This window comes from Pongo abelii, chromosome 21 (assembly GCF_028885655.2).
Source record: "Pongo abelii isolate AG06213 chromosome 21, NHGRI_mPonAbe1-v2.0_pri, whole genome shotgun sequence".
NCBI lineage: Eukaryota > Metazoa > Chordata > Mammalia > Primates > Hominidae > Pongo > Pongo abelii.
In genome coordinates, this window is record NC_072006.2 from 33,541,964 (window position 1) to 33,645,956 (window position 103,993).

The 103,993-nt window shown below is 48.0% G+C and overlaps 3 long non-coding RNA genes across 4 annotated transcripts; 2 read left to right on the forward strand and 1 right to left on the reverse strand.

Annotated features, from left to right (window-relative positions):
• Window positions 1-18,935: 18,935 nt before the first annotated feature.
• Window positions 18,936-30,113, forward strand: LOC129052105 (uncharacterized). Of its 2 annotated transcripts, none has more exons than XR_008516881.1 (3): window positions 18,936-21,047; window positions 25,862-26,026; window positions 29,842-30,113. It is a non-coding gene; the product is annotated as an uncharacterized LOC129052105 (long non-coding RNA). The 2 variants fall into 2 exon arrangements; XR_008516880.1 differs by lacking the exon at window positions 18,936-21,047 and adding an exon at window positions 24,325-24,766.
• LOC129052104 (uncharacterized) lies at window positions 22,695-77,783 on the reverse strand. The gene is made up of 7 exons (XR_010138788.1): window positions 75,694-77,783; window positions 63,488-63,543; window positions 57,402-57,518; window positions 56,385-56,496; window positions 53,227-54,615; window positions 50,786-52,159; window positions 22,695-23,133 (listed from the first exon to the last, which is right to left on the reverse strand). It is a non-coding gene; the product is annotated as an uncharacterized LOC129052104 (long non-coding RNA).
• On the forward strand, window positions 54,824-62,042 carry LOC129052103 (uncharacterized). The gene is made up of 3 exons (XR_008516875.1): window positions 54,824-55,147; window positions 55,611-55,705; window positions 61,626-62,042. It is a non-coding gene; the product is annotated as an uncharacterized LOC129052103 (long non-coding RNA).
• Window positions 77,784-103,993: the final 26,210 nt, after the last annotated feature.

A 103,993-nucleotide genomic window follows, 5' to 3' on the forward strand; every position in this document is an offset into this window, starting at 1 on the left:
AGAGAGAGGAGCGTGGAATTGGGCACCAATGAGAAAGGAGATTGTTCTGGGGTTATCCTGGTATCTGATGTGGGGGCAGGGAAGGTCTCCAACTCTTCAGGACACATCGGGTCTAGACCATGAAGGTAACCAGGGAGGCTCCTGGGAAAATCTGTCACCAGACTCCATCTGGGGTGAGAGTGGAGATGGGGGCTGCTGATGAAGTCAGAGAAGAGGCAGCCTCCTGCCCTGGACTTCCAGAAGGCTCTGCTGTTCACCGTTCCCCAGGACACACACACTCACAAACCTGCCCGGGGATTAGGAAACTGGGGATTAGGGAAGGATAATAATTGAACCACCTGCTATTTATATATAGCACCTTTGGCAAGGGCGCTCAGCAGGGCTTCCCTCACCTCTCCCCCAGGAGGGGGCCCTGACCCTTGTTCTCTGTCCACATAAAAATCATCCTTGGCCAACCTCAAGGCTGAGAAGCCATTGAGACCCACGGGCCATGGGTAAACTGATGTGAGGGGCAACTTGTCTGAGGCCACACAGAGAGATTATGGCAGATAATTGACATGAATCAGCCACCCGCACAGCAGGAGGTCTGGGCTGCCCTGCATTAAAATCTAACTGCCTTCACACATGTTCATTCATGCACTCAACAATATTTATTAAGCATCTGCTAGGTTCCAGGCACTGAGAATGCAACAGTTGGAAAACAAAAATCCCTGCCCTCAAGGAGCTGACATTCTAGTGGGAGGAAACGAACCGATAAGTAAATTATTTAGTTTGTCAAATGGGATAGGTGCCACAGGGTGGGGGGAATTAGCCAGGGAAGAGGCCCAGGAGTGCTGATGAGAGGGATAGATTGCAATTTTGAAAACGGATCAAGGAAGGTCTCACGGAGGAGGTGAGATGGGTTGCATCCCTGCATTTGCTGCTTGACTCTTCCTCTTACTCCTAGAGGGCACAATCTGTCAGCAAATCCTGCCTGCTGGGCCTTCTCATCACAACCAGAGCCAAACCACTTCTCAGCACCTCCGCTGCTTCCGCCCTCGTCTGAGCCTCCACTGCTCTCACCTGGGCGCCCTATTTCCACCTTGTGCCTTCTGTCGATTCCTCACTCAGCAGCCCGAGGAATCCTTGCACAGAAGTCAGATCACATTCCTTCCCTGTTGTCAAGGGAAGAAGACAAATGGGCATGAGGAGAGGATCAGGGGCTTGGAAGCCAAGATTTTGCCAATTTGACTTATGCAACTTGGGCAAAAAAAAATTTTGAGCCTCAGTCTTTTCATCTGTGAAATAGGGATAACAAACTCTGATACGAGGGGTCAGTAGTGACACGGATGTGAAAGCAGCCATGATGGCATGGCAGGACCTATCTGGAGTTTGGCCTTTGCAGGGGGGTGGATGACACCGTTGTGTGTTCTAGGCCCTTTGAGATACATTATCTGACTGAAGCCTCAGCAACTCCGTGGGGTTCCCAGAGGTGAGGAAACACACCGAGAGACAGAACACGATTTGACCAGGGCCACCCTGTGGAGCACGCTGGCACCTGCACAGCCCAGCTTCACCTGGTTCCAGCCCTGCCCGCGCTCTGCTCCCCACTTCCCGTAACCCTGGGCTGGCGTCAGCAGGCAGGCCTGCCAGGAGGCTGAAGCTGCCAACGACCTATTTTTCTGGGCAAGAAGAGCCATTTGGAGTTAGAGGTCTCAGCTGTGGAGCCAGAACAATAAAAATAAAAACAGCGTGGACTCCTGGGCAGCCTGGACCAGGGAACCAACTGCCCCAAGAGTTGCTGCTCACCAGGCTGGAGAGCAAGTGGGGTTGGGGGGATGGGAGATGGGCGTGACCTTACGGAGTCCCTGCTATGTCCTCCGGCCCTTACAGAGTAAGGGTAATCTCCAAGGCTCACAACAGCCCCTCTGTCTGGGTGGCCAAACCAGTCAGGATTTGAACTCAGTTTTCCAAACAATAACAATTCCCATCTGTTCGGCATCTACTATGCTTTACAGACTTGTGACATTCATACCACACCTGGGGGGGTGAGCTAATCATTCCCTCATTTTACAGATGAGGCAGCTGAGACTTCAGGAGGCCTCTGCTCACACGCCACCTCCTTGAGAGGCCTTGCCAGACCACCCTGTTAAAGTAGTCACCCCCACCCCTGCCCAATATGCCCTACCCTCTTCCCTATTTTATCTTCATAGCATGCATCACGACCTGCTAATATTGTGTGTCTCCATTGCATTTTGTCTGTCTCCCTAACTAGCTCCAGGTCAGTTTATCCTAGTGGCTTGCACTCCAGTGGGCTCTCAGACTAGCCCCGTGGGGCAAGTTATTTTGATGATCTGTGCTTCCTTTGGGGTAATGATAGGACCTTACCTGAAAGGTTTCTTGTAAGGGTTAAATGAGTTAATATAGGTTAAGTGTTGGCCACTGCCATTGTTTCGTCCCAGAGCTGTAGCTCCAGGGTCTTCAACAGTAAACAGTAGGTTGTCAATAAATATGTATTAAATTTAAAAACTGGGCTGGGCATGGTGGCTTACACCTGTAATCCCAGCACTTTGGGAGGCAGAGGTGGGAGGATTGCTTGAGCCCAGGAGTTCCAGGCTGCAGTGACCTATGATTGCTCCACTGCACTCCAGCCTGGGCAACAGAGCGAGACTCTATCTCTAAAATAATAATAATAAAAAAGTAAAAATAATAATAAATGAAGTGCTCTGCTCATGATCCAATCTCAGGGTAAGGAATTGGCACAGCCTGGATTTGAAGGTGGGTCTCTATGAGCCTGTGCTTCAATCCGTCCCACTTCATTATCACCTCTCCACAGGCCTCCCTCCAACCACAGCTGCACAGGAATCAGAGCTTTGGTTCTACAACGTGAGCTGATACCAACAGCCCCTGGAGGGATTGTTAAAACACTGATTCCAGGGTCCTAGCCATGGAGTGTCTGATTCAGTAGGTCTTAGGTAAGGTCTGAAAATTTGCATTTCTAACAAGGTCCCAGGTGATGCTGAGGCTACTGATTCAGGAATCACACTTTGAGAACCGCTGAATAGACTGCCATTCAAGCCAAGGTGAGACTCCTTTGTAAGCCCGGCCCCAGTTTCCCTGTTGGTTAGTCTGTCCGTCACTCTGGTTTCCGTCCTCCCCTTAGGGTGAAGGCAGAGGGCAGAACAGCGCTTGCTGTAGAGACTGTAGCCAGTGCTCTGAAGCCTAGGGGCTGTGACAGATCACCAAGCCAGGGCCCAGGGGAGCTTTGCTGTAATTAGTGCTTTCCTGGGGAAGTCAGCGATTGAGCAACTCGGCAGGCAGGCAGCTCACAGGAGCCCATCAGGGGTGGGACCACACTGTCGGGCCCTAAACACTGTTCTCAGGCTCTAGGGATCTGGCTCCACCCAGAGCCGAGCCCAGCTGTGCTGAGCTGAGCCAAGCCCTCCCCAAAAACACCTCTGGGTGGGCGTCCCTGTACTGGTGGTGTTGCAGGGGCAGAGAGCTGATTGCCTCAGCCATCACTGAGAGACCTGGGTTTCAGTGCTGACTCTGCCTAATAGTACTAATCACAGTTAAACATAGGAGTATGTGTTAAGCCCCAGGCCTGAAGGGTTTCAGCGCATTATCTCATGATGCCTCCCTGTGATTATCTTACATGGACACAATTCTTATCCCCATTTCACAGATGAGAAAACTGAGGCACAGAGAACTTAAGGAGCTTGTCCAAGAGCCCACACCGTGAGAGCTCCAAAGCCAGGCTTTGAATCCAGGAGCTCTCATTCCCTATCCCCTGCTCCCGACATGTGCACATTCTGACTTCTACTTGCTTAGGATGAGCTTGGGATGCCCCACAGTGCCCTCTCTGGGTTTCCATCACTACTGAGGTGCTGGCTTGATGATTTCCAGGTCCTGATGATTTCCAGGTCCTTCTCAGGTGCCCAGCACCGGGCCTGCTAAAAGGTCCTAGACACAAGGATCTGGTGGATGAAATAAGGAATGAACAGATGACCCTAACTCCAGTTCTGATGGGACAATATAGCTCAGTGGCTAAGAGATATGCATGCAATTCCAGGCGCTGCCCCTCACTATGTGTGTGATCTCGAGTGGGTCTCAGCCTCAGTTTTCTCATCTGAAAATAGGTGAGGGCAGCATTAATGCATAAAGAGGAGAGCAAGAGACAGAGACAGAGAGAGACAGAGACAGAGAAAATATGCACCAACGCATGGCAGCTGAGAATGATGTTTGTTGCCTGCTCCATCTCATTCTGTTCACGCAGTTTCTCAGGCAAAATACCTTGGTGCCCTCCTTGACTTATCTCTTTCTCTTCCTTCCCTGCCAGCCAATCGTCTTGGCTCTACCTTCAAAATAAACCCAGAATCCAACCACTCCTTCCCACCTGCATCACACTCTGGTCCCAGCACCTTCATTTCTCACCTGGATTAGTGCAGTCACTTCCTCACTAGCTCCCTACTTCCTGGACTCCCCACCTTGTTGCTTCTTCAATAAAAGCCTCCCAATGGCCTTCCATTCCTTCTTTTGGAGTAAAACCTGAAGTTCTCAATGCAGCTCAAAAGGTCCCCCCCTGTGATCCCCTGCTTCACTGACCCGGTCTCCCCACACTCTCCCCCTTGCTCACTCCACTCCAGTTAATTCACCATCTCAGTATTCCTTGAACATGCCCAGCAGGTGCCTACCTCAGGGCCTTTGCACGGGCTGTTCCCTGTGCCAAGAACCCTCTTCCCCAGCTAGCTGCCTAGTTTGCCCCTGACTCTTCCTTAGGGTCTATGCTCAAATGTCACCTCTGCAGAGAAGCATGTCCTGACCACTCAGCTAAAACTGTCCCATCACTTCCTATTCCCTACTCCACTTTATTTTTTTGATAGCATTTCCATTTGTTGACAGCATATCAATGTTATACATTTGATTGGTTGCGTGGCTCTCTCCCACCGATCTTTGAGCTCCATGCGAGCTCTTTGCCTTTGTTCCCTAGCACCTGGAGCTGAGCCCACACAGAGTAGGGCCTCAGGCAAAAACTACTGATAGAGTGAAAGAAGGAGCAGGAAGCAGGAAACAGGAAGCAGGATGCAGCTCTGTCCATGAGGGCACTGGCAGCTGGATCCAGGGGCTCAGGCTCCGCCACCCTGTGGGCCTGGCTTGGCCTGGGTTTCCTGAAGGAACAGGGGTCCTCGCTGAACTCCCGGCTGCTTTCCTGGGCAGGGAAGCCAAGACTCTAGTTGGCCTCATTCCTGTACCCGAGAGAGGAAGTGTCCGTCCCTGGGCAGGAACTGGTTTGGCTCTCAGGGAAAGCCTAAACGACACATACCACTTTCTCTGCTGCTGCAGCTTCTGATTGGGACCATGCCCTCTGGGTAGCAGTTGGCCACAACAGCCTTCATGCTGCCACTGCTGCTGGAGCAAGGAGGGAAGTGGATTGGAAAGTCTCCCAGAGCCCTTTGGACTGTACCTGATGGGAGCCCCACAGCCGTGCCATACCTATTGTACAGGTGAGTAAACAGAGGCTCTACCTGACCAACATATTGGCTTAGTGGCACAGAAAGGCCATAAACCCAGATCTTTTGATAGCAAATCCCTTAGTCCCCCTCCTTACTACCAACTCACACCCTGCTGCCCCAGTGCCTACCCTGGGCTGGTTCATACTTAAAATTCCACCATTATAGTTCTCTTTCTCACTGTGTCTCATTCCCTCTTCAGCAAAAAAGGTGGTAACTATCCCCATGAATCTCTGGGAGTAGATGAGGAGAGTGAGGCGCAGAGAGGGAAATGGGTGGCCTGAGCTCTCACGGCCTGTAGGCGTGACAGGCCAAGTTAGAAGATATTAGTCTATTTGTCCTCTTTATGTTTCTTCTCTTCAGCTTCAAGCAAATAGTTGGGCTTAGTAAACAGGTGCTGGGGGGATTTACGCTGAAAAATGAAGGCCCCTTAGTCTTTAGTAAAGTCTAAAACCAAAGAGATTCCCAGGAAAGACTGGGAGAGGTTGGGGGTAAGCACACTGGAGAAGCTGGAGGGGGTCAGGCTGACAGGGGGTGCTGCCCCCACCCCAGCAGGATTGGGGAGGGGACAAGGCCTCCAGGGCAGGCTCATGGTGGCTCCAGGTAGCCATACCTGTGTCTCAAGGCCTCTGCCCTCACGGAAGACCCCACAGCCCCACAGAGTGACTGAGATGGGGGTCCCTTAGGATGGGACAATGGGCACGGCTTCCATCAGCCAACAGATATTTATTGAGCACCTACTATGGCCAAGGGCTCAGCTGGATGCTGGAAATGAGATAGTCACAGTTCCTGCACTCAAGGCATTCACATTCTAGTGGGGGAGATGGAAAGATAAACGCATGAGTTAGGGGGAGGGGATGCTATTCTATGCAGTGGCAGTCTCACTCAGGGAGTGGAGTTTCCTAAGGAAAGTGTGAAGGAGAGCCATAGGAACACCAGGTGAAAGAACGGCCAGTGCAAAGACCCCGGGAAGACCCTGGGATGACAAGTTCAAGGGCAGCTGGGCAGCCAGGCAACGGGAAACTAGCCAGGAGTGAGGCGGGAGATGAGGTTAGAGAGGAAGCAGGGCCCAGTCTGTTGGGCCGTTGCAGGCCAAGGTGAGGCCTTCAGCTTTTACTCAGAACCAGGTGGGAGCCACTGCGGGATTAGGAGCCGAGGAGCTGCAGGCAAGCAGTGTGGACAGATTCCTGGAAGCCACCTCAAATGTCCAGAGACTCTCTAAGACCCTGGATCTGAGCAGGCTCTAGAGAGGAGAGAGCCCCAAGAATGACCAAGGTTGGGCTTGCTTCACGTCACCCCCATGGGATACATTCACAGACCAGATGAATTTAAGTAATTTGGGGCTTCTCAAACTTTATTCTTGTTAAATGCAGATTCTGACTTAGTAGGTTTGTAGTGAGGCCAAGATTCTGCATTTCTGGTAAACTTCCAGGTGAGGTTGAAGCTGCTGGTCCCTGGACTGCACTTTGAGCAGTGAAGATTTAAAGGAAAGAAATGGCCACATCTGGCCCAACTGTGCCTGTGGTTTGAGAATCATACCTGCTGATTGGCTTCAAGGCCATCATTCAGGGCTCTTGACAAATTGTGCAGCCCCTCCACTCAGCCTGTTGCCCCCAAAAATCAAATGGGTCTTTCCCCAGCTCCATGCTTCCTGTATGACATAGGAGTGCTCAGGGTGGGCAGTGGGCTCCGGAGCCAGCTTACTTGGGTCCAGATTCCAGCCGTGGCAGCTACAGGTGGCAAGACTGGGGAAATGATTTTATTTGTCTTGCCATTTAGTTTCTCATCTGCAAAATGGAAAACTCATGACAGCTTCTTTACAGAGCTATTTGAAGATTCAAATAATATATATCAAAAGTCTGGCACACAGGAGGGACTTAATAAATGTTATATCACTTTCCCTTCAGTTTCACCTGTCCTTTAAAGTAGTGATCTATGTACCTTTATCTCATTATTTCAAATTTTTCTATTTTTGTGTATGTTCTATGAAGTACATAACAAAGAAATATACAAAAATTTGTAAAAAGTATCAAATGTACATACATTGAGGAATACATGTTTTAAATGTTTTTACTAATAGGGAATATGATACAAAAAATTTTGAAGACCACTGTTTTGAAGCCCAGTGGAATTGATAGAAATAGACTCTCAGGGCTGGAATAGATTTTAAAGGCCTTCAGTTCCCCTGGCACCCACTCTCCCATCTGATGCCCAAAACCCTTGGTTGCACTAGATTGCCTCCAGGGGCGGGGAACTCACCACCTTTCCAGGCGATCCATTTTGTACAGCTCTGGGAACGGTTTCCTGAACCCAGTGCCTATCTGTATTCTAGCTGCCTCTGAGTTCCCAGGGACTGACTGAACTGTTCCTCCCCTTACTCCACCGTGTCAGAGCCCTGGGATCTCCCAGGGGCCCAGTGCCAGGTTGTGTGCAGAGTGGGCCCTAAATAATGTCCCATGAATGAGAGGGAGTGGGAGATGGGGATGAAAAGGGGGATTCCGACAACTCTCATTTGGAGGTGTGTTAACAACTCAGTGCTGTTGTCCCTCCGGGAGTGTGTTGATCTGTGTAACTCTGGATCTGTATCTATTTGTTTGGATTTATTTGCATGTGTTTGTACATATGTGTGTGTATGCATGCATCGTGTGTTTTGCTGTGTGGCTGTATATGAGTGTGTGTGTATGTCTATGTTGCACTGCAAATTTCCATGTGTGCTGTGCATGTCTTTCTCTGTGTTTCTGCATGCCTGTGTGTCCAGGTGTATGTCACTGTGGGGTTGTGTGTCTGTCTCTGGTTTGTTTGCATGTGTGTGAGTGCTGCACACGTGGGCGTGTGCTGTTTGCACTGTCTGTGTGTGCGTGCATATCTCTCTCTGTTTCTTTGTGTGTCTGTGTGCCTGGGGCCCTCCTTTGTGTGTCTCTGTGTGTGTGTCTGAATCTGCAGGAGTGTGTTTCCCTTCCCTGCTCAGCCCTTTCAGGGAGCTGGGGTGATTTGCTGCAGCCTGGTCAACTTAAGGCCGTCTGACTGGCAGGCAGCATGGGTTCCACACCCTCCTCTCCTGCTCTGCTGTGCTAATCACTGGGTTATATGCAGATGGCAAATGTGTGGCTGCCAGGCTTGGAGGAGGGACTGTGGAGGGGGGTGTGCAGATGAGCAGACACCAAAGAGTGAAAAGACAATTTAAAGGCAGAAAGGGGGAAAACAAGCCTGCTTGGCTTTGGAGTTATGGGTGTGGGGTTCTTTCCAGAGGCGTGAATTTTATTAAGAGGATGTGATGACTACGATGTCTTCCTTCCCCTAATCAAGTAAGAGTCTTAGAATCAGAGGATTCTAAAATCTTGGAATTGTCGAACTATAGAATTCTAGAATCTCAGCCAAATGCAACTCTAGACTCGTAGAACCTCTTCAAGGACCCTAATCCTCCTGGGATTTTAGCATCTCCACATGCACATGCAATTCTTCTTGTCCCCCTTCTCTTTGTATAGAATCATGGCCAGGAAATGACCTTGAAAGTTCATCCAGTCCACCCCACCCTGGCTCCAGGCAGGGCAGTGGAGACAGAGGTCCAGCCAGTGAGGACATTCTTGGAAGTGTTGCACTGGAATCTTCCCTAGATCTCTTGCTGGACAAGGACTTGTTGCCTGAAGGGTCTGGGGTCTCATATTACTCTTCCCACCACCACCTTCCGCAGGGACTGAGTTCTTGGCAAAGACAAAGGCACCTATGTTCCCAGGATGTTCTCAGCAGTTCAGGAGCTGGCACAGGCTGCAGGTGTGGGGAGAGTAAGGGGGCGGGGCTCGGTTCCTCTGAGATCCTCCCTCGGTGGAGGCTCAGTAACCCAGCCTGGGGTGGGGGTGGGTGGCTAACCAGGCAGCCACACACATGCCCCAGGATATTCAGTGGGGTGTCTTCTTCCTCTTATTGCTTCCTCTTACTGCTTAAAAGAGTAGACTATGTCCGGTCAGGTACAGAGGCTCACCCCTGTAATCCTAGCACTTTGGGAGGCCCAAGCGGGCAGATCACCTGAGGTCAGGAGTTCAAGACCAGCCTGGCCAACACGGTGAAACCCTATTTCTACTAAAAATACAAAAATTAGCCGGGCTTGGTGGCAGGTGCCTGTAATCCTATAATCCCAGCTAATCGGGAGGCTGAGACAGGAGAATCGCTTGAACCCGGGAGGCGGAGGTTGCAGTGAGCCGAGATCACGCCATTGCACTCCAGCCTGGAGGACAAGAGCGAGACTTCATCTCAAAAAAAAAAAAAAAAAGAGCAGACTATGTCCTGTCTCAAGAATACTGGGAGCCGTGGACTGTCCCTGAGGGAGGGCATTGCACTGTACTTTGAAACCCTCCAGGACTCACCTACACTCTTTAATGTGGCAGCTTTTCAGGCTCTGGCTACTAGCCATCCCCTCCCTCCCTTGCTCCCTGCCTCACTCCCTCCCTTTCACACATGTCCAGCTGCAGTGTACTCCCTATTCACCTTGCATCTACTTGACTTCATGCCTCTGAATGTTTGCACAGGCTCTCTTTCCTCTTTATCTCTTCTTCTTGGTGCAAACCTTGTTCATCCTTGGAATACAAGCTCTCACTCAATTGTAAGCACCATGAGAAAGTTTGGTTTATTTAATACCTTATTTCCCCGAATCTACAACATTTGGCACACATTAGGTATTGAACCAATGTTTGTTAAATGACTGACTGACTGAATGTATGGTTCAAAGTCAGCTCGTTTCCACTCTAAAGCCTCAATTCTCCAACCCCTTCTAGATATTTCCCTGGGGCCCACACCACGCCCAAGATTACCTGTGGTTGTGAGCCCTTTCTTACTTCTTCACCAGACAGGGAACCTCTTGAAGCTGGAGCCGTGTCTGATTAATCTTTTTACCTGTAGCATCCAGTTCAGGGCCTGGTACCCAGCAGGTGCCCAGCAAATGTGGGGCCCTTGCCAGCAGCCTGGCTTGGTGACTTGAAATCCCCTGTCGGTCCCAACTGCATGCGCCAGTCCAAGCTGTTGGCAACATCTGGCTCAGAGTCTCATTTGCAATTATACATTCTCAGGCTCTTGCCACTTAATATTTAATAACCAGGCGGCTGGCCTTCTCTGGCAGCCAGTTAAGTCCCTGATTGCGTCTTGTCTGAACTTGGCCCCAAGTGAGGCAGGGACTGCTTTGGGGTTAAGTATAAAGTCTGTGTCCTGAGTTGGGGGCTAGCATAAGGCCAGACCGTTGGAGATGGAGGAAGGAACGGCTGCTGGCTCAAGGCTTCTGGGTGACCTTACCAGGCAAGAGGCAGGTTGGGCATTTGCTCCAACTGGCACCTCTCCTCCCCTTCCATGTAGGTCGACACCCGCTCCTGGCCTCATAACAGGGGAGGAGGAAGGGAGGAAAATTGTTAATGAGAGGGTCCCTGACTCACATCTGATTGGTCCAGGAGAAAGAAAGGGGGATTCCGCCTGGGCTGTGTCCCAGCAGGAAAGGTGGTTCTATCCTGTGTGTTTTGGCCACCAGGAGCCAGGGCAGTCCCTGTGAGGGCCTATGGCGCCACAGAGTGGGGCTCTGGCAGTCGTGTCAGCCTCTCCTGGCACAAGGCTGGGGAATCCTTCCAAGTTGGCTGTGGAAGGAGATGAGGCAATGGTGATGACCTGACCCTAGGGGTAACCCAAGCTGCTGCCGAGCTCTGTGAAACCCTGCAGGCCCAGGGAGGCGTGGGTCAGTTCTAAAGGCTGACCTCTGCAGAACTGCTGGGGTGAGAGGGCGCAGAGAGGCCAACTGACATCCAAAGGTCATGGGAGGCTCCAGGAAGGGGAACAGCAAGCATAAAGGCTCTGAGGCTGGACTCTGCTACCGAAGCCCGAGGTCCAGAGAAGGACTCACAACTGGGAATCTCAGACTTTAGATCCCAGAGGACATTTTACAGGGTCAAGAGATCCCACTCTGCCCCTAACAAGCCCAGTGACCTGGGACAAGTCACGCTGGTGTTTATACTGTCACCGCACATGTTGGGCAACATGACTGCCTGACCCCTTCCTGCGTGGAGTCCTCTGTTATCCCCTCAGAGGTCATTTGGTGCAATCCAGGAATCTGAGACCAGAAATGCCGCTCTGTTGATCGACAGGGCTGGTTCCTTTAGAAGGTGGTGCTTAGTATAGAACACTATGCTTTCCCAATGGACAGTGTTTACCAGCACTTACTGTGTGCAAGGGGCCATGCTCAATAAACCCTCTGCTAACATACATGGTCTCAATCACCTGTGCCATCCTTGTCCCTTCCCTTTCCCTCTCCTGCTCATCATCCTCAGATCCTGTGACAGTATCTTTAAAACCCAGCCCAGCCCTGGTCCACTGTCTCGTCCCACGTTCCCCCACACTACCCTCATAGACCACAGCTGCTGTCATGCCCGTGGCTGTACCAGCCTCTTTTCAGCTCCCCTGCACCACCCTGGTCCCTGCAATCCATCCTCTACCAGCAGCCAGGAGGCCTTTGAACCATCAAAATCAGATCATGTCCCTCCCCTGCTCTGAACCTCCAGGGACTGCCATGGTGCTTCCAGTCAAACTGAATCCTACAGCCACGCTGCTCTATGTGGCCAGTCCCCACTCTTCTCCATCCTGAGGTTATCCATCTTTGCTGCCCACTCTGCTTCAGCCACACTGGCCTCCTTCCTCTCCTCAAATGTGTCCCTTGAGGCCAACCTGGGGCCCTTCAAGGCTGTTGATGTCACCTGTGCCTTAGTTCAAATGCCTCCCCCCAGAGTATCCTTCCTTCATTCTCTAAAAGACCCCTCCTCCTTACACCTGGCCCCTTGTTATCCCATTTCCAAGTTTTATAGCACTTTTCACTTTCTCATGTTTCTCTTATTTATTTATGTGCACCCTCCCCCACCTGGAATGCAAACTTCGTTAGAACAAGACTTAGTCCCTGTTGTTCCCTGCTGGTTCCCAGTGCCTAGAAGGCACCAGCACATGGCAGGGACTCCATGGGATTTGTCAGAGGAGGGATGACATGGCCTGGAGGGATGAGTGTAATAGTAGTATCCTATTTAATAGAAAGCCCAGCAATGCTAGGTGCCTGTGCAACTTACTAAACTTGTCAAGGGTGGAGTCGGGATTCAAACCCCCATCCAGGGGGTTCCAGCATCTATGCTTTTGTTCAGGAGGCTGCATGCTGTGGTCATGGTCAGAGTCCCTGAGCCCCAGGGACTCAGAGGTCAATTAGGGGTGGGGGAGAGGGAGGCACTGGCGCTGGTGGTGCCTGGGATGTGCTTCTTGATTTTGCCCCCAGCTGGGGCCCTACCTTAAGGTTAGGGTTCTGGAATGAGGGGCAGCCTCACCCATACCCCTCTGCCCAAAGGCCACCCCTGTAGCTCCTGTTGAGGCTGCTGAGCCCCCTGGAAGTCCCTGGCTTAGCTGTGGGTCAGTGAGCTCATCCCCTGCCCACCCTACGAGTTTCCAATGCTCCCTCCCTCTGCCGCAGTCGTTGCTACACAAGTTAATGGAATAACAAGACACTTTACCTATTATCTGATGCAAATACCTTTCCTCGCCAGCACCAGCTCTACAGCTCAGATCTTCCTGTAACCCAGCAAACAGGCCTCCCGCTCCAGGCTCCAGCTGAAGAGGCCTGAGCACCAGCCAGGCATATACAACCCCCTAGTTCGAGGCCTGGAAGGAGGGGTCAGAGGTGTTCTGCTGACGGGGTTGTGGCACCAATCTTAGTACGTTTCACCGGCAACTGTACAGTGAGGCCCACTGTGCACAGGCAGTTTGCATATTTCACCTTCACATAATTACATACAATTCTGATCCTCACTAGGCAGATGTGAGGGTGAAAGGCACAGGCAAGGCTGTGTAGCGCTCAAGTGGTGGATCCAGATGGGTTTCACACCCACATCCCAAACTTGACCACTTCCTAAGGGCTTTGTCTGAGTGGCCCCATTTAGACCCGATTTCCCTCATAGCTCCATAGTAGAAGTTCTACTTATAGACAAAGAAGACGAAGGGGGTGGCACCTTGCTCAGCCACACTAGGGTAAGTGGGACTCTATGCCCAGGAAGGTGGATGTGTGTGTGGGGGTGCAGTTGGGACAGGAGAGCTCCCAAAGTTTGCCCCTTGGGAAGCTCTGTCCTGGGACCCCCCACCACCAAAACGCACCTGGCCTAGTTCATATTCAGTGCTGCAGGCATGTACAGGGCATGTATGCAGGCATGTACAGGGCACCTAGCAGGTGCTGGGATCACCCAGATGGAAGGTGGACCTCCTCCAAACAACTACATGAATCTCACAGGATGGCAGGACAGACTTAAGCTCCCTGTGCCTCAGTTTTCTCATCTCTAAAATGGGGAAGATAATACTATTACTTCTTCTATAGAGTTGTGCTGAGGATGAAATGAGAATGAAACACTTAAAAGAGGACCTAGCACATACTCAGTGACCAATCAACAGCCATTTTTATTGTCACCTCCAGATCCCACATAGGCAGCTCTTCTCAAGGTCTATTGTCCTGACAAATAAAGCGCTAGTTCTGTCTAGGTCAGAATCGTCCCTAAGCCAGTGGTTCTTAAATTCCAGTGTGCTTCAGAATCCAGTAGCATCATGTGAAAAATGTAGCCACAGCAGGTCTGAATGGGCTTTCTAGGAAGCTGTCTGCATCCCATTCTGACACAGGTGGTTTGCAGCAGTACTCAGACCCGCTGCTGTGGGAGGCACCAATGAGACTTTGTCGTGGGAACGTGACTCCTGGTGACCAGCCCCTCCTCATCGCCATCAAGAGAGATTTAGGATGTAGCATAGTGGTCAAGGCCTTGCCGGGAGACCTGGGTTCAAAACCCGCTTCCCTCTTCTGGGCAAATGGCTTCCCCTTTTCCTTTTCTGAGACATGGAGGTTCCACAGTTCCCATCTCCCTGTCTGAGGGTTGGGTGAATGCCTATCCAGAGTGGGCCTGAGACATGTTGCATACCCAGCAAGCAGAGGTGGCTGCCACCTTCGCCCTGCAGCAGTTTGTCTTCTGAGGCTTCTGTCCCTGAGTGTTTTATTTTCTGTTGATAGATTCCAGCTCATGTTCATGGGCCTGCACCTGCATACAAATGCCAAGAGGACTGGCCCGCCCCCGGGATCTGTCCTCACCCGCTCCTCATCAAGCACCCGGCTGCAAGTTCCCAGCAGGGCTCGGAAGTCCCGGGGCCTCCTGTGAAGCTGGGACCACCATGCTGGTCCAGCCTCCTTGGTTGTGGTCGTGGCCGGAAGCAGCCAGACTGCTGGCCCCTTTGAGAGCGGGTGTCTCTGTGAGAGAGTGGCTGCTGGGAGGTCTTCAGGGAACTTGGGCGCCACTGGGACAATTGGTCGCTGTTTGGGGGAGTGAGGTTGGCAGGCCCTTGGCCCTCGGCACTGAGCCTCTGCCAGGCCCCTGCCAAGCCTGGGGCTGGTTTCCCACTGCCTGCTAGTTTCAGGGCCATTTGGGAAGGGGGCCCAGGGGAATTCATTGCCCCTCTCTTCAGCGTCTTTGCTGTGGTCCAGGAAGCCCGGGCAGTGTCCGCTCTCAGACAGCAGGTCAGCACAGCCTCAGACATGTTCTGATGATGCCCGCTGTCTACCAGGCTAGGGGCGGGATGCTTAGAACCAGCCTCCCAGATGCCTTAGAGACCCCTCCAATGGGCTGCCAGGGGCCTCACAGGCCGTGGTAATGCAGAAGGCCTGGCTAGCTTGAGCCCTTGCATGCTTGTTAACTCTGGGTGGCCCTAGTCAAGAGCCTTGGCTGGAGAAACAACTGAACAAAACAAAGCCTCTACCCTCCTGCAACTTTACATTCTCATGTAGGAGGTGGGGGTCAAAGCTGTGACAGTGCAGGGGAGAAAAATAAAGTGGGGATGGATACAGGGGGATGGATACAGAGGGATGGACACAGGGGGATGGATACAGGGGGATGGGCACAGGGGGGTGGACACAGGGGGATGGACACAGGGTGTTGGACACAGGGGGGTGGAGACAGGGATGGATACCGGGGAGTGGATACAGGGGGGTGGATACAAGGGGGATGGATACAGGGGGATAGACACAGGGGGATGGACACAGGGGGATGGATACAGGGGGATGGATACAAGGGGGTGGATACAGGGGGATAGACACAGGGGGATGGATACAGGGGGATGGGTACGGGGAATGGATACAGGGGGATGGATACAAGGGGGTGGATACAGGGGGTGGATACAGGGGGGTGGGCACAGGGGGATGGATACGGAGATGGACACAGGGGGATGGACACGGGGATGGATACAGGGGGATGGACACGGGGGTGGACACAGGGGGATGGATACAGGGGGATGGATACAAGGGGGTGGACACAGGGGGATGGATACAAGGGGGTGGACACGGGGGTGGACACAGGGGGGTGGACACAGGGGGATGGACACAGGGGGATGGATACAGGGGGGTGGCTACAGGGGGGTGGATACAAGGGGGTGGACACAGGGGGACGGACACGGGGACGGACACGGGGACGGACACAGGGGGATGGATACAGGGGGGTGGATACAGGGGGGTGGATACAAGGGGGTGTATACAGGGGGATAGACACAGGGGGATAGGCACAGGGGGATGGGCACAGGGGGATGGGTACAGGGGGATGGATACAGGGGGATGGATACAAGGGGGTGGATACAGGGGGGTGGACACAGGGGGATGGGTACAGGGGGATGGATACAGGGGGATGGATACAAGGGGGTGGATACAGGGGGGTGGACACAGGGGGATGGACACAGGGGGATGGATACAGGGGGATGGACATAGGAGGATGGATACAAGGGGGTGGACACAGCGGGGTGGACACAGGGGGATGGATACAGGGGAATGGATACAGGGGGATGGATACAAGGGGGTGGATACAAGGGGGTGGACACAGGGGGATGGACACGGGGGGGTGGACACGGGGGTGGACACGGGGATGGATACAGGGAGATGGACACGGGGGTGGACACAGGGGGGTGAATACGGGGATGGATGCAGGGATGGATACGGGGGGTGGATACAAGGGGGATGGATACAGGGGGATGGACACAAGGGGACGGACACAGGGGGATGGATACAGGGGGATGGACACAGGGATGGATACAACGGGGTGGACACGGGAATGGATGCATGGGAGTGGATACAGGGGGATGGATACAGGGGGGTGGATACAGGGGGATGGATACAGGGGGATGGATACGGGGGGTGGATACAGGGGGATGGATACAGGGGGGTGGATACAGGGGGATGGACACAGGGGGATGGATACGGGGGATGAATACAGGGGGATGGATACGGGGGATGGATACAAGTGGGTGGATACAGGGGGATGGATACGGGGGATGGATACAGGTGGGTGGATACAGGGGGATGGATACAGGGGGATGGATACAGGGGGGTGGATACAGGGGGATGGATACAGGGGGGTGGATACAGGGGGTTGGATACAGTGGGGTGGATACAGGAGCGTGGATACAGGGGGGTGGTGTGGGGGTGATTTCTGCCAAGAGGTCGGGGAAGGTCTCTCTGAAAAGGTGACATATGAGCGGAGACATGTAGCTATACATCAAGAGTGTTCAGGCAGAAGGAACAGCATGTGCAAAGCTGCTGAGCAGGGACAGGGCCTGGAATGTTTGAGAAAGGCTGGGAGGCCAGTGTGCCTGGAGCAGAGGGAGGGAGAGGGGGAGGGGAGGCAAGGAGGCCTAAGCAGAGAAACTCCTCCCCACCACCATTGTCCCGTCTTGCAGACAGGAAACTGAGCCCAGAGAGGTTAAGCAAGTTGCCTGAGGCCATGCACCTGGTCAGTGGAGGTACCTGGCTGGATGCCCACTGTGATGTCAGAGCCACTTAGCACCATGTGACTAACATGCTCTGTTGTAAAGCACAAGTGGCACCTTGTCATCGGTGACCTGGGGTCACTGAGTGCTAGTGGTTTCCCTTTTAACTGTAAGCCCATTTGGCAGGGTTGTGTGCTGGGCACCCAGGAGCCGGGCCATCTTTAAGGACCTTCCTGAGATCTGGAGTCTGACAGGCCTGGGTTCGAATCCCTCTTCTATACTCACTAATCACTGGGGTTTTCTAGGCCTTGGTTCGCTTCTCTGTAAAATGGGGCTAATGCTGCCTACCTCAGTGGCCTGGCAGGAAGTGAATCAGCCCGAGACTTACTTAGAAAACATTTACCACCTTCAGCCTCCCTCACCCAGGCCTCTAAAGCTGTGGTCCTCAAACCTCACAGTGTCCTTCCCTGGGAAGAAACAGCCCTCCCCAGAAGTGCTGGGTCTGCATGCCTGGGGGCTTTAAACGGGATTCTGATGCGAGGTGCTGCAGGACCACCACTGCGGTAAGGTTTCTGCAAACCTTGTACAAATGGGAGATGTTGGCATCCCCCACTGTCCCCTCCCAGGGCCCTCGCTGCTTTTCCTTTGTGGCATCCATCACACTTGTAATTACTTGTTTAGCATCTGTCTGCTTCTCTGGGCTGCGTGTGCTGGCCTTGTTCATGGCTGGGTCCCCAGCACTGAGCAGACTGCCTGGGGCGTAATAAGTGTATGTTGGGAAAACAAACAAACAGACGCCTGGCTGGCTGAATAAATGCACGGATGCTCTTCAGAGCAGCTGGACTCAGTATCCCCCCCGCCCCCTCCCTCCCACCCCCCCACCCCAAGGCCTGGGTTCTGACACAGGCTCTGCGGCCACACACTTCTTGTGTGATCTTGGGCAAGTCATCGTGTTCTCTGAGAAATTACATTGATTACTGAGGAGGAGTCACGTGCAGAGGATCCCTGAGAGCTCTGGAAGAACTTGTTAGAAGCGGGTTTTTGGAAGAAGAAACTGAGTGAGCAAAGGTAAGGAGGGAGGAAAGTGCACAGCTTGTTTAGGGGATGGCCAGATGGCCAGGGGGTCCGATGCACTTCGTACACCGTGGTGTGCGTGTCTGTGTATGGGGGAGTGTGGGATGTGTGTTTATGTTGCTGTGTGTGTGTGAGTTTGAGAGTGTATATGTGTGTGGTGTGTTACTGTGTGTTGTGAAGAGTGAGAAGCTGAGGCACAAGGAGGGTAAGGGTCTTACTTCATGTCCCTGGGGTGAGTGGCACGTGGTAGCCACCCTCTCGTGCATGCCCTTATCCTCTGCTCCCCTGGCCTCAGGATGTGCCAGGCACTGACCCAGGCACTGGGGTTCCAGCAGCTACAATGGCAAACAGAATCCCTGCCTTCACAGGGACTGCTGTCGCAAATAGAGGGGTGACATTGTGGAGCAAGGGCACAGTTGGCTCTGGGAGCCTCAAAGGTCAGGCTGTTGAGCTTAGACTTAGGCCTGGAGGCACGGGGAACCGTGGGAGGGATCTTGGAGGGGAGGTGCCCTGGGAGACATTGAGGAAGGAAAATGCACCATGAGATAAGTTCTGCAGCTGCAGAGCATTGGGCGCTGCTGATGGAGTAATCAGGAGACATTGTATTCACTTCTTCCCTTCCTAGAAGAGGAATCGCAGCACAACCGGGGTGAGGCGAGTGTATGGGCAACTTAGCTCAGTAGCTAGTGTGTGTGTGTGTGATGTGTGTGTGCATGTGTGATGTGTGTGTGTGTGTGTTGTAGAGTGACTCAGAGTGGACTCTGCACCTCTGTGAGAGGGAATTCTATCATGGAAATCGTTTGGTGGCCCTCGGAGGCACGGGGTCATGCAGCAAGCTGGCACTAGAATATTTCGAGCTCGCAGTAATGAAAGCAAATGGCAATTTGGCGTGTCTTCAGGCTTGAAAGCCGCAGAGCAGCATTCAGTCATCAGCGGCGGTTATCACCCACCGATAATGGGGGCTGCTGTTCAGGGCCCGGTGAGGGAGAGGAGGGCTCAGAGAGGTTAAGTGACTTGCCCAGCATCACATGGCCGGTAATGGGAGGGCAAAGTCCAAGGTGCAGAGTTTGGCCTTTCCCCCTCCCCCAAGGCCGGGCCGCTCCCCAGAATGGATCATCTCTGAGTATTTTCTGAGTGCTGGTTTCCATAGCAGCAGGGCCATTCCTGCACAATGGATCCCCATCTTTCCCCAGCTTTGCTGCTGTGGGGGCTGCAGGGGTAGGGATGCTTGGTCTTGGGGACTGCTGGGGTGCCAGTAGGAAAGAGCTGGACAGGCCATTTGGATGGTCTTGGGGCCTCCAGCCTTTACAGAAGGGCCACACCTGTTCAATGTTTTCCATTTCAGCTCTGGAGTTGGGTCCACTTCCAGGTAGAGTGTAGGGAGAGAGAGGACAGAGAATGAAATAGGAAAAACACCAGAAACAGAGAATGGGAAAGTCAGAGACAAAATAAATTTTACAAAAGCCGAGACAGAGAAAAGGTGTTTGCTTTCCAGACAAATTATTTCATTTCATCTTTACAACCTTGGGAGGTAGTTTCTGTTTACTCCAAATTGACAGATGAGGAAACTGAGGGCAAATGCAGTGCTTCTCAAAGTATAGTTCAAGAGCCAGCCTGGGAGGTCACAGGGTGAAAGGCTGTGGAGAGGATAGTGATTAAAACTCAGATTCTCTCACCCCATCCTGGACCTATAGAATCTGAATCTCTCAGTGGAACCAGGAGTCTGCATTTAGCCAGTTCCCCAGGAGAAATTTCTATAAAGTTTGAGAGTATCCACGGTCAGGAGGGTTGCCCTGTGCTATGCTGAAGTTTATGCAGCACATAAACTCAGAGTCAGGATTTAGGACCCAGAAGGGAACAAGATAGAGAGGAAAGTGACAAAGAGAAGCTTTTCAAAGCAAGACAGATATGCCTCAGAAGAGATGGCAAAGAGCAAGAGAGAGAAATAAGACTGACAGAGACACGTGGGGAGAAGTCCTCTGAGCTAAGAGAAGGAGGAATCTGGTAGGACTAGCGTGCACTTTTATAGATTGTGGATTGTCTGTCACTGTAAACACAGCCCTCACTTAATCCTCACAACAGTCTGATGAGGTAGGTCCTATTGCTCCCATTTTCTGGATAAGGAAACTGAGGCAAGGAGAACAAAGGGGAAGAGCCTACTTTGACCCCTGGTGGCCTGGCTTTGGAAGGAGTTACAGCTTTAACAACCAGGCTAGGCTGCCTCCTAAGCAGAAAGCTCAGGGACTCAGACTTAGACCCCAAATTTTTCTCCATCACCCTACCTGTATGACTCTGGGAAGCTTTCTGTGCCTCAGTTGCCTCACCTGCAAAATAGTGATAACAATACCTGTGTCAAGGAGTTCCTGTGGGACCTTGTCTGAGGCGGTACAAGAGCACAGAGCAGTACCTAGTGCTAGAAGTGCTCCGTAACAGTTAGCTGTCAGTAAATACCTAGAAAGTCCAGGAAACACATAAAAGTTTCTCACTAATGGTGGGTTTCTTGAGGCCTCTTTGCCCTGAACTGGGGCAAAGGATGGTGTCTTAGTCCATGTTATGCTGCTATAACAGGATGCTGCAGACTGGGTAATTTATAATGAATAGAAATTTATTTGGCTATGATTCTAGAGACTGGGAAGTCCAAGAGCATGGAGCTGGCATCTGGAGAGGGCCCTTGGGCTGCATCATCCCATAGTGGAAGGCAAAAGGGTAAGAGATTGTGCAAGAGAGAACAAGAGGGAAGGCTGCTGAGCTCATCCTTTTACCAAGAACCCAATCCCACGATAACAACCCACTCCCATGATAATGGCATTAATCATCCCTTAAAGGTCCTACATGTCACCACTCTTGCATTGGGGATTACATGTCCAATATGTGAACTCTGCGGGGCACATTCAAAACTTAGTAGAGGGGAAGAGGCTCTCAGTGAGTCTTGCTCTTCTCTGAGTCTAGAGCAAACCTACCAAACACAGAATCATTGATGACACAGAGACAATGGCCCGACTCATGGCCCTATCTGCCACTCTAAGCCATTGGGCTCCTGTGAGCCTCACCAGGTTATATAGGGAAGCCCCAACCTGTGACTCACAAGAGCTCACTCACAAGTCTGCTCTGCCAGATGCTATGGTGGCTCTGGTTTTCACTATTATGTGAACTATTATGTGTACTGTGCACCTGTCAGATATCCTCTGGGTACGTTGGTGCCATCCTGTGACTGAGGCACAGGAGCCCTGGGGATGCCCCACTCACCCTTCCAGGGAGGAATGAGTCCTCCCATTTTATAGATGAGGTAACAGAGGCTCAGAGAGGCAAAGTGATGGGCTGTGGGACACACATCTGGAAAATGGTACAGTCAGCACACACACACACACACACACACACACACACACATCTGGCTGTGCTCTGGTTGCCTCTAACAAGCATTTATTGAGCCCCTGCTGTATACCAAGCATTTGTGATATTTGTGAACATAGTCATTACCTACATCCTCTCATAGGCTGGAGGCAGCGTAAGAGGAAGGAGATCCTCCTACATGGCGTGATGGGTGCAGCAGCGGCAGCATGTGACACTCATGCAATGTGCCAGGCACACACCCAAGGATGTCTCATCACTGCATGCCACAGCCCTGTGGTCACGTGGTGAACATAGCTTCGGTGGGAATGAGCAGCCAGCCTTGGTCCAGCCCCTGTTCTCAAGTGTGGGTGGTCTTGGGTTGACTGGGGTGGGAGGAGGTTAGGAAACAAGCCCTGTGACCATTGGAACTTTCTCTGGTGGTGGTGGGCGGTGTGAGCTTTATGTCTTTGCTCTCAGGACAACACAGACCAGCTGATAATGCTGATGTTCATTGCCCTGTGATGGTACTGTCGTGCAGTTTATACAATTGAACTTCGGATTTCACTTACTACCTGAGGGTGGGTTTTTAATGGTCTGTTATTATTATGTCCATTTTACAGAAGAAGAAAACTGAGGTTCAGAGATTCTAAGTAGGGAAGATTTGAATCCGGCACTCGATTGCCAAGGCCTGTCCCCTAACTGCCTCCTGGTTCTCTGGGAAGGGAGGGATGAGGCAGGTCAGGAGCTCTGGGCTGGCTTCCCAAAGGAGGAGGTGAGGGCTAGACTGAGACTTGATGGACAAGCAGGCGTGGGACTGATGGAGCATGTGTGTGTGGAGAGGGGGTGGCGGCTTGGGCAGGGCTTACTGGGTGGGGCCCAGCGGGGCTGGAAGGTGGGAGCAGGGCCTCAGTGAGGAGCCGGCTGCAATCTCATCTTGTCACCTGGGTTACCCTGTGTTAGTAAAATCAAAGTGAGGTCACGCCCCCTCCTGCATTCAGAAGACTCCTGTGGCTCCACATTGCATGCAGAGGAACAGCCAAAGTTCTGACAGCGGCCTGCAAGGCCCTGCCCTGGCTGACCCTGGCCACTCCTCTGACCTCATGTCCAGTCTAGGTCCCCCTTGCTCACTGAGCTCAGGCCGTGCATTCATGGACCATGTTAGGCACGCTCACCGCTCTTCTGCCTGCAAAGCTCTGCTTGGAGATATCTAGAGGGCCCCCTCACCTTGCCAAATCTTTTCATAGACAGGCCTTCCCTGACCATCTTATTTAAAATTGTGACACCCTCCTTTCCACACCGCTGCCTCTCACACTCTCACTTCCCCTTTCTTGGTTTAATTGCTACTTTTTCACAGCACTTATCAGCATCTGACATGCTGTGTATTTTACTTGCTTATTTGTTTAGTGCCTGGCAGTCCCTATAATGACATCAGCTTTAACTGAGATTTTGTCCATGTTATTCACTGCTATATCCCCAGAGCCTAGAACAATGCCTGGCACATAGTAGGTGCTCAATAAAATAAATTGTTGCCTAAATAAAAATACCAGCAATGACCCCATCTCATCATCATCCCTCTGCAAGTCATTTTATTTTTTTTCCAGTTTTGGAAGTTGAGGCTCAGAGAAAGCAAGGAGCTTACCCACGGTCATGTAGCAAGTAAAGGGGCAGGGTGGGTGCGCAGCTTGCCTCAGGAAAGAAGGACTTACTGCCCAGCTATTGATGGTGCAGCAAAGTCCCTGTTGGAGATTGCCCAGTTAAGGAGAGCAGTCTTGCCTGAGGTCATGTCCCCTCCCTGGGCAGCTCATATCTGATGACCGATTTATTCAGGGTCTAAAGGCCCAGCCCAAGCCACTGACCGCAGCCCCAGGCTCTGGTGGCAGTGGAGAGAGAAGCACAGCTTACTTACACCTGACAGCCCTAGGCAGAATGTTTTAGATGCCATATAAGTTGAATTATGTCTCCTCCCACCCGCACCAAATTCATACGTTGAAGCCCCAACCCCCAACACCTTAGCATGTGACTGTATTTGGAGACTGGGTCTTTAAAGAGGTAATTAATTAAATGAGATCATTGAGGGTGGATCTTAATTCAGTATGACTGGTGTCCTTTATAAGGACACCTTTATAAGAAGAGGAGATTAGGATGCAGACACACACAGAGGGAAGACCAGGTAAAGACACAGAAAGAAACAGCCATCTACATGCCAAGGAGAGAGGCCTCAGAAGAAACCAGCCCTGCCAACACCTTGATCTTGGACTTCTAGCCCCCAGAATTGTGAGACAATAAACTTCTGTTGTTGAAGCACCAGAATATCCTGTGGCTCCGCCTTGTGTGCAGAGGAGAAGTGAAAGTCCTTAGAGTGGCCCGCGAGGCCCTGCCGTATCTTCTCTCTCTAGACCATAAGTTCCCTGAGAGTCGGGTCCTTGTCTGTCTTCTATACTGTGTCTCCGGTATCTAGTGTAGTGTCAGAAACATAGCAAGTGCTCAATAAGTATTGATTGATTGGATTTGCAAAATGACCAGATGCACAAAGTCATTGTGATGCTTAAGTGAGGTTTTAATTGTGAAGCATCATGGCACAAAACAACAGAAATTTATTGTCTCACAATTCTGGGGGCTAGAACTTCATGATCAAGGTGTCAGCAGGGTTGGTTTTTTTTGAAGCACCAGTATCACAGCCAATTGTGACACTTCGTTTTTTGTTTGTTTGTTTGTTTGTTTTTGTTTTTGTTTTGAGTTGGAGTCTTTCTCTGTCTCCCAGGCTGGAGTGCAGTGACATGATCTTGGCTCACTGCAACCTCCACCTCTTGGGTTCAAGCGATTCTTCTGCCTCAACCTCCCAAGTAGCTGGGATTACAGGCACCCACCACCATGCCCTGCTAATTTTTGTATTTTTAGTACAGATGAGATTTCACCATGTTGGCCAGGCTAGTCTCGAATTCCTGACCTCAGGTGATCTACCTGCCTCAGTCTCCCAAAGTGCTGGGATTACAGTCATGAGCCACAGCGGCTGGCCGAGTGTGATACTTTGTTATGGCAGCACTAGCAAATTAATCCAGTGCATTTGCTCATCCAGTCCTTCCAAGATCTGCACAGTAAGTCTAATAATTACCCCATTCTGCAGATAAGGAAACAGGCTCAGAGAGGGGCAGTGACTTGCCCAAGATGACCCAGTTCAGCTCTGTTCTGACCCCAAAGCCAGAGGCAGCATGCAGTCTAGTGAGAAGATGGGCTTTCTCCAGCAAAACTGATGAAGGTGCCTTGGCCATCTGCCCTCATGACTGGGCAGTGCTGTGTGAGCTCAGAGGACCAAGGGCTCCATTTAGGGCAGTCAGCCAGGCTTCCTGCAGGAGGCAGAAGCCCCTGGGCCTTGCAGAGTAAGTACAGTTTCCTTCAGGATAGTGAAACCACAGAATTCAAGGTAGACAGCTGCTGTTTAGGGGTGTGGAGGGAGGAACCCTCATGGCCTCCTGGGGTAGGTGCCTCAGTTGCTCATTTGGACAGAGCACAGGGTCCAAACTAGGTCATGGCAGGTTGGGGGAGGAGAGGAGGAAGTGAAGAATTGATGCCAGAGGAATCATCTGGCATGTGTAGTGTGAAGTTATCACATGACACTGGATTTTAATGTTTTGGTTTCAGGACCCCTTTATACTCTTAAAAATTACTGTGGATCCCAAAGAATTTTGTTTATGTCGGTTTATCTATTGATAGTTGCCATGTTAGGAATTAAAACATTTAGGAAACACACTTGGCCGGGTGTGGTGACTCATGCCTATAATCCCATCACTTCAGAAGGCTGAGGCAGGCAGATCACTTGAGGTCAGGAGTTTGAGACCAGCCTGGCCAACATGGTGAAACCCCATCTCTACTAAAAAAAAAATACAAAAACTAGCTGGGTGTGGTGGTGTGCACTGGTAGTCCCAGCTACTCGGGAGGATGAGGCAGGAGAACTGCTTGAACCTGGGAGGCAGAGGTTGCAGTGAGCTGATATCATACCACTGCACTTCAGCCTGGGCACAGAGTGAGATCTGAAATAAAAAAAAAAAAAGAAGAAGAAAGAAAGGAAATAAAGGAAAGGAAGAAAGAAAAGAAAGAAAGAAAGATAGAAAGAAAGACTCCATTAGTTGTCAAAGCGAGGTCATCTTCCTAACAATCTTCTAGTGTGTTACTATTATAATCCCATTTTACAGATGAGAAAACTGAGGTCCAGATAAGCTGAGTCATCCCAAGTCTCACAGCTACCATATGAACTGAGCCAGGATTTGAACCCAGGCATTCTGTCTCCAGAGCCCAAGCTGTTAACTGCTACATTATGCTGCTTGGACACGCTGCACGTGCCCCCATTCCTACCCCAGGTATGGAGTTTGGACATTATCCTAGGAGTCTTGGGCTAAATCCCTGGAGCCTGTCTATAGTCAGTAGAACGGGGTGCAAGGAGTTAAGCTTTCCTGAGATGAGATTTCAAACCGTGAAAGGGATGCTTTACCCCAGAGGCTCACCAGGCATCCCACACCCACCTCCACACAAGGCAGGGGTGAGAAGTCTGCTCTCACAGCCAAAGCCTTTGAAATGTTATTTCCTGAAGTGTTGCCTCACCCCTACCACAGCTCAAAGCCTCTGGGACTGGGGCTCCCTCCAGGAAACAGCTGGTCCCCATCCTTCCTCTTGCATAGAGCCTGGGACCAGCCAGGACCAGAGATAACTTAGCTCTCTGTAGGGTATAAGGCAGGACAAGTCCTGGCTAAAATCTGCCCTCCCACTGAAAGCCTTGCCCAGCCCACATGCACCTTGATTTAGCTCATTTTTACTGTATTTGCAGAGGACCTCCTGTGTGCCATGACACTTCACAATCAGAACCTCGCTTAAGCCTCATGACAACTTTATGCATCTGGTCATTTTGCAAATCCAATCAATCAATACTTACTGAGCACTTGCTATGTTCCTGATGCTAAACTGGATACCAGGGACACAGTGCAGAGGATGAAGACAGATAAGGACCCATCTCTTGGGGAACTTACTGTCTAGAGAGAGAAGACAGCCAGACCAGGAGAGAGGCAATCGTGGGCAGTGCAGGATACCAGGAAACACAGGGGGCTGTGCAAGCACAGAATAGGGGCTCAGTAAATATTCGTGGTTGAATGGAAAGCTCTTAGGATAATGGCTCTCAGATAGCTCTCCAATGTGCCAGCCTATTGTGTTAGTTAGGGCAGGGTAACTGCTGTTAACAGACAACCCCCAAATCTCAATGACTCACAATCTGTTTACTTGTCACTCAGGTCACAGTCCAGTGTAGGTCAACTCCTCATGGTCACACTCAGAGATCCAGGCCCTTCCATCCAGGGGAGGGGATCTTGATTATTTTTTGATCTTCTGCATCCCCCAGCAGAGGAGAGGAAAAGGCAGGGTGTGGAGGAGCATGGGGGAGGTTTTATGGGCAGGCCTGGATGGGACTCATGGCCAATTCACCTGGTCTTGTGTGGGGGTGTAGGTAGTGACCTAGGAGTGAAGGAAGGAGCAGTGTCATGCCAGCAGTTCCCCCAGGTGAATTCAATGGAGGAGAGGTGATTTTCCTAAACAATGAGAGTTACTTAGGAAGGGGGCATGGATTCTGGGTGGTCACAGCCTTCTAACCAGTATGTATTCACTGCAATATGCTAGTCAGGATTCTCTTAGCTTCAACTGATAAAAACCCAACTCAAACTACTTAAGGAAAAGAGGGAATGTATTGGTTCTGGTCTAGGAAGGTGGTTTCAAGAATGGCTGGATACAGGAACTCAACAGGGTCATCTTTTCTGGTTGGCTTTAGCCTCCAGGCAGGCTGTCAATGTGTGGTAGGGAAGCTGGCCACCAGCAGGTGCACCCAAACATGTATGCAACAAGCCCAGCAAGCCTGGCAGAAGCGAGGCATATATATCATGTATCTGTGTACATCTATAATATATATGCCATATATCATGCATCCTCTCTATATATCATATATCCATGTGCATATGTCATATATGTCACATATTGTATATCCTATATATGTCACATATGTCATATATTGTATATCCTATATATGTCACATATGTCATATATTGTATATCCTATATATATCATATATATGTCATATATCCTCTATGCACATCATACATCCATGTGTATATATCTATCATATACATGTCATATACCTACATATATTATATATCCATATCTATGCCAAATACTCATCCCAGAAAATCACTTTGGTCCTGAATGGGACCCATGACCACTCTTGTTTTGGTGATCTTGATGGAAACCCCAAGTTTACATGGTGTGGAGGAGGGACCATTTTCCCAAAAAGGGACTCAGACAGACAATACCATCAAGTTCACTACAGGAGACATTACTAGATCTTTCCAAGAACATTGGGTCTATCTCACAGTCCTAGGTGTCAAAAGGGAGAGGAAACTTGAGAAAAATAGGCACCTAATCTCTTTGTTAATAGCCAATTTCTAGGAGCCAGGTATGGACTATGTGATTTTTATGGCATCAATATATAATGTTGCTTTCTCCCTCACTGAAGTTCAGAAGCAGTAGGAGACCCAGGAGTCAAGAGGTGAGGAACAAAATGTCAGCTTATTACAGATAAAGCTGTTTAGAGAACGTGGCTTGGGCATACAGGAAAATGGAACTGCTAACACTGATCCTCAGAGTTGCACAGCCTTACCTTTGCAGTCACAGGTAGATGGATAAACACAGATCTCTCCCCTCTGACTCCTGGGACAGAACATGTCTTCACAGGTAGCTGATCCCAGGTTGAGAGAGGGCACACCTCTTCATACTCACCAATCATTCAGTCCAGGTTTGTTGCTCTGATGGAGGCCACTCCAACCCCCAGCCCCTTTTCAAATGTGCACCACAGCAGGGAATGAGGCCAGGACGTGAGACCTGGCTGCCTGGTGGGTAGACCCTGGAATGTACAAGCAAACAGCCCCTAATGCCAGGAGCTCCTGGTTCCCGAGGAAACAGATGAAATTTGTGATGGGCAGAGAGTCAGAGAAAGAAGCATTCTTGTTTTCCTTTATTTTTTCAAAAATGACTGTTCGAATAATACAATCCACTGTGAAAATTTTAAAAGGAAAAAAAAGCCAGGAAAGAATTGTAAAACTGCAAGCCACCTTCAATTCCATCATCTGGTGTTAACTATCATTACATGTTGGTGTATATCCCTCGGGCCTTTGTGAGTGTGTGTGTGTTTAAACAAAATTAGAATCATGCTCTATGCATAATTTTTTATCTGGCTGTCTTTAACATTCTATATAAAGCATTTCAGCATGTCCACCACGCTGGAGGCAGCACGAGGGCAGGAACCAAGTTTGCTTGATGATTGCTGTCTCCCCAGGGCCTTCCATGTGCACCACACTAAAAAAAAAAAATATTGCAGAAAAGAACGATATTCACAGGTAGTATTGATTAGGTGACTTCTAGGCATCACCATGCATCATCGAATTACATTCTTACAAGATAATGCAATGGGCACCTCTATGAACCACACCTTGTAGAAGAGGAAACTGAGGCCAGGGGAGGTGAAGTAGCTCACACAAGGTCACCATCAATGTTACATCCCTGCATGAACACATCCTGTATGTGCATCTTCCTACTTGACACATTTTCTTCTTGCCACTTTCCAGTTTTAATCAGGGATAGAGGGAAGCTCTGTTTACTTGAGAGAGGACTCTTTATTTGGAAAGAAGGTCTATCCCATTATGGGAGGGGGATGTGCTGAGGAGTGTCACCCAGCCTTTGAGCCCCATTGGGATTCTTTTTTTTTTTTTTTTTTTTTAATTTTTCTTAAGACAAGGTTTTGCTCTGTCACCCAGGCTGGAGCGCAGTGGTGGGATCATAGCTTACTGCAACCTCAAACTCCTGGCCTTAAGTGAACCTCCTCCCTCAGCCTCCTTACAGCATGAGCCACAGCATCCCACTGGGACCCTTGGGCAGCCTGGGCACAGGATGGGGATGGGTCTGTCCTCACTTGAGCCCTGTTGCCCATGACCCACCTGTCCCAGCTGTGTGTGTCAGTGCGTCTGCCTCTCTGCCAGATGTTGGAGTCTCCCAGTATGCTCACTGACTATCTTTCAGAATTCCACAGGGGCAGATGCTCTTAATGCCCCACCTGAGTTCCCTTGGCATTTCTTTTCTGTTTCAGGACACTTGGGCCCTGTGTCTGGCTGCTGGCACATGAGTCTCTGCTTGAGGGTTTATCTGGCACTGGACCCTGCTCACCAGGAATTGATGCCTCCTGGGAGCATCCTCCAACCAATTACTCTACGAATTGGCATTGAGATCCTCCAGCCTCCTACCCTTGAAGTGGGCAACTCTGAGGCACGCTCAGTGCCGTCTCGCAGAACTCCCAGCAGGACTGAGCTCCCGTGGCCCATGGTGCTAACTGGCTTTCTAATAAACATTTTATCAGCCTTCTTCCTTTCCCTGTCTCACTTCCCTCTCCCTCCTCCCCATATCAGTGCTTCCTGGGGTCCCATCTCAAATAAGATTGGATCCTCGGCTCAAGGTTTGCTTCTTAGGGAACCCAAACTGAGACTTTTTTCACTCTTTTCTTCCCTGCAGCCACCACCCACCTGAATTCCCCCACAGGCTTTGTCTGCACTCTTTGCCCTCTAATCCATTGGCCACACTTGTCCTCAGAGTGGCCTTTTATGTTTTGCCCCACTCCCTATGTGGCTGATTTCCCCTGGCCTCCACGCTGAAGTCAGCCCAGCATTCAAGGCTCTGTATGTTTCTCCCCTGTCAACCTCTCCGTATCTTTTTGAAGTATGACTCTCATCCTATGCTTAGGCCATACGGACCTATCTCATCTGTCTCTGCCTTTGCACGTGCTGTTCCACCTGCCTGATGTGCCCTTCCCTATGCTGGTCATTCAGAAACCTTCTACTCATCCAGCAAGACCCATCTCAGAAGTCACCTTCTCTGTGAGGCCTACCTAGATCATCCTAGATATTGACAACCTCTCCCTTCTTTTTTGCCCCATTTGTATATTATTTTTCCCTTGTATCCAATACTTATATTACTTTATTGTAATTATGTGTTTGTATTCTGTCTCCCCAACAGGACTGTGAACTCCTTAAGAGCAGGATCAGTCCTATTCTCTCTCACCCCAGGGCCTGCCTAGCACTGACTCTGGGACAAATTAAGTCCCCAGTGAATACAGGTGTCTCTTGCTATCCAAATTTTCCTATATACTCAAAACCTAGAAACAAAATAGGTTAGGACAACGTGGCGTCCCACATGATTCTGAGTCCATTGTCCAATACCCGCTACCTGAATTTAGGAGTTCTATGGATTTGGATGGCAAGAGATACTTGTATATGAATGAATTAATTACTTAATGAATGAGGGCATTCAAAGCTGAGAGCGTTCATCAACTCTGGGCACAGACCTGCGTGAAGTTGGTGGAGAGGAGGGAAGGAGGGAACATGGAGATGCCAAGCCAGAGCCAAGAAAGTTGTTTTGCTTTGGAATATATTATTTTTGCAGGTTGCTATAGTTACCGCTGTGAAATTAAAAATTAAAACCTTGTGAAAGAGAGAGGGTTGACTGAGATGAGGCAGTTCCTTGACAGGCTGAGTTATTTATCTTTTCCCCATGTAACATCTGGTTATGTGCTTGCAAATTTATTTTTAATTCAGAGCTCTAAAAAGGATTTCGTGGCAGTGCGAGGTGCCTGGATGATAGGCTTGGGAGGGAAAGGTTAGAGGGTGGTATTCGGGGCCTGCTGGTGACCCCCAGCTTCTCTCCTGGCCCTTGCTCCTGCTTCTCACACAACCTCTAGGAATCAGGGGGTAGCTCGAATGTGTCTGGACCCCCTGCCAATCAAGCAGCAGCCGTAACCATGGTTCCCAGATGCAGAGCCAGGATGGAGGCTGCTGTCTGGTTCCTGTGGTTCTTTGAGTGTGAGGACAAGCATGGCTGGGAGTGGGGCAGGTTTCAAGTTCCTATCTCTCCAGTCTGTCTCCTAACTTGTGTGTCTCTGAGTGTCTCCCGGGATCTTTCTGGACCCCTCATTCTGCCATCCAGAAAGACAACAACTGTGGTTTAGGGGAGGCAACACTGGCCAGAGTTAAGAGATGTGGGATCTGGGTCCAGCCCAGCCACTGCTGGCTGTGTGACCTGGGGAAATCACCTTCCCTCTCTGGTCCCTGTTCTCTTCATTCTTCAGAGACGGGTTGGAGGCTGCAGTAATGCATCGAATCCCTACTGTAGGAATCTAAGTGAGCCTAAGGAGGTGCCAGCCATCATTGGAGCCTATTTTTGTGCTTTCGCCTGACTGCCCAAGGTGACAAGTTGGGAACCCGGGACAGGCTGCCCCATGGGTTCCTTTACCCTGCCAAGCTTCTTCCTGCCTTGTACCTTTGCACTCTATGTTTTCTGCCTGGAGCTTTCTTCCCCTAGATGTTCACAGGACTCCCTTCTCTGTCCCACCCAGTCTTATACGTCACCTCCTCAGCAGGGACTCTCCGCCCAGCTAGTCTGGAATGGCCTCGTCCTCCCTCCCCCACCTTGAAGCCTCTGCTTTTCTCTTTGAGCATCTGCGCTGCCTGTGAGTGTAGTATATTTTCTGTCTGTCTGTCATCTGTCTGTCTGCCTTCCTGTTGTCTGTCTTCCTTGCTGGAATGTCAACCCCATGAGAGCAGAGACATTGCCTGACATTGTCTGTTTGGGTCACAGCTGCTTCCCCAGCTCGCGGAGCAGGGCCTGGCATGTTGGAGGAAGTCATAAATGTTTGTCAAGTAAATGAATGAACGAAGGAAGGAATGAAGAAAACATTTATTGGTCTCTGCTATATGCTGGATTAGGTTAGGACAAGCTACGATGGGTTAGGACTGAGGGGAAATGAATGAAATTAAAAACTCCCAGACTAGGAAAAATGAATGCCAAAGACAACTTTAGAGGAGGAAATAAATTCTTTCATAATGGCTGAGGTGTGAGTTGTGTATGTGTGTATATATGTGTGGGGTGGGTAGAGGGGGCGTTTTCTGCCATGGTAATAGTCATCATATAGGTGGGTAACAGAAAATAATTGTATGTGTAAAACTTAAATCCTCTGACAATAACAAGAGTCATAATGACCATGAATCGTGTACTTATTATATGTGGGACACAGTACTTTAGATACATTAACTTGTGTAAAACAAGCCCCCGTGAGAACAGGACTTGGCTGTTCTTTTCACTGCTGTATCTGCAGTGCCTGGGACATAGCAGGGGCCCAATATACCTATACGCAGTGAATGAATCTCCATTTTATATTTGAGGTCTTTGATCAGAAAGGGCAAGTAACTTGTCCAAGGACACACAGCTGGAAAGTGACAGAGCCAATTGAAGCCAGGTCCATTTGGCTCTGTCCATCTTGCAAAAGGAGATCTTCTCTCCACGTTCATTGGCTTCTTTGAGTCACTGCCGACCACCACCACCACTCCCCTGAAGAAATGACTCCCTACCCCCTTCCCTCACTAATCCTCACAACGTGCCTAAAACTCTGCTTAGCTCAAAGTCTGAAAGACCTTGGGCTAGGTAGAATGGAAAACAGGCTGAGCGGTTTTAGCTACCAACATTGCAAACACAGCCTGGGCCCTGGTATCTCTGAAGCCTCCTGGCTCATTGTCATCTTTCACTATGCCTGACGAGGCTGGTGTGGGAGGACCAGGGAACATTTTGTGGGCAGACACGTACATTCCAAACTTCTTAACAGGTCTGGGCTTATCACCGAGGCTCCCCCATGGGTGAGCTCCAAAAAGCATGGCTGAAGCCCTGGGCCTGCATGTTCAGCAGGGATGAATAATTAAGCAGCCATCAGGCGCCAACAGCTTGATGAGGGGGGTTTTGTGTAGCTGACAATGCTGTATCCCAGCCCAACACTGATTTTGGATAGAGGCTGTTGTTTCTGATGGCTGTCTCAGTGGTGCCCAGAGCAACAGATCCCCATGGCAGAGGGACTTATTTGATTGTTCTAGTGGACAGAGGATGTGCCCTGGGGAAGGCAATTGCCGCCAGACTGACCCTCCTGGACATGGCTGGGTGATCTTGGGGAAGCCTCTTCTTGGTCTCGGTTTTGTGCCTTTGTTTCTTTGGCAAAATGGAAAAATGAGGAGTTATTGAGGAGGTGAAGTTAGGTCTCCTTAAAAAAGCCCTTCCCTTGTGTTTATCCCTTTCCCTTCTTCCTACATGGAACAGGGATGTGATACCTAAGACCTGGCAGTCATCTTGCAACCATGAGGCACTAGGAATGAGGATAAAGGACAGATAGATTCTTAAAAGTAAACTGTAAAGCACCTTGTAAAGGTGAGGGACCTCTCTGCTGACTTGGTTATGGTTTGCTTCCCCCACTAGGATATGAGTTCTGATGACAGGAACTTTGCTGATTTTTTTCACCTATGAGCACCTGAAACTGGGCATCCCCTCAATAAACATTTGTTTAGAATGATGGATGCTATTATTTGTTTAGAATGATGGATGGATTGTTATTACGGGTCAAATCAAATATGTTTCCTGGAAGTCCACTCTGTTGGATACTTGGGACCCTGGAATTTTCGTGGTAGGTGGGTTCAGGGCAAGACCCCACCCCCACTCCTCATGGGTTCACATGGGTGGATCTAGTGGCTGCGTGGCCTGAGGAGCAACTGCTTAGCACCCTTTTCTGAGCCCTGAGCCAGGCAAATGCCTAATGCTGGTGCATTTTGGAAGAGATAGAAAGGGGGAGGGTACATCCCCTGGGAGGTAGTGTGATTCCATAGAGGGAACAAGGGCTTGGTGACAGGCAGTCCCTGGGTCCTATCTTGACCCCATTCTTGGGAAAGTTAGGAATGAACTCAGCTAGAAATAATAGAAACCCTTCTACAGAGGCATAATCCATCTGGTGTCTATTGTCTTATAAGTCCTGGGCAGGCCACCTGGGACCAGTGTGGCTCTCACTGATGCCATTGGAGACTCAGGCTCTGCTTGCCATTCATCTTTGCCATCTTTAGCATGTAGCCATTTATCCTCATTCCTAGTGCCTCATGGTTGCAAGATGACTGCCAGGTCTTGGGCATGGCATCCCTGTTCCATGTAGGAAGAAGGGAAAGGGATAAACACAAAAGAAAGGGCTTTTTAACTGTGGAGGAAGACTGTTTCTGAGACTTCTACCTACATCTCATTGATTAGATCCGCAAGTGTCACATGCCACTCCTAGTTAAAAAGGAAGCTGGGAAAGTTAGTGTTCTGGCTTTTCTTGTAGCTAGCATGAGAATAACTATTAGCTGTGTGGGAGGAAGCTGTCCACACATAGTTTGCACAGCCACAGGCTGATTTTCCAAACCCTGAAGCCTCCTTCACCCATGCTCACTGAGTGATGCTGGAACTTCCAGAAAGAAGATCCTCTTCCTGCTGTCAGTGTAGTGATCAAGATGGGTTGTGAAGCCAGGCTGCTGGGTCTGAATCCCTACTCTACCGGATACCAGCTGTGTGGTCCCAGGCACATTCTGTACCTTCAGTGTGCCTCATTTTCCTCGTCTGTAAAATAGGGATGCTGATGCTTCCCCCATGGAGTTCCTTTATAAGGCTGGAAATGTTCACTCATGTGAAGGACCTAGAATAGTGCCTGGCTTATTGTAGCCATTCAAAAAAAATATAGCTCTTAACAACCTAAATGGCCACCAGTGGTAGGCTGGATAAAGAAAATGTACGTATACACTGCAGAATACAATGCAGCCATAAAAAAGAACAAGATGGTGTCCTTTGTAGGAACATGGATGAAACTGGAGGCCATTATCCTCAGCAAACTAATGCAGGAACAGAAAACCAAATACTGCATGTTCTCACTTATAAGTGGGAGGTAAATAATGAGAACTCATGGACAGAAAGAGGGGAACAACAGACACTGGGGCCTACTTGAGGGAGGAGAGTGGGAGGAGGAAGAGGATCAGCAAAAATAACTATCAGATACTATGCTTAGTACCTGGGTGACAAAATGGTCTGTACACCAAACCCCCATGACAAGAGTTTGCCTGTATTAACAAACCTGGACATGTACCCCTGAACCTGAAAGTTAAAAAAAAGTTAAAAACATCGGGAAATTCTTTTTCTCTCAAAAAACAAATTATATCTATATCTATATTTATATCTATATCTATATCTCCATCTTATGATTGTTGTTATTATTATTATGACTATGGTTACTAAGATAAGACTTTGATGTCGGTGAAAACAGTAAGGCCTCAAATGCCTGGGGGTGCTCCCAGCTTTGTCCCAACCTGCTGTGTAACTTTAGATGAGCCCCTGTCTGGGCCAGTGTCTCCTTTGTACGACGAGAGTCTGGATCCCGATGGTTGGGTCTTACAGGCCTTCCCGGAGAGGACTCAGATGGAATCCTTCTATCAGACACTCACAGGTAGAGTGGCCTGTGATCACATCATCCCGGAAAATGGGTCTTATCACAGGAACAGCAGAGTCCGGGAGCAGGGGAAATTTTGGCAAGTTTGGGGGCTCTCCCAGGATTGCTGATCCCAGGCTTGGTGTCTGGAGCTGGGCCAGGGCTGATCAAGCTTCTCTGTGTGGGGAGTGGAGGCTGAGCTGCCCCTACCCCCAACCTCCAGCCTCATCCTGCCCCCGTTCTGCTAGGCTTAGCTCTGGTTCCTGCTACCCTTCTTTCCTTTCTCTAAGTATTACTTCCTCTTGCTGATTTCCCAGCAGAAGCCGGTTTCCCTCCTCCAAAACCAGCTTCCTGCAGTGGGAGGTCCTGCACCAGGGAGGGGCACTAAGGAGGCTCACTGGGTCCCTCTGTGGCAATGTTGAGAGGGGCGGTGGGGTTTGCACTGGGACTGTGTACTTGTTGTGGTTGTTGTTTGTTTTTCTGGGAAGGCAGCAGAGAAGCCCCTCTGCTCTCCAGAGGGAACTTGGCTCTTAACTGGTTGGTAACCTTAGCAGTCCTCTCTAGGCCTCAGTTTCCCCATCTGTGAAATGTGGCACTGAATGCATAGTTTTGAGAGGCCCGAGCAGACTGGATTTTGACAGCAAGGACACAGCCACTGAGGTGCAGGCGCCTGTGGTAGCATCGGGCCATGGTAGAGTTTTTGCAGGCTATTGCAGGAGGGGGTCAGATTTCACAGGGCTCCAGTGCTCCCAGCCCCTGACTTCTTCAGGTCAGGCAGCTTTTCTTTGTTTTATTTGTTGTAACATCAGTATCCACTGAAGTTTTGAATGGAAGACAGGACTCCAAAGTTAATATAAAATGTTTGAAAGTAATAGCTAACACTTTATAGACTTACCATGTGCCAGGCACTCTTCTAAATGTTCCACACATATTACTTTATGTAATCTTACAGTAATGCAGTCAGGTAGGTACTATTATTAGTTCTGTTTTAAAGGTAAGGAAATTGAACAAAGAGAAGTCTAGTAACTTGCCCAAAGTCACTCAGAAAAGTAAGAGGGATTTGAATTCAGGCAGTCTGGCTCTTAACAAGTATTTGTTTGTTTTTTTCCAAAAAGCCACTGATGTAGCTCATCCTCTTTGCCTCCCATCTGGTGTTGGAATCCCTACTACAACATTCCACCAAATGTACTGCCTGGTCTCAGCTTGCACACCTGCAGGGATGGGGAGCTTGCTACCTCCCTGGGGATCTGTGGCCAGCTGTACCAGTTTTAAAACTCTCCCCCAAATTTATGAATTCCTTAATAAGTCCTCAAGGCTCCAAATGGTTTCCTGGGAAACAGAGCAGCTTGCTCAGCCCCCAGGGACCTGTTACGGTCTGAATTCCAGATGGAGAAATCTAGAAGGAGCCAACAAACCTCACATTTCATGAACATGAGAGAGGGCACAGGGTGGACACCAGAGTGGAGGCTCTGCGTGTCTGCTCTGAAGTCAGTTTTCTGCCTGAGCCTCAGTCTCATCTTCTGTGAAATGGCATTTACCAAGACCACCTTCTTCATAGGCTTGGTGTGAGGATTAAAAGAGATAATCCACACGCAGTGCCTGGCACTTAGGTAGCATTAAAAATTGTTAACTAGTATCTTGGTGTCATTTTTACCATCATCATCATTATCACCTATGAAGTCTCTCTTCTCACTCTGGAATTTAGGAATGACTTGGTCAGTGGCTTGACCATAGAATGAATGAATAAGGCCAGCAGCTTGATCCCTGGATCCAAATAGTCCTCTTTGGCATATGGAGAAATTGAATCTCAGAGAAGGCTGGGGACTTGCTTAAGGCTTCCCAGCTAGTCAGTGGCAGAAAAAAATGGAGTTCCATGGAACAAAGGGAGAGGAGACTGGTTAATTCCACTAGATCCTCTTGGAAATAAATGTGAGATCAAAGGTCAGAAGCAGGACCACTGGGAGTTTGGGGCCAGCTCCTTGACACTCAAGCTTCTGGGAAGAGCGCAGTGTGGGTATTAGAATGGTCAGGTGCTCAAATTCACACATCCATACATGTTGCCTGACTAGGAGTTTTTATGTTACATCTGGGTGTGATCCTGTTGCAGGGATGTAGCTTGGATTGGGCAATAGTCATAAACTTTTTGGAATTTGTTTGGGTGGCTTTGGAACACCAGGGGCAGGGCACCTCTATATACCTGAGTGATTCGGTAGAGAAAGCAGAGGTTCAGGAAGCACATATAGGCTTGAATCCCAGCTGCTCCACTGACTTGCGATGTGAGTGACCACTTCGAGGCTCAGTGTCATCATGTAGAAGATAAAGGCGGAGTTGTTGGAAGGATTAAATGTGATGAGGGCAGCTGAGTAGCTACAGAAGTTGCCAACCCAGAATCTGTCTTAACCATATTTAAAAATTAGGAGAATTGATAACCAAATCCAGATTGCCTCTTTCTTTCAAAAACTCAGAAAGATCCTGCCACCTTAAACTGCTTTTTCAGGAGGCAAAGTTGGGCATCTCTGGCCCCCTAGAGCTGCACTCTCTGACCTGTCAACCCAACACCTGCAGATGGGTCAGAGGTCAGCTTCTCCACCTTCCTAGCTCAACAAGTCTGTCCCAGGCCACAGAGGCAGCTGCCCCCGCTCCAGGAGCAAAGATCACTGGGAGAGGAAAATTCCCTATCCCTGGAGGTGTTTGCTCAGGGCCGCTACAGGATGAATATTTCCTTTCATAATGTTGCTAATCATTTTCCCCTCCAGGCAGGAGCAGAGGCTCTCCCGAGCTCCTCGCAGCTGTGGTGCCCTGTGGGCTCTTAATCAATGTTACATGGTAATTAATAATAGATCCTCCTGCTCCGTCTCCATCACTCCTGGCTTCCCACTCTCTCTGACAAGCTGGCATCTTCCTGGCCAGATGAGGCCGAAATCAAAGGCCTGAAATTAGAGCTGAAAATTTGTCCTCCAATTGCTTGTGGGAAGGAATCAGGATAGCTCGAACCCCTGGCAGGTCTGGCGCTGGCTGAAGTTCTCATTGTACCCTCTGATCCCATGGGTGCTCAGCCTTGCTTTATGGATGGGGCATCAGGCTTGGGGACGTTCGCCCATTTGTCGCAATGGTTCTCACACTCTAGCGTGCATCGGCATGATTCAGTAGGTCTGCAATGGGAACCAAGAATCAGCATTTCTAACAAGTTCCCAAGTGCTGCTGCTGCTGCTGCTCCTGGGGCTACACTTCCAGAACCACTGATTTCTCTCATCCTTTTCCAAGGGCAATTCACCGGTGCCAGGCACTGGGAATATGGCGATGAATAAGGCAGATGTAGTGCCTGCCCTCTTGTTGGGTGGAATTGACCTGGGCATCACATGATGGGTAGGCAAGTAGGTTTTAGAATCAGACATGCTTGATTCAAGTCCTGACTCTGCTAGCGATGCTCTCTGATCTGGGCAGCACCTGCCTTCCCAGTGCCTTCGTCCCTGCAGCTGTCTAATGGGGATAATTACATTCTCTGCTTCAGATGATTGATGTGAAGATCAAATGAGGAAAGGAATGTACAAATATATGCTCAGGGCTGGGTGCCTGGCTCATGACTGTAATCTCAGCATGTTGGCTGTCCAAGGCAGGAGGATTGCTTGAGACCAGGAGTTCGGGACCAGCCTGGACAACATGGTGAGACCCTGTCTCTAAAAAAAATAAAAAAGTAAAACATTAGCTGCACATGGTGGTGTGTGCCTGTAGTCCCACTTATTTGGAGGCTGAGGTGGGAGAATCACTTGAACCCAAGATAAAGGCTGCAATGAGCTATGATTATGCCACTGCTCTCCAGCCTGGGGAACAGAGTGAGACCCTGTCTCATAAAAAAATGTGCTTAGAAATGTTAGTTATAAAGAGTGATGTATCATTAATAACTATGTTATTATTGTTGCTGGGTCATTTTCCAAGATTGTGTAACTAGGCCTGGGGAAGTTGAAATTCACTTATTTATTCATTAATTCATTTGACACATATGTCTTGAACAACCAAGTATGTACCAGGTGTTGGAAACACAGAGCTGAACCCAAAAGTTAACTGTCTACCCTCATGGAGCGGACTTTCTTGTCAATAAGCAAATAGATACGTAGTAAGTCGAGAGGTGTCAAGCACGAAGACGCGAAACCAAGCAGGGCGGGGATAGAGATGTTGGAGCTGGGAGAGGTGAGCAGGTGATGCTCTTTTAGGTAGAGTAGTCAGCTGAGGCCCCTCTGATAAGGGAACCTTTTAGCAGAGAGCTGACCGGGGAATTATAGTGAGCTAGTAGTTGTCTGCAGGGGGCGTGTTCCAGGCCCAATGAGTGTAAAGGCCAGATGGGGACCAAAGTCTGTCTGGGACTAACAAGCATTCCACCTGGATGTCTAACATTGCATCCAGGAGTTCCAGACCTTCATGCTTTGTGGTTCCAACAGCCTATACATCTCTTCTCTCCTCCACACTGAGGACTGACCCTAGATCCCATCAGAGGCAACATGTGCACTTGTATCCCAGGGCTGTGTAGCCTGGTCATCAGATACCACTGGCTTTGGAGTTGGCTGGTCCCACTGTGACATTGCGTAGGCCACTTCCCTGTCTGAGCTCCACTTGACTTGCCTTCAAACAGTGGATGATAATATTACCTTCATTACAAATGGTGACAAGTGGCAGAAGAGCTCCAAGCCATGAAAATGCTTTGCAAGTGGGACACTTAGTAGGTGCTCAATGAATCGGGTCATCACTATGCCCTCCTCTCACTCCTTCCTTCCCTTCTCAGTGAGACCCAGGATCCAGGTGGGAGCTCAGACCTGGAATTCTTGCTTAGCCAGAGAGTGTGTCCCATTTGCGTAGATTTGCATAAGGCAGGGAATGGTGTGTACCTCTTTTTGCCGTTAGTTCCTGCAAGCTCACGTCACCATTTAAAAATAGGGTGTTGATCTTCCCCTTTCCCTACCATTCATTTTGTCTCTTGAAAGAATTTCAAGCTGTTAATCAAATATGCTGGAGTCGGAAGCTGTTTTTATTTTGGCCTGGTGCAGAATGGGGTCACTAGCTCTGGGCAGCCCTTGATTACCTGCTTTACTGGAGGAGAGACAACAGCAATGATCTCACAAATTGGAGGGTTCTGGAAGCTTTCAAAAGAAGAGCCAATTTTATTTTTTATGCTTACAAAAGTAGAACATATAGGTAAAATGGAAAATATAAAACAGCAGGAAAAATTCCCCAACAAATTACCCATAATAAGTGTAACCAAGCATAATCACTATTAACATGTTACTGTCTTTATTTCATGGTTGATTTTTCCTCATGTGATTTTTCTATAATTGAGATTATATATAATATATAATGCTACAGCCGGCTTTTCCCCGTGCTATAATATTATAAACTTGCAAACATCATTTTTTATGATCATGTAGTATTCCACTGAACAGATAGTTTTAAAATCCTTCCTCTGTTATAGGACATTTAGATTTGTCCAGTTTTTTTGGTGGGGCTGGGGCAGGATGAGGAGGATATTGTAACTGTAACTGTCATGAAAATTATGTTCCTGGCTTTTTTCTCTGCTTATTATGGGTTATTTTATCAGAAGAGAGCTCAGAAGTAAGATTACTAGGATATAAGAAGAGTGAGATAAGCTTAAGACTGTGGATAGATTTCACTGCATCTCAATCAGTATCTGAATTCAAGAATGTACTTTTGAGTTGGCATTGTCATAGCTTCCTCTATAAACCTCAAAGCAACATGGGACACTCTGCCATGGGATTTGATGGGCTCCCAGCCTGCTGCTCCATGACTCCTGGTGCCCCTCTCACACAGGGAACACTCAGCTCTTTGCTGGAGTGGATGCAAAGCTTGGACAATCAGCTTTCTTATAACATCTTTGGGCAGAACTTGTTTATGAAAGTATCTGGAATTCAAGGATACTCAAGCTGTGTCTTCAAGGCTGTGTCTCAAGGCTCCACAAGTCCTATTTTACAAAAAATGACTTGGCTTTGTGTCAGTTAGGAATGAATGTCTTTGGCTCAAACAAATATGCATTTCCAATCCAATTTTTCATAATAAGAAATCAAGAGATAGCATTCCAGACTATGCACAGCTGCCCAACAATGTTGTCTAGCCTTGAGGCTCTATTTTTCTGTTCTGCACTCTCTGGGACTGTGGCATTTATTCCTGCAGTTTTTGCCTCATGGTCCCATGATGGCTGCCACACCTCCAGGTATCAAATCCTCATTCCAGGTATGAGGAAGAAGGAAAGCTAAAGGAGCAAAGGAATATGCCATCTAAGTCTATTTTTTGCACCAGGAAGGCAAAAGCTTTTCTAGAAGCCCCACCTAGGAGATGCTTGCATCTCATTAGCTAGAACCAAGTCCTGTGGCCATCCCTGAACCAATTGTTGGTGAAGAGAAATAAGGTTACCAGGAACTTTGGACCAATCAAGATTCACCCCCAGAGCTCATGTTAGGGGCCTACCCTCTTTGAGATCAGTGGCTCACCAGTGCTGTGGACACAAATCAGTTTCCTTAGCAAAGAATGGGATGGAATAGCTGAGATTACTGGGATATGTGTTACTAGAAGGAGGACATTGTCATAGGCTTTGTGGAAGATGTTATGATTTTATCCCAGGGGTAAGCTCTCATTGGCTGATGCCCATTTATTTCTCTTGCCCAGTGATTGGCTCAGAGATAAGCACATGGTCTAAATAGAGCCAGGACATCCAGTCCGTAATGAAAAGAGTAGGCTCCTCTTCTTTTTGCAGTGGGGTACTTGAATATGATGCCCAGAACTGCTGCAGCCATTTTGTTCCTATGGGGTAAACCAGGCTGAGGATGAAGCTTACGAGTGTACAGAAGAGGGGATAGAGACACAAGGGAATCCTCAAGAGATGGAGCCAAGGCCTTGATGGAACTCTACCTGAGGCCCTTATGTTTTCTAGACTTTCAGTCTCAAAAGCTAACATACTCTTCCGGTTGCATAAACCAGCTTGACTGAGGTTTCTGATGCAAGTAAAAGAATGATAACTGACAGAGATGCAAACAGGAACTTTGAGAAAAAGAGTTATGTGGTTAAATAAGTTTGAAGAACTGGATTAAGCAAAGTTTGACAAACTTTTTTTTTTTTTGCTTCCCTTAGATTCTTCTATATGCAAATATGTAATGTGAAGCTTCAAGAGGGGGAGATTTCATGTAGCATTTCCAGAATGTATTGTCCCCAGAATTGTTTTATCGTGGGACAGTACATCATTGGGAAATGCTGACAAGCCTAGCCCCTACCCTATAAACCTTGAATTTTTGACTTGAGATTAGACATACGGTTAATGTAGACAGAGTTAGGAGGCGAGTCTAAAGGGAAGGCAAAGGTTTCAGTTCCCGGAACATCTCCCCAGTTGTCTCTGCGTTTCCTCCAGAGGGACACATTGCATCAACTAGATAGGAAAGAATGCTAATTGCAATTAGACACAAAGGAAATTCCAGGAAGCTCCAAGTAGCCTAGAGAGCCTCAGCTGGGTGACAGGTTAAAACTGATTTTTTCGTCCCCAGTTGCCTACATGCAACACACACACACACACACACACACACACACACACACACACACACATACTCCCTTCACCTTTAGTCCATGGCTTCCTGGATGGCAGGGTTAAGTGTCTTATTCATCTCTTTCTCCAGGACAACACAGAGGGCCTGGCACTGAGCAGGTGCTTATAAATCCAGCCCCGACACTTGGGAGACATCTGGGAAGAATGTCACTGACAACTTGGCCCTATTGCCACATTTCACAGATGTGAAAACTGAGATCCCGAGGGAAGGCATCTGCCCAAGCTACAGGGAAAGCCAGAGGCAGAGCCATTCAGGAAGAGAGCCTGATAACCAACCCCATCCTCCTTCCCCACCTCCCCACCCCCTACCCCACTCCGCCAACCCGGCTGCCATTGCCTCCTGCCTTTCCTACGCCCCCTCCCAGCCTCCTGGTCAGGAGTTCAAGACCAGCCTAGCCAACATGGTGAAATCCTGTCTCTACTAAAAAAATAAAATAAAAAATTAGCTAGGCGTGGTAGTGGGCACCTATAATCCCAGCTACTCAGGAGGCTTTCTAATTATTTTATTTATTTTATTTATTTATTTATTTATTTATTTATTTATTTATTTATTTATTTTGAGATGGAGTCTTGCTCTGTCGCCCAGGCTGGAGTGCAGTGGCACAATCTCTGCTCACTGCAACCTCTGCCTCCCAGGTTCAAGCAATTCTCCTGCCTCAGCCTCCTGAGTAGCTGGGATTACAGGTGCCCGCCACCATGCCTAGCTAATTTTTTATTTTATTTTTTTTAGTAAAGACAGAGTTTTGTCATGTTGGCTAGGCTGGTCTCGAACTCCTGACTTCAGGCAATCCTCCCGCTTTGGCCTCCCAAGTGCTGGCATTACAGGTGTGAGCCACTGCACCCGACCTCTTTTTGATTACCATGAGCTCTAGAATGCTGCATTCCTGAGGCCATATCCAGGCTCAGTGGGGAAGAACACCCTGATCATTTAGTGATGTCTGCCATGGACAGTGGGAGCAGGGCATGCCTGCCAATGTGTTGTCATTATCCTTGTAATATAGTGCAGCTGAATAAGGAGGGAGAGCAGAGGGAGCTGTGGGAGCCACCAGGGAGCCTAGCCTGGGGTGAGTTCCAGCCATCTGGAGAAGAGGGCAGTGACCCTGGAGGTGACAGAGAAGTGGGAGTTTGCCAGGTAGAGAAGGGCAGGAAGAGGATTCCGTGCTAGAGCAACCTGGAGGAGCAACTGTGCAAAGTTCTGCAGCGGTGCTTTAGGTACAGCTTCTTACAGCTGGCAGGTACTGTGGTGGTGGGGTAGGGAGACAAGAAGGCCATGAAGAGTGGGACCAGATCACACAGGGCCTTGAAGGCCACTATTAATGTTCTAGATGTTATCCCAGGCCAGGGGGAGCTATGGTGGAGTTTTAAGCACTCGCCGAGTGACATTGTCACCCTCTTCAGAATGGCCCCCTCTTGCTCTTAGTGGGGTGGATGGGAAAGGTTGGGTGGATGCAGGGGTACCAGTAGGAGCCCATGACAGCCGTCAGGTGGAGGGCAGGAGCCAGATGGAGCAGTGCTGTGGAGAAGTGGCGGCAGGAATCAGGCATTTGAGTCGAGCTGTCTTGAGGAGGTTGCCCACCTCCCCTCTCCATGAATGTTTAGGGAGTGAGATGAGGGCACCTGGGGCTGCAGGGACCAGCTTTTCCAGATGAATCTGCTGCCTCTGAGTAAATCAACAACTAGAACCTTACAGCTGTGGAGCTGGGGGCTGCTCAGAGCAACCTTGAGCCTGCAGCTGCCCTGGGCTGCCTGCAGAGTGAGGAGCCTACAGGGCTGGGCTCTGGGGAGATGGACCTTGGCCACCAGCTACCCAACAAGTGCAACAAGATTGCCCTGGCAGGAGGGGCCAGGTGAGCAGCTTCACTCCTGCTTGTCTGGGTTGGGGCTCCTTGAAAAAAGTATGTGGGAGCCTGGCTAGCCCTAATAACAGCAACACATATAAAAACAATAAGGGCTCTCCTGACATCAGCATAGCCATCATAATGTACCCCAAATCTAAAAGCTGCCATCATCTCTGTGGCTACCACCTTCATCCCAGATGCCATATCTCACCTGGATCTTCACCACAGACTCTCCACTGGCTTCCCTGCTTCCATCCTGCGCCCCTCCAGTCCATTCTCCACGTAGCAGCCAGAGGAATCCTGTTAAAACAGAAGTCAGGTCATGTGGCTCTTTTGAAGGAAATCCTCCAAAGGCCTCCATCTCACAGCTGAAGCCAAAATCCCTACATGATAATCTGCTTCCCTCCTCGGGTGGTGGGGGGCCACCTCCCATTTATCTTCCTCTCTGACCTTGTTTTCCATCATTCAAGATCATTCCTCTCTGGCCACCTCGGCCTCTGGGCTTTCCCTGGGGCATAACTGGCTGTGAACATTTATGCCCCAGGACCTTTGCACCAGCTGTTCATTTTGCCTGGAATGCTCTTCCCCCAAATATTTGCCTGGTTCCTCTATTACCTCCCTTGGGTCTTTGCTCAAATGTCACCTTCTTATTGAGGCCTTCCCTGACCCACCGCCTTATTTAAAATTGCATCCCCTGAATCTACTCTTCTTGGCCTGCTCCCATGCTTTTTCTCTATAGGACATATCACCACCTGATATGGTTTGGGTGTGTCCCCACCCAAATCTCATCTTGAACTGTAGCTCCCATAATTCCCATGTGTCATGGGAGGGACCCAATAGGAGGTAATTGAATCATGGGGGTTGGTCTTTCCTGTGCTGTTCTTATGATGGTAATAAGTCTCATGAGATCTGATGGTTTTATAAAGGGGTGTTCCCCTACACAAGATGTTTTGCCTGTGCCATGTAAGATGTGACTTTGCTCCTCATTTGCCTTCCGCCATGATTGTGAGGCCTCCTCAGCCATGTGGAACTGTGAGCCAATTAAACCTCTTTTCTTTATAAATTACGCAGTCTCAGGTATGTCTTTATTAACAGCATGAGAACAGACTAATACACCATCTAACATACTATGTATGTATTTTACTTATTTAGGAGTCTGATCCTTCCCTTAGATTGTGTGCTCCCTGAGGGCAGGGACCTTGTCCTTTTGGTCACTGTTGAGATTCCAGCACTGTGAACACTGTCTGGTGCGTAATATGGCCTCAATGCACTTCTGTTAAATGGTTGAAGGAATGGTATCACTTAGCCCAATGTGTCTGACACTGGCTTTCACCTTCTTAACAACTCTAGGAAAGCTACATTGTGAATTTTCGTTCTTTTCTCTTTTCAGTTTGGAGAATTTCTGTTGACCCATCACCAAGTTTCACTTTCCTCCCCTGTGTCCAGTCTGTTGCTAATCCCATCAACAGAATTCTTCCTCTTTGATATCACATTTTTCTTGCTGGTTCCAGCATTTCCATTCAGCTCTCTCTCTCTTTTGTTTTTCATGGTTTTATTCTCTCTTCCTAAACTTCCCATCTGCTTATGTACGTTGTCCACCTTTTCTGCTAGGTCCTTTAATCTATTTATTACCATTATTTGAATGCCCTTGTTTGATAGTGGATGATCATTTATTGAGTACTGTATGTCAGACATTGGGATAATGGATGACTTTAACCCTTTTAACAAGTTGAATTGGTTGAGAAAATGGAGGTTTAATAGTAGGAAGTAACCAAGGGGTGAGGGCATTGGGATTCCAACCTCAGACTGACAGCAGAGCTTTTGTTCTAACTAACTCTGTTAGTCTGCCTTTAGCTACCAGCTCTCCCAGAGACCTGGGCTCAGTTCACCAGTTTATTCACAATGAAGGATCCAGGTGGCCGGTCCCCATGGCACCTCACTGTGGCCAGGTCTCTGAAGAGTAGAGCCAGCTCAGATGCAAGCTTCCCCACTTGGCCTTCCAGACCCCTACCATCTGGCCCCATCCACTTTTTCCTTCCCATTCCCAGGGCTCCCCTGCAGGGAGCCAAGCTGGCCCCTTCCTCTGCCAGAACCACTCTCCACCTTGTTCTCCATCTCTCCACTGCACCCCAAACATGGCTTTTCTGTGTCTCATTCAATGATTCGGGTCACTTAACATGTATTTAATCAGCTTGGTTTCTGGTCTCTTCACTTACCAGCTGTGTGACTTAAGTAAACAATTCGCTTCTCTGTGCCTCAGTTTCCAAACCCATGAAGTGGGGACAATGGAAGGACCTATCTCAGGGAAATGGCATGAGGATTGGCGAGTTAGACCACATATCAGTACAGAACCAATACAGTGCCTGCCTCTCAGCCAGTCCTTAGTAAGTGTTAGCCATCATTAACAGTGACAGCTATGATGTGGGAACACAAAGGTGGCTCAGGCCTGACCCTGCTCTCTTGGATCCCCCAATCCCGAGGGGCATCAGGCATGTAAACCCAATCCCTGTGATCAGGGATAGAGATGGCACAGGCCGGGGACAGCCTGGAAGAGGGGCACTTCCTTTGCCTGCCTGTCTAGCCACTTGGCCGATCAGAGGGACAAAGTCACTGGGCTGTGAAAAGTCCAGCTGGCCAGGCCATGGCAGGAGCCCCCTCCTGCTGGCCCTTCCTCCAGTCCCCACCCCAGCCAGCCACATTTGCTCTTGTCAGGCAGAGAGGAGGCTGGGCACTGCACATGCAGGGCTAAGACTGAGGTTGTGCACACAGAGACATAGGTAAGGTGTGAACTTAGGCATGCCAACTTGCATGCTATGAGGCATATCAGCTGGGGCAAGTATGCTCAGTCAGCCAGATAGACACAGACAGACACATGCATGCAGAAAGAGCCCTAACATCACAACAGCTCACACATGGCTCCTAGTATGTGCCAGGCATCAATCCAAGCATTACACATATATTCATTTATTTGATCCTCACAACAACCTTATAAGGTATGTTTTATTAATATGTCCATTTTACTGATAAGGAAAGTGAAGCAGAGAGGGGGTTGAGTAATTTGCTCAAGGTCATACCCAGTAAGTGGCAGACCTAGATTCCAACCCAGGGAGTCAGGCTACAGAGACAGAACTCTTAATGGCTGTGCAGATCCATGAAACACATGCACAATGACACACACTCATTTTGGACATGCAGACATGGATACATGCCTCCTGCTGAACATGGATACCTTCCCAGGGATGTATAAACACAAAGACAAGATGAAGATGCCCATGCATGCTTGCATTCACACAGTTGGGGAGGGCTAAGTAAACCACTGTTTAACTTGTGGGCAGCAGACTCAAGACCCCTACGCAGCCATAAACACTCAGGCAGACACACTCAGAGGTAGGAATGCACATGCTGTGTGTACACGTGCTAAGACTCCTTCCACAACCAACACACAGAGAAACGGAAAACAGCAATCACGATGGATTCTTATAGTATCTGCTCAGGCTCTTAGCTGACTTCTCAGTTTCCCTTCCTCTCTCTACAGCAGCAGCAGCCCCAGAAGGGTGGGGGCTTCCCCCATGTGATTCCCCAACGTGTTTGGCGCAATGCCTGGTAATAACATACGCTCACCCTTTCTGGCTTTCCTCACTAGAAAGAGTGTCAGGCCCTTTGCAGTTAAAAGCTTCACTTTACAGTCAGACAGGCCCAAGATATTGCTCTCAGCTGCCCTACTTGTGAGGCAAGGGATTTCACCATTCCAAGCCCACCACTCTCCCCCTAGAACATGTCCTAGCCACGGTGGCCATTGCTCCTGTACACCAGGGATGTGCCCACCTCAGGGACTTTGCACTTGCCTTTGCCTGGATAAATCCCTGGCTAAGTCCGTTTTGTGTTGCTACAGCAGTATACCACAGAATGGGTAATTTATAAAGAATGGAAATTTTCTTTGGCTCATGGGTTGGAGGCTGGAAAGTCCAAAATCCAGGGGCTGCATCTGGTAAGGGCCTTCTTGCTGCATCATCCCATGGCAGAAGGTGGAAGGGCAAAGGGGGTTGGGAAAGAAAGAGAGAGAAGAAGGGAGTCATACTCATCCTTTTATTAGGAACGCACTCTTTCTTTCTTTTCTTTTCTTTTCTTGTCTTTTTTTTTTTTTTTTTTTTTTTGGAGATAGAGTCTCACTCGGTCGCCCAGGCTGGAATGCAGTGGTGCAATCTCGCTCACTGCAACCTCCACCTTCCAGGTTCAAGTGATTCTTCTGCCTCAGCCTCCTGGGATTATAGGCACCTGACACCATGTCCAGCTAATTTTTGTATTTTTAGTAGAGACAGAGTTTTGCCTTGTTTGGCCAGGCTGGTCTTAAACTCCTGACCTCAGGTGATCCGCCTGCCTCGGCCTCCCAAAGTGCTGAAATTACAGATGTGAGCCACCACGCCTGGCCTAGGAACCCACTCTGTCAGTAACCAACTCCTGTGATAATAGTGTCAATTCATTTATGAAGGCAGAGTCCTCATGACCTGATCATGTCTTTAAGGTCCCCCCTCTTAACACTGTTGCATTGAGGATCATGTTTCCAACACATGAGCTTTAGGGAACACAGTAAAATCAGAGCACCCCTTCACCTCCTTTAGGTCTTAAATGTCACCTTCCCAGTGAGGGCTTTCCTGGTGTCGCTGTTAAATTGCAAACCTCCTCCACTCACCTCCCTTGCTCTCTCTACTCCCACCCCTTCACTCTGTACACTTCTCCATTCTGTTCCCTGCCCCCACAGACTTGTTTTAATTATTTATTTATTGTTCATCTGCCCCACTGAAGTGTAAGCTCCATGAAGGCAGGATTGCTTCCTCACTCTGGTGTCTCCCGAGCCCAGAACCATGCCTGGTGTGTAGCAGGAGCTCAGTGACTCTGGGGAATGGAGAATGCGCTTCGCTTCATAGAAGGGTAGGAGTAACAATGCCCTTGCAGGGTAGTTGGGAGGCTGGGGAGAATCACTCATAGACACTACATGGGACATAGCATCACCTCAGAGCTCTTTTTTTAAAAATCACATACCTATGCTCTGCATGGTAAGAGTTTCATGCAACAGCTGAGTGAACTCAGTGAACCCTCAAAGGGCCCCTTGACAGCCACTCCCCCGTCCTCTTTGCCCACCCTCCTCCCCGGTTCACCACTGTATGCTGGTGGACATGTTTCCAGGCCTTTCCCATATATTTACATCTGCACAGATATAACATGTGTGTCATAGGTATGCGTCATACGTCAATAAGATCATTCTCCATTTATTTGATAACTATTCATTGAGCACCTACTATGTGCCAGGCATTGTCGTGAGGCATGAAAAAGTGAGATTCCTACGCTCCAGAGCTGACACTCTAACAGAGTAGCCAGCAGACAAAGCTCAAGTATTCTTCCAGGTAGTGATATTAATAGATGTTATGAAAGACATACATTTAGGTAAAGGGATAGAGGAGGATAGGAATGGGGTTGTGGGGGGGTGCTTTCAGTCCAGGGGGTCAAGGAAATGTCTCCTCTGAGGAGACATTTGACTTGAGCTTGGAGGATGGGGAGGAACAAGCCCTGAAGATATCCGGGACAGATTCTTGGTAGAGAGGACATCGGGTGCCAAGGCCCCAAGCATGGCATGAAATTAGTGGGTTGGAGAAAGAGTGAACAAGCCAGCAGGGCTGGAGCAAAGTGAGCAAGGGGAGGGGCAGGAGATGGGTCAGGGAGGTTGGGTGCAGAACATATGGGGTGGCATGGGGAACGCAGGTTGGGGCATACAACCAGAGCCTCAGGAAGATGGAGCAGAGGAGAGGGCTGAGCTAGGATTGGTTTCATTGGGGTTTTTTGGTGCAATTTTTTTTATTGTGGTAAAATATACACAGCATAAAACTGGCCATTTTAACTATTTTTAAGTGTACAGCTCAGTGGTATTAAGCACATTCATATCATTGTGCAATCATTACCATCATCCACATGCAGAGCTGTTTTATCTTTCAAAACCGAAACTCTGCACCCATTCAACACGAATTCCCCCGTCCCCCAGCCCCATTCTACTTTGCGTTGCTATGGATTTGACTACTCAAGATGAATCATATAAGTGGAATCATGCAGTATTTATCTTTTTGTGTCTGGCTTATTTCCCTTAGCATAATATCCTTGAGTTTCATCCATGCTGTATCATGTGACAAAATTTCTTTCCTTTTTAAGGCTGAATAATATTCCATTATATGTATATACCACACTTTGTTTATCCATTTATTCATCTGCCAATGGACACTTGGGTTGCTTCCTCCTTTCGGCTATTGTGAATGATGCTGCTATGAAGATGGGTGTGCGGATACTTATTTGAGAAGCTGCTTTCGGTTCTTTTGGGTGTAGAGCCAGATGTGGAATTGCTGGGTCCCATGGGAATTCTTTGGCCTGGTATTTTATGTAACAGAATCCAGGGGCTACCAGGGGAGAACAGCCACCACGGAAGGGCAGAAGCTGGGAGGCCAGCCAGGCAGCAGTTGTTGCAAGGCGCCTTGTCTTATGTAACAACCTCTCCTGCAGATCCCTCCAGGGTGGCACAGGGAGTTCTGCCTGTCTCTTTAATGATTCAGGGCACTTTCACTTTCATCCTTTATTTGGGTTCATCCCAGCTCTGGAAGTCAGGTGGGAAAAGGCCTATGATCCCCTTGGAGAGACAGGGACAACGGGGCTCAGGGAGGGAGAGTGTCTCAGCCAAGGTCACTGGGCTGTGACGCTGGTGGAGCCTCTAGGATGTCCTTCAACCCTGGGCCTGCCTTGGGGCTGATGCTGGGGGTAGATGACTGCACTGTGAGTCTCCCTTCTATTCCCTACTCCTGCCAGGCAAGGCTGGGCAGCTGGAGAGAGCTCACAGCCAGAGCCTCTGTGCCAAGACATTAATGAGCCTGAAATCCAACTCAGGGTATCCCTGGGACCTGGAGAGTGAGAAGGAGGCAGCACCCTAATTAGCCACCATTCTTCTCACCTGCAGCTTAGGGAGCCCACCCCAGCAGCCCTGCCTGAGGCTGCAGGTGTCTCCCGGCAGGGTTAGGAGCCCTGAAACTGGCCGCTATTGGCTGTGTGTCCTCTTTCTGTGCCTCAGGCCCAGGAATGCATCCTGAGGAGGACAGTGAGAATTCCATCAGAGCCACAAGAAGTCACACCCCACCCGGGCTGGGGTCTGACCTGGGGGTGGGCAAATCTTAGGGCCCTTCCTCTCCTGGGATCAGTTCCTCCCTTTTTAAACTTTCACTTTTTGGCTGATGAAGCTTTGTGGGATGAAAGGAGGAATGGGAGATGCTGCTTCCTTGGGTTGGGGGAGCAGGATGGAGAAGGGGCCAGGCCCTGTCTCGCTGGTTTCCCTCCCTCCTATGGGCATCCAGGTCCCAGTCTCTTCTACCCATTCAGCCCCTTCCTCCTTCCCTTCCTTCTCTGCATGATCTGTCCTGTCCTCACCAGCTTAGTCAGCTCAGCCACAGGGACCTCCTTGCTTTCTTCAAACAAACCAGGAGTGGGCCTGCCTCCGGGCCTTTGCACTCACTGTTTCCTCTGCCCGGAACTCTCTGTCCTAGATTCTATCTCATGCCTCCTTTACATCTTCACTCAAATGTGGCTTTTTCAATGAGACTTTTCCTGACTCTCCTGTTTAAAACTACAAATTGCCCCACTCCTCCCTGGCGGATCTCCACACCCTTCCCTGCTTTGATTTTTTCCACAGCACTTGTCATCACTTACCACTGGCATATATTCAGTTACCATTCTCTTTCCTCTAGATTGCATGCCCTGTGAAGGCAGGAATTTCTGTCTTGTTGGCTTCTGCATCCCCAATGGCTGGCACAGAATAGGAGCTCAGTAAAGATGTGCTGAATGCATGATTTCAAGGACCATCCATGGTCATTGCCATCACCCTGGTCCAGCCTGCAGCCACCCTTCCCCTGGATGCTGTGACAGTCCCCAACGCTGGGCTCCCGATGTCCTGTTTTGCCCCATCCAGGCAGTTTCCTGCCAGCAGCCAAAGTGAGCTGCTTAAAATGCGATTCTGACCAGATCATCCTTGATAGAAACCCTTTCGTGGATCCCATGTTATGGAAAATGAAACCCACAATACATCACTCAGTCTTCAAGGCCCTGCCTGCTCCAGCCTCCAGTTACTCTCAAACTTATCCCCTGTCTCCTCCCTCCATTGTAGCCACACTGATCTCTTTGGGGCTTCTTGGCCACATGGAGCCCTGCTCAGACCTCAGTGCCTTTGTACCTCCTGTTCCCGCTAACTGGGACACTCTTCTCTCTACCCTTTCTGGTCAGTTCCATCACATTCCTTCTGTTTCAGGCGAATGTCACCTCCTCAGAGAAGTGTTCCCTGACTAACCTAACCGGTTCCTCCACCGAGTCACTCTTATCTGTTGCTTTGTTCCTATACTTATTGTCTCCTGAAGGAGACTGTGAGCTTCCTGAGAGTAGGTCCTTGTTAGCTCACTTTTCTCAGCTCGGAGGAGGCACGTGGCACATAGTAGGTTCTCAATAATATTGTCTGGCTGGATGAATGAAGGTGTCTGAGCACACACAGCCATTTTCCTCGTTATTCCTCCCTGTCCTCACAAGCTAGGATTGCGATGCCCTTTTGACAGATGATGCGATTGAGTCTCAGAGAGTTTGGGCAAGTTGCCTGGACCACACAGGCAGTGAGCGGTGTGTGTCTGTACGTCCTTTGTGTGTCTATGTGTGTGTCTGGATGTATCTCTGGGTGTCCAAGTGTCCTGTGTGTGTGTCTTTGGATGTCTGTGTGTCTGTGAGTCTCTGGGCACCCAGGTATTCCTATGGATTTGTGTATGTCTGTGTGTTTGCAAGTACCTTTCTTTGCTATGCACATGTGGCTGCCATGTGCATATCTCTGTTTCTCTGTGTGAGTCTGTATCTGTATATCATTGTGAGGCCCTTCATGTCAGCTGTCCTAGTGTCTCTGTGTGCCCCTAAGCGTGTGTGTCCACAGTCCAGCTCTGTCAGCTCTTCCAGCCCCCACTTGGTGGTCCATCTGATTCCCTGCTGCCCCAGGCTCCTCCAGGGCTCTAACAGCCTGTCGTCTTCCAGCTGTGGGGTCCTTGAGTTCTTTGGGCACCTGGGGAGCTGGAGCAGAGGAGAGAGGCAGGCAGTCAGGCAGGCACTGTGCATCCCTGGGGCCCACAGACCCCAACCCGTGGAAACCCTCGCTAGCCCCAGGATTGGCTCCTGACTTAAAATTGCCAATCCCTGATCGAGCTGCCAGGAGCCCCGCACTGGGCTGGTTCCCATGGCAACGTGGAAGCTGCCAGGCCTCCCGCTCATAAAACAGGTCATAAAGCAGGGGGATGGGAGGAGGATCAGGGGCTGCCCAGCTGAGGGAGCGGCTGGCTGCTTGGGGGCTGCTGGGGCCACTTCCCTTGGAGACCTGGCCATGCACCTGTTGGCAGCCAGGCCAGGTTCTGCTCTGCCCCTCACACTGAGCAGCCTCTTTGTGAATGGAGTAGTCATGGCCCTCTAGTTCTGCCTCTAGGTTTGACGTTGCGTGGATCCAGGAATGCTTTGGGTGAAAGGGCCCAGCAGGACTGAGGCCTAGGAGTGAGCTCTGTAACCCTCTGTCTCCCATCAGCAAAACTGAGAGCTAAGGGAAAGCAGTGTGGTGAGTGGAAATAACCAGGCTTGAGAGTGCACTGGGTTCAAACCCAGCTCCACCTGCAAGCTGTGGGACCCCGGGCAAATGGCTTCAGTCTCTGAGCTAAACTTGTTCACCTCTCAAATGGAGACAAAAATGGCATAGAGTATTCATGAAAATTAAATCAAAGTTTATAAAAGCTTCTTATGGTGCCTGGTCCAGAGACCAGCTGTGGTTGTTAGAAATAATAGCAGCTATTATAATAATAGTGATAATTCTGTGCCAAGCACTTGTCTAAACACTTTACACGTAGCAGTTTATTTTATCTTCACAAGTGATAATTATTCCCATTTTACAGATGAGGATGCTAAGGCACAAGAGGTTAAGTGACTCACTCAAATCACAGAAACCAGGAGAACTCCGGTTTAGACGTGGAGTTGGGGTGCTTTCAGCCACAACCCAGTACAGCCTCTCTCTTCCCTCCCTGCAGAATCAGTGAGGCTAGGGGAGGAGTCAGCATGAGCCCCAGCCAGCCTCCTCAGCTCCAGGGCCTCCCCACTGCAGCCACGAAGAGGAGAGGGCTTGGTGAGTGTGGGCTTGGTCTTCCAGAAGGACTTGGGGAGGCAAGTTGCAGGGATCACAAAACAACCTCCTTCAATACCCTTTTCCCATTGCTCAGAGGGAGAAATTGAAGCCCAGAGAGGGCTAGTGACTTGCACAAAGTCATATAGCAAGATGGTAGCTGCAAGGATTCAAACCCAAGTCCCTTTCTTTGGAGCCAGTTATACTCCCAATAAGCCCTACGGCTGCCCAAGCACCCCGGGCCACTGGCAAAATTGAGAAGAAAGCAAAACAATAGCGGCAACAGTAATTCCTATGTATTGTGGATTTAGCAGGTATTGGGTATTGCGCGGCAACCCTTCACGTGCACCTTGTGTAGTCCTCGCTGCAGTCCTATAAGGTTAAGGCACATGATACACATTATCAACATCACCCCCATTTTAGAGATGAGAAAATTGAGGATCAGAGAGGTTATGTGATTTCCTCCAGGTCAATTCAAGAGACTTGAACCCAGACCTGCTGATCCCAGAGCAGCATACAAGGACCCAGCCCTCAATCCTGGGGTCTTTCTGTGGTGTAACTCTTGGGGCCTGCCCACGGGGGCTGCCTTGTGCTGACCACAGCAAGGCCCAGGGAATGAGCATTTCTCCATCCATCCATCTGTCTACCTACCTATCCGTCTGTACACTCAACAAATATTTACCCAGGGCTTTCTCCATGCCAGGCAATATTCAGGCATTGGGAGGCACACAGCAGTGAACAAAGCAGGCAGTGCCTGGCTTCGTGGCCCTCATACCCTCGTGGGGAGAGGCAGGCTACAAACAGAGAAACAACAAAGATATGTGTCAGGTGGTGGTGAGGGCTATGGAGAAAAACAAAGCCAGAGGAGGGGGCAGCGCAGGATGGCGGGGTCGGAGAAGGCTTCTCTGAGGAGGTGACATTTGAACGGTGATCTGAAGGAGGTGAGGGCTTGGGCCGTGTGGGGATCACTAGAGAAGGGTTTCTGGCAGAGGAAATAGCAGGAGCAAAGGACCTGAGGTGGGAGCGTGCCTGGCATATTGGAGGAACAGAGAACAGGTCAGTGCAGCTGGAGACAGCAAGCCAGCGGGAGGGCGTTGGGGATGTGCAGGGGTCAGTGGGAATCGGACCTAGGGCGGCCCTGTCAGGTTTTCTTCTGAGTCAGATGGAAGCCATTGGAGGTTCTGGGCAGAAGCGTGGAATCATCTGATTTAGTTTTTAAGAGCATCCTCTGGCTGCTGCAGTGAGGATGTACTACAGGGCTCAAAGGAAGAGGGAGCAGGGGTTAGAAAGGCAACATAGTATGTGGGTGTCAGATGGCAGAGGCTAGGGCCATGCAGAGTGAAGGAGGTGGAGAAGGAGGCCCAGATCTGAATATATTCTAAAGGCTAAGCCACAGGATTAGGGTCTGAGAACCCTCTAGGATGGCTCCAGGTTTTTGGCTTAAACCAGGATGAAATTGTCATTTATGCAGGTGGCGAGGACTGCTGGAAAAGCAGTGCGGGCCCGGGCTTTGCACATCTCAATTCGTTTGTGCCTTATATTCCTCAAGCATCAGAATCACTGGAGGCACTTGTTAAAGTCCAGATTTCTGGGATCCTCCACCAGAGTTTCCCATTCAGTAGAGCTGGGTGGGGCCTGAGAATGTGGATTTCTAATCAGTTTCCAGGTGATGGTGATGCTGCCGGTCACAGGACCTCACCTTGAGACCCACCGATTGTTGCAGCTGGGGAAGTGGAGGCTCACAGCCGGAAGGCGACTGGTAATAAAGTCATAAATTGAGCCAAAGCCTCTTCAGTCCTTGGCCAGCTTCTGGACCCTGATGGAGAGAGAAGGGAACCCTCAGACATTTGTCCCCAGAGAATGGGAGGTGGGTGTGGTTGGAGCTCCTAGGGACCCTCTAGTTTCTGCTTCTGTTTCCATGGAGGCCATAAAAAAGGATAGTGGCCGAGCGTGCATGTGACATGCATTCTCTGCAGTTTCTCCACCCCCGGATGTAATCCTGTCTGGCTTCCCTGAGCCCTGTGCACAGGAGGGATTCTGGAGAAGCTTGCTGCAAGACCCAGCGGTGTCCTCATTCCTTTGTTTTACAACCGTTTGCTGTGTTCACATGCCGCAGTTGTCAGGAGTGCTGTCCACCATCTGAGTTCATTTCTGGGTCTCCTCATGTGGGGCGTGTGGAGAGGCTGTACTTTCCAGCCCTCTTGAAGTTAGGCACGGCCTTGGCACTTGATTTCTGCCAAGATCTGTGAGCAGAAGTGAGGTGCGTCTCTTTCTGGTGGGAGCCTCAAGAGCTGGTGAGCAATTTGCTGTCTGCATCCCCTGCCAGGGAGACTGGTGGGTTCTTCAAGGGAGGGCTCGCCAGCCTGGGCCCCTGACTGTGGACGTTATGGAGGAGAGGCTCTGCCAACTGGAGATGGACATGGAACCGGAGTAAGAAGCAAACCTGTGTTTTTTTAAGCCAAGGGTTGGCAAATTTTCTTGGCTAGAGAATGAATATTTTAGGCTTGTCGCAGCTACTCAACTCTGCTGTTGGAGCAAGAAAGCAGGCACAGACAGTACGTAAGCGGGTGGTTGTGGCTGTGTCTCGATGAAACTTTGTTTACAAGATGAGTGACCAGCTTGCAGGCTATAGTTTGCCAATCTGTTTGAAGTCTTGAGAATTGGGAGTTGTTTGTTCCTGCAGCATGAACTAGCCATAGTGACAATTGTACCTTCCATAGTGACCTTGCTGGCCTAGACAACAGAACCTACTATGCCTATGCAAGCACAAGGCAGTAGATAAGGAAAGTGTATTTGACTTTGGCTGGAGATCTTGTGGTTCTCCTCTCAGATCCTCTTCCCACCCTTCTCCTTGCCCTCTGTCCTGAGTGGTTGGCCTGCAGGGATTATGTCAATCAAGGGAACCCTTGTTGTCTGGCTTTCCATTGGATCTGGCCCATTGGGAGCACTGGTGGGATCTGGGAAGAGATAGGATAGTGAGGCTGGCGTATTTATTCCCCAGTTCTCTGCCTTCAAGATCCCCTCACGCTGCCTGTGTCCTTCAACTGAAGGCCACATCTCCTAGTGGGGGCTCTCTCTTGTCTCCTGGTGACAGCAACTTCTCCCTTCTCCCTCCTCTCACCCTTTGGGCCCATAACAGTTCGACTTTTACCAGCTCTGAGGTACTACCTTATCCTTTGTGGTTTGCTATACTCTTTTCTCATCCCTCCTAAGTGATCTCTTTATTAAAATCAAATCAAATGACCCACCTGGAGGGTGCCATCTGCTCCTGCTGAGACCCTGACTGCTACTGCTTTGAGGCACACATGTCTGGGCTTGAATTCTGATTGAGTCACTGCCTTAGTTAAATCATGTCACCTCTGAGACCCCTGGGTTTTCTCTTCTGCAGACTGAGGCAAAACTAACCTCTAGGAAAGGAGGAGGGGTTTCCTAATCTATGGTATCTGTACAATGTCAGGAGGCATCTCAATTAGTGTTAGGAAAGAAGGAAGGAATCCTCATGACAGCTTGGAGAGGGTGGGGCCTGAGTGCTACTTGCCACTTGGGAAATGAGGCTAAGGCTGTGTGGGATGGAGTGTTCCGGGGCTCTGAATGGGCCTGAACCCTGGACAGACATCAGCACATCCACCTCTGGTTCAGTCCCTTCTGGGGATATTGCTGGAAAGGGGTCCCTCAGGACAGAAAACGAGGCATCAGCTAGGCCCAGGTTCAAATGTGGGCTTTGCACTCCTTGCTGTGTGACCTTGGGCAAGTGACACTGCCTCTCTGTGCTTCATCTAAAAATACATATACAAATACCTACCTCAATTGAGAAACAGAACAAAAGGCAGGCATCCTGACTCTCTTTTTGACTGCTGTATGCATGGTATCTAAAGCAGTACCTGGTGTATAGTAGGTGCTTAATGCTTGTTACGTGAATGAATGAGTAAACAAATGCATTTGTGTAGAGCACTTAGCACAGTTCTCACCTGCCTGAATTCAGCTTCTGATGCTACCAGTTTCCAGCTCTGTGGTCTTGGGTACCTCATTTAAATGTCTTCATGTTGAAGATGGGATTCAAAAATACCTACTTTGTGGGATTGCTGAGGACTACATGAATCTTCACATGTGCCAGGCAGAACCAGCACTCACTCATGTTAACCATCATTGGTCACACTTTTGCTGGGGGTCAGGCTTTTTAAGCTGTTTAAGCTCTTTTGACCACCCATACAGCCGTCAAAAAGAGATTCCGGATGCCTGCCTTATGTTCTAATCCTCACTCGAGGTAAGTATTTTTACCCCTATGTTTAGATGAAGCACAGAGAGGCGGTGTCACTTGCCCAAGGTCACACAGCAAGCAGTGCAAAGCCCACATTTGAATCTGGGTGCCTGACCAGTTGGCCTACTGGAATTACCCCCGGGTTGGGGACAGAAACCTGGGCAACTTGCCACATGATATTGGATGACTGTTGCCCTCCAAGAGCCTCAGTGTTCCTATCTGTGAAGTGGGAGGTGGTAGCTGAAGTGGGAGCCCTCTGAGCCCCCGTGTAGATTGCATCTGCACATGGGTCACTTTCGGACCAGGCTGTTGCAGGGGATGCCCTATGCACAGCCCCAGAGATGGGGCATCTAGATGTGAATGGACTCAGGGCAAGTTCAGGGTCAGAGCCCTCCTCACATGCCTGGGCCGGTGGCAAGCATGTGCCAACACTACTACTACACTACATCACAAACACTACTACTAATGGTATTGCTGACCTTATTATCATCATCATCATGAGGTGGGAGCTGGGAGGAAGCCCTCACTGGGGTAGGGGTCCCAGCTTCTGGGCCCTCCGCCCTGTTCCCGATTCCTCTATCCTTGCCCAGTGGTGCAGGGGGGAGGTGGCATCCCGTTGGTGCTCAAAGCTGGAAGAGACGTTCTTCACAAGTGCCATCCAGCCTTCCTTTTTTAACTGCCACGAGCTGACTAATGCCTCAGAGTGTCAGTCCCTCCCGTTCTGGGTGGCCATGCAGGGGTGTGAAGTGCCGAGAGGAGAGGAAGCTGCTGCCTTCCAGAGCTGCGGGCTGCCTGGGGTACTGCAGGCCCTCAGGGCCTGAGCCCAACCCTTGAACATACGTCTCCGAGCCCCTGTCCCTCTGTCAGGGATCCTGTATACTCTCCAAGCTCTCATGCCCCTCTCAGACCTCAGCCTCCTTTCTGAGTCTCCCCATCCTTTTCGGGTCTCCCTATCCTTTTCGGGTCTCCCTGTCTCCCCTCCGAGCCCCAGCTCCCTCTCTGGAAACCAGTCTCTTTTTTGCCCTCCTCCCACTTCCCTGTAGCAGTCCCTTGACAGATGCTGGCAGGGTTGCCTGCAGAGGGCCCAGCCCTGGCCCGGGTGCTGGGAATCCTGGCTGGAGCCTCAGTTCAGCCAGTGGCTCTTAGGGGACTTTGTGAAGCTCCTGTTCCCATTCAGGTCTCGCTTTCCCTATCTGTGTAATGAGAGGGTTGGACTGGATGGGTGAGAAGTCCCCTTCCCACACTGAGCCGAGAAGATTCCATAGAAACCCAAAAACCTTCCAGTAGGGGGTTGGGGGTCCAGCGCCCCAGCACAGTTCCTTGCATGGTGCTGGAGCCCCTTTCCCCTTTCCTCAGGGGAAAGTTCATTGCCTCTGAACAGCACGGGCTCTTGGCAGCTATCTCCTGGGTAGATTTTTGGATGTGCCTTACTGTTAGAACCATAGTTCCAACTCCTCCCTTCCTGACGTCAGCAGTGCCTCGTCCAAGTGGGCCCCCAATGGTCTTGATTCCATCATATTTTCCACCTTGCACAATCTAAAACTTGACCAAGGTGTGCACCTCTTGATGCTGGCCAAGTACTCTCCCCATAGATGCCCTGGCTGGTTAATTTATCACACTGAGGGCACAGGACGCTGCATGAACTTATTTTGATGGGCTGTGCAGGGTTTCGGAACTCTCTGGCTCCAGGGCCAAGTCTGGTTACTGCGGCGGCCGTGAACGTGCACTGCTCAGGTCTCCTGCCATGGGGAGCATGATTGACTGACAACCCCAGCTGCTGTCCCTTGGGATGTGCTGCCGTGTCTATGCTGAACCCACATTTCCTGTGGGCTGCTCTCAGCCAACCACCGAGCATGGCAGGAATACTAAAGGCAGGCCCACTCTGGAGAGATGAAGAACTCTTCCAGTAAGTGACTTTGGCTCAAGGACTCTCCATTGGCATGGCTTAACCTTGTTTGAATTGTACTGCAGTTCAAGACTCTTCCTACACAATCTGCCTTCCTTCTCCCTCTCCTTCCCCAGGTGCCAGACCTGCTTTCTCCTGCTCCCTCTCTCAATAAATCTCTTGTATGCTGAATTCAATCTTGACATCTGCTTTTCAGTGGACCACCCTAACACAGTTATTACCTACTAGGCTACTGAAGTTATGTTATACACAGGAATTGATAACAGCAACAACTAGTATTTAATGAGCACATATTGTGGGCCAGGCCATATTTCATCAACTGTTTACTTCAACCTCATGAGGGAGGAACTCTAACCATCCCATTTTATAATGAGGAAACTGAAGCTCAGAGAAGGAAGGAACTTACTCAAAGCAGAATTTTAAAATGACTGTAGAGTTTCCAAATTTTTTGTTAATATCTCTCTCACCCTCTATACAATACGAGCTGGTGAGTGTAGATATGAAGTCACTTTTTGCTAATAATCGTGTCTCCCTCCTCAGAGCCTCATGCAGTCTCTGGCATGTAGAAGGCTCTTGATAAATATTTGCTGCAATTGCCAATGAATAAATGAGCAGTAAAAGAGCTGTGAACAATGGCCAAGCGGCTTAGCCACATTGCGAAAAGGCTGCAAAAAGAAGAAGCTTTTCTTTGAAAGTCCTCGGCCCTGGTAAAACATGAGGGTGTGAGTTTCTATATTTATTAAAACATATTTAGCTTCTCTTCCTTTCTCTTTCACACCCGTCTGCTTCATACTGGGGAGGCAGAGCCGAACAATGGAAAGAACTAGTCAAACGTAGTAGGATTCTCCTGGTTTGGCCACCTACAATGTTCTGTGCCTCAGTTTCCCCATAAGATGGGAGTAGTAATGTCTACTTCATCAAGTGCCTGGCTCTGGCAGAGAGAAGACGGAGTGGGCACACAGCAGGTCCTGTGCTCCTGCCAGTGTCTCCTGGTAGCCCACAGAGGTTGGGCACAGCCCCATGCCAAGCTTGGGCCAACTGGGAAGGTATGGTGGCTGCGGTGGCTGCAGTGGCTGTCACATCAGTCCCCAGAGGGGCTCAGGAAGCCCAGTGCTGGCAGCCTGCTCCCTTCCCCCAGCTGCATAGAGGCATCCTGCCAACCTTTCCCAGCCTGCGGGTGAGTCTCAGGCCCCTGGCTGTCCCAGTTTCTGCTGATAGCAGAGGACCACGCGTGAGTCAATGCATCACCCCCAGGTTTCTGCAGCTGCCCTTGGATGAGCCAGGCCTGACTGGATTAGTAACTGGATCACAGCCTCCGCCCCTGCGAGCGTCAGAGGCTCAGGAATGCTGCAGGAGACCTTGGCGTCAGCTGTCCCAGGCTCCTTGTGCCTTGCATTACAGATGGGGAAACTGAGGCCCAGAGAGGGGAAGGGATCTGCCCAGGGTCACATTGAAACTCAGTGGCATTACAGGAACTCAAGCCTAAATTTTCTCCCTCAGGGGTTCATTCATTTATTCATTCATTCATTCTGGGTCCTAGCTCTAAAAAACAGATCTCAAGTCTGCCCACTCTCCCGTGCTCCACTGTCATGTCTGTAGCCTAGCTGCTGACAGCTCTCACCTGGATGGCTGCAGTAGCCTCCTCCATCCGTTTTCCACACAGCAGCTGGCAGAGGCCTTTTAAATAAAAAAAAAAAAATCAGATTGTGTTACCTTCTTGCACTGTCCTATAGTTTCCCATCTTATTCAGAATAAAAACCTGAGGATATGACCAGGAACCGCCAGGCCTTATGGGTCCAGCCCCTGCCACTCTGAACCCTTCCTCTTGCTGTCGCCCCTCCATGCACTTAGTGGGAAGCCAATGCCATTGGCCTCAGTGTGTCTGGAAGGCTCCACCCTGGCCCAGCCCTGGAGCCCTCGTATGTACTGCTCCCTCTGCCTAGAACACTTGTCCCCAGCATCCCCATGGCTGGTCCCTTCCACCCCTCATGTCTTAGCACAATCCCCTCCTCAGGGAGCCTGGCCAACCCAGTCCTTCCACCGCACCCCAGCTGCTCTGCCCCGCCACCCTGCCTCATCCTCTCACAGCACGTACCCCTGCCAGAATGATCGTTAGTCATGCACTTAATTGTTTATCACCTAGAGCTCCAGGAAGAGTGGACACTCCCTGAAGACAGGGGTCTGAGATTCCATTATGGCCTCAGTGCCTAAAAGAGTCCCTGGCACAGAGTATGTACTCAATAAATATTCCTCTCTCTCTGTCTTTTAACAGCATAGTGTGGGGATCATAATATTTTCTCTTTTTTGTTTATTATTATATTACAAATATATAACTGTATACTTTATTTTATTTTAGACAAGGTCTTGCATTATCAGCCAGCCTGGAGTGCAGTGGCGCAATCATAGCTCACTGCAGCCTCGAACTCCTGGGCTCAAAGGATCCTTATGCTTCAACCTCCTGAGTAGCTGGGACAACAGGTGCAGCCCACTGCCCCTGGCTTTTTAAAAATTATTATTATTTTTGTTGGGACAGGGTCTCACAATGTTGCTCAGGCTGGTCTTGAACTCCTGGGCTCAAGTGATCCTCTTGCCTTGGCCTCCCAAAGTGCTGAGATTACAGGCATGAGCCACTGTGCCTGGCCATAAATATTTCTTGAATGGAGTAAAGGAGAAAGAAGGAAGAAAGAAAGGAAAGAAAGGAGAAAGAGAGGGAGAAAGGGAGGGAGGAAGAGAGGGAGGAAGGGGGGAAAGAGGGAGGAAAGAGAGATGGGGGAAAGAGGGAGGGGGAAGGAAGGAGGGAGGGTGGGAAGGAAGGAAGGGAGGAAGGAAAGGAAGGGAAGGAAGAAGGGAAGGAAGAAAGGAAGGAAGAAGACTAAGCAATGGTGTTGCTGGATGTGGAGGGAGAAGGCCTGATATTGAGGGAAAATTACCAAAGAAAAGTCTGCTTTTGTTTCCTCCCTCACATAATCTCACTTTCTCTGTGAGTAGTCCCTCCTCATTCTCCCAGCTTCCCTTCTGGGCTCCTGGTGCCTGCCGCCCTGCCTCACCTGCTGCTTGTTCTCTTCTGACTCACCTCTCTTCTCAGGAAAACTAATTCTCACTCACTTTTGACAATAGGGCATTCCCATTCAAAGGGAGTTTTTATTTTTAGCTGTCTTCAAAGGGTAAAGCCAAAGAAATGAATACCTAATGGTGGAATCTCTGCTACTAGTGAGGTTGGAGGACTGTCCTAATCCCCTGAAATTACATTCAGTATGTGGCTATCCCTCTGTCCCAGGTAAGGGCTGGGTGCCCATCCCCAAGTCAGGCCAGGATACATGGCCTTCTGGACTGTGCCTGTCTCTGTCACCTCTCTCCCCTCCCTCATTCACCACTTTCCCAAGATAAATCAACCAGGTCAGTCAACACGTTTTGGTGAAAAAGAAACAAGTTAGTCTTTTGACTCGACAAAGTGGGCCTTTCTCGTGGCAGAGGGGCTGGGGCAGTCGGGAGCATGTGGAATCAGCACTGCTGGGCCAAGACAAGGCCCCATTTGTGTTCAGGGACAAAGATAGAGTGTCCCAGCAAGATGGGGCCAGGGCCTTTCCAACGCCAGCTCCGGCAGCCTGGATTGGCTGGCAGGCAGACAAGTCTACCCTGTGACTGGGCAGCTCAGGCTCCCAGCCACCGGCCGTCCCACCCCTCCCTTTGGCAAACAATTGGGTGGGGGTGAAATAAATTGTGAAACCAGACTGTCTGCCCTGTCCTGGCCACCGGTGCTCTTGGGGCTGGGGATCCTAAAACCTAACAGACCTGGTACTTGGGGGCTGAGAGTCCTTAAATCTACTATTTCCGTGGGCTTCGGAGATGAAAAAATTTGGCTTTGGTTCCAGGTTGGGTGACCTTGGGCAAGTCACCCCATTTCTCTGAGCCTCTGTTTCCCAGTCTGCAAAACAGTACAATAATAGTTCACCTCCGGCTGTGGTACAGGTTCAATGACATGGCATCTCTAAGGAACAAGGCACATGCCCGGCACAGAGAGGGCACACAACTGTCAAGTGCACAGCTCTTTACAGTTTACCACTTCGTATCTACTCTCTCATTAGGTGCTCAGAAAACTACCCCTACCTGTGGAGGCAGGATAATCACCCCCATAGACTGAAGAAGAAACTGAGGCTTGAAGGAAATTTAGAGAATCTGAATTTCTGGGGATGTGGGCATTCTGGAAGGGCACCTGGTAAGGTTATGTGTGGCCCAGGCTGATAGATCCTGAGGAAGGCTGTAAGAGGGAGAATCTCCAAGGTGTAAAAACTTGACAGGGTCAGAGACTGATGTAGGGTCATACCCCCAGGTCATTCCCCTGGCTGTGCCCTCTGCAGAGAATGCCCTTTTCCTCCCCTCCCCACCCCCCAGGTTAATGCTGGTTGGCTTTTTAAGACAACTTAGCCTAGGAAAGGAGGAAATTCACTTTTCATTGGAAATCTTCTGTGTTTAAAATTTTTGCTATGTAGAAAAATTTTTAAATGGAAATATTTTGTTGAATGGTTTATTCATTCAACAGATATTTATGGAGGACCTACTCTTCATCAGACACTGATGCCAGATGCTGTTAAGCAAGATAGAAGTGGTCCTGGCCTCCGGGAGCCAACAGTCTAGTTCAGGGGGCTCTCAGCTTTCACCACATCGGAATCACTTGGGGAGCTTTAAAAATTATTGATGCCTGGGCCTCACCCCAGCTATCTTGACTCAATTGGTCTGCAATGGGACATTTTCTTCTTCTCCTTCTTCTCCTCTCCTTCTCTTCCTTCTTCTTCTTCTTCTTTTTTTTTTTTTTTTTTTTTTTTTTTGAGACAGGGTCTCCCTTTGTTGCCCAAGCTGGAGTGACTGCATTGCCCCTATTTTGGCTCACTGCAGCCTCGACCTCCCAGGCTCAAGCAATCCTCCCACCTCAGCCTCCTGAGTAGCTGGGATGACAGGGACACGCCACCATGCCTGGCTAATTTTTATTATTTTTTGTAGAGACAGGGTTTTGCCATGTTGTCCAGGATGGTTTCAAACTCCTGGACTCAAGTGATCCATCTGCCTCAGCCTCCCAAAGTTCTGGTATTACAGGTGTGAGCCATTGCCACACCAGGCTCTGCAATGGGGCACTGGGATTTTTAATAGCCACTCAGGTGATCCCAGAGGCCAACAGCATGGAGAACCATGGTTTTGGGGAAAGGAGACAAATGAATAAATCACCAAAATGCACAGACCATGATACATGCATACGGTGAAGGAAATCTATACCAGGAAAAGGGACCAGCATAATAGGGTTGCTGTTTAAGATGGCCTGACCCTAGAGGGCCCCTTGGGGTGGGGGAATACTGCAGCAAGGAGTGGGGCAAAGAAAGTGAGGAGATGGATCATTGGAAACCTGGGGGAAAGCAGTCCAGGCACAGGGAAACAGCAAGCGTGAAGGCCCAGGGATGGGAAATGGTGAATGTGATGAACAGCAAGGCGGCCGGTGTGGCTGGGAGGCTGCAGATGGGTGGGGAGGGAGAGAACAGAAGGAGGCAATGTTGAGAGGCGTCCTGTGGTTCCCCCAGGCCTGAAGGAGTCAGTGCTGCCTCAGGAACCTGACTATTTTCCTCTTATTCTTAGTCCTAGTAACCCAAATAGAAACTGGCAAGAAGTGCCTGATCTGAATATTGGGATCATTCTTGCCTGTCCCAGCAGGCTCAAAGTGAGCCCAGAATGGGTGGCCTCTTCCTTCTTCTCCCTTACCCCAACCCAGAGCCCACAAAAGCATGTGGCTTGGAGGAGACAGGTAGCTACCAGAGGTCAAGGAGTCCCTGCCCTGTGCCTTGGGAAGGACCTGCCCTCCCTCTACAAAGCTAGACAGCTGGACCTACCTGACCTGGGTCCTGGGGGCCCCTGGAACTAGGAAGGGCTCTGGCCTCACAAATCACAAACTGGCATGACTTCACCTTGTCCAATGGACATTCCAGAGGCTTGAAATCTCAGAATTCTTAATATTAGAGTAATAACTTAGTTATTTTAGAGTGTTGTATTAGCATTGCATTCAAGTAATACAGAAATGTCATATTGTGTTAGCAGCCTAGATTGGAATGTTGTGGTACAATGTCTTATAATATTGCATTAGGACATTATGTGATGTTATGTGTTAGAATGGGGTATGTTGCTCCAGAGTGTGGGATTAGAATATTGGTTAGAATTGTGCTGAAATGTTGAATTAGAATATTAATCTGTGTTAGAACATTATATTTGAGTGCAATGTTATAATAGTATATTAGTGTTACATTAAAATATTATATTGTGTTGAAATGTTTTCTTGGCAAGTTTCCTTAGAATGGCATGTTGAATCTTAAAATCAAAAGGGAGCGCATGAAATTGTGGGGTGCTTTGATGGCATGCAGAACACCGCCTGACCTAGGAATGGTGGAGTAGGGGTGGCAGGGCCTGGATTTGGGCTCAGCTCTGACACTGACTCCTTCTCCTGCTCTTCCTCTCTCTGGACCTCAGTTTCCCCATTTTTACATCAGGAGCTGTTGGGCAGTGTTGGCCTCTAGGGCCTCTCTCATGCTGACTGTTTATGGGGCTCTGAATGCTGGACATTAGCCCTATACCAACTCCCGGGCAGGAAGTGAAAATTCTGCTTAACAATGAGATTGATCTTATCAGGGAATGGATGACTTTCTGGGAGTAAACAGCTTCCTCACTGACAGGAAAAGTAAGAGGATCAAGTGACCAGGGTGAGAGAAACTCCAGACCAAGCAGGCAGGAGTATAGACCTCCAGCCAGCTGCTCACTCTTCCCTAAAGGCACAATGGCTCCATCCTGCAAACTGGGAGTGAACCAGAGTCTCCTTCTTCTTTCTAGAAACATTTCCCCATCCATCCCACCCAGTCTTCTCCAGACCCCATGGCTGACCACAGTTTTAGGCTGCTATCCCTGACTGATGGGCTGAATTGCTGAGTTCTGAGCCCCTCATCTTTGCCCCTAGACGTTGGCTGGACTCTCGATCATCTCTGTTTTCCCCCTCCCCTATGTGGATCAGGGCATTTCAGAAGTAGACCTAGAACAGGTGGTTTCAGCAAAAATATCCCACCTTCCCACCTTCCCACCTTAACTCTCCCTGCCCCTCACTCTCTAGAAGAAAAAACAAGTGATGGCAAGGCAACCTGGAAAAATCCACACATTTACACAAGCTCTGATCCTTCTGTACATCTTCATGGCTTGTATGCACCACCACCCACAGACCCTGTGGTCCCTGATCCAAGACAAGGAAGGGGTTAAGAGCAAGGCGCAGCAGACCAGCTAATGACCATCAGTGCTCTTGTGCAACCCACTTTCCCTTCTGAACCTGTGTCCTCCTTTGCAAAATGAAGTAAGGGTTTTGACCTTATTAAGCATGATGGGCATGAATTTGAGGTAACACCTGCAAACCATTCAGCTCAGCACTTATCAAGTGGCAAATGCACTGAGCTTGTTGAGGTTGAAATTGTCTAGAACTGGGCACACCCCACACCCACCCTAATGCCTTCAGCTTGAGGTCTGGGCCCCAGCCTTCCTGCATGCTACAGCTTGGAGGGTAACATTCATATCTCGCGGTCATCCTGAGATGAAAGGGAAAATCCACAGGAGAAAGACAGCCAGGGGTCTTGGTGATTGGAAGAAGGCTTTCTTAAGAAGCTTGTAGTGAGCATGATGTTTTTTGCTTAAGTAAATCTCTAGATACTTTTGAGGGCAGACAAGGCCTTGGAACCTGGAATAAAGAGGCTGGGCAGGGTTCTAGGCCCACATAGCATCACTGGCTGACCTCTTTCTATCTCACGGCTTCAGTTATCTCATCTGGAAAATGGGGCTTTAAAAGGCACTTCTTTCACAGGTCATTGTGGGGGTCAAATAAGATGGTCTAACTCATAGATCTAGGAAAGGCCATGAGAGGCCTGTTGTGGTATAGGGATGGAGAACAAAAAATAACATGAAGAAAAGGAGAAATGAAAGGGGAAATGGAGGGGAAGGGATAACTTAGAGAAATTGCATGCTATGGGCAGTCCCTGAGGCAGTCGCCAAAGCAACTTAGAGAAACAGCAGGTGGTGGGCAGTCAGCAGCTCTGCCACTAGCTTGTTGTGTGACTTTCAGCTGGTTCCCTGCCCTCTCTGAACCTCAGGGTCCTCATGGGTAACACTGGCCATTCAGACTGGACAACTCCAATGGTGTACCCACCTGCCTCCCTTGGTCCCCTGGATTCCCTGATATGCAGCCATAAGCCCTGAAGTGCTTGGCTGGGGAGACTAGAGTTAATCACAATTCCTAAACACCTTCACTCCGATCTTCATGGTTGGACCATGGATGGCAAGGAAAGGTTCTCAAATTTCTGGAGGCAACAGCTGGGACAGCTGAAGATGGTCAGGTTCAAGCTCCTGCCTGAAGCTTCAAGCTTCAAGCTTCAAGCTCCTGCCTGAAGCTTGCCAGACCCTATCTGTCCACTTTTGCTGTGATCACCTAGTGGGGATAGTGGAAATTGAGCAAATGTATGTTAGTCATAAACGCCTGGTATGAGAGCAAAGCAGTAAGCAAACCAGGTCCAGTTCTTGCTCTCATGGAATAACATTTGGGGAGTAGGGTGAATAATACATTAGAACTCTGCTATTTGGTGCATATATGTATGTAATTGTTATATCTGCTTGATGAATTGACCCTTTTATCAGTATATAATGTTCTTTGTCTCTTGTAAACATATTTGACTATTACGTATGGCATTCATATAGCCATCTCAGATCTCGTTTGGTTACTATTTGTATGAAATATATTTTTTCATGTTTTCACATTCAACCTATTTGTATCTAAAATGAGTCTTTTGTAGACAGCATATAGTTGGATATTTAAAAAAATTCATCCTATCAATTTATGCCTTTTGATTGGTGAGTTTAATCCATTTACATTTAAACTAATTACTGCAATTTTGTTATTTGTTTTCTCTCAAATGTGCTGTTGAACTCTTCTAGTGAATTTTTCATTTCAGTTATTGTATTTTTCAGTTCTATAATTTATATTTGGTTCCTTTTTATAATTTCTATCTCTTTGTGGATATTATAATTTGGTTCATATATCATTCTTCTGATTTCCTTTAGTTATTTTTCTGTGGTTTTCTTTAGCTCTTTGAGCATTTTTAAGACAGTTGTTTCAAAGTCTTTATCTAGTAAGTCCAATGTCTGGGCTTCCTTAGGGATAGTTCCTGTCAATTTATTTTATTCCTTTGAATGAGCCATGTTTTCTACTTCTTTGTTGTGTTTTTGTTGTTGTTGTTGAAAACTGGACATCTGAAAAAACAGCTGCCTCTCCCAGGCTTTGCAAACTGGCTCTGTGTTATACAGTCCTTCACCAAGGTGAAAGCTTCAGTCCTTCTCAGGTCTTTTCTGAGAATGGATATTGCCTGCTCCTAAATGTGGCTTACTCAATTCCTCCATATGTACAGCTGCTTTTGAATGTCTTTCTTTTTCAAAGAATCTTACCCCAGCATCCAGCTTCTCCTTAGGGCCACAGATGGTCTATTGTGTGTGTCCACTCATAATCTCTTGCCCCAGTCATCTATTGGTCTATAGTCTCCCTGCAGCTTCCACCAACAGTGCCCTTAGCTTCCCTCTACCTGAGATTTTAGTTAGACAAAACAGAGAGCTGTCCTCCAGGCAGGCCTCAGACCAGTTAGAGTGTTGCCAGTAAGGTAAGCTTGCTCCCTCTGGCTCAAGGGAGGGAAATGGGCTGCTATGCCAGGGAGGGGGTTGGGCAAACGGGAGTAAAAATGCCACAAAACTTTTTCTACTGTTTGAAGGTGGCTTTTTCTTGATTAGGTGTTCACCTGGGTGCTGTAAACCTTTGACTGTTTTCCAGAGCTCCTATATTAGTTCTAAACCAGTCTCTGGTTGTTTTCTTGGTGCTTCCATGGAGTGAATGACAGCTTGGAGCTTCCTAGTCTGCAATTTTGCAGCTGTCACTCCTCCAACGGACGGTACATTAGAAGCACTCAAATATCTAACTGCACATTACAGGGAAATGAACAGCATCGCTGGTGTGAATGTCTGCAGGGAGGAAGGTACCAGGGATAATTGGGATCAGAAAAGGCCTTGGGGAAGGTATGATTTTTGAACTTAAAGAGAGGAAGGAAAAAGCCAGGAAAGCAATTCAGGAAAGCACAAGAGCAAAGGCCTTGAGGTGAAGAAGAACCTGGTTTGTTCTAGGCCCTGTTGGAAGGATGGTGTGGCCAGAGCCCAGGGAGGCCTGGGGATCAGAGCACACAGGGCCTGGGGGCTGGGATGAGCAGCTCGAGCTGTATTCTGTGACGAGAACCCATGGAGGGCTTTAAGAACTAAAGAGACCTTGTGATTTTTGTTTAAAATGACAAGGCTGCATTGCAGGTAAGGTCTAGAGTGGGAGCAGTGAAGAGGCTGGTGTAGATGCCCTGGTGAGAGATGAAGCTACAGTCTGGGAATTAAGGGTCAGTTCTTGGCAGGGGTCAGAGGAAGCAGAGTTTAGTGGCAACAGCTGGCAGCATCCCTGCAGACTTTCAGAGGTGGACCAGGAAACATTCTTGGCCAAGTCAAACCAAGACTGGTGTTGGGACAAGAGGCAGGAGGGAGATTTTTGCCCCTGTGGCTTCCTTTGAAGTTCTAAGCTGTGCCTCTCCCAGATGAGCCTTTCCCCAGGGAAAGGAAGACAAACTATGCCTCCAGGGTTTACAGAACCAGCCTCTGAAAGGTTTTTCAAACAGGAACTAGACCATTGAGAAGATGGGGAAGCTGGGCCCAAGGAAGGGCTGTGGCCATGGCCTCACAGCACATGGTCCTCCTTTAGGGGAGATGAGTCAGGGACTGCATCATGCAGTTCCTGCTAATACTCAAGTGTCAGCATTTTCAGTGTGTTTGAGGTAAAACTCAAGGATTCCAGAGTTGGGCTGGCCTGGCCAGAGTCCTGAGCTTTCTGGCTCACAGAGTGATGCTGTGCTGGCCACTCCCCCTTTCTGAGCCTCGGTTTCCTCATTGGTACCACTGGGGCGAGGATAGTCCTCACCACACTGGTTATTGTGAACTGTGTGAGATAACACATGAAGAGCACTTAGCAAGGTGCCTGGCTCACAGTGAGTACTCAATCATTGATTTTTGCAATGACATTGCTATTTACTGTGATAAGAGTAAGTATTATCTGGGGACCCTGGTGACAATTTTGGGCACCCAGCAGAACCACAGAATCTCGCTTGGTTTGGTTTGGGAGAATGTCAGAGAGTGGTCTCCACTTCCTGTTCTTTATTTAGCCACGGACCTCACCTGTTCTCAGGCCACACACCCTATCTCACGTCTAAAGTGAAATGTCATGGGTCAAAGAGAAGGAAAGATAACCTGTGACCAGGAGGCCCATGAGGACCATTTGAGCTGGACCTTAAGGTTGGGTAGGAGCAACACAGGCCAAGACAGCAGGATGCCATTCCAGGAGAAGAGAGGAGCCACAGCCAGGGCTTAGAAGTCGAAAAATGATTCTTATTCCTTTCGGGTAGGTAGAAGAGAGTGAGTCATTTTGGCCACAGTGGAGAACTTGTGATGGGATGGTGAGTACAAGGAAATCAGGTTGTAGCTAGATCATGGATGCCAGGGTGGGGGAAATTGGCCTTCACCTTAGAGGTGACGGGGACAGGGGGCTCTGACTGTTTCTGAGAAAGAGAAGGCCATCCTCAGAGCTGGACTATGCGAAGGTCACTCCATCAGCTTGAATATAGGCAAGAGGCCCCGAGACCTGCTGGAGCCTCTCTGTGGTCTAGGTCAGGGGTGCGGAGGCCCACTTTGGGCAGTGAAAATGCAGATGTAAGGAGATCCCACAGGTATGAAGGGGGTACAATCAACAAGACTTGGCAACTAACCAGAAGGGGCAGGGGTGAGGGAGGACCCAAGCCGGACTCCCAGATGCCAGCTTGGGCAATGGGGTGGTTGAACAGAGGCCAAGGATGGAGGTGGTTTGGGGAGGAAGATAGCGGGGGTGGGGGTAGCTCTGAACACACCTTGCCTGAAGAGCCCATGGGCCACCTGCACCGGCACTTGCCTCTATAAGTCTGGACTTGGAGAGAGGTCTTGGGATTGGGGACAGGTATTTGACAACGTTTATAGCCCTGAGTTTGGCTGGCTTGTTGAGGAGACAGGCGAAGGAGAGGAGGCAGGCAGGTATGCTGGCTGCTGCTCTCTTTGGCCTCAGCCCTGGGACAAGCTTGTCCGTCTCTGCTACCCTCCCCCTCTTCTTCTCATCTTACTTCCTTCTGGCTCTTACTTAGCTGCGTCATTTTAGGGAACTTGGAAACCAGGCCTGGTGTCTTTAACTTACAAAATTATACACTCCAATGAGCCGGAAAGGGGCTTTTGGAATAATTCTATTGAAAATATGTGGGTTTTCGCCTTGAAATGATCTTCCTGAAATTATCCCCTTTCTCTCTTTATAAATATTAAAAAGAAGGAATCTGAGCTTACTGCTTTAAATCTCTATTCAGGGACTTTTTCTTCTGCCTCCCAGGAAAGCAACCAGTCATTTCTGAGGAAGAAAAGGACAAGGCTGGCGCAGTTTCCTTTAACATAACAATCCCACCCCACTTCTGAAATCCACTTTTTGGAATACCCCTGACCAATCCCTCCTTGTTCCCCCCTACAGCTAAGCTGGGATTTGCTGGAATATTGTGTGTCAGTGTGGGGCTGTGACAGAGCAGCCACTCCAGGAAGGTTGGCAAGGGGAAGGTGAGGAAGGCTAGAGAGACAGGCAGAGAGAGATGGGGAGAAGCAGGGACAGGGATGAAGGGGAGACAGAGACAGCAACAGCGACAGAGAGACAGAGACGAGAGATATACAGAGAGATACGAAGAGACAGAGAAAGAGAGACAGAGGGACAGAGAGAAAGAGAAAAACAGAGAGGAAGGCAAAAAAGAGACAGAGAAGCAGAAAGAGACAGAGACAAGGACAAAGAGAGGGAGACAGAGTGACAGAGGGATGGAGACAGGCAGGGAGAAAGAAAGAGAGAGAGAGAGAAAGAGGGAGAGAGAGAGACACGGCACATACACACCCACACACACCCAGAAAGAGAGGTAGGAGGGAAAGCAAGGGAGGATACAGCAGAGACAGAGGGAGAGGGAGATAATGCTAGGCAGAAAGGGAGAGATGTGTAAGAATAGAGAGGGAGAGATGGGCTGGGGGAAGAGACATGGAGACACTGAAACCCTGGATACTGAGGATTAAAGGAGAGACAGAATACTGGTGGGGGGGAGGTGGGAGGGAGAGACAGAGAGAGAGAGAGAGAGACAGAACAAGCATGCTGAGGAGAGAGAAAGTAGCACACAGATGCAGAGAGACAAAAAGGGAAGACATAGGAATAGAGAAATGGGGAGGGCTGGGGAAGAGACAGAGCTAGAGGCAGAAAATGATAAAGAGAGAGAGGCCCACAGAATGGAGACAACGCAGATTGACAGATGGGGTAGAAAAGAGCCAGAGAAATTGCAAGTCAGGAAGGAGGCAGGGGAGAGAGGCCGACACGGAGGGGTGGATGAGGAGACCTGACGGGCTCTGCAGCCTGCGTGCAGGTGCGAGTGTGTGGCTTGTGAGCACAATGGCCTCCAATGGAGGGAAGCCCCTTGTTCCCAGCCCGGCCCCTCTGCTGCCTTCCTCAGTGCCTGAGAGTGGGGTGAAGCATTGCCTGCCTTTGATGAACAGAGGGAGGAGAAGAGCAGACCAGCTAACAGAGTGTGGTTTAGAAGACAGGCAACCCCGAGTTCAAGCATCAGTTCTGCCAATCCCTGCCAACCCCCTTGGGGCCCTTACTCAGTCTTTTGGAGCCTTGGCTTTCTTGTCTGGAAAATGGGGATAACAATGCCTATCTACATTGTAGGGTTGCCACGGTGCCTACAGGAGGCCTCACTGTAAAGGGCTTGGCACAGCACCTGAGTCAGCTGCTATTGTCCAACCTGGAGTGTAGGATGGGCTGTAGTCCTTCTGTGATCTCATAATCCACCAGCAGACCCCTGCTGTGTACCCCTCTGTGTACTCCTGCTGTGTACCTGGAGACCCCCAGGTCTCCAGGGGTCAAACCATACCCCACAGGCACCTTGGAAGAAGAAATCCACAGGAGGAAAAAAAAAGTAGGAAATCTTGGTGGCTAGGAGAGTTCCGAGAGGGCATCTCAGGCAGCTGTGATGGGTTCAAGAGGAAATGGAGGCTTGGGTGCACTTCCCTGGTCTCCACCTCCTTGAAAGAGAACCTGGGGAGGAGGAAAGTGTGACCTTGAGCCTGTCCAGGGCTTCTGCCTGCCTGGCTGACCCAGAGCGGGTTGGATTCCATGCTCTGTGAAGGCCTTTGAGGTCCTAACAGTCAGGGGTTCTCGAAGTCCATGATTGTAAGCAGCCCAACTGGGGCTGGGGGGCGATGGGGAAGGGTGTCCCCTGCTCCCCCACCTCCTCCTGCCAAGGCTGCGGAGGGAACAGAGGCCGTTGCCTTCTGAAGGATTTGTCACAAAGTGCGGTGGTCGGTTACCGGTTACCAAATAAGCCAAGCCCTTGATCTGCTGTGTTTGAGGAAACCCTTTGTTCCTTTCAAGTCTCTATTCTCTCTGCCAGGGCTGGTGCGGAGACCGAAGCAGTGAGCTTTCTCTTTCTTCCTTTTCTTTTTGGATTTTTAAAAATAACTGGCTTGCGCATTCAGGCAGTGTTCCAGAATTGGGTTCCCAGGCTGGGGTTCAGGGCCAGGGACTCCAGCAGCCCCTTCATCCCAGGAAGGCCTCGGGGGAGGGAGAGCCTAAGGGCTGATGGGGACGGGAAGGCACACACAGGTGCTTGCGAGAGGCTTGGGCTCAGGAATCAACACTGAGGGGAGACTGAAGCTGGGGTTCTAACTCTGGCTATGCACCCCATGCCTGCCCAGTGCATCTTCTCCTGGACCTCAGTTTTTTTCAGTGCAGGGTTGGAGGCCAGAGCAGAGATGGCCGCTTTTTCCCATGGCTGAGTCCATGCCAGACATTGCTCATCAATTGCCCTTCCCCACGGAGCTTGGATGAGCCCCAAGAAGTCTTTTCAACACCGTGCTCTGGGTATCTACTGCCAATTGCATTTGGCATGCAAAGTGAGACCTGCTTCCCGTCCTAAGAGAAGATCATCTCTGAGGCACCAATATGAAGTGGGGATGCAATAAATATTTGTTGGATGAATGGGCACTGCTTTTTTTAGCCGTTACTTCATGCCAGGCATCGTTCTGAGTACTGTTCTAAACGTTGAACAAAACGAAGTTCCTGACCTCAATCTCACATGTGAGGGGGATAGGCAATAAACAAATAAACAGAGAAATAGATCAAATGTCAGGTGGTGATCAGTGCCATAAAGAAAAATTAAAACAATAGAGAGTGACAGGCTGTGGGTCGGTGAGGGGGCACGTTGTGGATAAGGTACCCAGAGAAGATCTTCTGGGAAAGAGATATGGAGTAGACAAAGTGACAGTCTCCTCAGAGCCCATCACTCTAGGACTTTGAGTCTAAATTTGTCTGACTTTAAGATTCTAATTTCATTGAGTAAGATTCTAGAATCTCGTGAATCTAGGAACCTATAACCAAAATTATAGATTTTCACTGCTCTCATATTCCATGACAATGATGCTAGAATTCTGTGACTCTGAAATTCTAGGCTTCACTGATGCATCTTTTTGCTTGAACAGACCAGGATTCATTGCCTACCCTCTCCCCACTACCCCTAGGAAATGGAGCTGAAAATAGAAACAGTCAAAACAACAAGCCATTCCAGCTCTAAGTGCCATAGTAAACAAATGGTCCAATGTTGCTCTGATAGTTTAATTGCGGCAGTTCCAGACAAGCCCATTCATGAAGGATCTTTAGTTGATGGAGAGGAGGAGTGAGCACCCAGGGAAGGGATGGCTTGTAGGTAGGCACTTGGGGGAGGTCTGTGTCACCACCCCAGCTGAGGATGATGCTCTGGGAAGCCTGCTGGGTTTCAGCAGCCAAAGCATTGGTATTTGGATCAGGCCACTTTGCCTTTAAGGACCACAATGGTGGCTATTTTAACTGGCAAAGTAAAGAAATGTCTGTTTGAGGATGTGGCATTAGAGCTAGACTGGAAGACTTAAGAAGATACTAGCTTGACAGAAATCCAGGGAAGTGAGTCCCAGGCAAAGGTGAAGAGCAGATTCAAAGGTCCTGAGGTGAGAGAGAGCTTGGCAGCTTCCCCAAGTATTCAGAGCACAGGACAGAGAGGAGATGATATCAGAGGGATAAGCAGGGGCTGTGTCCTATAGGGGTTTGGGGGTCAGGGTTAGGAATATGGAAGCCACTGGAAGGTTTTTAACAGGGGAGTGACATGATATAACTCCATATTCAAAAGATTCCTAAGTGCTTTGAGTAGAAGAGACTACTAGGGGCAAGAGTAGAAACTGAAAGACCAGTGAGAGACCCCAGTGTTTCAGTGAGAAATTATGGTTGTTTGGATTTAGATGGTGGCAGTGGGTCCATCTGTTTGTCTACTGCTTTGTTCTTCCCTCCCTTCTTCCATTCTTCTATCTCTTCATTCATCCAACCATCCATCCATCCATCCACCCACCCATCCATCCACCCACCAACCCATCCACCCATTCATCCACCCACCCACCCACCCATCCATCCATCCATCCATCCACCCACCCACCCATCCATCCATCCATCCATCCACCCACCCACCCACCCACCCATCCATCCATCCACCTACCCACCCATCTATCCATCCATTAAGTAAACACTCAGAGCCAGGGGCTGTGCTGGGTGTGTCTATGGGGAGCCAGGTACAATGCTGAGATAGCAAGAATGAAATAAACATGGTTCCCAGCCTAAGGTGCTTACAAAACAGCAGGGTACACAAAATTGCAATGTAATGTTATGAATGCTCCAGTTAAGGAATGCATGAAGCACTGAGAGAGCTCATGGGAGGTAATTCCCTATGCTCTGTCCTGGAGGAGATACTGATGTTTGAGTTGGGCCTTTCGAAGGATACGGGAGTTGAACAGGCAGCAGAAGAGTGTTCCTGGCAGGGGCACACAGCTTGAGTAAAAAGCAAGGAAGTAGCATGAGTGAGCATGGCCGGTTCTGGAAATGTACAGATGTCTAGGTTGGTTCAATCAACAGGTGTGAGTGGGGACGCTGTGGGAGAGGAGTTTGGGTCAACTTGGGAAGACGTAGAGCAGCATATGCCCATGACTGGGCCTGCCCCTTCCTGCTCAGCTCTGCCTGCCCCTATCAGAGCTGAATAATTGAATTAAGTACCAGCTCTTAAACAAGATGCAGCTGTTTAGCAGATGTTGCTTCCACCCCAGATGGAGGTGCATCTTGGCGACGGGCACAACATTTCCAAGGCGTCTAATTTGTGAGGCTGTGGAGAGGAAAGAACTTCAAGATGCTGGCATTATTATTTAATAACCATCATTAATTACACACTCCCTCCCTCCAGCACCACTGCATGTCAGACATTCCTGCTGGATTGGGACTGGGGGCACAGAGGTAGGCTGGCAGGTGGGCTTGGGGGTTGGACTTGCTGGTTCTTATTCAGAAAAACGAAAGAAGAAAAGGGAATAAAAAAGTCATCAATCCACAAAGCCTTCAAGAACTTTTATAATAATGGAAAATGATTTCTCTTGCATTTTTCATAAAATGGGTACAAATAATAACTGCTATTGATTGAACCCCCACTCAGAGCCAGAGGCTGTGCTGGGTGCGTCTTAGACATTGCCTCCAATTCCCTAATCCTCCCAACAGCAACGCATGGCCCTACCTCAGGGCCTTTGCCCTTGATGTCTCCTCCGACTGGGAAGGTTCTTCCTTCAGAAACCCACATGGCTAACTCCCCTACATCCTTCAAAGCTCCACTTAAATGTCAGCTCCCCAGAGAGGCCCTCCCTGACCACCACTCCCTGAAATAATGTCCTCCACATTCTTGACCTCCTTCCCTTGCTTTTTTTTTCATCACTGGATATATGTATATTTGTTAATTGTCTGTTTCTCTCTTTTAGATTTTAAGCTCCCAAGGGCAAGCATTTTTGTTTCATTCACTGTGGCCTCCCCAGCACTCAAAACAATGCTTGACACAGGACAGAGTTCTTTTTTCTTTTTTGAGATGGAGTCTGGCTTGCTTGCCCAGGCTGGAGTGCAGTGGCACAATCTTGGCTCACTATAACCTCTGTCTCCTGGATTCAAGCGATTCTCCTGTCACAGCCTCTGGAATAGCTGGGATTACAAGTGCACGCCACCATGTCCAGCTATTTTTTTTCTTTTTTTGGGGGGTATTTTTAGTAGAGATGTGATTTCATCATGTTGGCCAGGCTGGTATCCAACTCCTGACCTCAGTGACCCACCTGCATAGGCCTCCTGAAGTGCTGGGATTACAGGCATGAGCCACCGTGCCTGGCCCAGAGTTCTATAAATATTTGTTCAATGGGTGGATGAATCATCAGTGGGTCTCATTAAAAAATGTGCAGAAGAGTGTTAGGGAGATAAAATCTCTTTCCCAGGCATTACACAGCCAGCAAAGAGCAAGCTGAGATTTGAATTCAGCTCTGTCTAATTCTAAAGCTCTGCTCTTTTCATTAAGGACTTTGTTTTTCTTCTCCATAGACTTTATTACCACTTACATATTATTATGATTATTTTTGAGACGAAATCTCGCACTGTTGCCCAGGCTGGAGTGCAGTGGCATGATCTCGGCTCACTGCAACCTCCGCCTCCCAGGTTCAAGTGATTATCATGCCTCAGCCTCTCGAGTAGCTGGGATTACAGGCATGTGCCACCACGCCCTTGTATTTTTAGTAGAGATGGGGTTTCACCATGTTGGTTAGGCTGGTCTCGAACTCCTGACCTCAGGTGATCCATCCCCCCTCGGCCTCCCAAAGTGTCGAGATTACAGGCGTGAGCCACCACGCCTGGCCCACTTACTTATTATTTATCTATTCATGTGTTTAATGTCTGTCCTTCCCACTACAATGGCAGCTCCACTGAGGGCAGAGTTCATCTGTTCTGTTCACAGCTGAATCCCCAGCCCCCAAACAGTACCTGGCACCCAGGAAATGCTTCATAAATATACGTTGAATGAAGGAAAGAGGGTCTGGGATATGGGAGGCTGGAGGTGTTCACACCCTTGCTGGGTCTCCGACTGGGTGAGACGGTGGGGAGCTCCAAGATGTTTTCCACTTCCCTAACCCCTCCCACATACAGACTTCTTATTTACTCTTGGAAGCAATGCTGCAAGGGAAGTATTATCCAAACCATTTTACAGATAGGGAAATTGAGGCTCAATCAGAGAAATGATTTGCCTTTCTCAAGGTCACCCAGCTAGTAAGTGTCAGAGCTGGGATTTAAACCTAGGTCTCCAGAGCTCACTTGTCACGCAAAAGGGACCCTTAATGCTTGCTAGCTCTGCCCACCCAAAGGCAATAGCTAGAAGGTCCAGTCACAATCTATGCATTTCTCCTTCAAGGTCAGGGGTGTCAGGACCAATGTGAAACTCACGCTTAATTCACAACTCCCAGCTTTGTCCATTTAAATGAAAACTTTCATGTTATTTTAACCAAAATCCCCTGTCGACTTCAATGAAAGCTTTGAATCCATGAGGAAGGTCAGAAAGGGTTTTTTGGAGGTAGCACAGGCGCCCAGTGGAAATCATATTAGCATATTCATTATCATCAGGGCCCTTTGAATGTGTTTTTGAGCTGTTCCCTTCAAGTGACTGGAGACAATGGCTCCTTTCTGTTCACGAATTCCTGGGCTTGAAGTGGGCTGTGGCCAGCTCCTGTGTGCTTCTCTGCACTTTCCAAATGGTCACAGGGAACCCGTGTTGCATAAGGTAACAGGGAGGATGTCATCCACCAGGAGTGCTGGTGGTGAATGAGGCTCTTTGTCTGGGTTTGGAAGAAATATCTCCTCAAGTCACTTAGGCAGCTATGGTGGACCCCAAAGATGGGCTCAGGTAACAAAATATGTTGTTAAACTGTCTTCTAAGGAGGCTGGACCCTATTAACAGGAGATCCCTGAGTGTGGCAGAGTCAGGGCTGGGTCTGGGGTAACAAGGTAGTTGCTCAACTCTAGCAAGTGCCAGGATCACCCAGGGAGCATTTAGCAACCATCAGTGCCCAGCACCACCTCACCAGGCCATCTGGACCCAAATCTTGGGGAGTGGGGGAACAAACAGGCATCAAAGGTTTGTAAGTGTCCCCAGATGCAGACAGGCAGCTAGTAAGCAGAGCAGAACGGCTCTCTCCTCGAATCAGAGGGGAGGAGAAAAGAGAAGTTGTGGGTGGGGTATGGTGGGGAGGGAGGGCTACAGGAAATCCTCTGGGCATGTGTCGGGAAAAGAGAACTTCAGGGGAAAAACACTCTCTTTTTTTCTCTCTCTCTCTCTCTAAAGAAAATTCTCAAACTACAGGAAGTGGAGAGAACAGTACAGTGACCCTACACGCTTGTTACCAGCCTCACCTGTCACCCACATGGAGTCCTTCCCATTTGTGGGGTTTCCAGGTGTGTTGCCTGTCCCAGGGAGGCCATGTGCCCCCGCTGCCCCAGAACCTTCCTTCTGTAAAGCCCACACCGCTCCCCAGTGATTCTGACAGTAGATCCTTGGTGAGAACACAGAGCTGCAGCTCTCAGCCTAGGACAAGCTTTGACAGGAGAGCCAGCAACTGGGACACAAGTCCTTTGTATTAAGGGAAAAAAAATAGTTCTAATTAAAAAGAAATCCCCACCTATTTGGACTAATTCCTCCATGACTAGCTTCTTCTTAGTTCTCCTGTTTTTGGACAGGGCCTGAGGCTGATTTCCCCTGAATAGGATCAAAGAAGAGAGGGGACTAGCCGAGGGCCTGGAACACCCAGAGGGTGGCTGCTGGGGGCGTGAGAACTGGGTAGGGGTGCCTCCAGGAAGTCCTCTTATGTGTGCTTCTTTGTTCATTTGACAAGGATTTGCTGAGCACCTACTATGCATCAGACATTGTGTTCTAGGTAAGGGGGATACACCTGATGGAAGAAGGTGCTTCCCTAGATGTAGCTAACATCCCAGTGTGGGAGATGACAAGAAACAGTAAGTAAAATCTACCGCATGTCAATAGATGGTGTTAAATGCTGCAGAGAAAGTTAAAGCAGGGAAGAAGACTGGGGAGGGACTGCTGAAGTGGGTGGTAATTTTTAATGAGGTACCCAGGGAAGGCATCTCTGCAGACCCACACAAGTGAGAGAGGGAGCTGTGCTGGAGGGGCACCCCAGGCAGAGGGTACAACAGATGCAAAGGCCCACAGGTGGGAGTTCTTCCAGGAGCCGTGAGCACCTTGAGTGGTTGGAATAGAGGAAGGGCTGGGGAGAGTGCTGGGAGGCGAGGTCAGGGAGGCAGGTCTGTAGGGGAAACTGAGGAGGTCGGACTGTGTGACTTACGAGGCCTTTGTTTTTCTTCTGAGTGAAAAGGGCAGTGATGGGTGGGTTTTGAGCAAGAGGACTGCAAGCTCCAGCTTAGGTTTTAACAGGACATCTCTGGCTGCTGAGTTCAGAACAAGTTGTAGAAGGCAGGCCAGAGGCAAGAGGAGGCTGTTGTGTCACCCCAGGTGACAGACGATAGTGGGTCAGACCAGGGTGGTCATGGAGGGCATGGATACGTTTAGAAGGAAGAGCCAATAGAATCTGTGGACTGCAAGAATGTTGGAATATGATTCAGGACAGTCAGGGCTGACTCCAAGGTATTTGATCTAAGCAACTCAAATTATAGAGTTGGCATTTCCTGATATGAAAATCCTGCAGAAGGGGTGGGTTTTGGAGGCACAATCAGGAGTTCCATTTTGGACAGGTGAGATTTGACACGCCTGTGTAACACAGATGGAGCTGTGGAGTTAGTAGCTGGGCATGAGGCTGGAGTGCAGGGGAGACGCCTGGCCCAGAGTCACCCCAGATGGTGAGTGAGATCACTAAGGGTATGATCGTAGATGGTGAGACATGGACTAAGGTTCTGATATAACAGGAATTGGGCCAGGCCATGTCTTCTGGGCCTCGTCACCTGGGGTTGATGGAGGGATTTCCTGATCCTACCTCCCTCTCCATTCACCACTTCCAAATCTTAGCATTTACCCTAAGGACAAATGGGAGAGCTGAGCTAGCCTAATTTTGGTTGAAAAGAGCAGAGCCTCTCTCCTAACCTGAGCCACAGGGGTTGTTGTAAAGCTACATGCAGGGACTGGAAGGCAGGAATTTTGACCACACATCACAGAATACAATTTAGCCACTGGAACATCATTCAGGACCCAGTGCTCCGGGACTGAGTCAGTTCATAGTCATCTCAGGAGCAGACGTTTGTCAAACTTCTCCCCCTTGTCTGTCTTAGAATGTTGGCTTACTCATTGCCCCTGTGCCTTCACATTTGTTTGAATTATGTCATCTTTTAGGGTCTTTCGGCTTGTAGGCATTATCCCAACTCTTTGTGGTCCAATTCAAACTGGCAGCCACCATCACTGCTGATGAGTTTAGTTAATTGGGCTCAGCCCTGCTGGGTGGAGCTTCTGTCCCAGGCTGTATCACAGGCTGCTCAGCCTCTTTTTTGGCAGTCTTTGGGTCAGGTGGCTCTTCCTGCCCCCACCAGGTGTTGTGGAAGTGTGGAGATATTGGGTACAGAATTCAAGGTCAATAATAGTAATGTCAACAGTAATAGTAACAGCATGGCTATTGATTAAGGTAGACTGCATCAGACAGACTGGGTTCCGGTTCAAGCCCAGCTTCTACCACTTACTATGACCTTGGGCAGCTTGTTCAGCCTAACTGCATCCCCATCTCTACATCTACAAGTGGGAAATAATAATGTCAACTACATCTTAGCATTGTGGTAAGGAGCACATAAACTAATCAAGAAGACTCTTATGGCATATAATTTAATCAGGGCTCAAAAAATACCAGTCACTCTTACCATGACTATTGGTTGAACAGTTCTTCTGTGCTAAATGAGGTGCTTTAAAGGTGCACATTCTCATTTGATTCCTTATAAAATCCCAATGAGATAGGTTCTTTTTTCAGCCCCAACTTATAGCTGTGAAACTGGAGGCAGAAGTGATGTGACTTATCCAAAGGTCCTTCAGCTAGTACGAGATGAAGCTGGGACACTCAAACACAGGTTTGTCTGGTTTCAGAACCAGTGGTCTCACTGTGTCCCCCCAGTGGGGCATCGATATGTAAACGCTCACCCTGGGCCACTTCTTCTGCAAGACTGTGGGCAGGAGCCTCCCAAGAAGGGGCAGGGCACTCCCTGATCCCCCACAACCCCACTCCCTACCCCAGATCTTTCTGCCTTCCAAGGAGATAATGCCTAGTCTTCTAAATACTACTCAGATCCAGTGGGATTGTGCCCCTCACCTGCTCTGGCCTGCAAAGGCCATTCCTATTCCTTGTCCTGTGTGGTCCTCAACATTTCAATTACTTAGCAAAGCAGGGATTATTTCCTCCCATTTGACAGATGCAGAAACTGAAATTCACCAAAAGGATGGAACCGTATCCTCCCCAGTCCTTACGAGGAGCATTTGGAGAAAGGCAAAACTGAACTTGAGGGGAACAGGGAGTCACTGCATGTCCTCGAACAGGGGTAAGGCAAAGGCAAGAAAGACTGGGGTCAGAACAGAGAAGCTTCGAGCTGGAGCAGAAAGGTGCCTCATTTAACTGGGCCTGTGCCCTGCATAGCAATGTAGCCAGTTCTGCAAAGTCTCCTCCAGACTTGGGGTTCAGTCAGGGTGTAAAGGAAATAGAATGATATGAATTCCTGGTGCCAGTTTAATTTCATGAAATATGCCAGCATGGCCCTGGGGCTTGATGCAGGCTTCCCTACTGAAGGATCACAGCGGGAAGGGAGCATCTGCAGGCTCTTGGCTCACATTTGTCGCCTGTAACCTTCACACACCAGGCACAAGTCTTGCCCATGCTCCGGGGCTGTCATCAGTAAACAGTCCCTGAGCTTCACATGTGTGGGTTTCACAGCACAGCTCTGGAATCTGACAGTCGAGGGTTTGAATCTCAGCCTTGCACCTACTCACTGTGTGGCCCGGAGCAAGTCATTTAACCTCTCCGGGTTTCTGCTTCCTCGTCTGTGATCCTCCCTCAGTGGGATACTGCAGAGATCAAGTGCGATATGTTCATTTAGTGCTTGGCACAGTGCCTGGTGTGTGGCAAACCCCATTACTGTTTCACACAACACAAAATAATTCAGACCCTTGCTGTTGGCATAGGAATGATTAAAAGATATACGGTATAGGAACATAACAAATAATAAAAAAGGAAAGATTATTTTGATGACAGAGTGGAGGATGTGTTAGGAAGGAGAAGACTGGTATTGAAACACCTCTGCTAGGAACAGTGTTTGGCTGTTGGTAGCAAAAAAAAACAAAAAACAAAAAAAACAAAAAAAAAAACACCTAACCATGGAACAGATTTTAGTTGGTCCTCAACACCCATGCTCCCCTTCTTCCTTAGTCAACAAAATCCCTAATTTTCATCGGAGTACATGGCATGCCCCCTGCAATAAAGATTACAGTTTCCAGTTTCCCTTCCATATCCTAGGTATGCCCATGTAAGTTCTGGCCAATGGAAAATGTTGTGTGTGACTTCTAGAAAATGTCTTAAAAGGGAAGGTAAACACCTTCCTCCACTCGTCCTCCAAACTTTCTGGAATTTGAGACATGATGACTACATCTCAAGCAGCTGGGACCATGGGATAAGTTAAAGATGGCTGTGGATTCTTTGATCCTCCTCCCTTTGAGAGGAGGAGTCAATTTCCCCTGTACTTAAATCTGGGCTGACCTATGACTTCTTTGACCAATAGAGTATGGTGTAAATGATGCCATGCCCACTCCAGGCCTAACCTATAGGAGGACTGGCAGTTTCTGCTATGGCCTCTGGGAGCCATGAGCTGCCATGAAAAAGGTCAAACTACTCTGCTGGAGACACCCACCTGGAGAAGCCCTGGGATTCCATGGAGAGGCAGAAGGACCCAGCTGAGCTCAGTGTTCCAGCCATCCCCACAAAAGCACCAGGTACCTGAGTGAAACCATCTCGATCCTCCAGCATAGCCCAATCAGCAGCTGAATATCACTGAGTGACTCTAGTCGGCGCTCCATGGATCACTGAAGGATCACCCAGCTGAGCCCTGCCCAAATTTCTGACTCACAAAACTGTAGACAATACAATGGTTGTTGTTTGGGGGCAGTTTGTTATGCTGTAGCAATAAATAGCCAGAACAGACCAAGAGGCAGAAGTTGTTTGCTGAAAATAATGCAAAAATTATACCAGCCCTTGCCCAGCTACCTCCGGATTTCTTGCTACATGAAAAAAAAAAATCCCTATTTGTTTAAGCCTTGTTGACACCTTGGGCTATTGCTCAGTCCTCAGTTTTCCATTTGTTAAATGGAGCGTTAGCTCCTGTCTTATTACTTCCCAAAGGTGCCTGAGAGGGTAGAGTAAGAATGAAGAAGAGAAGGCCTTTTTCATGTAATATAAACAGTGCTTATGTCCCCAAAGATCAGTGAGTGACATGCTCAAACAGTTATAATATATTTAATGTGGTCATAATGGGAGTGAACTTGTCATGAACCAATTGTAATGGATTTTGGAATCAGACATGTTAGGGCTTGAGGCTTTCAGCTCTGCTAGACAAACTTCTAACTTGACAAATAGGCCAGTCATTAAATCTCTCCAAGCCTTAGTTTCCTCATCAATAAAGTACAGACGATGTGATTTCCCTCCATTGAGTCTGTGTGAGGATTAAATTAAATGAGATTAATCCATCTATTTGATAAATATTGAATATCTCATAGGGTCTAGGCCAAACACACTCTTGATATTGGTGGAGGCTGGTGTCTACTCACCCTTAAATCTAAACATTTAAAAATTATAAATCAAGCCAATACCTTCTCTTAAATGTTCTATCCTTCTCCTCAATAAGTATACCTTCTCAGCAGCCTGAAAGGCCAGGATTGATTTGGATTTCTTAGATACTTGCACTGAAATGTGGCGGTGCTGGGGAGAGCCAGCCCCATCCCCTGGTCGCTCATCTCCCAGCCTATAAACTGCCACCTTCCCTTCTCATCCCCAGCTCCATCCTGTACCGTGCACACACACCTCACCTGCATGTGTGTAGACATCTCAGGCTGCAGGTCCAATCTCCATCCACACCCCATCCTCTGCAGTGCCCCTTGGCTACACCCTGGGCTTAGTGTTCTGCCTCCAGACAACAGACCAGGAAGAGGCCTGGCAGCAGGCTTGGGACTTTTAGGTAGGGAGCTCAGGAATCCTAGGAATCTGTAGTATTCTAGACAAGGAGCAAAGACTTGGATGGGTATATCCCCTTGGCACTGCAGACTCTCTAGCCTGTGGGGATGTACGCAGCTGGAGGCTGGCCAGGGCAGAGCCCCGCTTGCCTGGGTCCAAGGATGGGCTGGTCAGCCTGTGCTAGGTGCTGCAGGTACATGAGCAGATGAAGCAGATACTACCCCTGCTTCTCCTACTCAAAGGTGAAGACATATCCCTGAAGTCAGGGCCTCAGTCTCAGCCCTATCTGTAAGATGAGGTCTTACCTGATCTGACATCAGGTAATGTTGGAGACTTGGTGTACGTCCTCAGGAATCTCCTAGAAGCCAGGAGGTCAGATGAGGAGGGGCGTGCTTAAGGCCTGAGCAATCAACTTCCTCCTTGAACCTAAGGCTGACAAGGCAGGAAGGGAATCCACCCTCTGGTCCAACTCCAACCACACAACTCCTTCAGTGGCCATAACAACACAACTTCCCATCACACCTAGAATAAAAGTCCAGCTCCTTGCCGAGACCTGCAAAGCCTGCTACCCCCAGCTCCTGAACATCTCCAGTCTCCTTACTGCTGCTCACTGAGTTCCATCCTTATGTTCATGAAACCCCACGTCTACTCTCCCACCTCAAGGCCTTTGCCCTTGCTGTTTTCTCTGCTGGACACGCCCAGCTCTTTGCATGGCTAGTTCCTCTCATTGTGCAGGCCTCAGCTTATACACTCCCTTGCACAGAGATGTCCATTGACATCCTTTTAGGAGCAGCTCCTGTCTAGCCCCAGCTCTCTCTTGGGCATGTCACCACTTTACGTCCTTCCTAGTACAGCCAAAACTAGTGTAATGGAGTGTGCAAAAGCTTCCACTTGGGGCTGGACTGGCTGGGTCGAAACCCAGGCTGGGCCCAATATTCTCAAGTGCCCAGCCTACCTACTGCGCACTTGAGGCTATTGTTCAACCTGGTTCCCCACATATTGTGCAACCTGTTTCTCCACATATTGTTCAACTTCCTATTTCCCTTGAATAGATTATTCAACCTGCATTTTCCTATCTGTACAAGGGAGTGAGGATTACATGACCTAATGTGCATATAGCATAGAGCAGAGCCTGGCACAAGCGCTGCATTGGTGTTTGCTACGATATTAACACTTGTTGCTATTTGAAATTATTTTGTCTGTATGTTTCTTGTTTATTTCCCTCTTCTGACAGGCAAACTCCCCACAACAGCCTCCTCAACGCTGCCTCCCACAGTGCTTCGACAAAATAATTACAGCAAGAAGCGGGCACTGAGCTGACTCCTTATATAGGACATCCCAGTGCAGGTAGAGAAACTGAGGGACAGTTGGAGGTTCCTTGCCCTTGGTGATGCGGTGTGAAGGCCTGCAGGCACCAGCCCGGCCGCCTGCGCCGCCGCGTGCACTGCTTCTCGCGGACGCCAACAGAGCTGCGCTTCTCGTGCCGCTCCGGCGGGTTTCCGCAGCGCCGGTGTTTTTGTTCCCGGCGCGTTTAAGTCGTTCAGGCGGAATCAAGCGAAGGCGGAAAAGCGGCGCGCAGTCCGCGTCAGCTGCAGTTCCGTCCCCCTGGTTCCCGGTGCGCTAACAAAGGTATTTGCATGAAAACAGGAACCCCATTTGCAGAAAAGGACTCGTTGGCGGGGTGCATCGTGCGCTCCAGTGGGGAAGAAGCGGGCGGGGACCGGGACGCTGCAGCCCGGGCGACCCCCTTCTCTGCCCCTTTCCCAGGCCGGCGGAAACGGCCGTCTCGGGCGTGAGCGCGCTTCTGCAGACTCATCGGGACCTTTTACCCAGGCGTGCGGCCAGGGCGCCCGGGGCCTCGGGGAGCCGGCGCCTGCGTGCCTACTGCAGCGGAGCGGAAGGAGCGGCGTCAGTGGCTACTTCAGGTCTGGGGCGCAGCCTCCAGGCTCGCCCTGCACCACTCTGGGCCTCGGTTTCTTCGCCTGTTCGGCAGGGGCGCAAGAATGTCAGAACGCCTATCTGCAGGGGGAAGCGGGCTTCCCAGAGGCATGCCGGCGCGTGGCTCGCAGAGGGGCTCAGGGAATATCCGCTCCGTTGGCCCTTTCCAAAGCTTTTCCTTAGCTGCTTCTCCTTTGAAATCCTCCTTTTTCCCAGCAGCCCTTGGAGGCAGGATAAATTAAGTGGTAAAAGCAGAGGATTAGGAACCGGGAACCCTGGATTCATATCCTGCCCGCCGCTGACTAGCTGTGTAACCATGAGCAAGTTACTCCGCCTCTGGAGGCCTTAGCTTCCTCATCTGTAAAATGGGGCATAACACAGTCCAGAAAGTGCTTAGTTCCGCAGTGTCACAAATCAAGTGCTTAATTCATTCTAAAATTATCACTTCCAGCTGTGGGACAGGCGCAGGGTAGAAAGGGGTTTTCTTAAGGTCACAGGCGGGGTCAAAGGCAAACCTTCCGGGTCTTCACAAGTAAGACTTGTGAAGCAGCAAGTCTTTAGCAGCCTGAAGGGCAAGTTCCCCAAATGGTTTTATCCAGCCGGGTAGATGTGAGCGGCAAGGAGCGCCAGGGCATCTCCCCCTCTCTACGCGAAGACGCACAAGCAGTGGCTGGCGAACCTACTGCCTGGAATGGGGTTCTTGGGTCGAGACCTTTAAAAAAAAAAAAAAAAAAGAGGAAGAAGAAAGAAAACAAACACAAACAAACATGCAAACAAAAACCGAATGCCAGAGCCTTTTATGTAGGAGCCAGCTTGCTATTCAGGGCCGACCACCGTCTCGCCGCAATTCCTCCCCGGGAAGGAAGCCTCGCGCTGCCTTCCAGTGGCAGGCGAGGTAGTGTCGCCTGGGCGAAACTCACAAACAAGGGTTTACCAGAGAAACCAGCTTCGCTCTGCGCGGGTGGGGGCTGTGGGGGAGAGAGGAGAGAAAATCGGAATTGTTCCCTGACTGCTGTTTTTTGGTCCCGGTGGATCTTGGGAGTCTTGGAAAGAGAATAATAAGGCTCTCTGAATTTGAAAGGCACAGGAGTTTTTACATTCTGGTTTTATTTATTTTTGAATAGATAACACATTTACACGATTCAAAAGATTAAAAACAGGATAGCGTGAAAAGGAAGTCTCGCTTCCACTCTTGTTCCCCAGGCACCCAGTTCCCCTTCCTAGAGACAGCCATTGTTACATGTTTCTGTGTACCCACCCGGAGACAGTCCATGCAAATGCAAATATTTTACAGGATCAATAGTAGCTTGCTCTGTATACTCTTCTGCCTCTTGCTGCTTCGCTTAAAAATGCATCATGGAGTTTGTTCCATGTTGATTCACATAGGGCTGCCTCATTCTTTTGAACAGCTGCATAATATTCCATTGTTTGGCTCTCCTGTAATTATTTGATCAGTGTTCTATTGATGAGCCTTGAGGCTGCTCCTAATCTTCTGTAATCATAGTGTGTTACAACAAATAACCACCTACATGCATTGTTATGCCTAGGTGCCAGTGAGGCACATAGCTATTGCGGTATAACAAAGCACTCCAAAATTCAGTGGCTTTAAATAGAAAGCTTTTGGTATTGCTCATGTGGGTCAGCTGGGTAGCACTGCTGATCTGGGCCAAGCTCAGCTAACTCTGCCTTTGCTCCTTGTGTCTGGGATCAGAAAGGGTGGATCAGCTGGGGCTGGTTTATTTAGGATGGTCTAAATCACATGTCTGGTAGTTGACTGGCTATCAGCTAGGGTTAGAGGGGTGTTCAGGCTATGTGTCCCTCAACGTCTGGCAACATGCAGTGCCTCCTGAGACTGTATAACTGGTGTGAATTTACATCCATTACATTCTGTTGGTGCAAACATGTCACAAGCCAGCCCAGATTCAAGAGGTGGGGAAATAAAAATCACTTCTCCCAGGGAGGAGCAGCAAAGTCACATTGCAGAGTATGATGCAAGGGCCCTGAAGTATTGTGGCCATTTAAAAATATATTTATAATGTTATAGTTAGCATTATGGTGAAAAAACCTGATAAACATTACCTTTGCCATTACCTGACAGATGTTACCTCAAGCCTCAAGGCTCATCAACAGAAGACTGATCAAATAATTAACAACAATAATAATTAACAACAATTAACAATAATTTCAACAGAAGACTGATCAAATAATTAGGTGATCAGGGTTAACATTAAGTGATATTGATATTGATAGCATATTCTCTTGATATAACTTGTTGAGAATGACACTGTACCTCTGTGGTTTTCCTCCCCCAAACCAGTCTAATAATAACCCCAGTCTAATAATGAGAATAGCCTCATAGAATAGCCGCTATGCACAGCCTCCACTTAAGGGATGGGGAGTTATGCTTCACTTCCTTGAGGGGGCAGTATGTAATAAGTTATTCGGAATTCTTCTGCTATTTGTTTATTCAGTCATTTATTCTATCCATGTGCACTCATGGATATTTATTTTGTACTTTTCATTATAATCCAATACTATGTTATTTATATTGTTGCTTAAATTGTTCCAGTTTTGGCACCTGGGAGCTCTCTCTATTGGCTCCTGTGTCCCTTTGCCATAATTTTTTGTTATGTTTTTGAGCCCTTCCTTACTTTCTGGCACTAAAGCTGCTCCAGACTCATCTTGCGTATTTTCTTCCCAGCCCTAGAATCAGCCATTTCTCCAGGGAGCCCAGTTCCTTTCACTGGAGAATGTTCTTAGAAACAGATCTGGATGGTGGGTTTGCATGTTGCTATTGGGGACCCACTACCAGGGGGCAGAGCTAGGAAATACATGTATGTATCCTAGCCTGTGTATTCACATAACTGTAATGATTCTGTATCTATCATCGGTATCTATATTAAGTTAAACATGAGCTCATGCTACCGTCTCTGACTCTAACACATTCATACAGTTCATTCTATCCTTCTCCCTTTGCTCATCTATAACCTCCCACTTCAGCAGTGAAAAACCTGGCTCCTACCATCTGCTATCCATTTACTTAATTGTTCAATGTTAGTACACATGTACTGGGGTTTCAGAATTGTCAAGCCATACCCCTGTGAGAAACAGCTCTACCAACTGGAGGGCAGTGCTTATGGACAGCTCTTTTCATCTTTAGCCTTCTTGTTTCCAGTCATTTCCAAAGTTGTTTAGGTCAGCACCTCTAGTCTCCATGCCCTTCAATGAGATCCCTCATACATTTGTAATACAATTAGATTCTTTTGTCATCATCTGCATTTTATCCTGTGATTCCCCATCCTCCTAGTAGATTTTTAAAAATTGGCATACATTAAGGTTTACTTTTTTTTTTTTTTTTTGAGATGTAGTTTCCCTCTTGTTGCAAGATCGTGCAATGGAGCAATCTTGGCTCACCGGAACCTCTGCCTCCTGGGTTCAAGCGATTCTCCTCCTCAGCCTCCCGAGTAGCTGGGATTACAGGCATGCGCCACCACGCCTGGCTAATTTTGTATTTTTAGTAGAGATGGGGTTTCTCCATGTTGGTCAGGCTGCTTTTGAACTCCCGACCTCAGGTGATCCGCTTGCCTCGGCCTCCCAAAGTGCTGGGATTATAGGTGTGAGCCACCCCGCCTGGCCAAGGTTTACTTTTTGTGCTGTAAAATTCTATGGTTTTGACAAATGCATAGTGACAAATGGGTAGTGTAGGACCTCTTTATATGTTCTAGATATCAAGCCCTAAGCAGATGTATCAATCACTACAGTACCACACAGAATAGTTTCATGGCTCTAAAATATCTACTGTGCTTCACTTAGCCACCTGTCTCCTTCTTCTCAGTCCTCTGGCAACCACTGATCTATTTCCCATCGCTATCATTTGCTTTTTTAAAGAAATCGTATAAATGGAATTATCATATATATATATATATATACACACATATACGTATATATATATACACACATATACGTATATATATATACACACACACATACACATATATATATATATATAAAACATTTGGAAACTGGCTTCTTTAGCAATATGCACTTAAGATTCATCCATATTGTTGTGTGAATTAACAGTTTGTTCCTTTTATCTCCAAATAATGTTCCATAGTATGACTGTTCCACTGTTTGTTTATCCATTCACCTATTAAAGGACATCTTAGTTGCATCTGGCTTTATTATGAATAAAGCTGCTATAAACATTGTGTGCAGGTTTTTGTGTAGACATAAGATTCCTTATCAGTTGAGTAAATACCTAGGGACATAATTTCTAGATTGTACGGTAAATCTATGTTTAACTTTATAAGAAACTGCCAAACTTCCAAACTGTACTTCCAAAGTACCATTTTTCATTCCCACTAGCAATGAGTGACAGTTCCTGTTGCTCTGCATCTTCATCAGCACTGGTATTGCCAGTTGGTTGTAATTTAGCTATTTTTATAGGTGTGTAGTAGTTGTATTAATTTGCATTTCTATAATGACAAATGATCATTTCTTCATATGCTTATTTGCCATTTGTATACCTTCTTTGGTGAGATGTCTGTTCATATCTTGTGCCCATTTTTTAATTCAGATGTTTGCTTTCTTATTGTTGAGTTTTAGACATTGTTTGCATATTCTGGATATGATCTTTGGGATGGTTAATTTTATGTGTCAACTTCTCTGGGCTATCACAAGGGATGCCCTGATAGCTGGTAAAACTATTTCTTGGTGTGTCTGTGAGATTGTTTCCAGATGAGATTAGCATTTGAATCAGTACACTAGGTAAAGAACTTTGGCCTCAGCAATGTAGATGGACATTATCTAATCCATTGAGGGTCTGAATAGATCAGAAAGGCAGAGAGAGTGCAAATTCTCTCTCTTTCCTTGAGCTGGGCATCCTTCTTTTCTTCTTCGACATCAGAGTTCTCCTGGTTCTTAGCTCTTCAAACTCTGGGTCCTATAATAGCTGGTACCCTCCCCTCAGACCCCTGGCCTTTGGAATTAAAAGTTCTGATTCTCTGAGAAGCCCTGACTAATACAATCTTTCATTAGCTATGTGATTTGCAAATATTTACTCATCCTGTGTCTTATCTTTTCATCCTCTTTTTTTTTTTTCTTTTTAGTGACAGGGTCTTGTTCTGTCACCGAGGCTGGAATGCAGTGGCATAATCATAGCTCACTGTAGCCTCAAACTCTTGGGCTCAAACAATCCTCCTACCACAGTCTCCTGAGTAGGTGGGACTACAGGTATTCTACAATGCCCAGCTAATTTTTTTTAGAGGTGGGGTCTTGCTATGTTGCCCAGGCTGGTCTTGAACACCTGAATTCAAGCAATCCTTCCACCTCAGCCTCCAAAAGCACTGGGATTATAGGCGTAAGGCACCACAGTCAATGCCTGGCTGCTCTTTTCATCCTCTTAACAGGCCTTTTTTTTTCTTAAGACGGAGCCTCGCTCTGTCACCCAGGCAATGGAGTGCAATGGTGGGATCTCGGCTCACTGCAGCCTCCACCTCCCGGGTGCAAGCGATTCTCCTGCCTCATCCTTCTGAGTAGCTGGGTCTACAGGCACGTGCTACCACGCCCAGCTAATTTTTGTATTTTTTTAATAGAGTTGGGGTTTCACCATGTTAGCCAGGCTGGTCTCGAACTCCTGACCTCAAGTGATTATGCGCATGACTCAGCCTCCCAAAGTGCTGGCATTGCAGGCCTAAACCACCACACCTGGCCAACAGTGCCTTTTATAGAGCGAAAGTTTAATAAAGTTCAACTATCAATTTTTTAAAATTATGTTTTTGGTATTGTATCTAAAACTTGTCACCAGACCCAAAGTCAAGTAGATTTCTCCTGTGCTTTCTTCTAGCAGTTTTATTGTTTTGTGTTTTACGTTAAGTCTGTGATCTATTTTGACTTCATATTAATTTTCATGTAAGGTGTAAGGCCTATGTTAAGGATTTTTTTCTTTGTCTATAAACATCTAACTGTTCCAGCATCTTTGTCAAAAATGAGTTGACTGTATTTGTGTGGTTAGCTTTCTGGGCCTTCCATTGTGTTCCATTGATCTATGTGTCTGTGTTTTTGACCACACTATCTTTGATTACTGTAGTTTTATAGTAAGTCTTAAAATCGGGCAGTGTGAGTCCTCCAACTTGGTTGTTTTTCAGAATATTGTTGGCTGTTCTGTACTTTGCCATCCCATGTAAAAAAAAAAATTTTTTTTTTTTTTTTTTTTTTTTTTTTTAGACAGAGTCTCGCTCTGTTACCCAGGCTGGAGTGCAGTGGCACGATCTCTGCTCACTTCAACCTCCGTCTCCAGGCTTCAAATGATTCTCGTGAGTCAGCTTCCCAAGTAGCTGGAATTACAAGCGTGTACCACCATGCCTGGCTAATTTTTGGATATTTTTCATAGAGATGGGGTTTTGCCATGTTGGCCAGGCTATTTAGTTGTTTGAGTTTCTTATACATTTTTAATATTAACCCCTTATGAAATGTATGGTTTATAAATGCAGGATGTTCTTCTGTTCCATAGTTGTCTCTTCATTCTCTCCATGATTTAGATCTTTGATTTCTTTTGTTTTTGTTTTTTAGTTCTCTGCATACAGATGCTCTATATATTTTGTTTGATTTATACCTCAGTAGTTCATCTTGGGGGATGCTATTTCAAAAGGTATTTAGTTTATTAAATTTACAATTCTATTTGTTTATTACTGGCATATAAGAAGGTAATTGACTTTTGTATATTAATCTTGTGTCCTATGACCTTGCTGAATTCTCTTATTTGTTCCAGAAGTTTTTCTTTTGTTTGTTTGGTAGATCTTTTGGGATTTTCTATGTAGACAGCCACATCATACATGAATAAAGACAGTTTTGTTCCTTCCTTTTCAAACTGTATACTATTTATTTCATTTTCTAGCAGTACCTAGGACTTCCAGTATGATGGTGAAGAGAAATGATGTGGGAGGGCATCCTTATCTTTTTCTCAATTTTATTAGGAAAACATTCATTCATTTACATTAAATATGATGCTACATATTGGTTTCTTGTATATATCCTTATTAGGTTAAGAAATTTCCCTTATATTCTTAATATTTTTGGAGTTTTAAAATCTTGAATGAGCAATGCACTTTGTCAAATGCTTTTTGTGTATATACTGATGTGATCATATGCTTTTCTTAGTCTGTTAATATGATGTATTACATTGATTGATTTATAAATATTGATCTGGCCTTCTCTTCCTGGAATGAACCTCATTTAATTGTGATATATTATTATCCTTCTTAAATATTGCTGGATTCAATTTGTTGATATTTTATTAAGGATTTTTACAGTTATGTTTATGAGAGATATTTGTAGCTCTTTTTTCTTTTAATGTCTTTATCTGATTTTGGCATTAGAGTAATTCTGACCTCATAAAATGAGTTGGGAAGTGTTCCTTTCTCTTTTGTCTTCTGGAAGCTATCATATAAAATTGGTATTACTTCTTCCTTAAATGTTTGGCAGATTTCATCAATGAAACCATATTGTTCTGTTATTTCCTTTTATAGATGGATTTTAACTACTAAATGAACTGGTTTAATAGGCATAGAACAATCTAAGTTATCTCTGATTCTCCTTAAGTAAGTTTTGGTAGTTTGTGTCTTTCAAGGAATTGGCTAATTTGATCTAAATTATCAAATTTATGGGAATAGGGTTGTCCATAGTATCACCTCATCATCATTTCAGTTTCTGTGGGATCAATGGTAATGACCCGTCTTTTTTTCTCAGTGTTAGTAATTTGTGTCTTCTCACTTGCTTTTCCTTGGTTAGCCTGGCTAGGGGCTTATCAATTTTATTAACATTTATAAAGAACTAGCTTTTGGCTTTTATTGATTTTCTCTATTGTTTTTCTGTTTTTAATTTCACTGATTTCTGCTCTAATTTTTATTATTTTCTTTCTCCTATTGTCTCAAATTTAACTTTGCGTTCTTTATTTAGTTTACTAAGGTAGAAGTTTAGGCTACTGATTTTGGAATTTCTTCTTTTGTAACACACATTGAATGCTATACATTTCCTTTTATGCACTACATTAGCTAAATAACACAAAGTTTTATAATTTTTATTTTCATTTAGTTCAAAATATTTTCTAATTTCTCGAGACTTCTTTTTTGAATCATGGTTTATTTAAAGGTGTACTGTTTAATTTCCTACTATAGTCAGCTTTCTGTTTTTGATTTCTAGTTTAATTCCTTTGTGATCTAAGAACATAATTTGGATGATTTCTATTCTTTTTAATTTGTGAAGGTGTGTTTGATGGTCCTGAATGTGGTCTGTCTTGGTGAACATTCCATGAGTGTTTGAGAAGAATGTGTGTTCCGCTGTTATTGGGTGAAATACTCTATAAATGTTAATTAGATCAAGTTAATTACTAGTGCTGTGCAGGTCATCTGTATCTTTACTGATTTTCTGCCTGTTTGATCTATTAATTACTGAAAGAGGGGTACTGAAGTCTCCAACTGTAATTGTGGATTTGCCTATTTCTCTTTTCAGTTCTATTTCATGTCATGAATTTTGACACTTGTTGTTAGGAGCTTAAGATGATTATAACTACTTGGATAATTGACTCCTTTATAATTATAGAATGACCCTTATTAGTTCTGATACTCTTTCTTATTCTAAAGTCTGCTTTGTCTAAAATGAATATATTAATAGCTACTCCAGTATCCTTTTGATTAGTGTGAGTATACTATTCCCTTACTTAAAAAATTGAGATATAGTTCACATACCATAAAATTCACCCTTTCCAAGTGTACAGTTCTGTGCTGATTAGTGTATTCACAAAGATGTGAAATTATCGCTGGGCACGGTGGCTTATACCTGTAATCCCAGAACTTTGGGAGGCCAAGGCAGGTGGATCACTTGAGGTCTGACCAACATGGTGAAACCCTGTCTCTACTAAAAATACAAAAATTAGCCAGGCTTGGTGGTGGGTGCCTGTAGTCCCAGCTACTCAGGAGGCTGAGGCAAGAGAATCAATTGCTTGAACCCAGGAGGCAGAGGTTGCAGTGAGCTGAGATCATGCCACTGAACTTCAGCCTGGGCAACAGAGCAAGACTCCATCTCAAAAAAGAAAAAAAAAGATGTGAAATTATCAACAAGAATTCCAGAAACATACAATTACCCTACAAAGAAATGCATACCCATTAGCAATTACTTCCCATTCCCTCTCCCTGGAGAACCTGGCAACCACCAATTTAATTTATGTCTCTATGAATTTTCCTGTTCTGGGCATTTCATATAAATGGAATCATATAATGTGATTCTGTATTGTGTCTGGCTTTTTTCACTTGGTATAATGTTTTCAGAGTTCATCCATGTTCATCCAAGCAATCCTCCTGCCCCAGCCTCCTCTGTAGCTGGGACTATAAGTGCATGCTACTGTGGCCATGTATCACTACTTCATTCCTTTTTATGACTGGATAATATTCCATTGTATGATGTCATATTTTATTGCATCATCCCATTTTTTTAATCAGTTGATGGACATTAGGGTTATTTTCATCTTTTGGCTCTGATGAACAAGGCTGCTATGAACACTGATGTATGAGTTTTTGTGTGGATATATGTTTTCAAATCCCTTAGGTAAATACCTAAAAGTGGAATTGTTGAGTCATATGGTAACTGTATATTTAGCATGTCAAAGAATCACCAAACTGTTTAACAAAGCAGATTTCATATAAGTGGACTTATACACGTTTTGTCCTTTTGTATCAGCCTTATTTCACTTAACATAATAATGTTTACGAGATTGATCCTTTTGCAGCATCTATCAGAACTTTATTCTTTTCTATGGCTGAATAATATTCTATTATATGTATATACCACATTTTGTTTAGTAACTTTTCTGTTGATGGAAACTTGATGTTTTGGCTGTTGTGAAGAATGTTGCAATGAACATCGGCATGCAAGTATCATAGTCCCTGTTTTCAATTCTTTGCACTGTAAAGCTAGGAGTGGAATTGCTGGATCATATGCAATTCTATGTTTAGCTTTTTGACAAACTGGAAAACTTTTCTACAGTGGCTGTACCCTTTTACTTTCTCGCCATCAATGAACAAGTGTTCCAGTCTCTCCACATCATTGCCAACACTTGTTTCTTTTTTTTTTTTAGTTGTTATTTGTAAATAGCCATCCTCTTAGGTATGAAGTGGTTTTGATTTTGTATTTCCTAAATTACTAATGACGTTGAGCATATTTTCTTGTGCTTATTGGACATTTGTGTATCTTCTCCAGGAAAATGCTTATTTAAGTCCTCTCCCCATTTTTTAATTGGGTTGTTTGTCTCTTTCATTGTTGAGTTGTAGAAGCTCTTAATATATTCTAATAATTGTATTATTAGATATATAATTCACAAATATTTTCTCCCATTGCATAGGTTGTCTTTTCACTCTCTTGATGATAACATTGGATGCACAAATTTTTTAATTTTAATTAATTTTTTCTTTTATTGCTCATGCTTTTGCAACCGCTGCCAAATCCAAGGTTGTGAAGGTTTACAACTATGCTTTCTTCTAATAATTTTATGATTTTAGCTTTTACATTCAGGCTCTGATTGATTTTGAGCCAATTTTTACATATGGAGTGATGTAGGAACCCAACTTCATTTCTTTTGTTCATGGACATCCTGTTGTCTCAGCACAACCTGTTGAAGAGGCTATTCTTTCCACACTGACTGGACTTAACACCCTGGCCATATACTTTATGGGGTTATTTCTGGACTTTCAATTCTATTGCACTGGTCTATATGTCTGTATATTGGTTTATATAACCTAATGTCATTATCATACTGTGTTAATTACTATAACTTTATTGTAAGTTTTGAAATTGAGAGTGTGAGTCCTCCTACTTTGTACTTCTTTCTACATGTCTCCTGATAAGAGAGAGACAGAGGGAGATTTGATACACAGAAGAGGAGGAGGTGACATGACCAGAGAGGAAGAGACTGGAGTGATTTGGCTACAAACCAAGGAATGCCAGCAGCTACTAGAAGCTGGGAGAGGCAAGGAAGGGATTCTCCCTTATAGAGCCTTAAGAGGGAGCACAGCCCCACCGACACCTTGGTATCAGCCCAGTGATTCTGATTTTGGATTTCTGGCCTCCAGAACATTAACAGAATGAAATTCTGTTGTTTTTAGCCACCCAGCCTGTCCTTATTTGTTACAGCAGCCTTGGGGAACTAATACAGATTGAGTATGTCTTATCTAAAATATTTAGGACCAGAAGTGTTCTAGATTTTATTTATCTTTTATTGAGGCATGTCTGCATATACATAATGACATATCTTGGAGGTGGGACCCAAGTCTAAACACAAAATTCATTTATGTTTCATACACACCTTACACACATAGCCTGAAGATAATTTTATACTATGTGGTGTGGTTTGGCTGTGTCCTGCCCACACCCCAAATCTCATCTTGAATTCCCACGTGTTGTGGGAGGGACCTAGTAGGAGGTAATTGAATTATGGGAGCAGGTCTTTCCCATGCTGTTCTCGTGATAGTGAATAAATCTTATGAGATCTGATGGTTTTAACAAGGGGAGTTTCCCTGTGCAAGCTCTCTCTGCCTGCTGCCATCCATGTAAGACATGATTTGCTTCTCCTTGCCTTCCACCATGATTGTGAGGCTTCCCCAGCCACGTGGAACTGTAAGTCCAATTAAACTTCTTTCTTTTGTAAATTGCCCAGTCTTGGGTATGTCTTTATCAGCAGCATGAAAATGGATTAATACTATGTACTATGCATATAAAATTATAGTGTATAATTTTATACTATGTGTATAAAATACACACATATACTGTATGTGTGTGTGTGTGTGTATAAAATATACACAGAGATGGAGTGTTGTTATGTTGCCCAGGCTGGCCTTGAACTCCTGGGCTCAAGCAATCCTCCTGCCCCAGTCTCCTAAGTAGCTGGGACTACAGGTGTATGCCAATGCAACCAGCTATATAGTATTTTAAAAATTTTGTGCATGAAACAAAGTTTTGACTGTGTTTTGCCTGCAGACCATCCCATGAGATCAGGTGTAGAATTTTCCACTTGTGTTGTCATGTTGGCCCTCAAAAAGTTTCAGATTTTGGAGCATTTCAAATTTCAGATTTTCAGATTAGGGATGCTCAGCCTCTACAGCTTGCTTTGTAAATTTTTGCTGAAAGCTGGACATATTGAATAAGAAAATAAACACTGAGGTAAATAGACCTTTAGTGTGAGGATTGATGTTAATCTAGCTAGGAGTTGGGCAGCATTTAATGCTTGTAGTTATAGGCACCAGGGACTTCCAATTCATTTAATGTCCTTATTTTCTCCTCTCTTGGCTCTGGAGCTTTCCTTTATACAGCTCCTCAGAGAGTCTGTGTCTTGCAGCTGTAAGTCACTGTACTCTACTGGAGCCTTATTTGTATGTGCTAGAGTGTGGGGGACAGAGGGCATTCCCTAATCCTCTAATTAAGTCTCAATCTGGGGTCTCTTGCTTCAGGAGTGTGGACTTTAGAAGTGTTTTTCTTCTTCCTGCAGGGGTAGAGCTCCCTCCCCTGCCACCACTTTTTTCCTCCCTAGATGGGACAGGAAGTCTGGAGAGGCCTGTAGTGATGGAGAGCTCCTTTAGCCTAGCTAGGATAGAGTTTCAGAAGTGCCCTCTGCCAAAGTCCTGCCCTCTGGAGATGAGGGAAGAGATCCTGGAAGGGTTTCACCGTGGCTTTCTTTGCCTCTCCCTGCTCGGGCCACGTGGGGACCTTTCTCATTGGAACTTGGTGAGCTTTCTGGAGGAAAAACCTGCAAGAGTGTGAGGTCTTCCCTCTCATACTTCTCCCTCCCATGCTAGTCTGCACGTAGCCTTGGCAATTCATCAGAATTGCTATGTAAGCAGTCCCACTGACTGACTTAGGCATTGCTGCAGGGAAGCAGAACTTTGGGGTCACATCTATCTGGACTCACCTGACTCTCCAGATTTTTAGGTGGTAGTTTGCTCTGCAACCTCAGTTTTCTAACGGGCTCAAGGAAAGTCATTGATTTTCAGCATATCCAGCATTTTCTTGTTGTAAGGTCAGGAGTAACGACTTCTGAGTTCTTTGCATGTCAGAGTTGAAACCAAAAGTCCCCACTGTGGGGACTTTTAATATCAATCTACTACAGCAAGTAAGAAATATTAAGTCACAAAATCATAGGACTATAATCTTGGAATCATAAAGACTTTGGCACGTAGAGTCATAGAGTTTTACAACTGGAGAATCATAAATTCTAAGAAGAAAAATCCCCCAGATTGAAAAATCTCCATGGACCCACCACTGTTTATAGGACGACATGACATAAAACGATTTTTATGATCTGACCCATTCCATCTCTCCAGCCTCATTTCTCACCACTTATTTCACCTCCTACCCAAATCCTATTCTCCCTCCCACTCCCCAGCAAACAAATTCCGCCCAGGGCTCCAGCCTTGTCCTAACCTACTTCGTATTCTCTGCTGCACCTTGAATATTGCCTGGAACCTAGCAAACCCTCAATGATCATTTGTTAAACTAATTAATAAATAAAATGGTAAAACTCTCTGTGTGGTGTGCAGCACACAGAAGTATTAACAGTGACCTGCCTCTATCATCCACCTGATTTTTGCCTCATACTCTTCTAAGCATGTCACGTGTATTAATTTTATTTTCATAACCTTATGTGATAGGTGCTATTATGATTCCCATTTTAAAGATGAGGGAAGTGAGGCACAGAGAGGTTAGCAATTTGTTCAAGGTTACTCAGCTGATAGGCAGCAAACTGTCATAAATAGGTTGTAATTAGCATGAGGCTTCTATTATTTTCCAGGCACTGTGCTAATGCTGGATGCATTAGGTGTGTAATCTCTCATTTCATAATAACTCCCAT